General features: G+C 45.9%; 5 protein-coding genes and 2 long non-coding RNA genes across 7 annotated transcripts; all 7 read right to left on the bottom strand.

Moving 5' to 3' along the window:
- Window positions 1–4,170: 4,170 nt before the first annotated feature.
- Window positions 4,171–11,641, bottom strand: LOC115186140 (interferon-related developmental regulator 2-like; the record flags this gene model as incomplete). The annotated part of the gene is made up of 11 exons (XM_029745878.1): window positions 4,171–4,998; window positions 7,352–7,444; window positions 7,637–7,765; window positions 7,935–8,069; window positions 8,349–8,457; window positions 8,672–8,850; window positions 9,028–9,081; window positions 9,191–9,348; window positions 9,706–9,830; window positions 11,263–11,353; window positions 11,470–11,641. Coding segments are annotated over 11 exons (1,326 nt in total), but the record flags the coding sequence as incomplete, so codon positions are not given.
- Window positions 11,642–24,493: 12,852 nt separating this feature from the next.
- On the bottom strand, window positions 24,494–40,035 carry LOC115186142 (acylamino-acid-releasing enzyme-like). Its single transcript, XM_029745880.1, has 22 exons — window positions 39,924–40,035; window positions 39,514–39,646; window positions 36,137–36,269; window positions 35,874–35,961; window positions 35,684–35,759; window positions 35,358–35,509; window positions 35,012–35,146; window positions 34,710–34,801; window positions 34,541–34,578; window positions 34,295–34,416; window positions 32,591–32,651; window positions 32,335–32,429; window positions 32,204–32,255; window positions 32,004–32,092; window positions 27,504–27,639; window positions 27,323–27,406; window positions 27,024–27,104; window positions 26,848–26,936; window positions 26,500–26,708; window positions 26,165–26,267; window positions 25,969–26,075; window positions 24,494–24,764 (listed from the first exon to the last, which is right to left on the bottom strand). Exons 1-22 carry the CDS (start codon window positions 39,933–39,935, stop codon window positions 24,656–24,658), a joined length of 2,196 nt encoding a protein of 731 aa, XP_029601740.1. The 5' UTR covers window positions 39,936–40,035; the 3' UTR covers window positions 24,494–24,655.
- On the bottom strand, window positions 31,761–32,005 carry LOC115186145 (uncharacterized). Its single transcript, XR_003875612.1, has 2 exons — window positions 31,959–32,005; window positions 31,761–31,927 (listed from the first exon to the last, which is right to left on the bottom strand). It is a non-coding gene; the product is annotated as an uncharacterized LOC115186145 (long non-coding RNA).
- A 2,392-nt stretch (window positions 40,036–42,427) lies between the features above and the next one.
- On the bottom strand, window positions 42,428–49,906 carry LOC115186144 (interferon-related developmental regulator 2-like; the record flags this gene model as incomplete). The annotated part of the gene is made up of 11 exons (XM_029745882.1): window positions 42,428–43,257; window positions 45,611–45,703; window positions 45,896–46,024; window positions 46,194–46,328; window positions 46,608–46,716; window positions 46,931–47,109; window positions 47,287–47,340; window positions 47,450–47,607; window positions 47,965–48,089; window positions 49,522–49,612; window positions 49,735–49,906. Coding segments are annotated over 11 exons (1,326 nt in total), but the record flags the coding sequence as incomplete, so codon positions are not given.
- A 12,845-nt stretch (window positions 49,907–62,751) lies between these two features.
- LOC115186143 (acylamino-acid-releasing enzyme-like) lies at window positions 62,752–78,252 on the bottom strand. Its single transcript, XM_029745881.1, has 22 exons — window positions 78,141–78,252; window positions 77,731–77,863; window positions 74,367–74,499; window positions 74,104–74,191; window positions 73,914–73,989; window positions 73,588–73,739; window positions 73,242–73,376; window positions 72,940–73,031; window positions 72,771–72,808; window positions 72,525–72,646; window positions 70,549–70,609; window positions 70,293–70,387; window positions 70,162–70,213; window positions 69,962–70,050; window positions 65,834–65,969; window positions 65,653–65,736; window positions 65,354–65,434; window positions 65,178–65,266; window positions 64,830–65,038; window positions 64,495–64,597; window positions 64,299–64,405; window positions 62,752–63,022 (listed from the first exon to the last, which is right to left on the bottom strand). Exons 1-22 carry the CDS (start codon window positions 78,150–78,152, stop codon window positions 62,914–62,916), a joined length of 2,196 nt encoding a protein of 731 aa, XP_029601741.1. The 5' UTR covers window positions 78,153–78,252; the 3' UTR covers window positions 62,752–62,913.
- Window positions 78,253–81,392: 3,140 nt separating this feature from the next.
- Window positions 81,393–88,489, bottom strand: LOC115186141 (interferon-related developmental regulator 2). The gene is made up of 10 exons (XM_029745879.1): window positions 88,483–88,489; window positions 87,946–88,066; window positions 86,152–86,302; window positions 85,666–85,824; window positions 85,504–85,557; window positions 85,148–85,326; window positions 84,825–84,933; window positions 84,474–84,546; window positions 84,134–84,243; window positions 81,393–81,473 (listed from the first exon to the last, which is right to left on the bottom strand). Exons 1-10 carry the CDS (start codon window positions 88,487–88,489, stop codon window positions 81,393–81,395), a joined length of 1,044 nt encoding a protein of 347 aa, XP_029601739.1.
- Window positions 88,490–101,005: 12,516 nt separating this feature from the next.
- On the bottom strand, window positions 101,006–101,960 carry LOC115186139 (uncharacterized). The gene is made up of 2 exons (XR_003875611.1): window positions 101,604–101,960; window positions 101,006–101,275 (listed from the first exon to the last, which is right to left on the bottom strand). It is a non-coding gene; the product is annotated as an uncharacterized LOC115186139 (long non-coding RNA).
- Window positions 101,961–101,996: the final 36 nt, after the last annotated feature.

Below are 101,996 nucleotides of genomic sequence, written 5' to 3'. Positions count from 1 at the left end.
CGTAACCTGAATGTCCAGAGCTCTGTAGAGGCGTAACCTGAATGTCCAGAGCTCTGTAGAGGCGTAACCTGAATGTCCAGAGCTCTGTAGAGGCGTAACCTGAATGTCCAGAGCTCTGTAGAGGCGTAACCTGAATGTCCAGAGCTCTGTAGAGGCGTAACCTGAATGTCCAGAGCTCTGTAGAGGCGTAACCTGAATGTCCAGAGCTCTGTAGAGGCGTAACCTGAATGTCCAGAGCTCTGTAGAGGCGTAACCTGAATGTCCAGAGCTCTGTAGAGGCGTAACCTGAATGTCCAGAGCTCTGTAGAGGCGTAACCTGAATGTCCAGAGCTCTGTAGAGGCGTAACCTGAATGTCCAGAGCTCTGTAGAGGCGTAACCTGAATGTCCAGAGCTCTGTAGAGGCGTAACCTGAATGTCCAGAGCTCTGTAGAGGCGTAACCTGAATGTCCAGAGCTCTGTAGAGGCGTAACCTGAATGTCCAGAGCTCTGTAGAGGCGTAACCTGAATGTCCAGAGCTCTGTAGAGGCGTAACCTGAATGTCCAGAGCTCTGTAGAGGCGTAACCTGAATGTCCAGAGCTCTGTAGAGAGTAACCTGAATGTCCAGAGCTCTGTAGAGGCGTAACCTGAATGTCCAGAGCTCTGTAGAGGAGTAACCTGAATGTCCAGAGCTCTGTAGAGGCGTAACCTGAATGTCCAGAGCTCTGTAGAGGCGTAACCTTAATGTCCAGAGCTCTGTAGAGGCGTAACCTGAATGTCCAGAGCTCTGTAGAGGCGTAACCTGAATGTCCAGAGCTCTGTAGAGGCGTAACCTGAATGACTAGAGTGGTGGAAATGACATGCTCTGGTCTATCTTGGGTTAGTTATAGAAATCTTTGCTATAATGGCACAGACACAAGATGAGTCCTCTATGTATCTCTATGGTAGCAGCAGAGACAGAGGAAGCGAGAAACCCCACACCCTAATTGTTTCTGGTTACATTAGTCAGTCATTGTAAATAAGAATTTGTTCTTAACTGATTTGCCAAGTTAAATAAAGGTTAAATAAAAAATCTAAAAATACACCCTTTCAGTTTGTTATCCAACTCAGATGCAGATGAAAATTGACTACTTCAAAATGGTGATGGCCTCAGGCGCAACCTGTGGTTTCACAGACACCATAGTGGGACAGTTACAACGTTGCGATCTCTGTGTGTGTGTGTGTGGTGTGTGCGTGTGTGTGTGTGTGTGTGTGTGTGTGTGCGCGCAGTGTCTCACCTGTACATAAAGTGAAACTCGTGCCGTTTAATAGTGCCATGTAGTCATTCGCCGTCACGAAGGCAGAAATAGGGGTGGGATACCCACTAATTTCGCGGTACAAAGTGCTGATAGCGTCGGGTTCCATTCGTGCCTAGGTGCAGTAGCGTTAGTTAGACATGCAGCTAGAAACTGTTTTTGGGAACACTTTTACAGTGCATTAGCTAGCTAACTAATCACTTTCATCGATTACAGGTGATAATAAAGCCATGTGACTGCATGCGTTCAACAAACGAACATTATGTATCAGCTTCATTTTAACGGTTAGATAGACGAATGTTAAGATAAACGTAGATGGAACACAAATGTCCATTTTGAGCTAAAGTGGTACTTCTAAATCTGTGAAAAAAGAACAATAGTTGTCTTTTACCAGGAACTCCATGTCTACACGACGGCCGATACCATTCATACAGGGGCTGATGGAAGAGACCAAACGCAAGGCGGCAGCAGGCAACACATTTTGTAGGATTCACAAAGGAAGTGATTAATGGCGCCTTGGGATTTCACCCCAACTCTGACGTCATCCCATTGAAGTTGACATTTAAACGATCGGGAGGTCCAAAGAATCCCAGATAGCACTAACCATTGAAAAAAAAAAATAAACATCTCCTGCCCCATCCAATCCCACCATTTGAATCCCAAAGATAATTAGTAAAAATCCAAATAACTTCAGAGATCTTCATTGTAAAGGGTTTAACACTGTTTCCCATGCTTGTTCAAGGAACCATAAACAATTAATGAACACACACCTGTGGAACGGTTTGTTAGACACTAACAGCTTACAGACGGTAGCAATTAAGGTCTTAGTTATGAAAACTTAGGACACTAAAGAGGCTTGTCTACTGACTCTGGAAAAACACCAGAAGAAAGATGCCCAGGGTCCCTGCTCATCTGCGTGAATGTGCCTTACGCATGCTGCAAGGAGGCCTGAGGACTGCAGATGTGGCCAGGGCAATAAATTGCAATGGTCCGTACTGTGAGACGCCTAAGACAGCGCTTACAGGGAGACCGGACGGACGGCTGATCGTCCTCGCAGTGGAAGACCACGTGTAACAATACCTGCACAGGATCGGTACATCCGAACATCACACCTGCGGGGACAGGTACAGGATGGCAACAACAGCCTGAGTTACACCAGGAATGCACAATCCCTCCATCAGTGCTCAGACCGTCCACAATAGGCTGAGAGGCTGGACTGAGGGCTAGTGGGCGGGGTTATATCCTTCCTGTTTGGCCCTGTCCGGGGGTATCATCGGATGGGGCCACAGTGTCTTCTGATCCCTCCTGTCTCAACCTCCAGTATTTATGCTGCAGTAGTTTATGTGGCGGGGGGCTAGGGTCAGTCTGTTACATCTGGAGTATTTCTCTTGTCTTATCCGGTGTCCTTGTGTGAATTAAATATGCTCTCTCTAATTCTCTCTCTTTCTCTCTTTCTTTCTTTCTCTTGGAGGACCTGAGCCCTAGGACCATGCCTCAGGACTACCTGGCATGATGACTCCTTGCTGTCCCCAGTCCACCTGGCCGTGCTGCTGCTCCAGTTTCAACTGTTCTGCCTGCGGCTATGGAACCCTGACCTGTTCACCGGACGTGCTTGTTGCACCCTCGACAACTACTATGATTATTATTATTTGACCATGCTGGTCATTTATGAACATTTTAACATCTTGACCATGTTCTGTTATAATATCCACCTGGCACAGCCAGAAGAGGAATGGCCACCCCTCATAGCCTGGTTCCTCTCTAGGTTTCTTCCTAGGTTTTGGCCTTTCTAGGGAGTTTTTCCTAGGGAGTTTTTCCTAGCCACCGTGCTTCTTTCACATGCATTGCTTGCTGTTTGGGGTTTTAGGCTGGGTTTCTGTACAGCACTTTGAGATATCAGCTGATGTACGAAGGGCTATATAAATACATTTGATTTGAATTTGATTGTAGGCCTGTTGTAAGGCAGGTCCTCACCAGACATCACCGGCAACAACGTCGCCTATGGGCACAAACCCACTGTTGCTAGACCAGACAGGACTGGCAAAAAGTGCTCTCACACGAGTCGCGGTTTTGTCTCACCAGGGGTGATGGTCGGATTCGCGTTTATCTTCGAAGGAATGAGCGCTACACCAAGGCCTGTACTCTGGAGCGGGATCAATTTGGAGGTGGAGGGTCCATCATGGTCTGGGTCGGTGTGTCACAGCATCATCGGACTGAGCTTGTCGTCATTGCAGGCAATCTCAACGCTGTGCGTTACAGGGAAGACCTCCTCCCTCATGTGGTACCCTTCCTTGCAGGCTCATCCTGACATGACCCTCCATCATGACAATGCCACCAGCCATACTGCTCGTTCTGTGCGTGATTTCCTGCAAGACAGGAATGTCAGTGTTCTGCCATGGCCAGCTAAGAGCCCGGATCTCAATCCCATTGAGCCTGTCTGGGACCTGTTGGATCAGAGGGTGAGGGCGAGAGCCATCCCCCCCCCCCCCCTAGAAATGTCTGGGAACTTGCAGGTGCCTTGGTGGAAGAGTGGGGTAACATCTCACAGCAAGAACTGGCAAAGTCCATGAGAAGATGCACTGCAGTACTTAATACAGCTGGTGGCCACACCAGATACTGTTACTTTTGACCCCCCCTTTGTTCAGGGTCACATTCAATCTGTTAAGTCACATTTGTGGAACTTGTTGAGTTTGTCTCAATTGCTGAATCTTGTGTTCATACAAATATTTACACATGTTAAGTTTGCTGAAAATAAACGCAGTTGACAGTGAGAGGACGTTTCTTTTTTTGCTGAGTTTAATTGGTACCTTCTCATGCATTGCCTTTGGTATCTGCATTACAATGTCAACATTCAAATATGTTTTTTAAACCCACTTAAGGAAAATAATGAACAGATACAGCCTTGGTGTGAGTGTTTATTACATTTCATTTATCCATAATCAATTAATATGCCTAACCCTTTGGGTTATTACATAGCATTGCTTGTCAAAATACATCTCCATTGTTCAATGCACTCCTTGAATACATACATATGCATTTGTATATTCACATATGCATTATTATGCACAACCAACCTGCATAAAAATATACATGAAAAATGACACCTTCATTCTCTTAGTCCTTTTCCCATATTTGAAGTCTAAAAATAACTTAATTTAAAAACATGCTGTTCTCCCACTTTCAATAAATTAGAAAGTAAAATACATTACCAAAAATGGTTTAGATGATCTTCCAAAATATTAATTTAAAAAAGGTACAATAAACTACCTTTTTGTTTTATTTTCAGGCATCTCATAGGTCAGTTTTATTGTGGTGTTAAATAAAATAAAAACACACGTTTGCATTGTCTGCAAAGTCCCTGGTTTGGCAGCAGCCACTGGGTCCTGTGAGACGACGGGCACGGAGCAGGATGACAATTTGGGCCAGGGGGCTGTACAGGAGGGTGCAACGTCACAGAAGGTTCACTATAGAAATGTACTGTGTAAAACAGATAGGATTGTCTGCCATTTTGAATAGGAAATCATGTCAGCTCTGTTTAGTACATTGGTCTCCAACATTCCAGACCTTTTGCTTCAATGAATACACCCTAGTCTTCTTCTCCTCGGTCTTCGTCCTATATGGCTACGGCACGTTCCATCAATTCCTCACATCACATCTGCTCTCTTGTCCCTCACTTTGTTCCTTAGTTTAGTCCTGGCTTTGAATGCCGCTGAGTTGAACAGATGCTGTGAGAGGAAAATAATCAACAGGTTAGACTTACACCCTTCAAAATAAAGAATGACAATATGGAGGGCAGTCTTGTGAAGACTAGGCAAACTCATAACATTTCATGGTACTGCTAAATCAAAACGGACCAGTACATTTTGTTTAACCGACATGCATTTACACTGAACAAAAATAAACGCAACATGTAAAATGTTGGTCCCATGTTTCATGAGCTGAAATAAAAAATCCCAGACATTTTCCATTGCACAAAAAGCTTATTTCTCTCAAATTCTGTGCAATTTATTATTATTTTTTTACATCCCTGTTAGTGAGCCCTTCTCCTTTGCAGAAATAATCTTTCTACCTGACCGGTGTGGCATATAAAGAAACTGATTAAACAGCATGATCATTACGCAGGTGCACCTTGTGCTAGGGACAATAAAAGGCCACTTTAACCTGTTGGGGCTAGGGGGCAGTATTTGCACGGCCGGATAAAAAACGTACCCGATTTAAACTGGTTACTACTCTTGCCCAGAAACGAGAATATGCATATAATTAGTAGATTTGGATAGAAAACTCTAAAGTTTCTAAAACTGTTTGAATGGTGTCTGTGAGTATAACAGAACTCATATGGCAGGCCAAACCTGAGAAGATTCCATACAGGAAGTGCCCTGTCTGACAATTTGTTCTCCTTCTGTGGCATCTCTATCAAAAATACAGCATCTCTGCTGTAACGAGACATTTTCTAAGGCTTCCATTGGCTCTCAGAAGGCACCAGAAAGTGTAATGGGGTGTCTGCAGTCTCTGGGCGAAGTACAGCAGCTCTGTTTGTGAGTGGTCAGGCTGGGAACAGTGAGACTGAGAAGCGGGTTCATGAGAATTCTCAATTTTTTTCTTTCAGCCTTTGAATGAATACAACGTCACCCGGTTGGAATATTATCGCTATTTTACGAGGAAAAATAGCATAAACATTGATTTTAAACAGCGTTTGACATGCTTCTAAGTACGGTAATGGAATATTTTGCTTTTTTTTTGTCACGAAATGTGCTCGCGCATCACCCTTCGGATACTGACCTGAACGCACGAACAAAACGGAGCTATTTGAATATAACTATGGATTATTTGGAACAAAAACAACACTTGTTGAAGTAGAAGTCCTGGGAGTGCATTCTGACGAAGAACAGCAAAGGTAATCCAATTTTTCTTATAGTAAATCTGAGTTTGGTGAGGGCCAAACTTGGTGGGTGTCAAATTAGCTAGCCGTGATGGCCGGGCTATGTACTCAGGATATTGCAAAATGTGCTTTCGCCGAAAAGCTATTTTAAAATCTGACACCGCGATTGCATAAAGGAGTTCTGTATCTATAATTCTTAAAATAATTATGTATTTTGTGAACTTTAATCGTGAGTAATTTAGTAAATTCACTGGAAGTTTGCGATGGGTATGCTAGTTCTGAACATCACATGCTAATGTAAAAAGCTGTTTTTTGATATAAATATGAACTTGATTGAACAAAACATGAATGTATTGTATAACATAATGTCCTAGGAGTGTCATCTAATGAAGATCAAAGGTTAGTGCTGCATTTAGCTGTGGTTTTGGTTTTTGTGACATATATGCTTGCTTTGAAAATGGCTGTGTGATTATTTTTGGCAGGGTACTCTCCTGACATAATCTAATGTTTTGCTTTCGCTGTAAAGCCTTTTTGAAATCGGACAATGTGGTTAGATTAACGAGAGTCTTGTCTTTAAAATGGTGTAAAATAGTCATATGTTTGAGAAATTGAAGTTATAGCATTTTGAGGTATTTGTATTTCGCGCCACGCGATTCCACTGGCTGTTGACTAGGTGGGACGCAAACTGTTTTAGAGAATTTAGCAGTACGTCCGACCGGCCTCACAACTGCAGAGCACGTGTAACCACGCCAGCCCAGGGCGTCTTCATGTAGTGGATCGTCAATGAGGGGCTGCTAAGGAGTATTTCTGTCTGTAATAAAGTTATTTTGTGGGGAAAAACTCATTCTGATTGGCTAAGCCTGGCTCCCCAAAGGGTGGGCCTATGCCCTCCAAGGCCCACCCACTTGGCTGCACCCCTGCCCAGTCATGCGAAATCCATAGATTAGAGCCTAATGAAATGATTTTAATTGATTGATTTTCCTTATATGAACTGTAACTCAGTAAAATGTTTGAAATTGTTGCATGCTAAGTTGATATTTTTGTTCAGTATAATTAGACAGTGGAGATCTCACATGAAATGCACCATATGGTTGTTGAACAGGTTAAGTGGGTATTTGTCAGTGGTCGTGGTTTCATGACGAGGGGTTATGTGCCGGTGGGAGGTGTGTTTGGAGACAGTCATAGGCCATGGGGGTCACCTTCTCGAAACGAGAGATCTTGCTGGATTTGACAGACGAGTCCAGTATCAGGGGGGGTCCCAGGCCAAATATGTCCCTCAGCAGCGGGTTATACTAGAGAGACAAGACCAGGCACACCATTTAAAAACTAGCCATTTCCAACGGATAATTAAGAGGCAAGCAAGCATCACAAACCTTCCAGAAAGATTTGATTAGAACATGCTGGTTGCAGAGATAGTCTCTTTATAGCATAGATATCAACTATATCCTACCAACACAGTTATAGACCTAGATGTTTGTTCAAACCTGAAGATGGTGTCTCACTCCAGACTCCAGCACCTCTTTGAAGGCGTCGTAGACCCTCCTGCGCATCCAGCTGTCGATGTAGATGCCCTCCACACCAAAGCGGATCTTCTCCTCGGAGAAGTCCTCGTTCTGCACGACATCGGGCAAAAAAGTCAATCAAAATCAACATTCCATATTTCTCTCAGTGACTGACCAACGGTCTCCAGTTACAGTGACTGGTCTGGTGTCATTTAAAAACCCTCGAGCAACGTTAGAACCTTGCACCGGTTAATGTTCAGGGTGAATCGTGGTTCCTCACCTCTATGTAATGTAGCACCTCTCTGAATATGGTGCGCTGTTTCCTCCTGTCGTTCTTGGCACGGTGCTTGTTCCCGTCGGTGGCCAGGCCCTTCAGGCACTCACACAGCGTGTCGCTGTCTTCAAACTCAAATTCCTACATAGAAAAACAAGGATCAGCAGGGATATTTCCCCCACTTCCTCTCCATGGGCTCTGCATTGCCTCCATATCGTGTTTGAGCTGCCGAGCGAGTACAACCAGGGCCTGTATTTACAAAGTGTCTGAGAACGTCGGTGCTGATCTCGGATCAGGTCCCCCCCATGTCCATGTAATCATATTCATTGTGGTCTAGAAGGCAAAACGGATCCTAAATCAGCACTCCTACTCATATGCTTGATACATACAGCCCCTGGTTGTTCATTAGGCAAAACATACCCTGTCTATATCTCTTCCCAGTTCAACAAGCAAGGCTATGGTCTCCCCCACAGCTATCCTGTAGTTCACGTCGCTGCTCTCCAGGCAGGCCTGTAGCTTGGGTAGATGTCTGAGCACAAGAGGAGACCAAGGACGTGAGCTGAGCAACGTGGCAGGTTATATATTCAGATCCCGGTTGTGTCTCATATAGCACCCTATTCCCCATGTAGTGGCCATACAGTACACTTCTTTAGTCAAATATGCAGTACAGGACTACGGCACTAAATGGGGAACGGGGGTGTCATTTAAGACGCAGCCCCTGTGTGTCTGTGTGTGTCACTCACAGGTCCAGCAGCACATTAAGGCGGGAGGCGGGGCAGAGGGTGACGAGCAGGGCCCAGAAATGCAGGGCGGCGCTGTGGAGCCCTGGGGCACCGGCATTGGGGGTGGGCAGGGTGCCCTCGCGGTTGGGGTACGACATGGTGAATACACTCTCCAGGTGACTCATGGATTTCACCAAGTCCTGCCACAGAGGGAAAATGGAAAAAATAATGACAGAGACAAAAAGCGAGAGAGAAAGAGTTAACCATACATTCAGATTCAATTTCTGGATCTTGATTTTCCATACTATTTTCAATACTGATTTTCTCTTTTCCAGCTACAGAGAAATAGAATGAAAAGGATTTCTAGAGAACCTCACCTCTCCGTCTTCCGCAGCAGAAACGTAGCAGCACATACCCAGCGCTCGGGCACACTGCAAGAGGGATGAACAACTTAAAAACGGCGACTTACAAGAATGCACTCTTAGTGGAAAAACTGCCGTCGACAACAGGAGTGTGACGAAGGCCAATGGTGACACTCACGCTCTGGCGGGCGGACACACTGGCACAGCCGTCAATCATGATGGCGCTGAGGACGGGCCGGAGGATCTTGAAACCCTCCTCACCCTCGTCCCCCCCGCCGAGCTGCACGCACAGCTGGGCGCACACTGTGGCCGCTGCAGCCTGCTCCTCTCCACCACCTGAGAGAGAAGAAAGGAGAGAAGGGACAGAAACAGAGTAGAGGGATGGAAAAGGGTGGAGGGGTAAGATCCCTTTTTACAAGCTCGACAAGAGAAGTCAGGCTATCGCGGGACTTGGTCAATCAGAAGATCAACTGAATTCGTAGAGCCTAAATTCAGACTCGATGAAAGGTCCATTCTGGATAGAAATAGTTACATTTCAAGCCAAATAAAGGTACGGTAGAGTAATAGTCTAAGTCCTAATCATCTTTTCAAGTTTTGACTCAGGCCAGCGCCACCTAAAGTGATGTACGTTTGACTACATTTACCACCGTAATTCATAGACCCCAACCCACACACAGTGCTGTGGCGTCTCACCCTTGCGCAGGCTCCTCTCCAAGCAGTCGCTGACTGTGAGGCGTCTCTCTATCAGGAAGTCATAGAGCAGCTTGGAGGAAAAGGCCCCTCCCAGAGAATCTAGGGCTGCCAGGCGCGTCTTTGCACTGAGAGGGACGGGAGGAAGGGCCACGTCAGTACGTCTCTACACAGCTCTGCCTAACGCTGTCGTTACGAGAGGACAACTCTTACACCGTTGTTGAAGTATTCGCACCACTTGAGTTTTTACAGAGTGGGATTAGAGTGGACTTGTCATTTGTTTTTTGTCAACGATCTACACAAAATACTCTCTCAATGGAAAATGTGCAAAATCAAATAAAATCTACATATCATGAAAAATAAAACACTAATATATCTTGATTAGATTAGTATGCAGTCAATACATGTTAGAATCACCTTTGGCAGTGATTATAGCTGTGTCTTTCTGGGTAAGTCTAAGAGCTTTGCACACTTGGATTGTACAATATTTGCACATTAGCTTTAAAATTCTTTAAGCTCTCAAGTTGTTTGTTGATCATGCTAGACCGCCATTTTCAAGTCTTGCCATCGATTTTCAAGCAGATTTAAGTCCAAACTGTAACTAGGCCACTCAAAAACATTCAATGTTGTCTTGGTAAGCAACTCCAGTGTACATTTGGCCTTGTGTCTTAGGTTACTGTCCTGTGGAAGGGTGAATTTGACTCCTGGTGTCTGTTGGAAAGCAACAAACCAGGTTTTCCTCTAGAATTTTGCCTGTGCCTAGCTCCATACCCATAACACCATGCAGCCACCACCATGCTGATGTGTTGTGTTGTGTTTGCCCCAAACATAATGCTTTATGTGCAGGACAAAGTCAATTTCCGTGCTACATTTTTTGCAGTTTGACTTTAGTGTCTTATTGCAAACAGGATGCATGTTTTGTAATATTTTTTATTCTGTACAGGCTTCCTTCTTTTCACTCTGTCAATTAGGTTAGTATTGTGGAGTAACTACAATGTTCTTGATCCATCCTCAGTTTTCTCCTATCATAGCCATTTAACTGTTTTAAAGTCACCATTGGCCTCATGGTGAAATCCCTGAGAGGTTTCCTTCCTCTCCGGCAACTGAGTTAGGAAGAACACCTGTATCTTTGTAGTGAATGGCTATACAGTCAGACTGGTCTCTCTACTACCGCATGGCAAGCGGTACCGGAGTGCCAAGTCTAGGACAAAAAGGCTTCTCAACAGTTTTTACCCCCAAGCCATAAGACTCCTGAACAGGTAACCAAATGGTTACCCAGACTATTTGCATTGTGTAAACATAATTCCACTTTGACATTACGGGATATTATTGTGTGTAGGCCAATGGCAAACAATGTAAATTAAATCAATTTTCGAATTCAGGCTTTAACGACAAAACGTGGAAAAAGTCAAGAGGTTTGAATACTTTCTGAAGACACCCCATGTTCCTAATGTCCATTTAGGAAAGTACTAGCAACATCGGTGGCTTTCCTTTTTTGTGCAGTTAGAATGTGTACAATAAGTCCTTTCATAAAAACATTTGAAATCCTGTGAGACGCACCTTTTGTCCATCAGGTTATCTATGCATTGTTTCAGCTTGTCCTCTGTCTCCTCCTGGGCAGTCTGTTCATCTACTGGTTCACCACCTCCCCCTGTGGTGGACAAGATAATGATGATGCTGTGTGTGTGTGTGTGTGTGTGTGTGTGTGTGTGTGTGTGTGTGTGTGTGTGTGTGTGTGTGTGTGTGTGTGTGTGTGTGCGCACCCACCAGTGGCCTCGTCCACGACTGAAGCGCTCTCGCTGGCGCTGCTGTAGTGACTGAGCACGTCAGACGCCAGCTCATCATCACTGGCACCTGACTCGCCCTTTACCCCATTCCTCCCGCCTACGAGAACGAGAGAAGGAATTGAGGACAGAGAGGAGAGGAAGTGAGAGCAGGACAGAGGGACCAGAGGGGAGGGGGGGGGGAGAGAAGAAGAGTGAGCTCGAAGTGAACCTTGTCTCTGTCTGTGGCTTAGCTGTTGGTGTCCGTCAGTAATGATATCCCAGGAACCGCTCCTTATAGAGAGCAGGGTCTATTCTGCCCACGGTGCTGACACGAGCACATCCACGTAGCTAAACTGGAAATGCTGTTCGTGTTGTTCTTGCGCCCAAGAAAGCGAAGGAAACTGAACTAAATGACTATCGCCCCGCACCACTCAGGTCTGTTACTATGAAGTGCTTTGAGAGGCGAGTTAGAGACCATATCACCTCCTTACACCCTTAAACCTTTTCAGCTTGATACCCAAATTAGAAACTAACCGTCCATCCGTGTCCCAAATCGTCCTCCATAGGCCCAAACTAAGAAATAATTGTGTGATTATAGATGTATTCTCATAACTCGTGACCCACCTCTAACATGCCCAGGGCTCACTTTGATTCCCGAACCATAGTTTATGAAATCGCCAGTGCACTGCACACTGCCCTATCCCACTTGGACAAGAGAAATACCTATGTAAGAATGCTGTTCATCGACTACAGCTCGGCCTTCAACACCACAGTACCCTCTAAACTCATCACTACGCTCAGGGCCATGGGTCAGAACCCGTCCCTGTGTAACTGGGTCCTGAACTTCCTGACGGTCCGACACCAAGTGGTGAAGGTAGGCAACCACACCGATCCCCAACACAGAGGCCCCACAAGGGTGGCGTGTTCAGCCCCCCTCCTGTACACCTATGACCGCGCACTTCTCAAACAAAATCATCAAGTTTGCTGACGACAACCGTGGTAGGCCTGGTTACCGTCAACGATGAGGAGACCGCCTATAGGGCGTAGATGAGAGCCCTGGCAGACCGGTGGAAGGAAAATAACCTCAGCCTCAACAAAATGAAGGATTGTGGACTACAGGAGACAGTAGAAAGCAAGCCCCCCATCCACATCGACGGGGCCGCAGCGGAGAGGGTCAAAAGCGTCAAGTTTCTCGGTGTGCTTATCACTAACAACCTGAAAACGGTCCCTTCACACAGTGTGGTGAAGAAGGGCCAACAGCGCCTCTTCAAACTCAGGAGGCTGAAGACTTGGCTCGGGCCCTAAGACCCTCACAAACTTCTACAGATGCACAATTGAGAGCATCCTGTCAGCCTGTATCACCGCCTGGTACGGCAATTGCACCATCCGCAACCGCAGGGGCTCCCCAAAGGGTGGTACGGTCAGCCCGACGCGTCACCGGAGGCACACTGCCTGCCCTCCAAGAAGATCAAAGGACCTCAGCTACCAAGCAAAGGCCTTTTCACCCCGCTACCATCTAGACGGCGGAGACAGAGCCGGGACCGAGTGACTGAGAAGCAGCTTCCATCTCCAGACCATCAGGCTGTTAAGCAGTCAACACTTGCAGCCCTCCGCCCAGTACCCTGCCCTGAAGCTTGAGACAACTGCCCTGTGTACATACAGTCACGGAACACTGCTCGCTTAAATGTTTGACATACTACACTCTAGTCATGGCTCATCATATGTAACTTTGAATTTTTCGGGATTATGTGTATTGTTTTTGTTGTCGCTAGGTATTACTGCATTGTTGGATCTGGAAGCACAAGGATTTCGCTGCACCTGCGATAACATCTGCAAATCTGTGAATGCAATAAATGAATAACCTTTGATTTGATTCGACTGGCACAGCACTGGCACATAACCATAACAATGTACAGTATGACGTAGAGCACGTCGTACCATACATAACCATAACAACGTACAGTATGACGTACAGCACGTCGTACCATACATAACCATAACAACGTACAGTATGACGTACAGCACGTCGTACCATACATAACCATAACAACGTACAGTATGACGTACAGCACGCCGTACCATACATAACCATAACAACGTACAGTATGACGTACAGCACGTCGTACCATACATAACCATAACAACGTACAGTATGACGTACAGCACGTCGTACCATACAGTATGACGTACAGCACGTCGTACCATACAGTATGACGTACAGCACGTCGTACCATACATAACCATAACAACATACAGTATGACGTACAGCACGTCGTACCATACATAACCATAACAACGTACAGTATGACGTACAGCACGTCGTACCATACAGTATGACGTACAGCACGTCGTACCATACATAACCATAACAACATACAGTATGACGTACAGCAGGTCGTACCATACATAACACCCACACCTACTCGTAATTACTATCATTGTCGCACAAGAGGAACGAAAAACATTCCGCATATGCATTTTGTTTTCTCCATCCACCGTTTCCTCACGCATAACCAATCTCTGTAATAATTTCCACAACGCTCCATGCGCGAGAAATGCATAAGTCCAGCACAGCAGTTGTAACTCCGGAGACCTTCTCCCCTACCTCACCTTGCTCATCAACTCATCCTTGACCGCTGGCTACGTCCCTCCCGTCTTCAAGAGAGCGAGAGTTGCACCCCTTCTGAAAAAACCTACACTCGATCCCTCCCATGTCAACAACTACAGACCAGTATCCCTTCTTTCTTTTCTCTCCAAAACTCTTGAACGTGCCGTCCTTGGCCAGCTCTCCTGCTATCTCTCTCAGAATGACCTTCTTGATCCTAATCAGTCAGGTTTCAAGACTGAGCATTCAACTGAGACTGCTCTTCTCTGTGTCACGGAGGCTCTCCGCACTGCTAAAGCTAACTCTCTCTCCTCTGCTCTCATCCTTCTAGACCTATCTGCTGCCTTTGATACTGTGAACCATCAGATCCTCCTCTCCACCCTCTCCGAGTTGGGCATCTCCGGCGCGGCCCACGCTTGGATTGCGTCCTACCTGACAGGTCGCTCCTACCAGGTGGCGTGGCGAGAATCTGTCTCCGCACCACGCGCTCTCACCACTGGTGTCCCCCAGGGCTCTGTTCTAGGCCCTCTCCTATTCTCACTATACACCAAGTCACTTGGCTCTGTCATATCCTCACATGGTCTCTCCTATCATTGCTATGCAGACGACACACAATTAATCTTCTCCTTTCCCCCTTCTGATAACCAGGCGGCGAATCGCATCTCTGCATGTCTGGCAGACATATCAGTGTGGATGACGGATCACCACCTCAAGCTGAACCTCGGCAAGACGGAGCTGCTCCTCCTCCCGGGGAAGGACTGCCCGTTCCATGATCTCGCCATCACGGTTGACAACTCCCTTGTGTCCTCCTCCCAGAGTGCTAAGAACCTTGGCGTGATCCTGGACAACACCCTGCCGTTCTCCACTAACATCAAGGTGGTGACCCGATCCTGTAGGTTCATGCTCTACAACATTCGCAGAGTACGACCCTGCCTCACACAGGAAGCGACGCAGGTCCTAATCCAGGCACTTGTCATCTCCCGTCTGGATTACTGCAACTCGCTGTTGGCTGGGCTCCCTGCCTGTGCCATTAAAACCCTACAACTCATCCAGAACGCCGCAGCCCGTCTGGTGTTCAACCTTCCCAAGTTCTCTCACGTCACCCCGCTCCTCCACTCTCTCCACTGGCTTCCAGTTGAAGCTCGCATCCGCTACAAGACCATGCTGCTTGCCTACGGAGCTGTGAGGGGAACGGCACCTCCGTACCTTCAGGCTCTGATCAGGCCCTACACCCAAACAAGGGCACTGCGTTCATCCACCTCTGGCCTGCTCGCCTCCCTACCTCTGAGGAAGTACAGTTCCCGCTCAGCCCAGTCCAAACTGTTCGCTGCTCTGGCACCCCAATGGTGGAACAAGCTCCCTCACGACGCCAGGACAGCGGAGTCAATCACCACCTTCCGGAGACACCTGAAACCCCACCTCTTTAAGGAATACCTGGGATAGGATAAAGTAATCCTTCTAACCCCCCCCCCCCCTTAAAAGATTTAGATGCACTATTGTAAAGTGGTTGTTCCACTGGATATCATAAGGTGAATGGACCAATTTGTAAGTCGCTCTGGATAAGAGCGTCTGCTAAATGACTTAAATGTAAATGTAATGTAATGTAACTCATAAATTCATCCACATAAACAAGTGTGACTGGTCAAGGTCGAACCTCTGTTCTTATTTCCCCTCTTTGTCCCACTTCCAAACATAATTGCTGTTTACTGAGTATTCAGCCCACCACTTTACTGGTGGGAGAGGATAAATGTTAATCCCCATACGCTGACAGTTTGACAGGAGGAAAGAGTCAGACAATCTCTGCATTCCAGCTCAACGTTTTCAACGCTTCCCTACGGAACACTAGCCACTGGCCATAGACGTCGGTTCAATATCTAGCTTTGATTTACATTTGGTTGAGTTGTCAACTATGGTGAATTCAACAAAAAATGGCACAATGTCATTGGATTTCGGGTAAAAGTACGGTGAAAAAATACTAAATGCCCCTACATTGATTACTTTTTGTGAATCCAGGGAGTTTTCCATGTTGATTCAACATCATCACATTGATTTTATGGGGGGGGGATTGAAATGACGTGGAAACAACGTTGATTCAACCAGTTTTTTTCCCGGTGGGTACTGACGTCACTGACAGTCTGACATTCGTATGTTGGCGGAGATCCCATGGAGTTCATGTCTTCAGAATACATGTGTGTGAGTGTCTGCTTGTGTGTATTCATTGACGCAACTTCACCTCCTTCGCAGGGGACTTGTCCTTTATGGACTGCGTGTCGCAGTCTCGTTGATGTGGACCTGGAGAGGGTAAGAAGAGGACTGAAGAACACAACTGGAGAGGAGTTGAAGGGGCTGGGGCTTCTCTCAAACCTACAACTGCAGATTGTGTGCGAGAGCTTTCTTAAAACCCCTCCATCTTGTATGTATGCATTCCCCTTGGCTACTAGCATCGCCTTGAGGGCTGAAGCGGCCCTAGCTAGCACAAACTCCATATGGCCCCAGAGAGAGAGAGAGCACAGTAGACTATATGATTACAGACATTGACCCTTTCTCTCTCAGCTCATTCACTGTCAAGCCACTACACCTCTGTCTGATCACAGCCAAATTACATCGTTCCTCAAAAGAACAGACATGGAAACAACCACACATTCACAGCCCAGTAAGCTGTACAACATCAGAAATGCATACAGATGGGCCCAAATCAGCACCCGAAGAACACCAGAAAGCAACCTGTAACCAAAATATCCAAACACTCTTAGATAACTTTCTGGATACCACATTCACTCACAGTAAAGAAGGCATCAATCTAGCAGTAAAAAACATCAACTATATATTCAGGCAAATGGCAAAAGAAGCACAATTGAAATTGATAAAAAACACACAAAAAAGACCACAGATGACAACTGGTTTGATGCAGATTGTAAAATTATAAGGAAAAAACTTAGAACACTATCCAACCAAAAGCACAGAGAGCCAAATAATGGTGAATTACGCCTTCATTACTGAGACTTTAAAACTATAAATGTACACTCAGAACCAAAAAAGCACAGTACAACAGCAAGCAGCTGACACAAACAACTTGTGGCAAAATTGTAAAAAGCAAAAAATATCAAAACGAGGAATTAGCGATACAAAATGGTGACATATGGACAACCAAATCAAATCAAATGTATTTATATAGCCCTTCTTACATCAGCTGATATCTCAAAGTGCTGTACAGAAACCCAGCCTAAAACCCCAAACAGCAAGCAATGCAGGTGTAGAAGCACGGTGGCTAGGAAAAACTCCCTAGAAAGGCCAAAACCTAGAAAGAAACCTGGAGAGGAACCAGGCTATGAGGGGTGGCCAGTCCTCTTCTGGCTGTGCCGGGTGGAGATTATAACAGAACATGGCCAAGATGTTCAAATGTTCATAAATGACCAGCATGGTCAAATAATAATAATCATAGTTGTTGTCGAGGGTGTAAAAAGTCAGCAACTCAAGAGTAAGTGTCAGTTGGCTTTTTCATAGCCGATCTTTGAGAGTATCTCTACCACTCCTGCTATCTCTAGAGAGTTGAAAACAGCAGGTCTGGGACAGGTAGCACGTCCGGTGAACAGGTCAGGGTTCCAGCAGGTCTGGGACAGCAGGTCTGGGACAGGTAGCACATCTGGTGAACAGGTCAGGGTTCCAGCAGGTCTGGGACAGCAGGTCTGGGACAGGTAGCACATCTGGTGAACAGGTCAGGGTTCCAGCAGGTCTGGGACAGGTAGCACGTCCGGTGAACAGGTCAGGGTTCCAGCAGGTCTGGGACAGCAGGTCTGGGACAGGTAGCACGTCCGGTGAACAGGTCAGGGTTCCATAGCCGCAGGCAGAACAGTTGAACCCATTTTAAAACACTCTACAACACCGTTCAAATTGATACAAACGCAGAACAACGCCAAATACAGGCTCAGTGAGCACAGCCTTGCCATTGAGAAGGGTAGACACAGGAAAGCCTGGCTCCCTGTAGAGGAAAGGCTGTGCAACCACTGAGACAGAGCTGCATTTCCTGACAAAATGTCAAAAATATAAAACAATTAGAGAGTGTCATTTCCCCAAATTTGAATCCCTTATTCAAGGTTTCAAAGACCTCTCTGATGAGAGTAGGCTACCCGTCCTGTTGGGGGAGGACGCAGAGAGCTGTGGGTTGGCAGCGCACTACATTGCTGCCTGCCATAAGATGAGGGACAGTGTCTGACAGACCAATCAACCTGCACATGTCCTCTACTGTATGCTTATTGTTATTGTTCAATGTGTGGTTATTTTGACCCTTGGTTATTGTTGTTACTGTTGTCCTGTTGACAATTTTGATTCTTATTATTTTCATATTGTAAATATCTAAAGTAAGCTTTGACAATATCTACATTGTTACATCATGCCAATAAAATAAATTGAATTGAAGAGAGAGAGAGAGAGAGAGAGAGAGAGAGAGATTCTTAACACATGGCTCTAGCTCCTATTGTTAAAAACCTTATATGTTCCATCTATCCTCTATGTCCCTCAGATGAAAGATGCTACATTCAGGTCAGAGGTAACACAACAATCGTGAGGCTGGCACTCACTGGTCACAGGTCTTGCTGACCACCTGGTGACCCTGGTCAGCTGGACCAAAGGCTGTGTGGGTTCACAGGCATCCTGTTATGCATGACCTCTGACCTCACAGTGGGTTGGGCCTCAGATGTGTGGATGAGCTACAGGGAGCTGGTCAAAGGTCCAGTCTTCACAGAGCAGTGCTGTGAACCTGAATTAAATTAGGTAGCTGCTGCCCAGTTCCCATCACACTGGCCTTTAAGGCTTTATGGTCAAACAGGCCCTTTGGCGAAGCCCACTCTCCCAGACACACACACAGGAGTGTCTGACTCTACAGTATCTCTGACAGTGCGGTTGGTGTATAAGTAGAGAATACAATGGAACAGATTACTGTGGTGTGGAGTTGTGTAGGGAGACCCTGTGGTCATTTCCACAGATTTCTGCCCAGCTGGCACATAACATTCTGAGAACCATATGTTTCTTAGGTGGGAATTTCAGATCATTTCCTACAGGTTTCCTTATGGTTGTATTTCAAGTCGTGTTCTCAAATTGTTCCGAGAACATTAAGAAACAAACAATGTTCTCCTGTGTGAATTTCAGTACTTCAGCACAATGTTTTTCTGCAGGATTCCTCCTGGTTCTAGTTAAAGTCATGTTCTCAGAACATTAAGAAACCTTTCCATAAAAACCACAAGAAAACACTAGTAAGAATGTTGTACATCCTCATAGTTGTGTTGAGGTGTGTTGGCCGCGCCCACTAATTGGCTACACCTGATCTTAATGAGTGCGTGTTTCCTTTGAAATGGGGTCTATTTGAATAGACTAAAATGAACAGCTTTGTATGAATAAAAATATAAAAAAACACAGAATGCTAGCTCTATCCTAGTGGCACAGTGGACTAATTCTATGAATAGAAAACAGAAAGTCATAGGTTCAAATCTCACTGCCTTAATACAGAAAGTGTTTGCATGATTAATGCCGAAGCAAATTCATTTCCAATGGTCCTATCTGCGTTTGGAATTAAAAACAGTCAAACTAACCTAGCAGTGTTATTAAAATATGTTCTAAGTACGTTATTTAATTACCTTCAAATAACCTAGAATTTCCATTCTCAGAAGGTTAATAAAACATCCCATGAAAAGTTTCAGGGAACCATAGTAAAACGTTCTCAGAACCTCCCTGCAACCTAAAAATGAACGTTCCCAGAACAGGAGAAATGTTCACTTCCGTTCTCAGAACATTTTTTAAAAGTTCAGTTTACTCGTCAGGAAACGTATGGCTTTGTTCACAGAACCAATGGGAAACCAAAAACGTTGTTCCCACAATTTCCAAGGAACCAAATGTGTTAACTGGGTACAGACTAAGATTCTGATAAACAATGAGTAACATGCAGGGAGGTATACAAACAGACACTATGAATGACATCAACACATGACACACAACAGACAGTACAGAAACAGCCCTCACACAGGCCGCAGGCCACCATTGAAATACAGAACCGTAACACAAAGGACAGCGCATAACAGAGCCATATTTCTACAAATCGGCCCACTTCTCTCGCTCTGGGTCCACTCTTGCCCTCCCGACATTGCTCGTGTTTCCTTTCTTCCGCCTGCCTCTCTCTCTCTCTCTCTACTGGGTTCTGATCTTATGTTTTAGCCATCAGGGTACTACTGCTACCACTCTGCTCAGTATTGACACCAGCCAACATCAACAGCAGAGGTGAGGACACGATGATGACTTAGCCATGCTGCCATGGTCAAAGATAGAGTGGTCTCAGCCAACAGCACCACCACCCACTACTGCTCTCTGGTGGTGGATACCAGAACTGCACTGTACTCCACAGGATGGTAAATTGAGATCCGGTTGGATAGATCAGATTAACTACAACCACATGTTTACAGATGACCATGAAATATGGTTAAGCGATGGCGGCTTGGGTTCAACCCATCATAAATGATAGTAACCTAGAGGTATTGCTGTTTTAGCCCTACAGTAACAGAAACATTCATATTCAAATACATTTGTCATGAGGAAAACATTTTAAACTGCATTTTCTTTCCCTATCCTCAGATTCTGTCTCACATTGTTTTGGGTTCTTTCAATCTCACCAAAGGAGGGTTGAAGTATTGGATTGTACACCACCTGCCTGAAAAAGACTACTTTACCATGGAGAGAGTTAGTTCTATCTTCATACCAAGTGTGATTGGCATCTATGAAGGTGTGGTTGTGCACCCTGTGTATGTTACGTAATCTGTACAGGTGCCACTGTGCCCTTGTGGGAGTGAGTGTTGTCTGAACACGGAAGGTATATGTTTTTGTCTGCAGTGGACTATGGTGTTTTGCAGTGTTGGGGAGTAGGGAACTATACTGCTCAAAAAAATAAAGGGAACACTTAAACAACACAATGTAACTCCAAGTCAATCACACTTCTGTGAAATCAAACTGTCCACTTAGGAAGCAACACTGATTGACAATACATTTCACATGCTGTTGTGCAAATGGAATAGACAACAGGTGGAAATTATAGGCAATAAGCAAGACACCCCCAATAAAGGAGTGGTTCTGCAGGTGAAGACCACAGACCACTTCTCAGTTCCTATGCTTCCTGGCTGATGTTTTGGTCACTTTTGAATGCTGGCGGTGCTTTCACTCTAGTGGTAACATGAGACGGAGTCTACAACCCACACAAGTGGCTCAGGTAGTGCAGCTCATCCAGGATGGCACATCAATGCGAGCTGTGGCAAGAAGGTTTGCTGTGTCTGTCAGCGTAGTGTCCAGAGCATGGAGGCGCTACCAGGAGACAGGCCAGTACATCAGGAGACGTGGAGGAGGCCGTAGGAGGGCAACAACCCAGCAGCAGGACCGCTACCTCCGCCTTTGTGCAAGGAGGAGCAGGAGGAGCACTGCCAGAGCCCTGCAAAATGACCTCCAGCAGGCCACAAATGTGCATGTGTCTGCTCAAACGGTCAGAAACAGACTCCATGAGGGTGGTATGAGGGCCCGACGTCCACAGGTGGGGGTTGTGCTTACAGCCCAACACCGTGCAGGACGTTTGGCATTTGCCAGAGAACACCAAGATTGGCAAATTCGCCACTGGCGCCCTGTGCTCTTCACAGATGAAAGAAGGTTCACACTGAGCACGTGACAGACGTGACAGAGTCTGGAGACGCCGTGGAGAACCTTCTGCTGCCTGCAACATTCTCCAGCATGACCGGTTTGGCGGTGGGTCAGTCATGGTGTGGGGTGGCATTTCTTTGGGGGGCCGCACAGCCCTCCATGTGCTCGCCAGAGGTAGCCTGACTGCCATTAGGTACCGAAATGAGATCCTCAGACCCCTTGTGAGACCATATGCTGGTGCGGTTGGCCCTGGGTTCCTCCTAATGCAATACAATGCTAGACCTCATGTGGCTGGAGTGTGTCAGCAGTTCCTGCAAGAGGAAGGCATTGATGCTATGGACTGGCCCGCCCGTTCCCCAGACCTGAATCCAATTGAGCACATCTGGGACATCATGTCTCGCTCCATCCACCAACGCCCCGTTGCACCACAGACCGTCCAGGAGTTGGCGGATGCTTTAGTCCAGGTCTGAAAGGAGATCCCTCAGGAGACCATCCGCCACCTCATCAGGAGCATGCCCAGGCGTTGTAGGGAGGTCATACAGGCACGTGGAGGCCACACACACTACTGAGCCTCATTTTGACTTGTTTTAAGGACATTACATCAAAGTTGGATCAGCCTATAATGTGGTTTTCCACTTTAATTTTGAGTGTTACTCCAAATCCAGACCTCCGTGGGTTGATAAATTGGATTTCCATTGATTATTTTTGTGTGATTTTGTTGTCAGCACATTCAACTATGTAAAGAAAAAAGTATTTAATAAGATTATTTCTTTCATTCAGATCTAGGATGTGTTGTTTAAGTGTTCCCTTTATTTTTTTGAGCAGTGTACATTCAGTAGGTAATGACTTGTTGTGCCATGTAGTAGTGTAGCGAACTACAGAAGCTAACCTATACCCATAAAATATGGGTAAAGTGTGCAATAATTTAGTTTCTTTTTCGGCATCAGACCTGCCGGTAACGCTTTGACACCTAGAGTCATAACACTGACAGTCATAACCATGTCATAACTGCAGACATAACACCGTCATGACACATTTAGACCTGTTGTGCCATTTATTACATGTCTGGTTATGACACCTACGTAAGAGTGTCAAACCCACAAAACATTACATCATTATTATTTTTATTGACCATATTAAATTGTAATTGCGTACTAGTCAGACATGCACCTACCCCAAAGCTCAGTTGCTGATGACCGGGATGAATGCAGGAGCACATTTCAGGAGCTGACAAGACACCCTCTTTTTGACTGATGTCTGATAGAGGGCTTATATGATGGTCACAATGCTTCTTGACAGTGTCATAAAGTGTATTTTATTAGTCCAAGTGAAGTGACACAGGATGGTCAATATGCTTCATGAAAGTGTCATAAAGTTGATTTCCTAAAAGCTACTTAATTAAAACATGGAGAAAAAAACCCATCAAGAATTCATTACAAAAAAGGATTTAAGAAAAACTCAAATGAAAAGAAACTTCATGGCAGGGAGAAAACTAATTTGAATAAATGTGGGTTGACACCTATGGTGTCAGTAACAGCCACAAAGCAATGCAATATCTGTCACAACAGGTGTAAATATATTGGTCATGACTGTTGACCATATGACAAGTTATGTCAGCTGTTATGACCGTGTCATAAAGTGTTACGACACTGAGTGTCAAGTGTTTACACCCTCCATAATTCTCACTTGAAACATTGTAATAGGATAAATAACACATTTTAACATATGACCACAACGTGATCAGTCTTGCAATTTGTCGTCTATGACATTTCCCATTTTCTCATATGAACACACTAAATAATTTGGATGCAGTGAACTACCCAGCTGGCACATAACGTTCTGAGAACCATATGTTTCTTAGAGCTTGGTGAGAACATGGTGGTCCTATGGTTTATTTGCACACAACCTTCCCACAACTTTCTGGGAATGGTGCTGGATAGTTGCTTGGCTTTGGAACACTCAGCACATTTAAGGGACTCCACAAAAAAAAAGTCATTACTTTAATAGAACGTTCCCTAAAAGTTCAAACAAGGTTACATTTCATTTTTGGTAATGTTATAGGAACATTCTCCAACTGGTCTGACATTGGGAATGTTGTCAAATAGGTCAGAGAATGTTAAGAAACAACGTTGTGGAAATTTCAGTATAATGTTTCCTACAGGTTTCCTCATGGTTCTATGTGAAGTCATGTTCTCAAATTGTTCCAAGAACATTAAGAAAACTTCCAAATAAAAACTACAAGGAAACTTCAGTAACGTTTAGGGGTGTTGGCTGTGCTGACTAATTGGCCACACCTAATCCTAATGTGTGTTTGTTTCCTTTGAAATGGGGTTTGTTTGAATAGACAAATGAACAGCCTCATATGAGGTAAAAAAAAACATGGCATGCTAGCTCCATTCTGGTTGTGCAGTAGACTAATTCCATGGATAGGAAACAGAAGATCATAGATTTGAATCTCACTGACGCCGTGTCACAATAAAGAAATGTGTTTTACATGATTAATGCCTAAGCAAATTCATTTCCAAGGGTCCCATCTGTGCTTGGAATTAAAAACAGTTAAGTCAGCTATGTCTTGCTTAACTTCTTCCAGTGTGAAGTAATAGGTAGCATGGCAAACTAGATTTTTAGAGTAACGTCCCCAACACTGGTGTTTTGGATGTTTTCCAGACAAATCCACAGGAATCCCACATCTGCAGTTAAATCATCCATTGCCTCATGGAGCTCACGGAAGGTTGTACACAATCAACGCAAAAGGTCATATTTTCAACAAAACATTTATTGCTGGCATAATGCAACCATAGAAAACACCAGAAGGACCTGGTAACAACTGAAATGTACAAAGGGAGTACAGTACACACAAGTGTGGATGTCTTAATTCCACAGTTCCCTTTGTGTCCCCAGTCATACCAGTAGAGGCTCAGTGCAGGTAGAGGTGTTGCTGGAACCACAGCACCACATTGAGGAAGCAGTCAGCCTGAGTGTCCACACGAGCCAGTGAGTGGGCGTCCTCCGCAAACAAAAGCAACCTGCAAGGGCAAGCAGTTGTATTTATTAGCGGACAACGTAGGAAAACAAAAGCAAGCAATTTCTTATTGGACAAGTTCAGGTAGTCCCTCCCTGTTTCAGTTTGTTCTGCTTCCATTAGGTACCTAACAAATACGGCCCAGAGTTCACACAGGTCAACGAATCATCTAACAATGCTAAACTAGGACGGCGCTGCAGTGGATAGCTGCCGTCTTACCGGCTCCTGACCAAATTCTGCTATAGAACAGCAATCAAATTCTGCATCAGAACAGCAATCAAATTCTGCTATAGAACAGCAATCAAATTCTGCTATAGAACAGCAATCGCGAACCTCGATTCGGATAGAGATTTCTACTTCAACGAGTCGGCAGCTCTGGTCGTTTACCCCGGACCTGGCCCTGATCCCCGGGACTCGAAAGAGGAAGCAGCGGCGAAAGAGGCAAGCGAGGCGGCGTCATGATTAGGCTACGTCGGCGCGCATCTAGACCGCCATTGCCGTCTGTTTTGTGGGCGAACGTACAATCACTAGAGAACAAACTGTTGGCGACTATCCTATCAACAGGACCTGAAGAACTGCAATATCCTACATTTCAAGGAGTCTTGCCTGAACAAGGACAATACACCTCACTGGTAAGATCAGAAGGCAGCCTCGGGTAAGCTGAGAGGGGGAGGAGTGTCTCAACAGCTGGTGCACAAACTAATTTTAAGGAAGTCTCAAGTTTTTGGTCGCCTGAGTACGAATACCTCATAAGCTGCAGATCATAATATGTACCAAGAGCGTTTTCATCGACAGTAAGTCAAAAGTTTGGACACACCTACTCATTCAAGGGTTTTTCCTTATTTTTACTATTTTCTTCATTGTAGAATAATAGTGAAGACAACAAAAGTATGAAATAACACATATTGAATCATGTAACCAAAAAAGTGTTAAACAAATCAAAATATATTTTAACATTTGAGATTCTTCAGAGTAGCCACATTTTGCCTTGATAACAGCTTTGCACACTCTTGGCATTCTCTCAACCAGCTTCATGAGGTAGTCACCTGGTATACATTTCAATTAACAGGTGTGCCTTGTTAAAAGTTATTTGGGGGAATTTCTTTCCTTAATGCATTTGAGCCAAATTCTATAGTAAGTACTGTAGTGTTCTATAGTTATTTTTTTATGTGGGCAGGATGATGGATAATATAACAAGCGGTTGTCACCTGACGGGGGAGCCCCTGCTCTTCAGAGAGCGGTACAGCTCCAAACCTTGGTAAGGGGACACTCTCCTGTCTTTACCCCCCAGCATCAGGAGCACTGGGGCCTTGATCTGGACACAGACGGACGAAACCAAATGATATGCTTGTCTCTGACAGCTATAGGGGAGTGTGTTTGTATTTGTGTGCATGAACCTCAAACCTGAGGTGCGTAGGTGATGGGGGATTTCTGGAGCATGGTGGTGAGAGCCTCTGGGGTGGGCAGCTGGTCATAAGAGTACTGCAGCCCCACACTAGAGTAACGCCTAGGAAAGGTAGAGGGAGACACAGGACATCTATCCATCAACCAACCAATTAATCACATTGTATTTGCATAGTACTTGTATTTTTATTTATTTATTATTTTTACAGTATCTTAAATATGCAGTGCACACACTTTCCATCCCCCAACTAGTGCACTACAATTAGTGTTTTACAGTCTCATTTAGGACTCCCCAGTCCTATACACTGATACACAGAGACAGTGTCAAGTCTCACCAGTCCACGATGTCACTGGTTCCCAGTAAGGTGGCAGCGTTGATGACTGGGTTCCTGACGGCACACGCCTTGTAGAAGTCTGGGAACTGGCCAATCAGGTGGCAGGCCAGGAAGCCTCCGTGGGACCCACCCATCACCACCACTTTATCAGGGTCAAGGGTTAAGAGCTTCTCAGCAGTTTGGTCAGCAAGGGCAGTTAGCACAGCCCTCTGGGAATGATAGTTAGGAAGAGGTTAGTTGAACAAGGTGTGTTAGTAGTATTGAGTTAGAACAAAAATTAGCAACCTGACTGACACCCTGGGTTGAAACACTGTTGTAGTCATTTTCAGCTGAGAGCTCACTCGGTACCTGCACATCCTTGACGTCTTGGCTGCCGATGTTACCGGCCAGAGAGAGGATGCTGTCCTGGCCAAAGCCAGTGGAACCCCGGTAATTCACTACAAAACACAGAGCGAGAAACAATATTCTAACAGTGGATACCAGTGTGTGTGGGTATGAGCCAAGGAGGAAGTCCACTATCTTACCCATGAGTACAGCAAAGCCCAGTTTGACCAGGACTGCTGTAGTGACATTCCACTCCGCAAAGAACTGGGAGTGCGGCCCACCTGGGAAAGAACACAAGCTTCAGTGAGTCCTCCGTGATCTCTTTCATAGATCAGTTCCCATATACATAAAAGCATCTCAGAATAGGAGTGCCGATCTAGGATCAGTTTTTATACAAATTAAATATACAGCGAAGATTTGATCCTAGACCAGTGCTCCTACTACGAGACGCTTTATGAATACGGGCCCAGGAGCTAGATTCTCCAGAGGTTTCTCTCACCATGGACAAACACCACCAGAGGAACCTTGGTGCGTGACGGAAGGTGGTTTGTCGTAACCAGCAGGGCCCCGAAGTCTAGGCCAGCTGCATAAGAGACACACAACTTACTTCATTTTATTGTTCTCAAGGACATGCAGTTATGGCAACCAGACAAGTTGTAAACCACTATTGACTGACTCACAGTACTCTGGGTTCTCCTCCTGGGGTGTAGGGCTGACGTCCAGAACATTGACGATAGCACCAAGTAGACACGACTCGCCCAGATGGTCCCAGGACACCTCCCCCTCCCCCCCAGCCAACGGAAGAAAAGCCACTACCTGCAATGACAATGCATATATGACCAGTATGGGAGGGGGGGGGGGGGGGGGGTAACCTAAATGACCAGTATAGGGGGGGGTAACCTAAATGACCAGTATAGGGGGGGGGGGGGGGGGGGTAACCTAAATGACCAGTATAGGGGGGGGGGTAACCTAAATGACCAGTATAGGGGGGGGGGTAACCTAAATGACCAGTATAGGGGGGGGTAACCTAAATGACCAGTATAGGGGGGGGTGTAACCTAAATGACCAGTATAGGGGGGGGGGTAACCTAAATGACCAGTATAGGGGGGGGGGTAACCTAAATGACCAGTATAGGGGGGGGGGGTAACCTAAATGACCAGTATAGGGGGGGGGTAACCTAAATGACCAGTATAGGGGGGGGGGTAACCTAAATGACCAGTATAGGGGGGGGGGGGAACCTAAATGACCAGTATAGGGGGGGGGGGGGGGTAACCTAAATGACCAGTATAGGGGGGGGGGTAACCTAAATGACCAGTATAGGGGGGGGTAACCTAAATGACCAGTATAGGGGGGGGTGTAACCTAAATGACCAGTATAGGGGGGGGGGTAACCTAAATGACCAGTATAGGGGGGGTAACCTAAATGACCAGTATAGGGGGGGGGGGTAACCTAAATGACCAGTATAGGGGGGGGGTAACCTAAATGACCAGTATAGGGGGGGGGGTAACCTAAATGACCAGTATAGGGGGGGGGGGGGGGGTAACCTAAATGACCAGTATAGGGGGGGGGGGGGGTAACCTAAATGACCAGTATAGGGGGGGGGGGGTAACCTAAATGACCAGTATAGGGGGGGGGTAACCTAAATGACCAGTATGGGGGGGGGGTAACCTAAATGACCAGTATAGGGGGGGGGGGGTAACCTAAATGACCAGTATAGGGGGGGGGGGGGTAACCTAAATGACCAGTATAGGGGGGGGGGGGGGTAACCTAAATGATCAGTATAGGGGGGGGGTAACCTACATGTTTTCCACAAGCACATGGAGTTGCTAACTAAATATAAAAGTAGCCAGGTGGGATCGCCCGGGCCAGGTGGTTAATAATTTTCTGGGAAACAAGCTCTATTTTGGTGGCCTCCAATACCTTGATTCCATCCGAAATACTCAGCGAAATTATTGAATACTTTTGAGTTTACCTCCCAAATTTGATTTTTTGGTGGTATTGTTTAAAATTAAAATGACTGAAAATGGATGAATCTAGTGTATTGCTATTTTTGATTAAATATTGTCTTGGCTTAGACAATAAAGACTATTTTTTAATTAAGAAAAGAAACCGTAATTTTTTATCCAGTCTTCTCTTGAGATTAAAGAATTTTACTGTAAGATAAGAATTGCCACAATGTTTGTTCTTCAAATTAAGTAAATAAAATATAAATTAAGATAATTTGGTCTAAGTTACATTTTAAATCAAAGAAATTGTGTGACGAGCACTTCTTCAAATGTAAAAAATGGCTCTAAAATAGTATATATTTGAATAAATGACAATTCACAAGGAAAGTTGCAAACACTTATTGAAATTCTTCCACTAATTTAACTGTCGTCAGTTACGTCATTTATTGAAGAAAAAAAACACTTGTTTAATGACCTGACCCACAGATTTCTTCTTAATTAATCTTTTAAGAGTTTGTTGACTTCCACAGGCATAAAGTTCCCTTATAAGAGGCATTTTCTCAGCAATCTGCGATACAGGTATAATTGAAGAATGAAGCAGCAGTTGACTACTCCATTGTCAACACTTTGATTAAAATCAGTAGACATAGATCAACATATTTGAAAATAACATATGCATCATTAGCTTTGGAAATAAATCAATAAGTTCTCTTTCGGACCAGAGTGAGGCTATCGTTTCACTAGCCTACCTATTTTTCTGCAGTGAGGATTCACCATATTCATCGAACGTTATCATTTAACTGCAGTTAATCACCAACAAAACTACCACTATGCGAATGAAGCCAAATCAACTCTTACCGATGCGATTCGATAAACTGAGTGACTCGTCAGTAGCCTAACATCACTGTCTGTCAAGTCCTGATAAGAGTTCATATCGAAAATACAAACGAGATCTTTAGTTTACTTGTCCCGATGCGATATGGTTGTATGATTTATGAACGGCAAGGATATGAGATTGACTTTTTCAGTTAGACAACATTTATGAGCCAAGCTTGTTGTTCGTCAATCAAATCACAGCTCTGCCATACCAAGCAAAAGAGCAGTAAATGCTCATGGAGTGAAACTGGAAAAAAAGGACTTCAAAGTTGTTTTACTGTCGAGGCAAATGAATTGTAGGCAGATCATTGGAGATGTGGTTGTCTTACTAAGATGTCAGTTTTTTTATTAACATGGACATGATCTTTAACCCTAGACTGCAGTTACTGCCTTCTTGCTTGATACACCAAATGAAATGCGTTTCCATGATGATTTGGTTTAACACAAACTTGTGTTCCCTAGTTGCGCAGTGATTGGCTCAGTGTCCTGTCACTCATGGGGACATTATGTCAAGGCAAAATCTAAAAAGGTAGAGTTCCAAAACTCAAGCCCTTTGGGTGCCGTCATAGGCTGCATTCCAAACACTTAAGACACATCCTTTCTCCTCAGCCCTAAAATGAAGTGGACACTTCTGATGACGTTATGATTGCACGTCTACTTATATTAACTATATATTTATTCATGTATGATAGCTAGCAAATTAATTAGCTAACTAGCGTTAGCCTGCCTAGCTGGAACTTCTGAATGAACATTTATTTCTACAATTTCCAAAAGCTAACAAAACAAAAACATTTACTTTTTACAAGACGTGTTGGTGTATTAGCAGCACAATTTCTAACTTATTTACATTTGTTTTTACTTACACTGTTGACTCCATATTGACCTTGGGATTTTGGCTGACTTTTCTTAGCGGATGTACCATCATCGCAAATTGAATTATGGGGCATTTCAGGCCCCGAAGTGAACATAATTGCACACCCGCAAATTCCATTAAAAACGAGGGCTGAGGGGCTTACGTTGCAAACTTCCCTTGCTTGGCTAATCATTTGGACCGACAAATATGGCCACGGGGATTCCCCCAAGGGCATAAGGCGAGGGTAAGTGGACGAGGGTGTGTCTTTTATATGTTTGAAACGCAGCCATTGAGTTACATTAGAAGTGTCCATCCAAGAAGGCTCAAGGTCATTGGCCACAGATAAAATGACGTCAAATCACATTATATCTGCCGTAGCTTTGATTGGACTGATCATGTCAACGTCATACTTAGCTAGCAGTCATCATGAATTAAGTCGACAATCTACTGGCAAATCCTTGTCATATGAGAAATTATGATAAAACTTAGCGGTGCTCGTCGGCCATTGGACATAAACATTACACACCAAGTTGGAAATCGCTAATTCAACAATGAGTGGTTTGGAAGGAATCAGTGGCTAACTGCAAGCATTGCAAAGCAATTACTAGCCTGATATTCAGTGGGGTGGGTGTTTAAAAGGATAAACATTCAACACGATGGGCTAGAAAAGGTTGAATACATTGGCCATGCTGTCAATCCAGCGTTACTTCTGCAGCATTCAAAACAACTGGAAACTCGGAAATGGGAAATCTCAGACATGTTTGTTGAAGCAAGTCAGCCATATCAGCTATTATTTTTTAAAGGCAGTAAATGAGGCTGAATGAACGGTTTCGCTGCCAGACAAGGCTCCGCTGATAGCCAGGTGTAACAGTGGTAAGGATTCACTCTGTGGTGCTGAAAAGAAAGCTCTCTAGTTGGGACAGCTTTTAATGGCTGGTACGGAATTCATGTAACGTATCGAACACAAACACATGGAAACCACATGTTTGACTGTTCCATTCATTACAATGAGCCCGTCCTCCTATAGCTCCGGCCACCATCCTCCTCTGTGCTCTCTCCCTCCGTGTAAAGAAATGTGACTGCAAGCACAGTGTACACAACACACACACCCAGGAGGTACAGAGAGACCGTCAAACCAGCAGACCGTCAAACCAGCAGACTGTCCCTGTCGTCGGTCACTTTCTGACTGACACACGCTATGAGATGCATATCATTCATTTTAGTGGGAGAGGGCTCATGAACTTTTTTTTATGACTTGTGAATTGTAAAAAGTAGCATAGTTAATTTAAGTGGAAAAAGTACCCGGCTGAAAATTAGTGTAACCGGCTGTATAGTCGACAGCCGGCGCTAGTGGAACACACTGTAACCTCAATGCCCAGCCCTCTGTATAGGGGTAACCTCAATGCCCAGCCCTCTGTATAGGGGTAACCTCAATGCCCAGCCCTCTGTATAGGGGTAACCTCAATGCCCAGAGCGATATATGAATGACCACAATACTGTATTACCAGGCGTGGGGCCTCGTTCAGATGGGAACAGTGGACCACCATGAGGTCATTCTGGATGGTGAGCAGCTTCCAGCTCCCAAATTTCTCAGCTGAGTGGAGAGAGAAAGATTGAACGGTTTGCTACAGCTCGGACTAGTTTCAGTTGACGAAGCTGGAGATGAAAACCTAACAGACTAATAATCATATAAAGGAGAGCTTACGGGCAGACATGCGGGTTACTCTCCTAGTGGTCCTGTCCACTACAAAGAGGTCCTGGGAGAGAGGGACAGATGGGAAAGTGAGATCATGGAGTACAAAGTTGTGTCCGCTTGTGTGCATGTTCACACTATACCCTCCAGTTCCTCCGGGCACTACTGAAGACCACTCTCTGGCTGTCTGACGCCCAGCATCGAGGTGGCAAAGCCTCATACAGCCCAGCAAACTCATCTAGGGACAGACAAAAGGGGGGGGGCACAGGAACGGGGATTGATAGATAATGTCCGGGAAGGAAATGGGTGAGAACCAAGAGATGGAAAGTGCAGTAGGAAATGGGGTGCCATTCGATGTCAAGTTCAAAATGTTGCGTTAAAGTTATTCAAATTCTGTACCTTTCTTTGGCCTATTGACTACGTCCACCAGCACCGAGATCTTCCTTGTCTCCAGGTCATACTGTGGACAGAGAGAAGGTAAGGATATAACAGTATAACAGTGCAGAATACCACCAGCGAAGCATAAGCAGCACTCCCCACTGACCTCCAGACCATCCTTGCTTCTTTCTGATAAGGCGGTAACGGCTCCTTATTGAAGGGGCTGGGAGCAGGGGTCTGGAGGTAACGCTGAGGACTAGGGGCTAGGCTGGGAGCGGGGGTCGGGAGGTAACGCTGAGGACTAGGGGCTAGGCTGGGAGCGGGGGTCGGGAGGTAACGCTGAGGACTAGGCTGGGAGCGGGAGGTAACGCTGAGGACTAGGGGCTAGGCTGGGAGCAGGGGGTAACGCTGAGGACTAGGCTGGGAGCGGGGGTCGGGAGGTCACGCTGAGGACTAGGCTGGGAGCGGGGGTCGGGAGGTCACGCTGAGGACCAGGGGCTAGGCTGGGAGCAGGGGTCTGGAGGTCATGCTGAGGACTAGGCTGGGAGCGGGGGTCGGGAGGTAACGCTGAGGACTAGGCTGGGAGCGGGGGTCGGGAGGTAACGCTGAGGACTAGGGGCGGGGGTCGGGAGGTAACGCTGAGGACTAGGCTGGGAGCGGGAGGTAACGCTGAGGACAAGGCTGGGAGCGGGGGTCGGGAGGTCACGCTGAGGACTAGGCTGGGAGCGGGGGTCGGGAGGTAACGCTGAGGGCTAGGCTGGGAGGTAACGCTGAGGACGAGGCTGGGAGGTAACGCTGAGGACGAGGCTGGGAGGTAACGCTGAGGACGAGGCTGGGAGGTAACGCTGAGGACGAGGCTGGGAGGTAACGCTGAGGACGAGGCTGGGAGGTAACGCTGAGGACGAGGCTGGGAGGTAACGCTGAGGACGAGGCTGGGAGGTAACGCTGAGGACGAGGCTGGGAGGTCACGCTGAGGACGAGGCTGGGAGGTCACGCTGAGGACGAGGCTGGGAGGTCACGCTGAGGACGAGGCTGGGAGGTCACGCTGAGGACGAGGCTGGGAGGTCACGCTGAGGACGAGGCTGGGAGGTCACGCTGAGGACGAGGCTGGGAGGTAACGCTGAGGACGAGGCTGGGAGGTAACGCTGAGGACGAGGCTGGGAGGTAACGCTGAGGACGAGGCTGGGAGGTAACGCTGAGGACTAGGCTGGGAGGTAACGCTGAGGACTAGGCTGGGAGCGGGAGGTAACGCTGAGGACTAGGCTGGGAGCGGGGGTCGGGAGGTAACGCTGAGGGCTAGGCTGGGAGGTAACGCTGAGGACGAGGCTGGGAGGTAACGCTGAGGACCAGGCTGGGAGGTAACGCTGAGGACCAGGCTGGGAGGTAACGCTGAGGACCAGGCTGGGAGGTAACGCTGAGGACTAGGCTGGGAACGGGAGGTAACGCTGAGGACTAGGCTGGGAGCGGGAGGTAACGCTGAGGACTAGGCTGGGAGCGGGAGGTAACGCTGAGGACTAGGCTGGGAGCTAGGGTAACGCTGAGGACTAGGCTGGGAGCGGGGGTAACGCTGAGGACTAGGCTGGGAGCGGGGGTAACGCTGAGGACTAGGCTGGGAGCGGGGGTCTGGAGGTAACGCTGAGGACTAGGGGCTAGGCTGGGAGTGGGGGGGAGGGTCTGGACTGGGGTCTGGGAGTTGGGAGGCTGGAGGTCAGGCTGGGGACTCACCTGCTGCATGCTGAGACACTGGCTGTGGGGGCCAAACACCTGTCCCTCCAGGTACACCAGGTAGCGTCCATCAGGGCTCAGACGGGGGGACGAGACTGAGCTGGTGTCCCCAGACAGACACTCTGTGTAAGGAGAAACAAGGGGTTGCAGGTTGGAGGTTTGAGAGGAGGAAAGAGAAGCTTTGTTGTTAATTCGCTGTGAATTAACAAGTTGATTACCATGACAATGAACACAGGAAATACTCACCACAGTTTCCTTCCAGGTCCAGACAAAACAGAGCTGACCTGAAACCAGAAGCTCTCATTTTAGTCTTACTAAAATAACACATAAGGGCATATCTTGATCAGTCTATTACTCTGGAATATTGATTAGTGAGATGACGTAAACATAGTAGACTACACAGGCTGTTCCTTACCTCCTATTGGAGCAGAACCTCAGGCCCAGTCTGAAGGGCTCATGCCACCAGCCCACAAAAAACACAGACTCGCCATCATGGGCCCAGAGACCCTGTGTTAACCAGACAGACAATCAGCATGACAACAATTACTGTACATTTACATTTCATGGCATAACATGATATTACATAGAATTACATGACTATAAGACATGTCATGTGACTGGTGATCTTTACAGTGAAGTTGCAAATACCATACGATGCTCTGCTAATGCCTTTATTGGTGTGTGTGTGTGGGTGTGTGAGGCCCCGTTTGTGCTCACCTGGCCTGGGGACACGTGTGACGGGACACCCTGCAGCACTGTTACCGTGCCCTTGGCCACGTCGGCCACACACAGCACTGGGACACTTTTACTGGTCAAGCCTTCCCCCCAGTCCTCCCAGTACACACTCTTATCCTGATGCACAACAGGGGAAAGGAAGGGTGTTGAAGCCATGAAAAAAAGAATAGAAATAAACACTGGATCATGTTTACGCAACATAGCAGCCATCCTAAGAGTACTTCCAGAACCACCCGAGTGCCACTTTAAGGACTACATCCAACTGAATGTATGGCTAAACATACAAAGACAAGTAATAGAGGAGAAGTGATCAGGGTGTTTCTGATACCTTCTCAGAAGGGCCTTCCGAGGGCCCTGCTCTTGGCTCTCCAGCTGATGGGCTGGAGGCTGAAGCATATGACTCTCCTATAGACCTTTTCCCCTCAGCTACATACAGCAGCCTGCTCTCACATGTAGACCAGGCCAGGCAGCCAAACTGAGCTGCACACAAAGACAGACGGCGAACAAGAGACAAAGACAGACCGACATGGAGAGAGAGTGTGGCTGATGAATTCAAGCAAATGGCGCCGATTAGGTCCACAGTGGACAGGTCTAGCATCGGACAGAATACTCAGAGCACCATAGGCATTAAAACCACCCAGGAAAAGGCCTTACCATCCTCATACACTCTCCCATGTTTGTTGAGAGCTGAGAGATCGAGGATCTTTTTTAGACACCTGTCGCTCCATACCTGAAAATGAACAGACCCTATTAAAGTTAAAGCAAACAAATACGCACCGTATGGGGGTGGGTGAAGGAATTTAGCCAAATGATGACGGACACACCCAGACTACGCCATCCTTACCTCCAGGAACTGTTGTACCACAACCTGACCGCTGGTTACCCTGACAACCGCCTTCAGATCTCCAGACAGGGAATAGGAACTCAGAAATCTATTTGAGCAGGAAGGAAGAAAGCTTTGAAAATGGCAGCTCAGAGAAAGACCTCTCGCGTCTTTATTAAATACCTCCCCTATATAATCATCTTACACATTACGTCATCAACACCAGACACTGGGATGGAGAATGAGTGGTGGGGGAGTGTTAATGTGTCCGTCTGTCTACTTACTCGCCGTGTAAAAGGCTGCAGGGGCTTGGTGGTTGGATGTTTATGTCGGTCTCTTGTCTGTAGTTTTGAATCAGTGTCCACTGCTGGGCATAGTGCAGTCTGGCTCCCCGGACTGTCTCAGTCTGACTCCACTCTGATAGGCGCAGGTGAAGGAGAGGTTAATAACTAGGATTATTATTTTATTTTTTTCATCAATAGATTTAAAAAGTAATTTGAACTATTTTTTTCCCAACCAAACAAACATAATAGCATACGTGCAGTCAAAATGTTTTTTATGGGTACCAATTTGTCTGCTGTTCAGTGTTCTTTAGTGTGTGTGTGTGTGTGTGTGTGTGTGTGTGTGTGTGTGTGTGTGTGTGTGTGTGTGTGTGATGTATAGAGGGCTAATGCCCAAAAGCCTGTTAAAGCATGGGCAGCACCACTGAGGCCTTTGAGAATGATAGAGGCCTCTAGTGACCAAAAGGTAGCATTGAAGGCTTCCGCCATTTTAACGTCAGCAACTGGGTGGTACTTCACACTTAATTGGCTGATCCTGTTGGAGTCATGTTCATCCAGGTCATCAGGAGGGATCCGGCCAATCGTGAAGAAAATTGACTACTTCAAAATGGAGATAGCCTCAATGGTGAAGGCAAATGCTGTCATAGACGCTATTGTCACAGATAGAACAATGAGTCAGATATTTCCCTGGATGTATACATGTGAAGCATCCGGTTGGCGTTTCCACACACTACCAAATATGGTAGTGAGGAAGCCCAGCACTGGGAAAAGACGGAGCAAGATGGATTTTGGCCAAAATTATGCAAATATTCTCATCAATGAAACATTTGATCGCCATACAGTTTTCTGTTTCCAAAACTAGAATCTGTAACAAACAGTGGACTGCATTTTGTAGACTTTACCCTTTACCAAAAATTATGTTGTTTAGAAGGAGTGCAGGGGTGAATTGAGTTATTGCACACTCACAACAAAGTAGGCGTTCCTTAACGGAAATACGCTAATAAATACTAGAGCGAGCCAATAGGATCTTACTAGCTCGTGCTTGGCTCTGCCCACGTCCTTGCTCGTTCTGCCCACTATGATTAATTTGCTCAAATTGGAAATTACCCAAAAAAATGAGGGGAGTTTGCCCCACCAAGATTTACATGCTAAAAACCGCCAATGAGCATGAGAAAGTACAATTTCTGGCACATTAATTTATATTCGAAGTGGATTTCGACTCATCGTTACCGCATTATATGGGACGTGCAAATTGACTCACATAGACGATGAAGGAGCATCATGCTCTCTCAGAGGAGGCTGGTAGGAGGAACTACAGGAAGACGGGCTCATCGTAATGGCTGGTACGGAATTCATGTAACGTATCAAACACAAACACATGGAAACCACATGTTTGACTGTTCCATTCATTACAATGAGCCCGTCCTCCTATAGCTCCGGCCACCATCCTCCTCTGTGCTCTCTCCCTCCGTGTAAAGAAATGTGACTGCAAGCACAGTGTACACAACACACACACCCAGGAGGTACAGAGAGACTGTCAAGCCAGCAGACCGTCAAGCCAGCAGACCGTCAAGCCAGCAGACCGTCAAGCCAGCAGACCGTCAAGCCAGCAGACCATCCCTGTCGTCGGTCACTTTCGGACTGACACACACTATAAGATGCATATCATTCATTTTAGTGGGAGAGGGCTCGTGAACTTTTTTTCTGATTTATGAATTGTAAAAAAGTAGCATAGTTAAATTGAAGTGGAAAAAGTACCCGGCTGAAAATTTGTGTAACCGGCTGTACAGCCGACACTAATGGAAAACACTAACCTAAATGAGCACAGCGTTATATAGGCGTACCCTGAATGTCCAGAGCTCTGTAGAGTCGTAACCTGAATGTCCAGAGCTCTGTCGAGGCGTAACCTGAATGTCCAGAGCTCTGTAGAGGCGTAACCTGAATGTCCAGAGCTCTGTAGAGGCGTAACCTGAATGTCCAGAGCTCTGTAGAGGCGTAACCTGAATGTCCAGAGCTCTGTAGAGGCGTAACCTGAATGTCCAGAGCTCTGTAGAGGCGTAACCTGAATGTCCAGAGCTCTGTAGAGGCGTAACCTGAATGTCCAGAGCTCTGTAGAGGCGTAACCTGAATGTCCAGAGCTCTGTAGAGGCGTAACCTGAATGTCCAGAGCTCTGTAGAGGCGTAACCTGAATGTCCAGAGCTCTGTAGAGGCGTAACCTGAATGTCCAGAGCTCTGTAGAGGCGTAACCTGAATGTCCAGAGCTCTGTAGAGGCGTAACCTGAATGTCCAGAGCTCTGTAGAGGCGTAACCTGAATGTCCAGAGCTCTGTAGAGGCGTAACCTGAATGTCCAGAGCTCTGTAGAGGCGTAACCTGAATGTCCAGAGCTCTGTAGAGGCGTAACCTGAATGTCCAGAGCTCTGTAGAGGCGTAACCTGAATGTCCAGAGCTCTGTAGAGGCGTAACCTGAATGTCCAGAGCTCTGTAGAGGCGTAACCTGAATGTCCAGAGCTCTGTAGAGGCGTAACCTGAATGTCCAGAGCTCTGTAGAGGCGTAACCTGAATGTCCAGAGCTCTGTAGAGGCGTAACCTGAATGTCCAGAGCTCTGTAGAGGCGTAACCTGAATGTCCAGAGCTCTGTAGAGGCGTAACCTGAATGTCCAGAGCTCTGTAGAGGCGTAACCTGAATGTCCAGAGCTCTGTAGAGGAGTAACCTGAATGTCCAGAGCTCTGTAGAGGCGTAACCTGAATGTCCAGAGCTCTGTAGAGGAGTAACCTGAATGTCCAGAGCTCTGTAGAGGCGTAACCTGAATGTCCAGAGCTCTGTAGAGGCGTAACCTTAATGTCCAGAGCTCTGTAGAGGCGTAACCTGAATGTCCAGAGCTCTGTAGAGGCGTAACCTGAATGTCCAGAGCTCTGTAGAGGCGTAACCTGAATGACTAGAGTGGTGGAAATGACATGCTCTGGTCTATCTTGGGTTAGTTATAGAAATCTTTGCTATAATGGCACAGACACAAGATGAGTCCTCTATGTATCTCTATGGTAGCAGCAGAGACAGAGGAAGCGAGAAACCCCACACCCTAATTGTTTCTGGTTACATTAGTCAGTCATTGTAAATAAGAATTTGTTCTTAACTGATTTGCCAAGTTAAATAAAGGTTAAATAAAAAAATCTAAAAATACACCCTTTCAGTTTGTTATCCAACTCAGATGCAGATGAAAATTGACTACTTCAAAATGGTGATGGCCTCAGGCGCAACCTGTGGTTTCACAGACACCATAGTGGGACAGTTACAACGTTGCGATCTCTGTGTGTGTGTGTGTGTGCGTGTGCGTGTGCGTGTGTGTGTGTGTGTGTGTGTGTGTGCGCGCAGTGTCTCACCTGTACATAAAGTGAAACTCGTGCCGTTTAATAGTGCCATGTAGTCATTCGCCGTCACGAAGGCAGAAATAGGGGTGGGATACCCACTAATTTCGCGGTACAAAGTGCTGATAGCGTCGGGTTCCATTCGTGCCTAGGTGCAGTAGCGTTAGTTAGACATGCAGCTAGAAACTGTTTTTGGGAACACTTTTACAGTGCATTAGCTAGCTAACTAATCACTTTCATCGATTACAGGTGATAATAAAGCCATGTGACTGCATGCGTTCAACAAACGAACATTATGTATCAGCTTCATTTTAACGGTTAGATAGACGAATGTTAAGATAAACGTAGATGGAACACAAATGTCCATTTTGAGCTAAAGTGGTACTTCTAAATCTGTGAAAAAAAGAACAATAGTTGTCTTTTACCAGGAACTCCATGTCTACACGACGGCCGATACCATTTCATACAGGGGCTGATGGAAGAGACCAAACGCAAGGCGGCAGCAGCAACACATTTTGTAGGATTCACAAAGGAAGTGATTAATGGCGCCTTGGGATTTCACCCCAACTCTGACGTCATCCCATTGAAGTTGAAATTTAAAACGATCGGGAGGTCCAAAGAATCCCAGATAGCACTAACCATTGAAAAAAATAAATAAACATCTCCTGCCCCATCCAATCCCACCATTTGAATCCCAAAGATAATTCGTAAAAATCCAAATAACTTCAGAGATCTTCATTGTAAAGGGTTTAAACTGTTTCCCATGCTTGTTCAAGGAACCATAAACAATTAATGAACACACACCTGTGGAACGGTTGTTAAGACACTAACAGCTTACAGACGGTAGGCAATTAAGGTCTTAGTTATGAAAACTTAGGACACTAAAGAGGCTTGTCTACTGACTCTGGAAAAACACCAGAAGAAAGATGCCCAGGGTCCCTGCTCATCTGCGTGAATGTGCCTTACGCATGCTGCAAGGAGGCCTGAGGACTGCAGATGTGGCCAGGGCAATAAATTGCAATGTCCGTACTGTGAGACGCCTAAGACAGCGCTTACAGGGAGACCGGACGGACGGCTGATCGTCCTCGCAGTGGAAGACCACGTGTAACAATACCTGCACAGGATCGGTACATCCGAACATCACACCTGCGGGACAGGTACAGGATGGCAACAACAGCCTGAGTTACACCAGGAATGCACAATCCCTCCATCAGTGCTCAGACCGTCCACAATAGGCTGAGAGGCTGGACTGAGGGCTAGTGGGCGGGGTTATATCCTTCCTGTTTGGCCCTGTCCGGGGGTATCATCGGATGGGGCCACAGTGTCTTCTGATCCCTCCTGTCTCAACCTCCAGTATTTATGCTGCAGTAGTTTATGTGTCGGGGGGCTAGGGTCAGTCTGTTACATCTGGAGTATTTCTCTTGTCTTATCCGGTGTCCTGTGTGAATTTAAATATGCTCTCTCTAATTCTCTCTTTCTCTCTTTCTTTCTTTCTCTTGGAGGACCTGAGCCCTAGGACCATGCCTCAGGACTACCTGGCATGATGACTCCTTGCTGTCCCCAGTCCACCTGGCCGTGCTGCTGCTCCAGTTTCAACTGTTCTGCCTGCGGCTATGGAACCCTGACCTGTTCACCGGACGTGCTTGTTGCACCCTCGACAACTACTATGATTATTATTATTTGACCATGCTGGTCATTTATGAACATTTTAACATCTTGACCATGTTCTGTTATAATATCCACCTGGCACAGCCAGAAGAGGAATGGCCACCCCTCATAGCCTGGTTCCTCTCTAGGTTTCTTCCTAGGTTTTGGCCTTTCTAGGGAGTTTTTCCTAGGGAGTTTTTCCTAGCCACCGTGCTTCTTTCACATGCATTGCTTGCTGTTTGGGGTTTTAGGCTGGGTTTCTGTACAGCACTTTGAGATATCAGCTGATGTACGAAGGGCTATATAAATACATTTGATTTGAATTTGATTGTAGGCCTGTTGTAAGGCAGGTCCTCACCAGACATCACCGGCAACAACGTCGCCTATGGGCACAAACCCACTGTTGCTAGACCAGACAGGACTGGCAAAAAGTGCTCTCACACGAGTCGCGGTTTTGTCTCACCAGGGGTGATGGTCGGATTCGCGTTTATCTTCAAAGGAATGAACGCTACACCAAGGCCTGTACTCTGGAGCGGGATCAATTTGGAGGTGGAGGGTCCATCATGGTCTGGGTCGGTGTGTCACAGCATCATCGGACTGAGCTTGTCGTCATTGCAGGCAATCTCAACGCTGTGCGTTACAGGGAAGACCTCCTCCCTCATGTGGTACCCTTCCTTGCAGGCTCATCCTGACATGACCCTCCATCATGACAATGCCACCAGCCATACTGCTCGTTCTGTGCGTGATTTCCTGCAAGACAGGAATGTCAGTGTTCTGCCATGGCCAGCGAAGAGCCCGGATCTCAATCCCATTGAGCCTGTCTGGGACCTGTTGGATCAGAGGGTGAGGGCGAGAGCCATTCCCCCCCCCCCCCCTAGAAATGTCTGGGAACTTGCAGGTGCCTTGGTGGAAGAGTGGGGTAACATCTCACAGCAAGAACTGGCAAAGTCCATGAGAAGATGCACTGCAGTACTTAATACAGCTGGTGGCCACACCAGATACTGTTACTTTTGACCCCCCCTTTGTTCAGGGTCACATTCAATCTGTTAAGTCACATTTGTGGAACTTGTTGAGTTTGTCTCAATTGCTGAATCTTGTGTTCATACAAATATTTACACATGTTAAGTTCGCTGAAAATAAACGCAGTTGACAGTGAGAGGACGTTTCTTTTTTTGCTGAGTTTAATTGGTACCTTCTCATGCATTGCCTTTGGTATCTGCATTACAATGTCAACATTCAAATATGTTTTTTAAACCCACTTAAGGAAAATAATGAACAGATACAGCCTTGGTGTGAGTGTTTATTACATTTCATTTATCCATAATCAATTAATATGCCTAACCCTTTGGGTTATTACATAGCATTGCTTGTCAAAATACATCTCCATTGTTCAATGCACTCCTTGAATACCTACATATGCATTTGTATATTCACATATGCATTATTATGCACAACCAACCTGCATAAAAATATACATGACAAATGACACCTTAATTCTCTTAGTCCTTTTCCCATATTTGAAGTCTAAAAATAACTTAATTTAAAAACCATACTGTTCTCCCACTTTCAATAAATTAGAAAGTAAAATACATTACCAAAAATGGTTTAGATGATCTTCCAAAATATTAATTAAAAAAAAGGTACAATAAACTACCTTTTTGTTTTATTTTCAGGCATCTCATAGGTCAGTTTTATTGTGGTGTTAAATAAAATAAAAACACGCGTTTGCATTGTCTGCAAAGTCCCTGGTTTGGCAGCAGCCACTGGGTCCTGTGAGACGACGGGCACGGAGCAGGATGACAATTTGGGCCAGGGGGCTGTACAGGAGGGTGCAACGTCACAGAAGGTTCACTATAGAAATGTACTGTGTAAAACAGATAGGATTGTCTGCCATTTTGAATAGGAAATCATGTCAGCTCTGTTTAGTACATTGGTCTCCAACATTCCAGACCTTTTGCTTCAATGAATACACCCCAGTCTTCTTCTCCTCGGTCTTCGTCCTATATGGCTACGGCACGTTCCATCAATTCCTCACATCACATCTGCTCTCTTGTCCCTCACTTTGTTCCTTAGTTTAGTCCTGGCTTTGAATGCCGCTGAGTTGAACAGATGCTGTGAGAGGAAAATAAATCAACAGGTTAGACTTACACCCTTCAAAATAGAGAATGACAATATGGAGGGCAGTCTTGTGAAGACTTGGCAAACTCATAACATTTCATGGTACTGCTAAATCAAAACGGACCAGTACATTTTGTTTAACCGACATGCATTTACACTGAACAAAAATAAACGCAACATGTAAAATGTTGGTCCCATGTTTCATGAGCTGAAATAAAAAATCCCAGACATTTTCCATTTGCACAAAAAGCTTATTTCTCTCAAATTCTGTGCAATTTATTATTATTTTTTTACATCCCTGTTAGTGAGCCCTTCTCCTTTGCAGAAATAATCTTTCTACCTGACCGGTGTGGCATATAAAGAAACTGATTAAACAGCATGATCATTACGCAGGTGCACCTTGTGCTAGGGACAATAAAAGGCCACTTTAACCTGTTGGGGCTAGGGGGCAGTATTTGCACGGCCGGATAAAAAACGTACCCGATTTAAACTGGTTACTACTCTTGCCCAGAAACGAGAATATGCATATAATTAGTAGATTTGGATAGAAAACTCTAAAGTTTCTAAAACTGTTTGAATGGTGTCTGTGAGTATAACAGAACTCATATGGCAGGCCAAAACCTGAGAAGATTCCATACAGGAAGTGCCCTGTCTGACAATTTGTTCTCCTTCTGTGGCATCTCTATCAAAAATACAGCATCTCTGCTGTAACGAGACATTTTCTAAGGCTTCCATTGGCTCTCAGAAGGCACCAGAAAGTGTAATGGGGTGTCTGCAGTCTCTGGGCGAAGTACAGCAGCTCTGTTTGTGAGTGGTCAGGCTGGGAACAGTGAGACTGAGAAGCGGGTTCATGAGAATTCTCAATTTTTTTCTTTCAGCCTTTGAATGAATACAACGTCACCCGGTTGGAATATTATCGCTATTTTACGAGAAAAATAGCATAAACATTGATTTTAAACAGCGTTTGACATGCTTCTAAGTACGGTAATGGAATATTTTGCTTTTTTTTGTCACGAAATGTGCTCGCGCATCACCCTTCGGATACTGACCTGAACGCACGAACAAAACGGAGCTATTTGAATATAACTATGGATTATTTGGAACAAAAACAACACTTGTTGAAGTAGAAGTCCTGGGAGTGCATTCTGACGAAGAACAGCAAAGGTAATCCAATTTTTCTTATAGTAAATCTGAGTTTGGTGAGGGCCAAACTTGGTGGGTGTCAAATTAGCTAGCCGTGATGGCCGGGCTATGTACTCAGGATATTGCAAAATGTGCTTTCGCCGAAAAGCTATTTTAAAATCTGACACCGCGATTGCATAAAGGAGTTCTGTATCTATAATTCTTAAAATAATTATGTATTTTGTGAACTTTAATCGTGAGTAATTTAGTAAATTCACTGGAAGTTTGCGATGGGTATGCTAGTTCTGAACATCACATGCTAATGTAAAAAGCTGTTTTTTGATATAAATATGAACTTGATTGAACAAAACATGCATGTATTGTATAACATAATGTCCTAGGAGTGTCATCTAATGAAGATCAAAGGTTAGTGCTGCATTTAGCTGTGGTTTTGGTTTTTGTGACATATATGCTTGCTTTGAAAATGGCTGTGATTATTTTTGGCAGGGTACTCTCCTGACATAATCTAATGTTTTGCTTTCGCTGTAAAGCCTTTTTGAAATCGGACAATGTGGTTAGATTAACGAGAGTCTTGTCTTTAAAATGGTGTAAAATAGTCAAATGTTTGAGAAATTGAAGTTATAGCATTTTTGAGGTATTTGTATTTCGCGCCACGCGATTCCACTGGCTGTTGACTAGGTGGGACGCAAACTGTTTTAGAGAATTTAGCAGTACGTCCGACCGGCCTCACAACTGCAGAGCACGTGTAACCACGCCAGCCCAGGGCGTCTTCATGTAGTGGATCGTCAATGAGGGGCTGCTAAGGAGTATTTCTGTCTGTAATAAAGTTATTTTGTGGGGAAAAACTCATTCTGATTGGCTAAGCCTGGCTCCCCAAAGGGTGGGCCTATGCCCTCCAAGGCCCACCCACTTGGCTGCACCCCTGCCCAGTCATGCGAAATCCATAGATTAGAGCCTAATGAAATGATTTTAATTGATTGATTTTCCTTATATGAACTGTAACTCAGTAAAATGTTTGAAATTGTTGCATGCTAAGTTGATATTTTTGTTCAGTATAATTAGACAGTGGAGATCTCACATGAAATGCACCATATGGTTGTTGAACAGGTTAAGTGGGTATTTGTCAGTGGTCGTGGTTTCATGACGAGGGGTTATGTGCCGGTGGGAGGTGTGTTTGGAGACAGTCATAGGCCATGGGGGTCACCTTCTCGAAACGAGAGATCTTGCTGGATTTGACAGACGAGTCCAGTATCAGGGGGGGTCCCAGGCCAAATATGTCCCTCAGCAGCGGGTTATACTAGAGAGACAAGACCAGGCACACCATTTAAAAACTAGCCATTTCCAACGGATAATTAAGAGGCAAGCAAGCATCACAAACCTTCCAGAAAGATTTGATTAGAACATGCTGGTTGCAGAGATAGTCTCTTTATAGCATAGATATCAACTATATCCTACCAACACAGTTATAGACCTAGATGTTTGTTCAAACCTGAAGATGGTGTCTCACTCCAGACTCCAGCACCTCTTTGAAGGCGTCGTAGACCCTCCTGCGCATCCAGCTGTCGATGTAGATGCCCTCCACACCAAAGCGGATCTTCTCCTCGGAGAAGTCCTCGTTCTGCACGACATCGGGCAAAAAAGTCAATCAAAATCAACATTCCATATTTCTCTCAGTGACTGACCAACGGTCTCCAGTTACAGTGACTGGTCTGGTGTCATTTAAAAACCCTCGAGCAACGTTAGAACCTTGCACCGGTTAATGTTCAGGGTGAATCGTGGTTCCTCACCTCTATGTAATGTAGCACCTCTCTGAATATGGTGCGCTGTTTCCTCCTGTCGTTCTTGGCACGGTGCTTGTTCCCGTCGGTGGCCTGGCCCTTCAGGCACTCACACAGCGTGTCGCTGTCTTCAAACTCAAATTCCTACATAGAAAAACAAGGATCAGCAGGGATATTTCCCCCACTTCCTCTCCATGGGCTCTGCATTGCCTCCATATCGTGTTTGAGCTGCCGAGCGAGTACAACCAGGGCCTGTATTTACAAAGTGTCTGAGAACGTCGGTGCTGATCTCGGATCAGGTCCCCCCCATGTCCATGTAATCATATTCATTGTGGTCTAGAAGGCAAAACGGATCCTAAATCAGCACTCCTACTCATATGCTTGATACATACAGCCCCTGGTTGTTCATTAGGCAAAACATACCCTGTCTATATCTCTTCCCAGTTCAACAAGCAAGGCTATGGTCTCCCCCACAGCTATCCTGTAGTTCACGTCGCTGCTCTCCAGGCAGGCCTGTAGCTTGGGTAGATGTCTGAGCACAAGAGGAGACCGAGGACGTGAGCTGAGCAACGTGGCAGGTTATATATTCAGATCCCGGTTGTGTCTCATATAGCACCCTATTCCCCATGTAGTGGCCATACAGTACACTTCTTTAGTCAAATATGCAGTACAGGACTACGGCACTAAATGGGGAACGGGGGTGTCATTTAAGACGCAGCCCCTGTGTGTCTGTGTGTGTCACTCACAGGTCCAGCAGCACATTAAGGCGGGAGGCGGGGCAGAGGGTGACGAGCAGGGCCCAGGCATGCAGGGCGGCGCTGTGGAGCCCTGGGGCACCGGCATTGGGGGTGGGCAGGGTGCCCTCGCGGTTGGGGTACGACATGGTGAATACACTCTCCAGGTGACTCATGGATTTCACCAAGTCCTGCCACAGAGGGAAAATGGAAAAAATAATGACAGAGACAAAAAGCGAGAGAGAAAGAGTTAACCATGCATTCAGATTCAATTTCTGGATCTTGATTTTCCATACTATTTTCAATACTGATTTTCTCTTTTCCAGCTACAGAGAAATAGAATGAAAAGGATTTCTAGAGAACCTCACCTCTCCGTCTTCCGCAGCAGAAACGTAGCAGCACATACCCAGCGCTCGGGCACACTGCAAGAGGGATGAACAACTTAAAAACGGCGACTTACAAGAATGCACTCTTAGTGGAAAAACTGCCGTCGACAACAGGAGTGTGACGAAGGCCAATGGTGACACTCACGCTCTGGCGGGCGGACACACTGGCACAGCCGTCAATCATGATGGCGCTGAGGACGGGCCGGAGGATCTTGAAACCCTCCTCACCCTCGTCCCCCCCGCCGAGCTGCACGCACAGCTGGGCGCACACTGTGGCCGCTGCAGCCTGCTCCTCTCCACCACCTGAGAGAGAAGAAAGGAGAGAAGGGACAGAAACAGAGTAGAGGGATGGAAAAGGGTGGAGGGGTAAGATCCCTTTTTACAAGCTCGACAAGAGAAGTCAGGCTATCGCGGGACTTGGTCAATCAGAAGATCAACTGAATTCGTAGAGCCTAAATTCAGACTCGATGAAAGGTCCATTCTGGATAGAAATAGTTACATTTCAAGCCAAATAAAGGTACTGTAGAGTAATAGTCTAAGTCCTAATCATCTTTTCAAGTTTTGACTCAGGCCAGCGCCACCTAAAGTGATGTACGTTTGACTACATTTACCACCGTAATTCATAGACCCCAACCCACACACAGTGCTGTGGCGTCTCACCCTTGCGCAGGCTCCTCTCCAAGCAGTCGCTGACTGTGAGGCGTCTCTCTATCAGGAAGTCATAGAGCAGCTTGGAGGAAAAGGCCCCTCCCAGAGAATCTAGGGCTGCCAGGCGCGTCTTTGCACTGAGAGGGACGGGAGGAAGGGCCACGTCAGTACGTCTCTACACAGCTCTGCCTAACGCTGTCGTTACGAGAGGACAACTCTTACACCGTTGTTGAAGTATTCGCACCACTTGAGTTTTTACAGAGTGGGATTAGAGTGGACTTGTCATTTGTTTTTTGTCAACGATCTACACAAAATACTCTCTCAATGGAAAATGTGCAAAATCAAATAAAATCTACATATCATGAAAAATAAAACACTAATATATCTTGATTAGATTAGTATGCAGTCAATACATGTTAGAATCACCTTTGGCAGTGATTATAGCTGTGTCTTTCTGGGTAAGTCTAAGAGCTTTGCACACTTGGATTGTACAATATTTGCACATTAGCTTTAAAATTCTTTAAGCTCTCAAGTTGTTTGTTGATCATGCTAGACCGCCATTTTCAAGTCTTGCCATCGATTTTCAAGCAGATTTAAGTCCAAACTGTAACTAGGCCACTCAAAAACATTCAATGTTGTCTTGGTAAGCAACTCCAGTGTACATTTGGCCTTGTGTCTTAGGTTACTGTCCTGTGGAAGGGTGAATTTGACTCCTGGTGTCTGTTGGAAAGCAACAAACCAGGTTTTCCTCTAGAATTTTGCCTGTGCCTAGCTCCATACCCATAACACCATGCAGCCACCACCATGCTGATGTGTTGTGTTGTGTTTGCCCCAAACATAATGCTTTATGTGCAGGACAAAGTCAATTTCCGTGCTACATTTTTTGCAGTTTGACTTTAGTGTCTTATTGCAAACAGGATGCATGTTTTGTAATATTTTTTATTCTGTACAGGCTTCCTTCTTTTCACTCTGTCAATTAGGTTAGTATTGTGGAGTAACTACAATGTTCTTGATCCATCCTCAGTTTTCTCCTATCATAGCCATTTAACTGTTTTAAAGTCACCATTGGCCTCATGGTGAAATCCCTGAGAGGTTTCCTTCCTCTCCGGCAACTGAGTTAGGAAGAACACCTGTATCTTTGTAGTGAATGGCTATACAGTCAGACTGGTCTCTCTACTACCGCATGGCAAGCGGTACCGGAGTGCCAAGTCTAGGACAAAAAGGCTTCTCAACAGTTTTTACCCCCAAGCCATAAGACTCCTGAACAGGTAACCAAATGGTTACCCAGACTATTTGCATTGTGTAAACATAATTCCACTTTGACATTACGGGATATTATTGTGTGTAGGCCAATGGCAAACAATGTAAATTAAATCAATTTTCGAATTCAGGCTTTAACGACAAAACGTGGAAAAAGTCAAGAGGTTTGAATACTTTCTGAAGACACCCCATGTTCCTAATGTCCATTTAGGAAAGTACTAGCAACATCGGTGGCTTTCCTTTTTTGTGCAGTTAGAATGTGTACAATAAGTCCTTTCATAAAAACATTTGAAATCCTGTGAGACGCACCTTTTGTCCATCAGGTTATCTATGCATTGTTTCAGCTTGTCCTCTGTCTCCTCCTGGGCAGTCTGTTCATCTACTGGTTCACCACCTCCCCCTGTGGTGGACAAGATAATGATGATGCTGTGTGTGTGTGTGTGTGTGTGTGTGTGTGTGTGTGTGTGTGTGTGTGTGTGTGTGTGTGTGTGTGTGTGTGTGTGTGTGTGTGTGCGCACCCACCAGTGGCCTCGTCCACGACTGAAGCGCTCTCGCTGGCGCTGCTGTAGTGACTGAGCACGTCAGACGCCAGCTCATCATCACTGGCACCTGACTCGCCCTTTACCCCATTCCTCCCGCCTACGAGAACGAGAGAAGGAATTGAGGACAGAGAGGAGAGGAAGTGAGAGCAGGACAGAGGGACCAGAGGGGAGGGGGGGGGGAGAGAAGAAGAGTGAGCTCGAAGTGAACCTTGTCTCTGTCTGTGGCTTAGCTGTTGGTGTCCGTCAGTAATGATATCCCAGGAACCGCTCCTTATAGAGAGCAGGGTCTATTCTGCCCACGGTGCTGACACGAGCACATCCACGTAGCTAAACTGGAAATGCTGTTCGTGTTGTTCTTGCGCCCAAGAAAGCGAAGGAAACTGAACTAAATGACTATCGCCCCGCACCACTCAGGTCTGTTACTATGAAGTGCTTTGAGAGGCGAGTTAGAGACCATATCACCTCCTTACACCCTTAAACCTTTTCAGCTTGATACCCAAATTAGAAACTAACCGTCCATCCGTGTCCCAAATCGTCCTCCATAGGCCCAAACTAAGAAATAATTGTGTGATTATAGATGTATTCTCATAACTCGTGACCCACCTCTAACATGCCCAGGGCTCACTTTGATTCCCGAACCATAGTTTATGAAATCGCCAGTGCACTGCACACTGCCCTATCCCACTTGGACAAGAGAAATACCTATGTAAGAATGCTGTTCATCGACTACAGCTCGGCCTTCAACACCACAGTACCCTCTAAACTCATCACTACGCTCAGGGCCATGGGTCAGAACCCGTCCCTGTGTAACTGGGTCCTGAACTTCCTGACGGTCCGACACCAAGTGGTGAAGGTAGGCAACCACACCGATCCCCAACACAGAGGCCCCACAAGGGTGGCGTGTTCAGCCCCCCTCCTGTACACCTATGACCGCGCACTTCTCAAACAAAATCATCAAGTTTGCTGACGACAACCGTGGTAGGCCTGGTTACCGTCAACGATGAGGAGACCGCCTATAGGGCGTAGATGAGAGCCCTGGCAGACCGGTGGAAGGAAAATAACCTCAGCCTCAACAAAATGAAGGATTGTGGACTACAGGAGACAGTAGAAAGCAAGCCCCCCATCCACATCGACGGGGCCGCAGCGGAGAGGGTCAAAAGCGTCAAGTTTCTCGGTGTGCTTATCACTAACAACCTGAAAACGGTCCCTTCACACAGTGTGGTGAAGAAGGGCCAACAGCGCCTCTTCAAACTCAGGAGGCTGAAGACTTGGCTCGGGCCCTAAGACCCTCACAAACTTCTACAGATGCACAATTGAGAGCATCCTGTCAGCCTGTATCACCGCCTGGTACGGCAATTGCACCATCCGCAACCGCAGGGGCTCCCCAAAGGGTGGTACGGTCAGCCCGACGCGTCACCGGAGGCACACTGCCTGCCCTCCAAGAAGATCAAAGGACCTCAGCTACCGAGCAAAGGCCTTTTCACCCCGCTACCATCTAGACGGCGGAGACAGAGCCGGGACCGAGTGACTGAGAAGCAGCTTCCATCTCCAGACCATCAGGCTGTTAAGCAGTCAACACTTGCAGCCCTCCGCCCAGTACCCTGCCCTGAAGCTTGAGACAACTGCCCTATGTACATACAGTCACGGAACACTGCTCGCTTAAATGTTTGACATACTACACTCTAGTCATGCCTCATCATATGTAACTTTGAATTTTTCGGGATTATGTGTATTGTTTTTGTTGTCGCTAGGTATTACTGCATTGTTGGATCTGGAAGCACAAGGATTTCGCTGCACCTGCGATAACATCTGCAAATCTGTGAATGCAATAAATGAATAACCTTTGATTTGATTCGACTGGCACTGCACTGGCACATAACCATACCAACGTACAGTATGACGTACAGCACGTCGTACCATACATAACCATAACAACGTACAGTATGACGTACAGCACGTCGTACCATACATAACCATAACAACGTACAGTATGACGTACAGCACGTCGTACCATACATAACCATAACAACGTACAGTATGACGTACAGCACGCCGTACCATACATAACCATAACAACGTACAGTATGACGTACAGCACGTCGTACCATACATAACCATAACGTACAGTATGACGTACAGCACGTCGTACCATACAGTATGACGTACAGCACGTCGTACCATACAGTATGACGTACAGCACGTCGTACCATACATAACCATAACAACATACAGTATGACGTACAGCACGTCGTACCATACATAACCATAACAACGTACAGTATGACGTACAGCACGTCGTACCATACAGTATGACGTACAGCACGTCGTACCATACATAACCATAACAACATACAGTATGACGTACAGCACGTCGTACCATACATAACACCCACACCTACTCGTAATTACTATCATTGTCGCACAAGAGGAACGAAAAACATTCCGCATATGCATTTTGTTTTCTCCATCCACCGTTTCCTCACGCATAACCAATCTCTGTAATAATTTCCACAACGCTCCATGCGCGAGAAATGCATAAGTCCAGCACAGCAGTTGTAACTCCGGAGACCTTCTCCCCTACCTCACCTTGCTCATCAACTCATCCTTGACCGCTGGCTACGTCCCTCCCGTCTTCAAGAGAGCGAGAGTTGCACCCCTTCTGAAAAAACCTACACTCGATCCCTCCCATGTCAACAACTACAGACCAGTATCCCTTCTTTCTTTTCTCTCCAAAACTCTTGAACGTGCCGTCCTTGGCCAGCTCTCCTGCTATCTCTCTCAGAATGACCTTCTTGATCCTAATCAGTCAGGTTTCAAGACTGAGCATTCAACTGAGACTGCTCTTCTCTGTGTCACGGAGGCTCTCCGCACTGCTAAAGCTAACTCTCTCTCCTCTGCTCTCATCCTTCTAGACCTATCTGCTGCCTTTGATACTGTGAACCATCAGATCCTCCTCTCCACCCTCTCCGAGTTGGGCATCTCCGGCGCGGCCCACGCTTGGATTGCGTCCTACCTGACAGGTCGCTCCTACCAGGTGGCGTGGCGAGAATCTGTCTCCGCACCACGCGCTCTCACCACTGGTGTCCCCCAGGGCTCTGTTCTAGGCCCTCTCCTATTCTCACTATACACCAAGTCACTTGGCTCTGTCATATCCTCACATGGTCTCTCCTATCATTGCTATGCAGACGACACACAATTAATCTTCTCCTTTCCCCCTTCTGATAACCAGGCGGCGAATCGCATCTCTGCATGTCTGGCAGACATATCAGTGTGGATGACGGATCACCACCTCAAGCTGAACCTCGGCAAGACGGAGCTGCTCCTCCTCCCGGGGAAGGACTGCCCGTTCCATGATCTCGCCATCACGGTTGACAACTCCCTTGTGTCCTCCTCCCAGAGTGCTAAGAACCTTGGCGTGATCCTGGACAACACCCTGCCGTTCTCCACTAACATCAAGGCGGTGACCCGATCCTGTAGGTTCATGCTCTACAACATTCGCAGAGTACGACCCTGCCTCACACAGGAAGCGACGCAGGTCCTAATCCAGGCACTTGTCATCTCCCGTCTGGATTACTGCAACTCGCTGTTGGCTGGGCTCCCTGCCTGTGCCATTAAAACCCTACAACTCATCCAGAACGCCGCAGCCCGTCTGGTGTTCAACCTTCCCAAGTTCTCTCACGTCACCCCGCTCCTCCACTCTCTCCACTGGCTTCCAGTTGAAGCTCGCATCCGCTACAAGACCATGCTGCTTGCCTACGGAGCTGTGAGGGGAACGGCACCTCCGTACCTTCAGGCTCTGATCAGGCCCTACACCCAAACAAGGGCACTGCGTTCATCCACCTCTGGCCTGCTCGCCTCCCTACCTCTGAGGAAGTACAGTTCCCGCTCAGCCCAGTCCAAACTGTTCGCTGCTCTGGCACCCCAATGGTGGAACAAGCTCCCTCACGACGCCAGGACAGCGGAGTCAATCACCACCTTCCGGAGACACCTGAAACCCCACCTCTTTAAGGAATACCTGGGATAGGATAAAGTAATCCTTCTAACCCCCCCCCCCCCTTAAAAGATTTAGATGCACTATTGTAAAGTGGTTGTTCCACTGGATATCATAAGGTGAATGGACCAATTTGTAAGTCGCTCTGGATAAGAGCGTCTGCTAAATGACTTAAATGTAAATGTAATGTAATGTAACTCATAAATTCATCCACATAAACAAGTGTGACTGGTCAAGGTCGAACCTCTGTTCTTATTTCCCCTCTTTGTCCCACTTCCAAACATAATTGCTGTTTACTGAGTATTCAGCCCACCACTTTACTGGTGGGAGAGGATAAATGTTAATCCCCATACGCTGACAGTTTGACAGGAGGAAAGAGTCAGACAATCTCTGCATTCCAGCTCAACGTTTTCAACGCTTCCCTACGGAACACTAGCCACTGGCCATAGACGTCGGTTCAATATCTAGCTTTGATTTACATTTGGTTGAGTTGTCAACTATGGTGAATTCAACAAAAAATGGCACAATGTCATTGGATTTCGGGTAAAAGTACGGTGAAAAAATACTAAATGCCCCTACATTGATTACTTTTTGTGAATCCAGGGAGTTTTCCATGTTGATTCAACATCATCACATTGATTTTATGGGGGGGGGATTGAAATGACGTGGAAACAACGTTGATTCAACCAGTTTTTTTCCCGGTGGGTACTGACGTCACTGACAGTCTGACATTCGTATGTTGGCGGAGATCCCATGGAGTTCATGTCTTCAGAATACATGTGTGTGAGTGTCTGCTTGTGTGTATTCATTGACGCAACTTCACCTCCTTCGCAGGGGACTTGTCCTTTATGGACTGCGTGTCGCAGTCTCGTTGATGTGGACCTGGAGAGGGTAAGAAGAGGACTGAAGAACACAACTGGAGAGGAGTTGAAGGGGCTGGGGCTTCTCTCAAACCTACAACTGCAGATTGTGTGCGAGAGCTTTCTTAAAACCCCTCCATCTTGTATGTATGCATTCCCCTTGGCTACTAGCATCGCCTTGAGGGCTGAAGCGGCCCTAGCTAGCACAAACTCCATATGGCCCCAGAGAGAGAGAGAGCACAGTAGACTATATGATTACAGACATTGACCCTTTCTCTCTCAGCTCATTCACTGTCAAGCCACTACACCTCTGTCTGATCACAGCCAAATTACATCGTTCCTCAAAAGAACAGACATGGAAACAACCACACATTCACAGCCCAGTAAGCTGTACAACATCAGAAATTCATACAGATGGGCCCAAATCAGCACCCGAAGAACACCAGAAAGCAACCTGTAACCAAAATATCCAAACACTCTTAGATAACTTTCTGGATACCACATTCACTCACAGTAAAGAAGGCATCAATCTAGCAGTAAAAAACATCAACTATATATTCAGGCAAATGGCAAAAGAAGCACAATTGAAATTGATAAAAAACACACAAAAAAGACCACAGATGACAACTGGTTTGATGCAGATTGTAAAATTATAAGGAAAAAACTTAGAACACTATCCAACCAAAAGCACAGAGAGCCAAATAATGGTGAATTACGCCTTCATTACTGAGACTTTAAAACTATAAATGTACACTCAGAACCAAAAAAGCACAGTACAACAGCAAGCAGCTGACACAAACAACTTGTGGCAAAATTGTAAAAAGCAAAAAATATCAAAACGAGGAATTAGCGATACAAAATGGTGACATATGGACAACCAAATCAAATCAAATGTATTTATATAGCCCTTCTTACATCAGCTGATATCTCAAAGTGCTGTACAGAAACCCAGCCTAAAACCCCAAACAGCAAGCAATGCAGGTGTAGAAGCACGGTGGCTAGGAAAAACTCCCTAGAAAGGCCAAAACCTAGAAAGAAACCTGGAGAGGAACCAGGCTATGAGGGGTGGCCAGTCCTCTTCTGGCTGTGCCGGGTGGAGATTATAACAGAACATGGCCAAGATGTTCAAATGTTCATAAATGACCAGCATGGTCAAATAATAATAATCATAGTTGTTGTCGAGGGTGTAAAAAGTCAGCAACTCAAGAGTAAGTGTCAGTTGGCTTTTTCATAGCCGATCTTTGAGAGTATCTCTACCACTCCTGCTATCTCTAGAGAGTTGAAAACAGCAGGTCTGGGACAGGTAGCACGTCCGGTGAACAGGTCAGGGTTCCAGCAGGTCTGGGACAGCAGGTCTGGGACAGGTAGCACATCTGGTGAACAGGTCAGGGTTCCAGCAGGTCTGGGACAGCAGGTCTGGGACAGGTAGCACATCTGGTGAACAGGTCAGGGTTCCAGCAGGTCTGGGACAGGTAGCACGTCCGGTGAACAGGTCAGGGTTCCAGCAGGTCTGGGACAGCAGGTCTGGGACAGGTAGCACGTCCGGTGAACAGGTCAGGGTTCCATAGCCGCAGGCAGAACAGTTGAACCCATTTTAAAACACTCTACAACACCGTTCAAATTGATACAAACGCAGAACAACGCCAAATACAGGCTCAGTGAGCACAGCCTTGCCATTGAGAAGGGTAGACACAGGAAAGCCTGGCTCCCTGTAGAGGAAAGGCTGTGCAACCACTGAGACAGAGCTGCATTTCCTGACAAAATGTCAAAAATATAAAACAATTAGAGAGTGTCATTTCCCCAAATTTGAATCCCTTATTCAAGGTTTCAAAGACCTCTCTGATGAGAGTAGGCTACCCGTCCTGTTGGGGGAGGACGCAGAGAGCTGTGGGTTGGCAGCGCACTACATTGCTGCGTGCCATAAGATGAGGGACAGTGTCTGACAGACCAATCAACCTGCACATGTCCTCTACTGTATGCTTATTGTTATTGTTCAATGTGTGGTTATTTTGACCCTTGGTTATTGTTGTTACTGTTGTCCTGTTGACAATTTTGATTCTTATTATTTTCATATTGTAAATATCTAAAGTAAGCTTTGACAATATCTACATTGTTACATCATGCCAATAAAATAAATTGAATTGAAGAGAGAGAGAGAGAGAGAGAGAGAGAGATTCTTAACACATGGCTCTAGCTCCTATTGTTAAAAACCTTATATGTTCCATCTATCCTCTATGTCCCTCAGATGAAAGATGCTACATTCAGGTCAGAGGTAACACAACAATCGTGAGGCTGGCACTCACTGGTCACAGGTCTTGCTGACCACCTGGTGACCCTGGTCAGCTGGACCAAAGGCTGTGTGGGTTCACAGGCATCCTGTTATGCATGACCTCTGACCTCACAGTGGGTTGGGCCTCAGATGTGTGGATGAGCTACAGGGAGCTGGTCAAAGGTCCAGTCTTCACAGAGCAGTGCTGTGAACCTGAATTAAATTAGGTAGCTGCTGCCCAGTTCCCATCACACTGGCCTTTAAGGCTTTATGGTCAAACAGGCCCTTTGGCGAAGCCCACTCTCCCAGACACACACACAGGAGTGTCTGACTCTACAGTATCTCTGACAGTGCGGTTGGTGTATAAGTAGAGAATACAATGGAACAGATTACTGTGGTGTGGAGTTGTGTAGGGAGACCCTGTGGTCATTTCCACAGATTTCTGCCCAGCTGGCACATAACATTCTGAGAACCATATGTTTCTTAGGTGGGAATTTCAGATCATTTCCTACAGGTTTCCTTATGGTTGTATTTCAAGTCGTGTTCTCAAATTGTTCCGAGAACATTAAGAAACAAACAATGTTCTCCTGTGTGAATTTCAGTACTTCAGCACAATGTTTTTCTGCAGGATTCCTCCTGGTTCTAGTTAAAGTCATGTTCTCAGAACATTAAGAAACCTTTCCATAAAAACCACAAGAAAACACTAGTAAGAATGTTGTACATCCTCATAGTTGTGTTGAGGTGTGTTGGCCGCGCCCACTAATTGGCTACACCTGATCTTAATGAGTGCGTGTTTCCTTTGAAATGGGGTCTATTTGAATAGACTAAAATGAACAGCTTTGTATGAATAAAAATATAAAAAAACACAGAATGCTAGCTCTATCCTAGTGGCACAGTGGACTAATTCTATGAATAGAAAACAGAAAGTCATAGGTTCAAATCTCACTGCCTTAATACAGAAAGTGTTTGCATGATTAATGCCGAAGCAAATTCATTTCCAAGGGTCCTATCTGCGTTTGGAATTAAAAACAGTCAAACTAACCTAGCAGTGTTATTAAAATATGTTCTAAGTACGTTATTTAATTACCTTCAAATAACCTAGAATTTCCATTCTCAGAAGGTTAATAAAACATCCCATGAAAAGTTTCAGGGAACCATAGTAAAACGTTCTCAGAACCTCCCTGCAACCTAAAAATGAACGTTCCCAGAACAGGAGAAATGTTCACTTCCGTTCTCAGAACATTTTTTAAAAGTTCAGTTTACTCGTCAGGAAACGTATGGCTTTGTTCACAGAACCAATGGGAAACCAAAAACGTTGTTCCCACAATTTCCAAGGAACCAAATGTGTTAACTGGGTACAGACTAAGATTCTGATAAACAATGAGTAACATGCAGGGAGGTATACAAACAGACACTATGAATGACATCAACACATGACACACAACAGACAGTACAGAAACAGCCCTCACACAGGCCGCAGGCCACCATTGAAATACAGAACCGTAACACAAAGGACAGCGCATAACAGAGCCATATTTCTACAAATCGGCCCACTTCTCTCGCTCTGGGTCCACTCTTGCCCTCCCGACATTGCTCGTGTTTCCTTTCTTCCGCCTGCCTCTCTCTCTCTCTCTCTACTGGGTTCTGATCTTATGTTTTAGCCATCAGGGTACTACTGCTACCACTCTGCTCAGTATTGACACCAGCCAACATCAACAGCAGAGGTGAGGACACGATGATGACTTAGCCATGCTGCCATGGTCAAAGATAGAGTGGTCTCAGCCAACAGCACCACCACCCACTACTGCTCTCTGGTGGTGGATACCAGAACTGCACTGTACTCCACAGGATGGTAAATTGAGATCCGGTTGGATAGATCAGATTAACTACAACCACATGTTTACAGATGACCATGAAATATGGTTAAGCGATGGCGGCTTGGGTTCAACCCATCATAAATGATAGTAACCTAGAGGTATTGCTGTTTTAGCCCTACAGTAACAGAAACATTCATATTCAAATACATTTGTCATGAGGAAAACATTTTAAACTGCATTTTCTTTCCCTATCCTCAGATTCTGTCTCACATTGTTTTGGGTTCTTTCAATCTCACCAAAGGAGGGTTGAAGTATTGGATTGTACACCACCTGCCTGAAAAAGACTACTTTACCATGGAGAGAGTTAGTTCTATCTTCATACCAAGTGTGATTGGCATCTATGAAGGTGTGGTTGTGCCCCCTGTGTATGTTACGTAATCTGTACAGGTGCCACTGTGCCCTTGTGGGAGTGAGTGTTGTCTGAACACGGAAGGTATATGTTTTTGTCTGCAGTGGACTATGGTGTTTTGCAGTGTTGGGGAGTAGGGAACTATACTGCTCAAAAAAATAAAGGGAACACTTAAACAACACAATGTAACTCCAAGTCAATCACACTTCTGTGAAATCAAACTGTCCACTTAGGAAGCAACACTGATTGACAATACATTTCACATGCTGTTGTGCAAATGGAATAGACAACAGGTGGAAATTATAGGCAATAAGCAAGACACCCCCAATAAAGGAGTGGTTCTGCAGGTGAAGACCACAGACCACTTCTCAGTTCCTATGCTTCCTGGCTGATGTTTTGGTCACTTTTGAATGCTGGCGGTGCTTTCACTCTAGTGGTAACATGAGACGGAGTCTACAACCCACACAAGTGGCTCAGGTAGTGCAGCTCATCCAGGATGGCACATCAATGCGAGCTGTGGCAAGAAGGTTTGCTGTGTCTGTCAGCGTAGTGTCCATAGCATGGAGGCGCTACCAGGAGACAGGCCAGTACATCAGGAGACGTGGAGGAGGCCGTAGGAGGGCAACAACCCAGCAGCAGGACCGCTACCTCCGCCTTTGTGCAAGGAGGAGCAGGAGGAGCACTGCCAGAGCCCTGCAAAATGACCTCCAGCAGGCCACAAATGTGCATGTGTCTGCTCAAACGGTCAGAAACAGACTCCATGAGGGTGGTATGAGGGCCCGACGTCCACAGGTGGGGGTTGTGCTTACAGCCCAACACCGTGCAGGACGTTTGGCATTTGCCAGAGAACACCAAGATTGGCAAATTCGCCACTGGCGCCCTGTGCTCTTCACAGATGAAAGAAGGTTCACACTGAGCACGTGACAGACGTGACAGAGTCTGGAGACGCCGTGGAGAACCTTCTGCTGCCTGCAACATTCTCCAGCATGACCGGTTTGGCGGTGGGTCAGTCATGGTGTGGGGTGGCATTTCTTTGGGGGGCCGCACAGCCCTCCATGTGCTCGCCAGAGGTAGCCTGACTGCCATTAGGTACCGAAATGAGATCCTCAGACCCCTTGTGAGACCATATGCTGGTGCGGTTGGCCCTGGGTTCCTCCTAATGCAATACAATGCTAGACCTCATGTGGCTGGAGTGTGTCAGCAGTTCCTGCAAGAGGAAGGCATTGATGCTATGGACTGGCCCGCCCGTTCCCCAGACCTGAATCCAATTGAGCACATCTGGGACATCATGTCTCGCTCCATCCACCAACGCCCCGTTGCACCACAGACCGTCCAGGAGTTGGCGGATGCTTTAGTCCAGGTCTGAAAGGAGATCCCTCAGGAGACCATCCGCCACCTCATCAGGAGCATGCCCAGGCGTTGTAGGGAGGTCATACAGGCACGTGGAGGCCACACACACTACTGAGCCTCATTTTGACTTGTTTTAAGGACATTACATCAAAGTTGGATCAGCCTATAATGTGGTTTTCCACTTTAATTTTGAGTGTTACTCCAAATCCAGACCTCCGTGGGTTGATAAATTGGATTTCCATTGATTATTTTTGTGTGATTTTGTTGTCAGCACATTCAACTATGTAAAGAAAAAAGTATTTAATAAGATTATTTCTTTCATTCAGATCTAGGATGTGTTGTTTAAGTGTTCCCTTTATTTTTTTGAGCAGTGTACATTTAGTAGGTAATGACTTGTTGTGCCATGTAGTAGTGTAGCGAACTACAGAAGCTAACCTTTACCCATAAAATATGGGTAAAGTGTGCAATAATTTAGTTTCTTTTTCGGCATCAGACCTGCCGGTAACGCTTTGACACCTAGAGTCATAACACTGACAGTCATAACCATGTCATAACTGCAGACATAACACCGTCATGACACATTTAGACCTGTTGTGCCATTTATTACATGTCTGGTTATGACACCTACGTAAGAGTGTCAAACCCACAAAACATTACATCATTATTATTTTTATTGACCATATTAAATTGTAATTGCGTACTAGTCAGACATGCACCTACCCCAAAGCTCAGTTGCTGATGACCGGGATGAATGCAGGAGCACATTTCAGGAGCTGACAAGACACCCTCTTTTTGACTGATGTCTGATAGAGGGCTTATATGATGGTCACAATGCTTCTTGACAGTGTCATAAAGTGTATTTTATTAGTCCAAGTGAAGTGACACAGGATGGTCAATATGCTTCATGAAAGTGTCATAAAGTTGATTTCCTAAAAGCTACTTAATTAAAACATGGAGAAAAAAACCCATCAAGAATTCATTACAAAAAAGGATTTAAGAAAAACTCAAATGAAAAGAAACTTCATGGCAGGGAGAAAACTAATTTGAATAAATGTGGGTTGACACCTATGGTGTCAGTAACAGCCACAAAGCAATGCAATATCTGTCACAACAGGTGTAAATATATTGGTCATGACTGTTGACCATATGACAAGTTATGTCAGCTGTTATGACCGTGTCATAAAGTGTTACGACACTGAGTGTCAAGTGTTTACACCCTCCATAATTCTCACTTGAAACATTGTAATAGGATAAATAACACATTTTAACATATGACCACAACGTGATCAGTCTTGCAATTTGTCGTCTATGACATTTCCCATTTTCTCATATGAACACACTAAATAATTTGGATGCAGTGAACTACCCAGCTGGCACATAACGTTCTGAGAACCATATGTTTCTTAGAGCTTGGTGAGAACATGGTGGTCCTATGGTTTATTTGCACACAACCTTCCCACAACTTTCTGGGAATGGTGCTGGATAGTTGCTTGGCTTTGGAACACTCAGCACATTTAAGGGACTCCACAAAAAAAAAGTCATTACTTTAATAGAACGTTCCCTAAAAGTTCAAACAAGGTTACATTTCATTTTTGGTAATGTTATAGGAACATTCTCCAACTGGTCTGACATTGGGAATGTTGTCAAATAGGTCAGAGAATGTTAAGAAACAACGTTGTGGAAATTTCAGTATAATGTTTCCTACAGGTTTCCTCATGGTTCTATGTGAAGTCATGTTCTCAAATTGTTCCAAGAACATTAAGAAAACTTCCAAATAAAAACTACAAGGAAACTTCAGTAACGTTTAGGGGTGTTGGCTGTGCTGACTAATTGGCCACACCTAATCCTAATGTGTGTTTGTTTCCTTTGAAATGGGGTTTGTTTGAATAGACAAATGAACAGCCTCATATGAGGTAAAAAAAAACATGGCATGCTAGCTCCATTCTGGTTGTGCAGTAGACTAATTCCATGGATAGGAAACAGAAGATCATAGATTTGAATCTCACTGACGCCGTGTCACAATAAAGAAATGTGTTTTACATGATTAATGCCTAAGCAAATTCATTTCCAAGGGTCCCATCTGTGCTTGGAATTAAAAACAGTTAAGTCAGCTATGTCTTGCTTAACTTCTTCCAGTGTGAAGTAATGGGTAGCATGGCAAACTAGATTTTTAGAGTAACGTCCCCAACACTGGTGTTTTGGATGTTTTCCAGACAAATCCACAGGAATCCCACATCTGCAGTTAAATCATCCATTGCCTCATGGAGCTCACGGAAGGTTGTACACAATCAACGCAAAAGGTCATATTTTCAACAAAACATTTATTGCTGGCATAATGCAACCATAGAAAACACCAGAAGGACCTGGTAACAACTGAAATGTACAAAGGGAGTACAGTACACACAAGTGTGGATGTCTTAATTCCACAGTTCCCTTTGTGTCCCCAGTCATACCAGTAGAGGCTCAGTGCAGGTAGAGGTGTTGCTGGAACCACAGCACCACATTGAGGAAGCAGTCAGCCTGAGTGTCCACACGAGCCAGTGAGTGGGCGTCCTCCGCAAACAAAAGCAACCTGCAAGGGCAAGCAGTTGTATTTATTAGCGGACAACGTAGGAAAACAAAAGCAAGCAATTTCTTATTGGACAAGTTCAGGTAGTCCCTCCCTGTTTCAGTTTGTTCTGCTTCCATTAGGTACCTAACAAATACGGCCCAGAGTTCACACAGGTCAACGAATCATCTAACAATGCTAAACTAGGACGGCGCTGCAGTGGATAGCTGCCGTCTTACCGGCTCCTGACCAAATTCTGCTATAGAACAGCAATCAAATTCTGCTATAGAACAGCAATCAAATTCTGCTATAGAACAGCAATCAAATTCTGCTATAGAACAGCAATCAAATTCTGCTATAGAACAGCAATCAAATTCTGCATCAGAACAGCAATCAAATTCTGCTATAGAACAGCAATCGCGAACCTCGATTCGGATAGAGATTTCTACTTCAACGAGTCGGCAGCTCTGGTCGTTTACCCCGGACCTGGCCCTGATCCCCGGGACTCGAAAGAGGAAGCAGCGGCGAAAGAGGCAAGCGAGGCGGCGTCATGATTAGGCTACGTCGGCGCGCATCTAGACCGCCATTGCCGTCTGTTTTGTGGGCGAACGTACAATCACTAGAGAACAAACTGTTGGCGACTATCCTATCAACAGGACCTGAAGAACTGCAATATCCTACATTTCAAGGAGTCTTGCCTGAACAAGGACAATACACCTCACTGGTAAGATCAGAAGGCAGCCTCGGGTAAGCTGAGAGGGGGAGGAGTGTCTCAACAGCTGGTGCACAAACTAATTTTAAGGAAGTCTCAAGTTTTTGGTCGCCTGAGTACGAATACCTCATAAGCTGCAGATCATAATATGTACCAAGAGCGTTTTCATCGACAGTAAGTCAAAAGTTTGGACACACCTACTCATTCAAGGGTTTTTCCTTATTTTTACTATTTTCTTCATTGTAGAATAATAGTGAAGACAACAAAAGTATGAAATAACACATATTGAATCATGTAACCAAAAAAGTGTTAAACAAATCAAAATATATTTTAACATTTGAGATTCTTCAGAGTAGCCACATTTTGCCTTGATAACAGCTTTGCACACTCTTGGCATTCTCTCAACCAGCTTCATGAGGTAGTCACCTGGTATACATTTCAATTAACAGGTGTGCCTTGTTAAAAGTTATTTGGGGGAATTTCTTTCCTTAATGCATTTGAGCCAAATTCTATAGTAAGTACTGTAGTGTTCTATAGTTATTTTTTTATGTGGGCAGGATGATGGATAATATAACAAGCGGTTGTCACCTGACGGGGGAGCCCCTGCTCTTCAGAGAGCGGTACAGCTCCAAACCTTGGTAAGGGGACACTCTCCTGTCTTTACCCCCCAGCATCAGGAGCACTGGGGCCTTGATCTGGACACAGACGGACGAAACCAAATGATATGCTTGTCTCTGACAGCTATAGGGGAGTGTGTTTGTATTTGTGTGCATGAACCTCAAACCTGAGGTGCGTAGGTGATGGGGGATTTCTGGAGCATGGTGGTGAGAGCCTCTGGGGTGGGCAGCTGGTCATAAGAGTACTGCAGCCCCACACTAGAGTAACGCCTAGGAAAGGTAGAGGGAGACACAGGACATCTATCCATCAACCAACCAATTAATCACATTGTATTTGCATAGTACTTGTATTTTTATTTATTTATTATTTTTACAGTATCTTAAATATGCAGTGCACACACTTTCCATCCCCCAACTAGTGCACTACAATTAGTGTTTTACAGTCTCATTTAGGACTCCCCAGTCCTATACACTGATACACAGAGACAGTGTCAAGTCTCACCAGTCCACGATGTCACTGGTTCCCAGTAAGGTGGCAGCGTTGATGACTGGGTTCCTGACGGCACACGCCTTGTAGAAGTCTGGGAACTGGCCAATCAGGTGGCAGGCCAGGAAGCCTCCGTGGGACCCACCCATCACCACCACTTTATCAGGGTCAAGGGTTAAGAGCTTCTCAGCAGTTTGGTCAGCAAGGGCAGTTAGCACAGCCCTCTGGGAATGATAGTTAGGAAGAGGTTAGTTGAACAAGGTGTGTTAGTAGTATTGAGTTAGAACAAAAATTAGCAACCTGACTGACACCCTGGGTTGAAACACTGTTGTAGTCATTTTCAGCTGAGAGCTCACTCGGTACCTGCACATCCTTGACGTCTTGGCTGCCGATGTTACCGGCCAGAGAGAGGATGCTGTCCTGGCCAAAGCCAGTGGAACCCCGGTAATTCACTACAAAACACAGAGCGAGAAACAATATTCTAACAGTGGATACCAGTGTGTGTGGGTATGAGCCAAGGAGGAAGTCCACTATCTTACCCATGAGTACAGCAAAGCCCAGTTTGACCAGGACTGCTGTAGTGACATTCCACTCCGCAAAGAACTGGGAGTGCGGCCCACCTGGGAAAGAACACAAGCTTCAGTGAGTCCTCCGTGATCTCTTTCATAGATCAGTTCCCATATACATAAAAGCATCTCAGAATAGGAGTGCCGATCTAGGATCAGTTTTTATACAAATTAAATATACAGCGAAGATTTGATCCTAGACCAGTGCTCCTACTACGAGACGCTTTATGAATACGGGCCCAGGAGCTAGATTCTCCAGAGGTTTCTCTCACCATGGACAAACACCACCAGAGGAACCTTGGTGCGTGACGGAAGGTGGTTTGTCGTAACCAGCAGGGCCCCGAAGTCTAGGCCAGCTGCATAAGAGACACACAACTTACTTCATTTTATTGTTCTCAAGGACATGCAGTTATGGCAACCAGACAAGTTGTAAACCACTATTGACTGACTCACAGTACTCTGGATTCTCCTCCTGGGGTGTAGGGCTGACGTCCAGAACATTGACGATAGCACCAAGTAGACACGACTCGCCCAGATGGTCCCAGGACACCTCCCCCTCCCCCCCAGCCAACGGAAGAAAAGCCACTACCTGCAATGACAATGCATATATGACCAGTATGGGAGGGGGGGGGGGGGGGTAACCTAAATGACCAGTATAGGGGGGGGGGTAACCTAAATGACCAGTATAGGGGGGGGGGGAACCTAAATGACCAGTATAGGGGGGGGGGGGGGGTAACCTAAATGACCAGTATAGGGGGGGGGGTAACCTAAATGACCAGTATAGGGGGGGGGGGGGTAACCTAAATGACCAGTATAGGGGGGGGTAACCTAAATGACCAGTATAGGGGGGGTAACCTAAATGACCAGTATAGGGGGGGGGTAACCTAAATGATCAGTATAAGGGGGGTAACCTAAATGATCAGTATAGGGGGGGGGGTAACCTACATGTTTTCCACAAGCACATGGAGTTGCTAACTAAATATAAAAGTAGCCAGGTGGGATCGCCCGGGCCAGGTGGTTAATAATTTTCTGGGAAACAAGCTCTATTTTGGTGGCCTCCAATACCTTGATTCCATCCGAAATACTCAGCGAAATTATTGAATACTTTTGAGTTTACCTCCCAAATTTGATTTTTTTGGTGGTATTGTTTAAAATTAAAATGACTGAAAATGGATGAATCTAGTGTATTGCTATTTTTGATTAAATATTGTCTTGGCTTAGACAATAAAGACTATTTTTTAATTAAGAAAAGAAACTGTAATTTTTTATCCAGTCTTCTCTTGAGATTAAAGAATTTTACTGTAAGATAAGAATTGCCACAATGTTTGTTCTTCAAATTAAGTAAATAAAATATAAATTAAGATAATTTGGTCTAAGTTACATTTTAAATCAAAGAAATTGTGTGACGAGCACTTCTTCAAATGTAAAAAATGGCTCTAAAATAGTATATATTTGAATAAATGACAATTCACAAGGAAAGTTGCAAACACTTATTGAAATTCTTCCACTAATTTAACTGTCGTCAGTTACGTCATTTATTGAAGAAAAAAACACTTGTTTAATGACCTGACCCACAGATTTCTTCTTAATTAATCTTTTAAGAGTTTGTTGACTTCCACAGGCATAAAGTTCCCTTATAAGAGGCATTTTCTCAGCAATCTGCGATACAGGTATAATTGAAGAATGAAGCAGCAGTTGACTACTCCATTGTCAACACTTTGATTAAAATCAGTAGACATAGATCAACATATTTGAAAATAACATATGCATCATTAGCTTTGGAAATAAATCAATAAGTTCTCTTTCGGACCAGAGTGAGGCTATCGTTTCACTAGCCTACCTATTTTTCTGCAGTGAGGATTCACCATATTCATCGAACGTTATCATTTAACTGCAGTTAATCACCAACAAAACTACCACTATGCGAATGAAGCCAAATCAACTCTTACCGATGCGATTCGATAAACTGAGTGACTCGTCAGTAGCCTAACATCACTGTCTGTCAAGTCCTGATAAGAGTTCATATCGAAAATACAAACGAGATCTTTAGTTTACTTGTCCCGATGCAATATGGTTGTATGATTTATGAACGGCAAGGATATGAGATTGACTTTTTCAGTTAGACAACATTTATGAGCCAAGCTTGTTGTTCGTCAATCAAATCACAGCTCTGCCATACCAAGCAAAAGAGCAGTAAATGCTCATGGAGTGAAACTGGAAAAAAAGGACTTCAAAGTTGTTTTACTGTCGAGGCAAATGAATTGTAGGCAGATCATTGGAGATGTGGTTGTCTTACTAAGATGTCAGTTTTTTTATTAACATGGACATGATCTTTAACCCTAGACTGCAGTTACTGCCTTCTTGCTTGATACACCAAATGAAATGCGTTTCCATGATGATTTGGTTTAACACAAACGTGTTCCCTAGTTGCGCAGTGATTGGCTCAGTGTCCTGTCACTCATGGGGACATTATGTCAAGGCAAAATCTAAAAAGGTAGAGTTCCAAAACTCAAGCCCTTTGGGTGCCGTCATAGGCTGCATTCCAAACACTTAAGACACATCCTTTCTCCTCAGCCCTAAAATGAAGTGGACACTTCTGATGACGTTATGATTGCACGTCTACTTATATTAACTATATATTTATTCATGTATGATAGCTAGCAAATTAATTAGCTAACTAGCGTTAGCCTGCCTAGCTGGAACTTCTGAATGAACATTTATTTCTACAATTTCCAAAAGCTAACAAAACAAAAACATTTACTTTTTACAAGACGTGTTGGTGTATTAGCAGCACAATTTCTAACTTATTTACATTTGTTTTTACTTACACTGTTGACTCCATATTGACCTTGGGATTTTGGCTGACTTTTCTTAGCGGATGTACCATCATCGCAAATTGAATTATGGGGCATTTCAGGCCCCGAAGTGAACATAATTGCACACCCGCAAATTCCATTAAAAACGAGGGCTGAGGGGCTTACGTTGCAAACTTCCCTTGCTTGGCTAATCATTTGGACCGACAAATATGGCCACGGGGATTCCCCCAAGGGCATAAGGCGAGGGTAAGTGGACGAGGGTGTGTCTTTTATATGTTTGAAACGCAGCCATTGAGTTACATTAGAAGTGTCCATCCAAGAAGGCTCAAGGTCATTGGCCACAGATAAAATGACGTCAAATCACATTATATCTGCCGTAGCTTTGATTGGACTGATCATGTCAACGTCATACTTAGCTAGCAGTCATCATGAATTAAGTCGACAATCTACTGGCAAATCCTTGTCATATGAGAAATTATGATAAAACTTAGCGGTGCTCGTCGGCCATTGGACATAAACATTACACACCAAGTTGGAAATCGCTAATTCAACAATGAGTGGTTTGGAAGGAATCAGTGGCTAACTGCAAGCATTGCAAAGCAATTACTAGCCTGATATTCAGTGGGGTGGGTGTTTAAAAGGATAAACATTCAACACGATGGGCTAGAAAAGGTTGAATACATTGGCCATGCTGTCAATCCAGCGTTACTTCTGCAGCATTCAAAACAACTGGAAACTTGGAAATGGGAAATCTCAGACATGTTTGTTGAAGCAAGTCAGCCATATCAGCTATTATTTTTTAAAGGCAGTAAATGAGGCTGAATGAACGGTTTCGCTGCCAGACAAGGCTCCGCTGATAGCCAGGTGTAACAGTGGTAAGGATTCACTCTGTGGTGCTGAAAAGAAAGCTCTCTAGTTGGGACAGCTTTATGTCGGTCTTAACCGTGTGTGGGCACTGTTGGTCACCGTTATAGTGCAATTAATGTACTGTTTAGTGTAGTGGCTTGCACCGAAAAGAAACAAAATTGGAGTTTGCCCCACCAAGATTTACATGCTAAAATAGCCACTGAGCATGAGAAAGAAAATAAATTAATGTGCCACGACTCATCGTTACCACATTATATGGGACGTGCAAATTGACTCACATAGACGATGAAGGAGCATCATGCTCTCTCAGAGGAGGCTGGTAGGAGGAGCTACAGGAAGACGGGCTCATCGTAATGGCTGGTACGGAATTCATGTAACGTATCGAACACAAACACATGGAAACCACATGTTTGACTGTTCCATTCATTACAATGAGCCCGTCCTCCTATAGCTCCGGCCACCATCCTCCTCTGTGCTCTCTCCCTCCGTGTAAAGAAATGTGACTGCAAGCACAGTGTACACAACACACACACCCAGGAGGTACAGAGAGACCGTCAAACCAGCAGACCGTCAAACCAGCAGACTGTCCCTGTCGTCGGTCACTTTCTGACTGACACACGCTATGAGATGCATATCATTCATTTTAGTGGGAGAGGGCTCATGAACTTTTTTTTATGACTTGTGAATTGTAAAAAGTAGCATAGTTAATTTAAGTGGAAAAAGTACCCGGCTGAAAATTAGTGTAACCGGCTGTATAGTCGACAGCCGGCGCTAGTGGAACACACTGTAACCTCAATGCCCAGCCCTCTGTATAGGGGTAACCTCAATGCCCAGCCCTCTGTATAGGGGTAACCTCAATGCCCAGAGCGATATATGAATGACCACAATACTGTATTACCAGGCGTGGGGCCTCGTTCAGATGGGAACAGTGGACCACCATGAGGTCATTCTGGATGGTGAGCAGCTTCCAGCTCCCAAATTTCTCAGCTGAGTGGAGAGAGAAAGATTGAACGGTTTGCTACAGCTCGGACTAGTTTCAGTTGACGAAGCTGGAGATGAAAACCTAACAGACTAATAATCATATAAAGGAGAGCTTACGGGCAGACATGCGGGTTACTCTCCTAGTGGTCCTGTCCACTACAAAGAGGTCCTGGGAGAGAGGGACAGATGGGAAAGTGAGATCATGGAGTACAAAGTTGTGTCCGCTTGTGTGCATGTTCACACTATACCCTCCAGTTCCTCCGGGCACTACTGAAGACCACTCTCTGGCTGTCTGACGCCCAGCATCGAGGTGGCAAAGCCTCATACAGCCCAGCAAACTCATCTAGGGACAGACAAAAGGGGGGGGGCACAGGAACGGGGATTGATAGATAATGTCCGGGAAGGAAATGGGTGAGAACCAAGAGATGGAAAGTGCAGTAGGAAATGGGGTGCCATTCGATGTCAAGTTCAAAATGTTGCGTTAAAGTTATTCAAATTCTGTACCTTTCTTTGGCCTATTGACTACGTCCACCAGCACCGAGATCTTCCTTGTCTCCAGGTCATACTGTGGACAGAGAGAAGGTAAGGATATAACAGTATAACAGTGCAGAATACCACCAGCGAAGCATAAGCAGCACTCCCCACTGACCTCCAGACCATCCTTGCTTCTTTCTGATAAGGCGGTAACGGCTCCTTCATGAAGGGGCTGGGAGCAGGGGTCTGGAGGTAACGCTGAGGGCTAGGCTGGGAGCGGAGGTAACGCTGAGGACTAGGCTGGGAGGTAACGCTGAGGACTAGGCTGGGAGGTAACGCTGAGGACTAGGCTGGGAGGTAACGCTGAGGACTAGGCTGGGAGGTAACGCTGAGGACTAGGCTGGGAGCGGGGGTCGGGAGGTAACGCTGAGGACTAGGGGCTAGGCTGGGAGCGGGGGTCTGGAGGTAACGCTGAGGACAAGGCTGGGAGCGGGGGTCTGGAGGTAACGCTGAGGACTAGGGGCTAGGCTGGGAGCGGGGGTCGGGAGGTAACGCTGAGGACTAGGGGCTAGGCTGGGAGCGGGGGTCGGGAGGTAACGCTGAGGACTAGGCTGGGAGCGGGAGGTAACGCTGAGGACTAGGGGCTAGGCTGGGAGCAGGGGGTAACGCTGAGGACTAGGCTGGGAGCGGGGGTCGGGAGGTCACGCTGAGGACTAGGCTGGGAGCGGGGGTCGGGAGGTCACGCTGAGGACCAGGGGCTAGGCTGGGAGCAGGGGTCTGGAGGTCATGCTGAGGACTAGGCTGGGAGCGGGGGTCGGGAGGTAACGCTGAGGACTAGGGGCGGGGGTCGGGAGGTAACGCTGAGGGCTAGGCTGGGAGCGGGAGGTAACGCTGAGGGCTAGGCTGGGAGGTAACGCTGAGGACGAGGCTGGGAGGTAACGCTGAGGACGAGGCTGGGAGGTAACGCTGAGGACGAGGCTGGGAGGTAACGCTGAGGACGCTGGAGGGTACCGCTGAGGACGAGGCTGGGAGGTAACGCTGAGGACGAGGCTGGGAGGTAACGCTGAGGACGAGGCTGGGAGGTAACGCTGAGGACGAGGCTGGGAGGTAACGCTGAGGACGAGGCTGGGAGGTAACGCTGAGGACGAGGCTGGGAGGTAACGCTGAGGACGAGGCTGGGAGGTAACGCTGAGGACGAGGCTGGGAGGTACGCTGAGGACGAGGCTGGGAGGTAACGCTGAGGACGAGGCTGGGAGGTAACGCTGAGGACGAGGCTGGGAGGTAACGCTGAGGACGAGGCTGGGAGGTAACGCTGAGGACTAGGCTGGGAGGTAACGCTGAGGACTAGGCTGGGAGCGGGAGGTAACGCTGAGGACTAGGCTGGGAGCGGGGGTCGGGAGGTAATGCTGAGGGCTAGGCTGGGAGGTAACGCTGAGGACGAGGCTGGGAGGTAACGCTGAGGACCAGGCTGGGAGGTAACGCTGAGGACCAGGCTGGGAGCGGGAGGTAACGCTGAGGACTAGGCTGGGAGCGGGAGGTAACGCTGAGGACTAGGCTGGGAGCGGGAGGTAACGCTGAGGACTAGGCTGGGAGCGGGAGGTAACGCTGAGGACTAGGCTGGGAGCGGGAGGTAACGCTGAGGACTAGGCTGGGAGCGGGGGGTAACGCTGAGGACTAGGCTGGGAGCGGGGGTAACGCTGAGGACTAGGCTGGGAGCGGGGGTAACGCTGAGGACTAGGCTGGGAGCGGGGGTAACGCTGAGGACTAGGCTGGGAGCGGGGGTCTGGAGGTCACGCTGAGGACTAGGCTGGGAGCGGGGGTCTGGAGGTCACGCTGAGGACTAGGGGCTAGGCTGGGAGCGGGGGTCTGGAGGTCACGCTGAGGACTAGGCTGGGAGCGGGGGTCTGGAGGTCACGCTGAGGACTAGGGGCTAGGCTGGGAGTGGGGGGGAGGGTCTGGACTGGGGTCTGGGAGTTGGGAGGCTGGAGGTCAGGCTGGGGACTCACCTGCTGCATGCTGAGACACTGGCTGTGGGGGCCAAACACCTGTCCCTCCAGGTACACCAGGTAGCGTCCATCAGGGCTCAGACGGGGGGACGAGACTGAGCTGGTGTCCCCAGACAGACACTCTGTGTAAGGAGAAACAAGGGGTTGCAGGTTGGAGGTTTGAGAGGAGGAAAGAGAAGCTTTGTTGTTAATTCGCTGTGAATTAACAAGTTGATTACCATGACAATGAACACAGGAAATACTCACCACAGTTTCCTTCCAGGTCCAGACAAAACAGAGCTGACCTGAAACCAGAAGCTCTCATTTTAGTCTTACTAAAATAACACATAAGGGCATATCTTGATCAGTCTATTACTCTGGAATATTGATTAGTGAGATGACGTAAACATAGTAGACTACACAGGCTGTTCCTTACCTCCTATTGGAGCAGAACCTCAGGCCCAGTCTGAAGGGCTCATGCCACCAGCCCACAAAAAACACAGACTCGCCATCATGGGCCCAGAGACCCTGTGTTAACCAGACAGACAATCAGCATGACAACAATTACTGTACATTTACATTTCATGGCATAACATGATATTACATAGAATTACATGACTATAAGACATGTCATGTGACTGGTGATCTTTACAGTGAAGTTGCAAATACCATACGATGCTCTGCTAATGCCTTTATTGGTGTGTGTGTGTGGGTGTGTGAGGCCCCGTTTGTGCTCACCTGGCCTGGGGACACGTGTGACGGGACACCCTGCAGCACTGTTACCGTGCCCTTGGCCACGTCGGCCACACACAGCACTGGGACACTTTTACTGGTCAAGCCTTCCCCCCAGTCCTCCCAGTACACACTCTTATCCTGATGCACAACAGGGGAAAGGAAGGGTGTTGAAGCCATGAAAAAAAGAATAGAAATAAACACTGGATCATGTTTACGCAACATAGCAGCCATCCTAAGAGTACTTCCAGAACCACCCGAGTGTCACTTTAAGGACTACATCCAACTGAATGTATGGCTAAACATACAAAGACAAGTAATAGAGGAGAAGTGATCAGGGTGTTTCTGATACCTTCTCAGAAGGGCCTTCCGAGGGCCCTGCTCTTGGCTCTCCAGCTGATGGGCTGGAGGCTGAAGCATATGACTCTCCTATAGACCTTTTCCCCTCAGCTACATACAGCAGCCTGCTCTCACATGTAGACCAGGCCAGGCAGCCAAACTGAGCTGCACACAAAGACAGACGGCGAACAAGAGACAAAGACAGACCGACATGGAGAGAGAGTGTGGCTGATGAATTCAAGCAAATGGCGCCGATTAGGTCCACAGTGGACAGGTCTAGCATCGGACAGAATACTCAGAGCACCATAGGCATTAAAACCACCCAGGAAAAGGCCTTACCATCCTCATACACTCTCCCATGTTTGTTGAGAGCTGAGAGATCGAGGATCTTTTTTAGACACCTGTCGCTCCATACCTGAAAATGAACAGACCCTATTAAAGTTAAAGCAAACAAATACGCACCGTATGGGGGTGGGTGAAGGAATTTAGCCAAATGATGACGGACACACCCAGACTACGCCATCCTTACCTCCAGGAACTGTTGTACCACAACCTGACCGCTGGTTACCCTGACAACCGCCTTCAGATCTCCAGACAGGGAATAGGAACTCAGAAATCTATTTGAGCAGGAAGGAAGAAAGCTTTGAAAATGGCAGCTCAGAGAAAGACCTCTCGCGTCTTTATTAAATACCTCCCCTATATAATCATCTTACACATTACGTCATCAACACCAGACACTGGGATGGAGAATGAGTGGTGGGGGAGTGTTAATGTGTCCGTCTGTCTACTTACTCGCCGTGTAAAAGGCTGCAGGGGCTTGGTGGTTGGATGTTTATGTCGGTCTCTTGTCTGTAGTTTTGAATCAGTGTCCACTGCTGGGCATAGTGCAGTCTGGCTCCCCGGACTGTCTCAGTCTGACTCCACTCTGATAGGCGCAGGTGAAGGAGAGGTTAATAACTAGGATTATTATTTTATTTTTTTCATCAATAGATTTAAAAAGTAATTTGAACTATTTTTTTCCCAACCAAACAAACATAATAGCATACGTGCAGTCAAAATGTTTTTTATGGGTACCAATTTGTCTGCTGTTCAGTGTTCTTTAGTGTGTGTGTGTGTGTGTGTGTGTGTGTGTGTGTGATGTATAGAGGGCTAATGCCCAAAAGCCTGTTAAAGCATGGGCAGCACCACTGAGGCCTTTGAGAATGATAGAGGCCTCTAGTGACCAAAAGGTAGCATTGAAGGCTTCCGCCATTTTAACGTCAGCAACTGGGTGGTACTTCACACTTAATTGTCTGATCCTGTTGGAGTCATGTTCATCCAGGTCATCAGGAGGGATCCGGCCAATCGTGAAGAAAATTGACTACTTCAAAATGGAGATAGCCTCAATGGTGAAGGCAAATGCTGTCATAGACGCTATTGTCACAGATAGAACAATGAGTCAGATATTTCCCTGGATGTATACATGTGAAGCATCCGGTTGGCGTTTCCACACACTACCAAATATGGTAGTGAGGAAGCCCAGCACTGGGAAAAGACGGAGCAAGATGGATTTTGGCCAAAATTATGCAAATATTCTCATCAATGAAACATTTGATCGCCATACAGTTTTCTGTTTCCAAAACTAGAATCTGTAACAAACAGTGGACTGCATTTTGTAGACTTTACCCTTTACCAAAAATTATGTTGTTTAGAAGGAGTGCAGGGGTGAATTGAGTTATTGCACACTCACAACAAAGTAGGCGTTCCTTAACGGAAATACGCTAATAAATACTAGAGCGAGCCAATAGGATCTTACTAGCTCGTGCTTGGCTCTGCCCACGTCCTTGCTCGTTCTGCCCACTATGATTAATTTGATCAAATTGGAAATGACCAAAAAAATTGGGGGGAGTTTGCCCCACCAAGATCTACATGCTAAAAATCGCCAATGAGCATGAGAAAGTACAATTTCTGGCACATTAATTTATATTCGAAGTGGATTTCGACTCATCGTTACCGCATTATATGGGACGTGCAAATTGACTCACATAGACGATGAAGGAGCATCATGCTCTCTCAGAGGAGGCTGGTAGGAGGAACTACAGGAAGACGGGCTCATCGTAATGGCTGGTACGGAATTCATGTAACGTATCAAACACAAACACATGGAAACCACATGTTTGACTGTTCCATTCATTACAATGAGCCCGTCCTCCTATAGCTCCGGCCACCATCCTCCTCTGTGCTCTCTCCCTCCGTGTAAAGAAATGTGACTGCAAGCACAGTGTACACAACACACACACCCAGGAGGTACAGAGAGACTGTCAAGCCAGCAGACCGTCAAGCCAGCAGACCGTCAAGCCAGCAGACCGTCAAGCCAGCAGACCGTCAAGCCAGCAGACCGTCAAGCCAGCAGACCATCCCTGTCGTCGGTCACTTTCGGACTGACACACACTATAAGATGCATATCATTCATTTTAGTGGGAGAGGGCTCGTGAACTTTTTTTCTGATTTATGAATTGTAAAAAAGTAGCATAGTTAAATTGAAGTGGAAAAAGTACCCGGCTGAAAATTTGTGTAACCGGCTGTACAGCCGACACTAATGGAAAACACTAACCTAAATGAGCACAGCGTTATATAGGCGTACCCTGAATGTCCAGAGCTCTGTCGAGTCGTAACCTGAATGTCCAGAGCTCTGTCGAGGCGTAACCTGAATGTCCAGAGCTCTGTAGAGGCGTAACCTGAATGTCCAGAGCTCTGTAGAGGCGTAACCTGAATGTCCAGAGCTCTGTAGAGGCGTAACCTGAATGTCCAGAGCTCTGTAGAGGCGTAACCTGAATGTCCAGAGCTCTGTAGAGGCGTAACCTGAATGTCCAGAGCTCTGTAGAGGCGTAACCTGAATGTCCAGAGCTCTGTAGAGGCGTAACCTGAATGTCCAGAGCTCTGTAGAGGCGTAACCTGAATGTCCAGAGCTCTGTAGAGGCGTAACCTGAATGTCCAGAGCTCTGTAGAGGCGTAACCTGAATGTCCAGAGCTCTGTAGAGGCGTAACCTGAATGTCCAGAGCTCTGTAGAGGCGTAACCTGAATGTCCAGAGCTCTGTAGAGGCGTAACCTGAATGTCCAGAGCTCTGTAGAGGCGTAACCTGAATGTCCAGAGCTCTGTAGAGGCGTAACCTGAATGTCCAGAGCTCTGTAGAGGCGTAACCTGAATGTCCAGAGCTCTGTAGAGGCGTAACCTGAATGTCCAGAGCTCTGTAGAGGCGTAACCTGAATGTCCAGAGCTCTGTAGAGGCGTAACCTGAATGTCCAGAGCTCTGTAGAGGCGTAACCTGAATGTCCAGAGCTCTGTAGAGGCGTAACCTGAATGTCCAGAGCTCTGTAGAGGCGTAACCTGAATGTCCAGAGCTCTGTAGAGGCGTAACCTGAATGTCCAGAGCTCTGTAGAGGCGTAACCTGAATGTCCAGAGCTCTGTAGAGGCGTAACCTGAATGTCCAGAGCTCTGTAGAGGAGTAACCTGAATGTCCAGAGCTCTGTAGAGGCGTAACCTGAATGTCCAGAGCTCTGTAGAGGAGTAACCTGAATGTCCAGAGCTCTGTAGAGGCGTAACCTGAATGTCCAGAGCTCTGTAGAGGCGTAACCTTAATGTCCAGAGCTCTGTAGAGGCGTAACCTGAATGTCCAGAGCTCTGTAGAGGCGTAACCTGAATGTCCAGAGCTCTGTAGAGGCGTAACCTGAATGACTAGAGTGGTGGAAATGACATGCTCTGGTCTATCTTGGGTTAGTTATAGAAATCTTTGCTATAATGGCACAGACACAAGATGAGTCCTCTATGTATCTCTATGGTAGCAGCAGAGACAGAGGAAGCGAGAAACCCCACACCCTAATTGTTTCTGGTTACATTAGTCAGTCATTGTAAATAAGAATTTGTTCTTAACTGATTGCCAAGTTAAATAAAGGTTAAATAAAAAAATCTAAAAATACACCCTTTCAGTTTGTTATCCAACTCAGATGCAGATGAAAATTGACTACTTCAAAATGGTGATGGCCTCAGGCGCAACCTGTGGTTTCACAGACACCATAGTGGGACAGTTACAACGTTGCGATCTCTGTGTGTGTGTGTGTGTGTGTGCGTGTGTGTGTGTGTGTGTGTGTGTGTGCGTGTGCGCGCAGTGTCTCACCTGTACATAAAGTGAAACTCGTGCCGTTTAATAGTGCCATGTAGTCATTCGCCGTCACGAAGGCAGAAATAGGGGTGGGATACCCACTAATTTCGCGGTACAAAGTGCTGATAGCGTCGGGTTCCATTCGTGCCTAGGTGCAGTAGCGTTAGTTAGACATGCAGCTAGAAACTGTTTTTGGGAACACTTTTACAGTGCATTAGCTAGCTAACTAATCACTTTCATCGATTACAGGTGATAATAAAGCCATGTGACTGCATGCGTTCAACAAACGAACATTATGTATCAGCTTCATTTTAACGGTTAGATAGACGAATGTTAAGATAAACGTAGATGGAACACAAATGTCCATTTTGAGCTAAAGTGGTACTTCTAAATCTGTGAAAAAAAGAACAATAGTTGTCTTTTACCAGGAACTCCATGTCTACACGACGGCCGATACCATTTCATACAGGGGCTGATGGAAGAGACCAAACGCAAGGCGGCAGCAGCAACACATTTTGTAGGATTCACAAAGGAAGTGATTAATGGCGCCTTGGGATTTCACCCCAACTCTGACGTCATCCCATTGAAGTTGACATTTAAAACGATCGGGAGGTCCAAAGAATCCCAGATAGCACTAACCATTGAAAAAAAAAAATAAACATCTCCTGCCCCATCCAATCCCACCATTTGAATCCCAAAGATAATTAGTAAAAATCCAAATAACTTCAGAGATCTTCATTGTAAAGGGTTTAAACTGTTTCCCATGCTTGTTCAAGGAACCATAAACAATTAATGAACACACACCTGTGGAACGGTTGTTAAGACACTAACAGCTTACAGACGGTAGGCAATTAAGGTCTTAGTTATGAAAACTTAGGACACTAAAGAGGCTTGTCTACTGACTCTGGAAAAACACCAGAAGAAAGATGCCCAGGGTCCCTGCTCATCTGCGTGAATGTGCCTTACGCATGCTGCAAGGAGGCCTGAGGACTGCAGATGTGGCCAGGGCAATAAATTGCAATGTCCGTACTGTGAGACGCCTAAGACAGCGCTTACAGGGAGACCGGACGGACGGCTGATCGTCCTCGCAGTGGAAGACCACGTGTAACAATACCTGCACAGGATCGGTACATCCGAACATCACACCTGCGGGACAGGTACAGGATGGCAACAACAGCCTGAGTTACACCAGGAATGCACAATCCCTCCATCAGTGCTCAGACCGTCCACAATAGGCTGAGAGGCTGGACTGAGGGCTAGTGGGCGGGGTTATATCCTTCCTGTTTGGCCCTGTCCGGGGGTATCATCGGATGGGGCCACAGTGTCTTCTGATCCCTCCTGTCTCAACCTCCAGTATTTATGCTGCAGTAGTTTATGTGTCGGGGGGCTAGGGTCAGTCTGTTACATCTGGAGTATTTCTCTTGTCTTATCCGGTGTCCTGTGTGAATTTAAATATGCTCTCTCTAATTCTCTCTTTCTCTCTTTCTTTCTTTCTCTTGGAGGACCTGAGCCCTAGGACCATGCCTCAGGACTACCTGGCATGATGACTCCTTGCTGTCCCCAGTCCACCTGGCCGTGCTGCTGCTCCAGTTTCAACTGTTCTGCCTGCGGCTATGGAACCCTGACCTGTTCACCGGACGTGCTTGTTGCACCCTCGACAACTACTATGATTATTATTATTTGACCATGCTGGTCATTTATGAACATTTTAACATCTTGACCATGTTCTGTTATAATATCCACCTGGCACAGCCAGAAGAGGAATGGCCACCCCTCATAGCCTGGTTCCTCTCTAGGTTTCTTCCTAGGTTTTGGCCTTTCTAGGGAGTTTTTCCTAGGGAGTTTTTCCTAGCCACCGTGCTTCTTTCACATGCATTGCTTGCTGTTTGGGGTTTTAGGCTGGGTTTCTGTACAGCACTTTGAGATATCAGCTGATGTACGAAGGGCTATATAAATACATTTGATTTGAATTTGATTGTAGGCCTGTTGTAAGGCAGGTCCTCACCAGACATCACCGGCAACAACGTCGCCTATGGGCACAAACCCACTGTTGCTAGACCAGACAGGACTGGCAAAAAGTGCTCTCACACGAGTCGCGGTTTTGTCTCACCAGGGGTGATGGTCGGATTCGCGTTTATCTTCGAAGGAATGAGCGCTACACCAAGGCCTGTACTCTGGAGCGGGATCAATTTGGAGGTGGAGGGTCCATCATGGTCTGGGTCGGTGTGTCACAGCATCATCGGACTGAGCTTGTCGTCATTGCAGGCAATCTCAACGCTGTGCGTTACAGGGAAGACCTCCTCCCTCATGTGGTACCCTTCCTTGCAGGCTCATCCTGACATGACCCTCCATCATGACAATGCCACCAGCCATACTGCTCGTTCTGTGCGTGATTTCCTGCAAGACAGGAATGTCAGTGTTCTGCCATGGCCAGCGAAGAGCCCGGATCTCAATCCCATTGAGCCTGTCTGGGACCTGTTGGATCAGAGGGTGAGGGCGAGAGCCATCCCCCCCCCCCCCCTAGAAATGTCTGGGAACTTGCAGGTGCCTTGGTGGAAGAGTGGGGTAACATCTCACAGCAAGAACTGGCAAAGTCCATGAGAAGATGCACTGCAGTACTTAATACAGCTGGTGGCCACACCAGATACTGTTACTTTTGACCCCCCCTTTGTTCAGGGTCACATTCAATCTGTTAAGTCACATTTGTGGAACTTGTTGAGTTTGTCTCAATTGCTGAATCTTGTGTTCATACAAATATTTACACATGTTAAGTTCGCTGAAAATAAACGCAGTTGACAGTGAGAGGACGTTTCTTTTTTTGCTGAGTTTAATTGGTACCTTCTCATGCATTGCCTTTGGTATCTGCATTACAATGTCAACATTCAAATATGTTTTTTAAACCCACTTAAGGAAAATAATGAACAGATACAGCCTTGGTGTGAGTGTTTATTACATTTCATTTATCCATAATCAATTAATATGCCTAACCCTTTGGGTTATTACATAGCATTGCTTGTCAAAATACATCTCCATTGTTCAATGCACTCCTTGAATACATACATATGCATTTGTATATTCACATATGCATTATTATGCACAACCAACCTGCATAAAAATATACATGAAAAATGACACCTTCATTCTCTTAGTCCTTTTCCCATATTTGAAGTCTAAAAATAACTTAATTTAAAAAACATGCTGTTCTCCCACTTTCAATAAATTAGAAAGTAAAATACATTACCAAAAATGGTTTAGATGATCTTCCAAAATATTAATTTAAAAAAAGGTACAATAAACTACCTTTTTGTTTTATTTTCAGGCATCTCATAGGTCAGTTTTATTGTGGTGTTAAATAAAATAAAAACACACGTTTGCATTGTCTGCAAAGTCCCTGGTTTGGCAGCAGCCACTGGGTCCTGTGAGACGACGGGCACGGAGCAGGATGACAATTTGGGCCAGGGGGCTGTACAGGAGGGTGCAACGTCACAGAAGGTTCACTATAGAAATGTACTGTGTAAAACAGATAGGATTGTCTGCCATTTTGAATAGGAAATCATGTCAGCTCTGTTTAGTACATTGGTCTCCAACATTCCAGACCTTTTGCTTCAATGAATACACCCTAGTCTTCTTCTCCTCGGTCTTCGTCCTATATGGCTACGGCACGTTCCATCAATTCCTCACATCACATCTGCTCTCTTGTCCCTCACTTTGTTCCTTAGTTTAGTCCTGGCTTTGAATGCCGCTGAGTTGAACAGATGCTGTGAGAGGAAAATAAATCAACAGGTTAGACTTACACCCTTCAAAATAAAGAATGACAATATGGAGGGCAGTCTTGTGAAGACTAGGCAAACTCATAACATTTCATGGTACTGCTAAATCAAAACGGACCAGTACATTTTGTTTAACCGACATGCATTTACACTGAACAAAAATAAACGCAACATGTAAAATGTTGGTCCCATGTTTCATGAGCTGAAATAAAAAATCCCAGACATTTTCCATTTGCACAAAAAGCTTATTTCTCTCAAATTCTGTGCAATTTATTATTATTTTTTTACATCCCTGTTAGTGAGCCCTTCTCCTTTGCAGAAATAATCTTTCTACCTGACCGGTGTGGCATATAAGAAACTGATTAAACAGCATGATCATTACGCAGGTGCACCTTGTGCTAGGGACAATAAAAGGCCACTTTAACCTGTTGGGGCTAGGGGGCAGTATTTGCACGGCCGGATAAAAAACGTACCCGATTTAAAACTGGTTACTACTCTTGCCCAGAAACGAGAATATGCATATAATTAGTAGATTTGGATAGAAAACTCTAAAGTTTCTAAAAACTGTTTGAATGGTGTCTGTGAGTATAACAGAACTCATATGGCAGGCCAAAACCTGAGAAGATTCCATACAGGAAGTGCCCTGTCTGACAATTTGTTCTCCTTCTGTGGCATCTCTATCAAAAATACAGCATCTCTGCTGTAACGAGACATTTTCTAAGGCTTCCATTGGCTCTCAGAAGGCACCAGAAAGTGTAATGGGTGTCTGCAGTCTCTGGGCGAAGTACAGCAGCTCTGTTTGTGAGTGGTCAGGCTGGGAACAGTGAGACTGAGGAAGCGGGTCATGAGAATTCTCAATTTTTTTCTTTCAGCCTTTGAATGAATACAACGTCACCCGGTTGGAATATTATCGCTATTTTACGAGAAAAATAGCATAAACATTGATTTTAAACAGCGTTTGACATGCTTCTAAGTACGGTAATGGAATATTTTGCTTTTTTTTTGTCACGAAATGTGCTCGCGCATCACCCTTCGGATACTGACCTGAACGCACGAACAAAACGGAGCTATTTGAATATAACTATGGATTATTTGGAACAAAAACAACACTTGTTGAAGTAGAAGTCCTGGGAGTGCATTCTGACGAAGAACAGCAAAGGTAATCCAATTTTTCTTATAGTAAATCTGAGTTTGGTGAGGGCCAAACTTGGTGGGTGTCAAATTAGCTAGCCGTGATGGCCGGGCTATGTACTCAGGATATTGCAAAATGTGCTTTCGCCGAAAAGCTATTTTAAAATCTGACACCGCGATTGCATAAAGGAGTTCTGTATCTATAATTCTTAAAATAATTATGTATTTTGTGAACTTTAATCGTGAGTAATTTAGTAAATTCACTGGAAGTTTGCGATGGGTATGCTAGTTCTGAACATCACATGCTAATGTAAAAAGCTGTTTTTTGATATAAAATATGAACTTGATTGAACAAAACATGAATGTATTGTATAACATAATGTCCTAGGAGTGTCATCTAATGAAGATCAAAGGTTAGTGCTGCATTTAGCTGTGTTTTGGTTTTGTGACATATATGCTTGCTTTGAAAATGGCTGTGTGATTATTTTTGGCAGGGTACTCTCCTGACATAATCTAATGTTTTGCTTTCGCTGTAAAGCCTTTTGAAATCGACCAATGTGGTTAGATTAACGAGAGTCTTGTCTTTAAAATGTGTGTAAAATAGTCATATGTTTGAGAAATTGAAGTTATAGCATTTTTGAGGTATTTGTATTTCGCGCCACGCGATTCCACTGGCTGTGACTAGGTGGGACGCAAACTGTTTTAGAGAATTTAGCAGTACGTCCGACCGGCCTCACAACTGCAGAGCACGTGTAACCACGCCAGCCCAGGGCGTCTTCATGTAGTGGATCGTCAATGAGGGGCTGCTAAGGAGTATTTCTGTCTGTAATAAAGTTATTTGTGGGGGAAAAAACTCATTCTGATTGGCTAAGCCTGGCTCCCCAAAGGGTGGGCCTATGCCCTCCAAGGCCCACCCACTTGGCTGCACCCCTGCCCAGTCATGCGAAATCCATAGATTAGAGCCTAATGAAATGATTTTAATTGATTGATTTTCCTTATATGAACTGTAACTCAGTAAAATGTTTGAAATTGTTGCATGCTAAGTTGATATTTTTGTTCAGTATAATTAGACAGTGGAGATCTCACATGAAATGCACCATATGGTTGTTGAACAGGTTAAGTGGGTATTTGTCAGTGGTCGTGGTTTCATGACGAGGGGTTATGTGCCGGTGGGAGGGTGTGTTTGGAGACAGTCATAGGCCATGGGGGTCACCTTCTCGAAACGAGAGATCTTGCTGGATTTGACAGACGAGTCCAGTATCAGGGGGGGTCCCAGGCCAATATGTCCCTCAGCAGCGGGTTATACTAGAGAGACAAGACCAGGCACACCATTTAAAAACTAGCCATTTCCAACGGATAATTAAGAGGCAAGCAAGCATCACAAACCTTCCAGAAAGATTTGATTAGAACATGCTGGTTGCAGAGATAGTCTCTTTATAGCATAGATATCAACTATATCCTACCAACACAGTTATAGACCTAGATGTTTGTTTCAAAACCTGAAGATGGTGTCTCACTCCAGACTCCAGCACCTCTTTGAAGGCGTCGTAGACCCTCCTGCGCATCCAGCTGTCGATGTAGATGCCCTCCACACCAAAGCGGATCTTCTCCTCGGAGAAGTCCTCGTCTGCACGACATCGGGCAAAAAAGTCAATCAAAATCAACATTCCATATTTCTCTCAGTGACTGACCAACGGTCTCCAGTTACAGTGACTGGTCTGGTGTCATTTAAAAACCCTCGAGCACGTTAGAACCTTGCACCGGTTAATGTTCAGGGTGAATCGTGGTTCCTCACCTCTATGTAATGTAGCACCTCTCTGAATATGGTGCGCTGTTTCCTCCTGTCGTTCTTGGCACGGTGCTTGTTCCCGTCGGTGGCCAGGCCCTTCAGGCACTCACACAGCGTGTCGCTGTCTTCAAACTCAAATTCCTACATAGAAAAACAAGGATCAGCAGGGATATTTCCCCCACTTCCTCTCCATGGGCTCTGCATTGCCTCCATATCGTGTTTGAGCTGCCGAGCGAGTACAACCAGGGCCTGTATTACAAAGTGTCTGAGAACGTCGGTGCTGATCTCGGATCAGGTCCCCCCCATGTCCATGTAATCATATTCATTGTGGTCTAGAAGGCAAAACGGATCCTAAATCAGCACTCCTACTCATATGCTTGATACATACAGCCCCTGGTTGTTCATTAGGCAAAACATACCCTGTCTATATCTCTTCCCAGTTCAACAAGCAAGGCTATGGTCTCCCCCACAGCTATCCTGTAGTTCACGTCGCTGCTCTCCAGGCAGGCCTGTAGCTTGGGTAGATGTCTGAGCACAAGAGGAGACCAAGGACGTGAGCTGAGCAACGTGGCAGGTTATATATTCAGATCCCGGTTGTGTCTCATATAGCACCCTATTCCCCATGTAGTGGCCATACAGTACACTTCTTTAGTCAAATATGCAGTACAGGACTACGGCACTAAATGGGGAACGGGGGTGTCATTTAAGACGCAGCCCCTGTGTGTCTGTGTGTGTCACTCACAGGTCCAGCAGCACATTAAGGCGGGAGGCGGGGCAGAGGGTGACGAGCAGGGCCCAGAAATGCAGGGCGGCGCTGTGGAGCCCCTGGGGCACCGGCATTGGGGGTGGGCAGGGTGCCCTCGCGGTTGGGGTACGACATGGTGAATACACTCTCCAGTGACTCATGGATTTCACCAAGTCCTGCCACAGAGGGAAAATGGAAAAAATAATGACAGAGACAAAAAGCGAGAGAGAAAGAGTTAACCATACATTCAGATTCAATTTCTGGATCTTGATTTTCCATACTATTTTCAATACTGATTTTCTCTTTTCCAGCTACAGAGAAATAGAATGAAAAGGATTTCTAGAGAACCTCACCTCTCCGTCTTCCGCAGCAGAAACGTAGCAGCACATACCCAGCGCTCGGGCACACTGCAAGAGGGATGAACAACTTAAAAACGGCGACTTACAAGAATGCACTCTTAGTGGAAAAACTGCCGTCGACAACAGAGTGTGACGAAGGCCAATGGTGACACTCACGCTCTGGCGGGCGGACACACTGGCACAGCCGTCAATCATGATGGCGCTGAGGACGGGCCGGAGGATCTTGAAACCCTCCTCACCCTCGTCCCCCCCGCCGAGCTGCACGCACAGCTGGGCGGCACACTGTGGCCGCTGCAGCCTGCTCCTCTCCACCACCTGAGAGAGAAGAAAGGAGAGAAGGGACAGAAACAGAGTAGAGGGATGGAAAGGGTGGAGGGGTAGATCCCTTTTTACAAGCTCGACAAGAGAAGTCAGGCTATCGCGGGACTTGGTCAATCAGAAGATCAACTGAATTCGTAGAGCCTAAATTCAGACTCGATGAAAGGTCCATTCTGGATAGAAATAGTTACATTTCAGCCAAATAAAGGTACGGTAGAGTAATAGTCTAAGTCCTAATCATCTTTCAAGTTTTGACTCAGGCCAGCGCCACCTAAAGTGATGTACGTTTGACTACATTTACCACCGTAATTCATAGACCCCAACCCACACACAGTGCTGTGGCGTCTCACCCTTGCGCAGGCTCCTCTCCAAGCAGTCGCTGACTGTGAGGCGTCTCTCTATCAGGAAGTCATAGAGCAGCTTGGAGGAAAAGGCCCCTCCCAGAGAATCTAGGGCTGCCAGGCGCGTCTTTGCACTGAGAGGGACGGGAGGAAGGGCCACGTCAGTACGTCTCTACACAGCTCTGCCTAACGCTGTCGTTACGAGAGGACAACTCTTACACCGTTGTTGAAGTATTCGCACCACTTGAGTTTTTACAGAGTGGGATTAGAGTGGACTTGTCATTTGTTTTTTGTCAACGATCTACACAAAATACTCTCTCAATGGAAAATGTGCAAAATCAAATAAAATCTACATATCAATGAAAAATAAAACACTAATATATCTTGATTAGATTAGTATGCAGTCAATACATGTTAGAATCACCTTTGGCAGTGGATTATAGCTGTGGTCTTTCTGGGTAAGTCTAAGAGCTTTGCACACTTGGATTGTACAATATTTGCACATTAGCTTTAAAAATTCTTTAAGCTCTCAAGTTGTTTGTTGATCATGCTAGAACCGCCATTTCAAGTCTTGCCATCGATTTTCAAGCAGATTTAAGTCCAAACTGTAACTAGGCCACTCAAAAACATTCAATGTTGTCTTGGTAAGCAACTCCAGTGTACATTTGGCCTTGTGTCTTAGGTTACTGTCCTGTGGAAGGGTGAATTTGACTCCTGGTGTCTGTTGGAAAGCAACAAACCAGGTTTTCCTCTAGAATTTTGCCTGTGCCTAGCTCCATAACCCATAACACCATGCAGCCACCACCATGCTGATGTGTTGTGTTGTGTTTGCCCCAAACATAATGCTTTATGTGCAGGACAAAGTCAATTTCGTGCTACATTTTTTGCAGTTTGACTTTAGTGTCTTATTGCAACAGGATGCATGTTTTGTAATATTTTTTATTCTGTACAGGCTTCCTTCTTTTCACTCTGTCAATTAGGTTAGTATTGTGGAGTAACTACAATGTTCTTGATCCATCCTCAGTTTTCTCCTATCATAGCCATTTAACTGTTTTAAAGTCACCATTGGCCTCATGGTGAAATCCCTGAGAGGTTTCCTTCCTCTCCGGCAACTGAGTTAGGAAGAACACCTGTATCTTTGTAGTGAATGGCTATACAGTCAGACTGGTCTCTCTACTACCGCATGGCAAGCGGTACCGGGAGTGCCAAGTCTAGGACAAAAAGGCTTCTCAACAGTTTTTACCCCCAAGCCATAAGACTCTGAACAGGTAACCAAATGGTTACCCAGACTATTTGCATTGTGTAAACATAATTCCACTTTGACATTACGGGGATATTATTGTGTGTAGGCCAATGGCAAACAATGTAAATTAAATCAATTTTCGAATTCAGGCTTTAACGACAAAACGTGGAAAAAGTCAAGAGGTTTGAATACTTTCTGAAGACACCCCATGTTCCTAATGTCCATTTAGGAAAGTACTAGCAACATCGGTGGCTTTCCTTTTTTGTGCAGTTAGAATGTGTACAATAAGTCCTTTCATAAAAACATTTGAAATCCTGTGAGACGCACCTTTTGTCCATCAGGTTATCTATGCATTGTTTCAGCTTGTCCTCTGTCTCCTCCTGGGCAGTCTGTTCATCTACTGGTTCACCACCTCCCCCTGTGGTGGACAAGATAATGATGATGCTGTGTGTGTGTGTGTGTGTGGTGTTGTGTGGTGTGTGTGTGTGTGTGTGTGTGTGTGTGTGGTGTGTGTGTGTGTGTGTGTGTGCGCACCCACCAGTGGCCTCGTCCACGACTGAAGCGCTCTCGCTGGCGCTGCTGTAGTGACTGAGCACGTCAGACGCCAGCTCATCATCACTGGCACCTGACTCGCCCTTTACCCCATTCCTCCCGCCTACGAGAACGAGAGAAGGAATTGAGGACAGAGAGGAGAGGAAGTGAGAGCAGGACAGAGGGACCAGAGGGGAGGGGGGGGGGAGAGAAGAAGAGTGAGCTCGAAGGTGAACCTTGTCTCTGTCTGTGGCTTAGCTGTTGGTGTCCGTCAGTAATGATATCCCAGGAACCGCTCCTTATAGAGAGCAGGGTCTATTCTGCCCACGGTGCTGACACGAGCACATCCACGTAGCTAAACTGGAAATGCTGTTCGTGTTGTTCTTGCGCCCAAGAAAGCGAAGGAAACTGAACTAAATGACTATCGCCCCGCACCACTCAGGTCTGTTACTATGAAGTGCTTTGAGAGGCGAGTTAGAGACCATATCACCTCCTTACACCTTAAACCTTTTCAGCTTGATACCCAAATTAGAAACTAACCGTCCATCCGTGTCCCAAATCGTCCTCCATAGGCCCAAACTAAGAAATAATTGTGTGATTATAGATGTATTCTCATAACTCGTGACCCACCTCTAACATGCCCAGGGCTCACTTTGATTCCCGAACCATAGTTTATGAAATCGCCAGTGCACTGCACACTGCCCTATCCCACTTGGACAAGAGAAATACCTATGTAAGAATGCTGTTCATCGACTACAGCTCGGCCTTCAACACCACAGTACCCTCTAAACTCATCACTACGCTCAGGGCCATGGGTCAGAACCCGTCCCTGTGTAACTGGGTCCTGAACTTCCTGACGGTCCGACACCAAGTGGTGAAGGTAGGCAACCACACCGATCCCCAACACAGAGGCCCCACAAGGGTGGCGTGTTCAGCCCCCCTCCTGTACACCTATGACCGCGCACTTCTCAAACAAAATCATCAAGTTTGCTGACGACAACCGTGGTAGGCCTGGTTACCGTCAACGATGAGGAGACCGCCTATAGGGCGTAGATGAGAGCCCTGGCAGACCGGTGGAAGGAAAATAACCTCAGCCTCAACAAAATGAAGGATTGTGGACTACAGGAGACAGTAGAAAGCAAGCCCCCCATCCACATCGACGGGGCCGCAGCGGAGAGGGTCAAAAGCGTCAAGTTTCTCGGTGTGCTTATCACTAACAACCTGAAAACGGTCCCTTCACACAGTGTGGTGAAGAAGGGCCAACAGCGCCTCTTCAAACTCAGGAGGCTGAAGACTTGGCTCGGGCCCTAAGACCCTCACAAACTTCTACAGATGCACAATTGAGAGCATCCTGTCAGCCTGTATCACCGCCTGGTACGGCAATTGCACCATCCGCAACCGCAGGGGCTCCCCAAAGGGTGGTACGGTCAGCCCGACGCGTCACCGGAGGCACACTGCCTGCCCTCCAAGAAGATCAAAGGACCTCAGCTACCAAGCAAAGGCCTTTTCACCCCGCTACCATCTAGACGGCGGAGACAGAGCCGGGACCGAGTGACTGAGAAGCAGGCTTCCATCTCCAGACCATCAGGCTGTTAAGCAGTCAACACTTGCAGCCCTCCGCCCAGTACCCTGCCCTGAAGCTTGAGACAACTGCCCTGTGTACATACAGTCACGGAACACTGCTCGCTTAAATGTATTGACATACTACACTCTAGTCATGGCCTCATCATATGTAACTTTGAATTTTTCGGGATTATGTGTATTGTTTTGTTGTCGCTAGGTATTACTGCATTGTTGGATCTGGAAGCACAAGGATTTCGCTGCACCTGCGATAACATCTGCAAATCTGTGAATGCAATAAATGAATAACCTTTGATTTGATTCGACTGGCACAGCACTGGCACATAACCATAACAATGTACAGTATGACGTAGAGCACGTCGTACCATACATAACCATAACAACGTACAGTATGACGTACAGCACGTCGTACCATACATAACCATAACAACGTACAGTATGACGTACAGCACGTCGTACCATACATAACCATAACAACGTACAGTATGACGTACAGCACGCCGTACCATACATAACCATTAACAACGTACAGTATGACGTACAGCACGTCGTACCATACATAACCATACAACGTACAGTATGACGTACAGCACGTCGTACCATACAGTATGACGTACAGCACGTCGTACCATACAGTATGACGTTACAGCACGTCGTACCATACATAACCATAACAACATACAGTATGACGTACAGCACGTCGTACCATACATAACCATAACAACGTACAGTATGACGTACAGCACGTCGTACCATACAGTATGACGTACAGCACGTCGTACCATACATAACCATAACAACATACAGTATGACGTACAGCAGGTCGTACCATACATAACACCCACACCTACTCGTAATTACTATCATTGTCGCACAAGAGGAACGAAAAACATTCCGCATATGCATTTTGTTTTCTCCATCCACCGTTTCCTCACGCATAACCAATCTCTGTAATATTTCCACAACGCTCCATGCGCGAGAAATGCATAAGTCCAGCACAGCAGTTGTAACTCCGGAGACCTTCTCCCCTACCTCACCTTGCTCATCAACTCATCCTTGACCGCTGGCTACGTCCCTCCCGTCTTCAAGAGAGCGAGAGTTGCACCCCTTCTGAAAAAACCTACACTCGATCCCTCCCATGTCAACAACTACAGACCAGTATCCCTTCTTTCTTTTCTCTCCAAAACTCTTGAACGTGCCGTCCTTGGCCAGCTCTCCTGCTATCTCTCTCAGAATGACCTTCTTGATCCTAATCAGTCAGGTTTCAAGACTGAGCATTCAACTGAGACTGCTCTTCTCTGTGTCACGGAGGCTCTCCGCACTGCTAAAGCTAACTCTCTCTCCTCTGCTCTCATCCTTCTAGACCTATCTGCTGCCTTGATACTGTGAACCATCAGATCCTCCTCTCCACCCTCTCCGAGTTGGGCATCTCCGGCGCGGCCCACGCTTGGATTGCGTCCTACCTGACGGTCGCTCCTACCAGGTGGCGTGGCGAGAATCTTTCTCCGCACCACGCGCTCTCACCACTGGTGTCCCCCAGGGCTCTGTTCTAGGCCCTCTCCTATTCTCTCACTATACACCAAGTCACTTGGCTCTGTCATATCCTCACATGGTCTCTCCTATCATTGCTATGCAGACGACACACAATTAATCTTCTCCTTTCCCCCTTCTGATAACCAGGCGGCGAATCGCATCTCTGCATGTCTGGCAGACATATCAGTGTGGATGACGGATCACCACCTCAAGCTGAACCTCGGCAAGACGGAGCTGCTCCTCCTCCCGGGGAAGGACTGCCCGTTCCATGATCTCGCCATCACGGTTGACAACTCCCTTGTGTCCTCCTCCCAGAGTGCTAAGAACCTTGGCGTGATCCTGGACAACACCCTGCCGTTCTCCACTAACACTCAAGGTGGTGACCCGATCCTGTAGGTTCATGCTCTACAACATTCGCAGAGTACGACCCTGCCTCACACAGGAAGCGACGCAGGTCCTAATCCAGGCACTTGTCATCTCCCGTCTGGATTACTGCAACTCGCTGTTGGCTGGGCTCCCTGCCTGTGCCATTAAAACCCTACAACTCATCCAGAACGCCGCAGCCCGTCTGGTGTTCAACCTTCCCAAGTTCTCTCACGTCACCCCGCTCCTCCACTCTCTCCACTGGCTTCCAGTTGAAGCTCGCATCCGCTTACAAGACCATGCTGCTTGCCTACGGAGCTGTGAGGGGAACGGCACCTCCGTACCTTCAGGCTCTGATCAGGCCCTACACCCAAACAAGGGCACTGCGTTCATCCACCTCTGGCCTGCTCGCCTCCCTACCTCTGAGGAAGTACAGTCCCGCTCAGCCCAGTCCAAACTGTTCGCTGCCTCTGGCCCCCAATGGTGGAACAAGCTCCCTCACGACGCCAGGACAGCGGAGTCAATCACCACCTTCCGGAGACACCTGAAACCCCACCTCTTTAAGGAATACCTGGGATAGGATAAAGTAATCCTTCTAACCCCCCCCCCCCCCTTAAAAGATTTAGATGCACTATTGTAAAGTGGTTGTTCCACGTGGATATCATAAGGTGAATGGACCAATTTGTAAGTCGCTCTGGATAAGAGCGTCTGCTAAATGACTTAATGTAAATGTAATGTATGTACTCATAAATTCATCCACATAAACAAGTGTGACTGGTCAAGGTCGAACCTCTGTTCTTATTTCCCCTCTTTGTCCCACTTCCAAACATAATTGCTGTTTACTGAGTATTCAGCCCCACCACTTTACTGGTGGGAGAGGATAAATGTTAATCCCCATACGCTGACAGTTTGACAGGAGGAAAGAGTCAGACAATCTCTGCATTCCAGCTCAACGTTTTCAACGCTTCCCTACGGAACACTAGCCACTGGCCATAGACGTCGGTTCAATATCTAGCTTTGATTTACATTTGGTTGAGTTGTCAACTATGGTGAATTCAACAAAAAATGGCACAATGTCATTGGATTTCGGGTAAAAGTACGGTGAAAAAAATACTAAATGCCCCTACATTGATTACTTTTTGTGAATCCAGGGAGTTTTCCATGTTGATTCAACATCATCACATTGATTTTATGGGGGGGGGATTGAAATGACGTGGAAACAACGTTGATTCAACCAGTTTTTTTCCCGGTGGGTACTGACGTCACTGACAGTCTGACATTCGTATGTTGGCGGAGATCCCATGGAGTTCATGTCTTCAGAATACATGTGTGTGAGTGTCTGCTTGTGTGTATTCATTGACGCAACTTCACCTCCTTCGCAGGGGACTTGTCCTTTATGGACTGCGTGTCGCAGTCTCGTTGATGTGGACTTGGAGAGGGTAAGAAGAGGACTGAAGAACACAATCTGGAGAGGAGTTGAAGGGGCTGGGGCTTCTCTCAAACCTACAACTGCAGATTGTGTGCGAGAGCTTTCTTAAAACCCCTCCATCTTGTATGTATGCATTCCCCTTGGCTACTAGCATCGCCTTGAGGGCTGAAGCGGCCCTAGCTAGCACAAACTCCATATGGCCCCAGAGAGAGAGAGAGCACAGTAGACTATATGATTACAGACATTGACCCTTTCTCTCTCAGCTCATTCACTGTCAAGCCACTACACCTCTGTCTGATCACAGCCAAATTACATCGTTCCTCAAAAGAACAGACATGGAAACAACCACACATTCACAGCCCAGTAAGCTGTACAACATCAGAAATGCATACAGATTGGGCCCAAATCAGCACCCGAAGAACACCAGAAAGCAACCTGTAACCAAAATATCCAAACACTCTTAGATAACTTTCTGGATACCACATTCACTCACAGTAAAGAAGGCATCAATCTAGCAGTAAAAAACATCAACTATATATTCAGGCAAATGGCAAAAAGAAGCACAATTGAAATTGATAAAAAACACACAAAAAAGACCACAGATGACAACTGGTTTGATGCAGATTGTAAAATTATAAGGAAAAAACTTAGAACACTATCCAACCAAAAGCACAGAGAGCCAAATAATGGTGAATTACGCCTTCATTACTGAGACTTTAAAACTATAAATGTACACTCAGAACCAAAAAAGCACAGTACAACAGCAAGCAGCTGACAACAAACAACTTGTGGCAAAATTGTAAAAAGCAAAAAATATCAAAACGAGGAATTAGCGATACAAAATGGTGACATATGGACAACCAAATCAAATCAAATGTATTTATATAGCCCTTCTTACATCAGCTGATATCTCAAAGTGCTGTACAGAAACCCAGCCTAAAACCCCAAACAGCAAGCAATGCAGGTGTAGAAGCACGGTGGCTAGGAAAAACTCCCTAGAAAGGCCAAAACCTAGAAAGAAACCTGGAGAGGAACCAGGCTATGAGGGGTGGCCAGTCCTCTTCTGGCTGTGCCGGGTGGAGATTATAACAGAACATGGCCAAGATGTTCAAATGTTCATAAATGACCAGCATGGTCAAATAATAATAATCATAGTTGTTGTCGAGGGTGTAAAAAGTCAGCAACTCAAGAGTAAGTGTCAGTTGGCTTTTTCATAGCCGATCTTTGAGAGTATCTCTACCACTCCTCCTGCTATCTCTAGAGAGTTGAAAACAGCAGGTCTGGGGACAGGTAGCACCGTCCGGTGAACAGGTCAGGGTTCCAGCAGGTCTGGGACAGCAGGTCTGGGACAGTGTATCACATCTGGTGAACAGGTCAGGGTTCCAGCAGGTCTGGGACGAGCAGGTCTGGGACAGGTAGCACATCTGGGTTGATACAGGTCAGGGTTCCAGCAGGTCTGGGACAGGTAGCACGTCCGGTGAACCAGGTCAGGGTTCAAGCAGGTCCTGGGACAGCAGGTCTGGGACAGGTAGCACGTCCGGTGAACAGGTCAGGGTTCCATAGCCGCAGGCAGAACAGTTGAACCCATTTAAAACACTCTACAACAATACCGTTCAAATTGATACAAACGCAGAACAACGCAAATACGGCTCAGTGAGCACAGCCTTGCCCATTGAGAAGGGTAGACACAGGAAAGCCTGGCTCCCTGTAGAGGAAAGGCTGTGCAACCACTGAGACAGAGCTGCATTTCCTGACAAAATGTCAAAAATATAAAACAATTAGAGAGTGTCATTTCCCCAAATTTGAATCCCTTATTCAAGGTTTCAAAAGACCTCTCTGATGAGAGTAGGCTACCCCCCGTCCTGTTGGGGGAGGACGCAGAGAGCTGTGGGTTGGCAGCGCCACTACATTGCTGCCTGCCATAGATGAGGGACAGTGTCTGACAGACCAATCAACCTGCACATGTCCTCTACTGTATGCTTATTGTTATTGTTCAATGTGTGGTTATTTGACCCTTGGTTATTGTTGTTACTGTTGTCCTGTTGACAATTTTGATTCTTATTATTTCATATTGTAAATATCTAAAGTAAGCTTTGACAATATCTACATTGTTACATCATGCCATAAAATAAATTGAATTGAAGAGAGAGAGAGAGAGAGAGAGAGAGAGAGAGAGATTCTTAACACATGGCTCTAGCTCCTATTGTTAAAAACCTTATATGTTCCATCTATCCTCTATGTCCCTCAGATGAAAGATGCTACATTCAGGTCAGAGGGTAACACAACAATCGTGAGGCTGGCACTCACTGGTCACAGGTCTTGCTGACCACCTGGTGACCCTGGTCAGCTGGACCAAAGGCTGTGTGGGTTCACAGGCATCCTGTTATGCATGACCTCTGACCTCACAGTGGGTTGGGCCTCAGATGTGTGGATGAGCTACAGGGAGCTGGTCAAAGGTCCAGTCTTCACAGAGCAGTGCTGTGAACCTGAATTAAATTAGGTAGCTGCTGCCCAGTTCCCATCACACTGGCCTTTAAGGCTTTATGGTCAAAACAGGCCCTTTGGCGAAGCCCACTCTCCCAGACACACACACAGGAGTGTCTGACTCTACAGTATCTCTGACAGTGCGGTTGGTGTATAAGTAGAGAATACAATGGAACAGATTACTGTGGTGTGGAGTTGTGTAGGGAGACCCTGTGGTCATTTCCACAGATTTCTGCCCAGCTGGCACATAACATTCTGAGAACCATATGTTTCTTAGGTGGGAATTTCAGATCATTTCCTACAGGTTTCCTTATGGTTGTATTTCAAGTCGTGTTCTCAAATTGTTCCGAGAACATTAAGAAACAAACAATGTTCTCCTGTGTGAATTTCAGTACTTCAGCACAATGTTTTTCTGCAGGATTCCTCCTGGTTCTAGTTAAAGTCATGTTCTCAGAACATTAAGAAACCTTTCCATAAAAAACCACAAGAAACACTAGTAAGAATGTTGTACATCCTCATAGTTGTGTTGAGGTGTGTTGGCCGCGCCCACTAATTGGCTACACCTGATCTTAATGAGTGCGTGTTTCCTTTGAAATGGGGGTCTATTTGAATAGACTAAAATGAACAGCTTTGTATGATAAAAATATAAAAAAACACAGAATGCTAGCTCTATCCTAGTGGCACAGTGGACTAATTCTATGAATAGAAAACAGAAAGTCATAGGTTCAAATCTCACTGCCTTAATACAGAAAGTGTTTGCATGATTAATGCCGAAGCAAATTCATTTCCAATGGTCCTATCTGCGTTGGAATTAAAAACAGTCAAACTAACCTAGCAGTGTTATTAAAATATGTTCTAAGTACGTTATTTAATTACCTTCAAATAACCTAGAATTTCCATTCTCAGAAGGTTAATAAAACATCCCATGAAAAGTTTCAGGGAACCATAGTAAAACGTTCTCAGAACCTCCCTGCAACCTAAAAATGAACGTTCCCAGAACAGGAGAAATGTTCACTTCCGTTCTCAGAACATTTTTAAAAGTTCAGTTTACTCGTCAGGAAACGTATGGCTTTGTTCACAGAACCAATGGGAAACCAAAAACGTTGTTCCCACAATTTCCAAGGAACCAAATGTGTTAACTGGGTACAGACTAAGATTCTGATAAACAATGAGTAACATGCAGGGAGGTATACAAACAGACACTATGAATGACATCAACACATGACACACAACAGACAGTACAGAAACAGCCCTCACACAGGCCGCAGGCCACCATTGAAATACAGAACCGTAACACAAAGGACAGCGCATAACAGAGCCATATTTCTACAAATCGGCCCACTTCTCTCGCTCTGGGTCCACTCTTGCCCTCCCGACATTGCTCGTGTTTCCTTTCTTCCGCCTGCCTCTCTCTCTCTCTCTCTACTGGGTTCTGATCTTATGTTTTAGCCATCAGGGTACTACTGCTACCACTCTGCTCAGTATTGACACCAGCCAACATCAACAGCAGAGGTGAGGACACGATGATGACTTAGCCATGCTGCCATGGTCAAAGATAGAGTGGTCTCAGCCAACAGCACCACCACCCACTACTGCTCTCTGGTGGTGGATACCAGAACTGCACTGTACTCCACAGGATGGTAAATTGAGATCCGGTTGGATAGATCAGATTAACTACAACCACATGTTTACAGATGACCATGAAATATGGTTAAGCGATGGCGGCTTGGGTTCAACCCATCATAAATGATAGTAACCTAGAGGTATTGCTGTTTTAGCCCTACAGTAACAGAAACATTCATATTCAAATACATTTGTCATGAGGAAAACATTTTAAACTGCATTTTCTTTCCCTATCCTCAGATTCTGTCTCACATTGTTTTGGGTTCTTTCAATCTCACCAAAGGAGGGTTGAAGTATTGGATTGTACACCACACTGCCTGAAAAAGACTACTTTACCATGGAGAGAGTCTAGTTCTATCTTCATACCAAGTGTGATGGCATCTATGAAGGTGTGGTTGTGCACCCTGTGTATGTTACGTAATCTGTACAGGTGCCACTGTGCCCTTGTGGGAGTGAGTGTTGTCTGAACACGGAAGGTATATGTTTTGTCTGCAGTGGACTATGGTGTTTTGCAGTGTTGGGGAGTAGGGAACTATACTGCTCAAAAAATAAAGGGAACCACTTAAACAAACACAATGTAACTCCAAGTCAATCACACTTCTGTGAAATCAAACTGTCCACTTAGGAAGCAACACTGATTGACAATACATTTCACTGCTGTTGTGCAAATGGAATAGACAACAGGGTGGAAATTATAGGCAATAAGCAAGACACCCCCAATAAAGAGTGGTTCTGCAGGTGAAGACCACAGACCACTTCTCAGTTCCTATGCTTCCTGGCTGATGTTTTGGTCACTTTTGAATGCTGGCGGTGCTTTCACTCTAGTGGTAACATGAGACGGAGTCTACAACCCACACAAGTGGCTCAGGTAGTGCAGCTCATCCAGGATGGCACATCAATGCGAGCTGTGGCAAGAAGGTTTGCTGTGTCTGTCAGCGTAGTGTCCAGAGCATGGAGGCGCTACCAGGAGACAGGCCAGTACATCAGGAGACGGTGGAGGAGGCCGTAGGAGGGCAACAACCCAGCAGCAGGACCGCTACCCTCCGCCTTTGTGCAAGGAGGAGCAGGAGGAGCACTGCCAGAGCCTGCAAAATGACCTCCAGCAGGCCACAAATGTGCATGTGTCTGCTCAAACGGTCGAAGAAACAGACTCCATGAGGGTGGTATGAGGGCCCGACGTCCACAGGTGGGGGTTGTGCTTACAGCCCAACACCGTGCAGGACGTTTGGCATTTGCCAGAGAACACCAAGATTGCAAATTCGCCACTGGCGCCCTGTGCTCTTCACAGATGAAAGAAGGTTCACACTGAGCACGTGACAGACGTGACAGAGTCTGGAGACGCCGTGGAGAACCTTCTGCTGCCTGCAACATTCTCCAGCATGACCGGTTTGGCGGTGGGTTCAGTCATGGTGTGGGGTGGCATTTCTTTGGGGGGCCGCACAGCCCTCAATGTGCTCGCCAGAGGTAGCCTGACTGCCATTAGGTACCGAAATGAGATCCTCAGACCCCTTGTGAGACCATATGCTTGGTGCGGTTGGCCCCTGGGTTCCTCCTAATGCAATACAATGCTAGACCTCATGTGGCTGGAGGTGTGTCAGCAGTTCCTGCAAGAGGAAGGCATTGATGCTATGGACTGGCCCGCCCGTTCCCCAGACCTGAATCCAATTGAGCACATCTGGGACATCATGTCTCGCTCCATCCACCAACGCCCCGTTGCCACCACAGACCGTCCAGGAGGTTGGCGGATGCTTTAGTCCAGGTCTGAAAGGAGATCCTCAGGAGACCATCCGCCACCTCATCAGGAGCATGCCCAGGCGTTGTAGGGAGGGTCATACAGGCACGTGGAGGCCCACACACACTACTGAGCCTCATTTTGACTTGTTTTAAGGACATTACATCAAAGTTGGATCAGCCTATAATGTGGTTTCCACTTTTAATTTTGAGTGTTACTCCAAATCCAGACCTCCGTGGGTTGATAAATTGGATTTCCATTGATTATTTTTGTGTGATTTTGTTGTCAGCACATTCAACTATGGTAAAGGAAAAAAGTAATTTAATAAGATATTTCTTTCATTCAGATCTAGGATGTGTTGTTTAGTGTTCCCTTATTTTTTTGAGCAGTGTACATTCAGTAGGGTAATGACTTGTTGTGCCATGTAGTAGTGTAGCGAACTACAGAAGCTAACCTATACCCATAAAATAGGGTAACGGTGTGCAATAATTTAGTTTCTTTTTCGGCATCAGACCTGCCGGTAACGCTTTGACACCTAGAGTCATAACACTGACAGTCATAACCATGTCATAACTGCAGACATAACACCGTCATGACACATTTAGACCTGTTGTGCCATTTATTACATGTCTGGTTATGACACCTACGTAAGAGTGTCAAACCCACAAAACATTACATCATTATTATTTTTATTGACCATATTAAATTGTAATTGCGTACTAGTCAGACATGCACCTACCCCAAAGCTCAGTTGCTGATGACCGGGATGAATGCAGGAGCACATTTCAGGAGCTGACAAGACACCCTCTTTTTGACTGATGTCTGATAGAGGGCTTATATGATGGTCACAATGCTTCTTGACAGTGTCATAAAGTGTATTTTATTAGTCCAAGTGAAGTGACACAGGATGGTCAATATGCTTCATGAAAGTGTCATAAAGTTGATTTCCTAAAAGCTACTTAATTAAAACATGGAGAAAAAAACCCATCAAGAATTCATTACAAAAAAGGATTTAAGAAAAACTCAAATGAAAAGAAACTTCATGGCAGGGAGAAAACTAATTTGAATAAATGTGGGTTGACACCTATGGTGTCAGTAACAGCCACAAAGCAATGCAATATCTGTCACAACAGGTGTAAATATATTGGTCATGACTGTTGACCATATGACAAGTTATGTCAGCTGTTATGACCGTGTCATAAAGTGTTACGACACTGAGTGTCAAGTGTTTACACCCTCCATAATTCTCACTTGAAACATTGTAATAGGATAAATAACACATTTTAACATATGACCACAACGTGATCAGTCTTGCAATTTGTCGTCTATGACATTTCCCATTTCTCATATGAACACACTAAATAATTTGGATGCAGTGAACTACCCAGCTGGCACATAACGTTCTGAGAACCATATTTTCTTAGAGCTTGGTGAGAACATGGTGGTCCTATGGTTTATTTGCACACAACCTTCCCACAACTTTCTGGGAATGGTGCTGGATAGTTGCTTGGCTTTGGAACACTCAGCACATTTAAGGGACTCCACAAAAAAAAAGTCATTACTTTAATAGAACGTTCCCTAAAAGTTCAAACAAGGTTACATTTCATTTTTGGTAATGTTATAGGAACATTCTCCAACTGGTCTGACATTGGGAATGTTGTCAAATAGGTCAGAGAATGTTAAGAAACAACGTTGTGGAAATTTCAGTATAATGTTTCCTACAGGTTTCCTCATGGTTCTATGTGAAGTCATGTTCTCAAATTGTTCCAAGAACATTAAGAAAACTTCCAAATAAAAACTACAAGGAAACTTCAGTAACGTTTAGGGGTGTTGGCTGTGCTGACTAATTGGCCACACCTAATCCTAATGTGTGTTTGTTTCCTTTGAAATGGGGTTTGTTTGAATAGACAAATGAACAGCCTCATATGAGGTAAAAAAAAACATGGCATGCTAGCTCCATTCTGGTTGTGCAGTAGACTAATTCCATGGATAGGAAACAGAAGATCATAGATTTGAATCTCACTGACGCCGTGTCACAATAAAGAAATGTGTTTTACATGATTAATGCCTAAGCAAATTCATTTCCAAGGGTCCCATCTGTGCTTGGAATTAAAAACAGTTAAGTCAGCTATGTCTTGCTTAACTTCTTCCAGTGTGAAGTAATAGGTAGCATGGCAAACTAGATTTTTAGAGTAACGTCCCCAACACTGGTGTTTTGGATGTTTTCCAGACAAATCCACAGGAATCCCACATCTGCAGTTAAATCATCCATTGCCTCATGGAGCTCACGGAAGGTTGTACACAATCAACGCAAAAGGTCATATTTTCAACAAAACATTTATTGCTGGCATAATGCAACCATAGAAAACACCAGAAGGACCTGGTAACAACTGAAATGTACAAAGGGAGTACAGTAACACAAGTGTGGATGTCTTAATTCCACAGTTCCCTTTGTGTCCCCAGTCATACCAGTAGAGGCTCAGTGCAGGTAGAGGTGTTGCTGGAACCACAGCACCACATTGAGGAAGCAGTCAGCCTGAGTGTCCACACGAGCCAGTGAGTGGGCGTCCTCCGCAAACAAAAGCAACCTGCAAGGGCAAGCAGTTGTATTTATTAGCGGACAACGTAGGAAAACAAAAGCAAGCAATTTCTTATTGGACAAGTTCAGGTAGTCCCTCCCTGTTTCAGTTTGTTCTGCTTCCATTAGGTACCTAACAAATACGGCCCAGAGTTCACACAGGTCAACGAATCATCTAACAATGCTAAACTAGGACGGCGCTGCAGTGGATAGCTGCCGTCTTACCGGCTCCTGACCAAATTCTGCTATAGAACAGCAATCAAATTCTGCATAGAACAGCAATCAAATTCTGCTATAGAACAGCAATCAAATTCTGCTATAGAACAGCAATCGCGAACCTCGATTCGGATAGAGATTTCTACTTCAACGAGTCGGCAGCTCTGGTCGTTTACCCCGGACCTGGCCCTGATCCCCGGGACTCGAAAGAGGAAGCAGCGGCGAAAGAGGCAAGCGAGGCGGCGTCATGATTAGGCTACGTCGGCGCGCATCTAGACCGCCATTGCCGTCTGTTTTGTGGGCGAACGTACAATCACTAGAGAACAAACTGTTGGCGACTATCCTATCAACAGGACCTGAAGAACTGCAATATCCTACATTTCAAGGAGTCTTGCCTGAACAAGGACAATACACCTCACTGGTAAGATCAGAAGGCAGCCTCGGGTAAGCTGAGAGGGGGAGGAGTGTCTCAACAGCTGGTGCACAACTAATTTTAAGGAAGTCTCAGTTTTTGG

This window comes from Salmo trutta, unplaced genomic scaffold (genome assembly GCF_901001165.1).
Source record: "Salmo trutta unplaced genomic scaffold, fSalTru1.1, whole genome shotgun sequence".
Lineage (NCBI taxonomy): Eukaryota > Metazoa > Chordata > Actinopteri > Salmoniformes > Salmonidae > Salmo > Salmo trutta.
This window is presented reverse-complemented; position numbering and strand designations above follow the sequence as displayed.

Excerpts from the sequence above, each read along its gene's own strand:
- LOC115186142 (XM_029745880.1), bottom strand. Across the intron at positions 35,147-35,357 it reads CGGAAGGCCCTTCTGAGAAG|GATAAGAGTGTGTACTGGGA; the intron begins GTATCAGAAACA and ends GTTGTGCATCAG. Across the intron at positions 34,579-34,709 it reads AGGTTCTGCTCCAATAGGAG|GTCAGCTCTGTTTTGTCTGG; the intron begins GTAAGGAACAGC and ends TTCTGGTTTCAG.
- LOC115186143 (XM_029745881.1), bottom strand. Across the intron at positions 73,990-74,103 it reads TGGTACAACAGTTCCTGGAG|GTATGGAGCGACAGGTGTCT; the intron begins GTAAGGATGGCG and ends GTTCATTTTCAG. Across the intron at positions 73,032-73,241 it reads CACACGTGTCCCCAGGCCAG|GGTCTCTGGGCCCATGATGG; the intron begins GTGAGCACAAAC and ends TGGTTAACACAG.
- LOC115186141 (XM_029745879.1), bottom strand. Across the intron at positions 85,825-86,151 it reads CGCCACAGCACTGTGTGTGG|GTGGTGGAGAGGAGCAGGCT; the intron begins GTTGGGGTCTAT and ends CTTCTCTCTCAG. Across the intron at positions 84,244-84,473 it reads CACCGACGGGAACAAGCACC|ACGAGGACTTCTCCGAGGAG; the intron begins GTGCCAAGAACG and ends GATGTCGTGCAG.